Here is a 115351-nt window from a genome sequence, read left to right on the forward strand (position 1 = left end):
TAGTGCCTTGGGACCATGAGGGGACCAAGGAGGCTGAGCAGAGCCAGGGGCTGGGGTGGGAGAAAGCCACAGGGCCAGAGGTCCCGGGACAGGGGCTGGGCACCCCTGGGGTCCCCTAGGGTGGGCAGCACCTAGGGCCCAGCCTTCACACCCTGCTGCTGCCAAGGGTGCAGTTAACCTGTGATGAAGGGGACTGGAAGACAAGATTAAACACACCTCAGGGTTGACTTGGCCTCTGTGATAATGCCTCACCAGGGGTTTCCATGCCCAGCTAGCACCTAAGAGGGACCTTGCTGGCAGGAGTAGAGGAATGGAGAAGGGTGCTGGGAGGCAGCAGCTTACAGGGAGCCGCTGGGATGGGTGGCAGTCCCCAGGTCACTGCCAGCCCTCCCGGCACAAAATTGCCCCCCAGGCTGGGAGGTGCCCAGCCATGGGGAGAAGCAGGCTGGCCTGGGGTGCAGGACCAGAGCAGGCAGGGGTCTGCTGGCAAGGCAGGAGGTCAGCCACTGCCAGACAGTGACAGGGAGGGGACCGCAGGGAGAAGAAGCACTGAGCAAGCAGCTGGTTGAGCGTGGAAGTCCATCGCTGCGAGCCATGGCACGACAGGCATGCAGTCATGGGATTGTCAAAAGGAATCCTAGGAGGAACCAGGAGAGGCATTTCTGGCAGGGGTAGGGACTTGCTTGCGGCCCTACATGGGCCTCAGGGGTCCTGCCTGAGCTGGAGCCAAACTGGGAGAGGAACAGAGGTGTTGCAGGACTGCCAGGGGAGGCAGAGCCTGGGAGACTGCGATGGGAGGACAGCGGTTTGTGCCCAGCACTGCGCAGGCTGCGGGGGAATGGAGCGCTCACTATAAATATATCAGCGGGGTAAACACCAGGGAAGAGAAGAGCTATTTCAGCTAAAAGACAACGTTAGCACAGGAATGACTGGGGATAAATTATCCATGAATACATTTAGGGTGGAAATTAGACCCTCGGAGCGGAGAGGTCCCAGCACAGCCCCCTGGGGAAGGGAGCAGAGCCAGACAGAAGCCGGGGTTGGCTCAGCAGTTGAGGGGTCCCGCAGCATGCTGCGGTGACAGCATGTGCCCTCTACTAGTAGCCAAAAAGCAGCAAGGGTGGCTGGTGCAGCCCACCCAGCTGTGCTGGTGGGTGCAGTGAGCAGCAGTACCCAGGGCAGAGTGCACAGTGGAGCGCATACACATGAGTGCAGATGTGCATGTGTGCACAGGCTACGCATGCATTTGGGCAGCTGTTTTGCCCATTATTAGGCCTAGCCTAAAGGACACAGCCAGCATAAAGATGAACCAACAACCAAATTGTATTTGATACAAAAGGGTCAGTACATGGGTGAGTGCTGGGGGGACAAATAAGTCAATCAGATTATACATAATCAACATCAATCCCACTGACCCCAACAACGGGCGGAAAAAAAATGGTGACATGCAGTCTCCCATAGAAGGGATAGGAGATAACCAAGTCAACAAGCCAAATACATGAGACCAAGGAAGCCACATACTGAATCTCTACACAGCCCGCGTTTACAAAAGCCAGACCTGACTGGAGCCCAGTCCCAGGGAGGCGGGAGATCCTTCCCCAGCAGGGAACTCTGCACAGGGCATCCACCTCACAGACAGATACTGACCCTGCCTGCAAGGGGTCCCAGCTTTTATCCCCAAGTGGGACACCTGACCTTGGGTTACTTAATGCAGACACCTGGGGTCATTTACCCAATGGCTCTGTCTGCAAGGCCGGCCGCACCCTGGAGGGAAGCCTAAAGGCAAACTCACCCCCCTTTGGGAAGGGCTGTGGGAATCACCCATATGTCAACCTTAATTTGGGGCTTGGGGTTGAAACCCCAGCATTTCAACAGCACATTGAGTTGTCACACACCATGTGTGTGCACAGAGAGTACGTGCAGACAGGGCAGCTGCACAGACTGCTGCATGTGTGCATGTAAGTGTGCTGACAGTGTGTGTGCATGCTGTGTACCCACCATGCTGTGTGCAGGTGTCTCGGCCTTCACGGTGCTCTAGAAAGAGGAGTGACGGCCCCAGTGAAGTATCCTGGAGGTTAGTGCCTTGAGTCAGCACTGCTCTGCTCACCTGCACCCAGCTTGTGTCACACCAGCTGGAATTTGCTGGAGGGGACAGACAGGGTTCTCCATGAATCCAGCTGATCCTGGGTGGATTCCAATCCTTCTGAGGGTCCTCCAGCTCCCAGAGCAGTGCTGTCCCTGTGAGGACCAGATGGGGGTCACCTGCCACTGCCACCCCACAGGCTCACCTCAGCTGGCTGGAGCACTTGGCACTGCCAGCTAACAGCCCTGTGCCACCCCTCTGCCCACTGCAATGCACTCATCCCCAGAATCCTGCTCCCTTCTACCCCTGGGGATCCTGGAGCGGCAGATGAGCCGCCAGGCACAAGGATGCAGGGTGTCAGGGCTGCCAGCTGCCAGAGGGTTGGCATGGATGGGGCAAGCACCCCAGGAACAAGGGCCAGGGAAAGCCAGGACACCTCTGTCCTGGGGATGGTAAAGGGGGGTTCCTGGGTGTGTGAGGAGGTGCCTGGTGCTCACACTGTCCCCAGCTCAGCCGAAGAGCCTCCTCCCGCCTGCATGCAGCCCTCAGTGGAGCGCAGAGGCTCCCTTCCCCCCGCAGCGTGTCTGCCTGCCGCTCGCTCTAATTTCCTGTGCATTGTCCCCACCGCCGCCACCACCATCCCCTGCACATCCCCCTGTGCGCCGCACAGCCAGGCTCCCCGCGATCCGGCGCCCGTGCCCTGCCTCACCACTCTGCGAACGTCCCTGCATACATCTCAGGTCATTTCACAGATGCTCTGCCCTCCCCTCCACAGCTCCTTGCAGAGACCCATGTCCCACCCTGGGGTGCTTGCCTCACCATGCCCCCCATGTGGATGCGAGCAGAGGGGTGGGATGGAGATGGCAGGGCCAGGATGGGCCAGCACAGGGCACATGGACTGATGCAGGGCTGTGGCTTACGGCCACGGCAGTTGTTACGCTAAGGTGCCTTTTGGCTGCTCTCATCCCCCAAAGAAATGTCCCAACCCAGCAGGGTGGCAGCATTCATGGAAAGGGCACCAAGGGGCTCTGACAGCAGGTATCGGGGTGCGTCTTGCAGCCCCACAAGTGGAAGATCACCCTGCTGGGTGCCAGTAGCATGGGCTGGGGACTGCAGCGTGCAAGGCCCTCTCAGCACGTGTGCCCAGCATGCAGACAGTGTGTGTGTACCCACGGGGTGTCAGGGTGTGAGCTCATCCCTGCTAACACAGCGTGTGCACCTGCAGAGCGGCGTGTGTGCACCACGCTGAGTGTCTATCTGGGCACATCATGCATGCACACCTATGCACACACACGCGTGTGCAGGTGCATGTGTACACTGTGCTGGCGTGCCGCCAGGCCTGCCCGTGTCTGCTGGCGGGTGCGCATGCACTCAGGGCCAGGGCCGAGCCCTGGTGTGCCAGCACGCTGGGTTTGCAGCCCCGGGGAGCCGGTGTGTCCAGCACCATTCACAGTCTTGGCATGCTCGACCTGGCTTCCTGCCGGCATTTCTGTTCTGTACCTGCCAGTTGCAGGGAGGGCGTTGGGAGCCAGTTTACAGAGTTTGTGCTAATAATTACCCAAGTGGTTACTAAATCTGGGATGAGCTAAGGACTCAGAAGAGGGAGTGCGTGCCCGGAGCGCGCACACGCGTGCAAAGCTGCAGCCAGGCACTGGGGCTCTGAGCCACCGGCAGGCAGAGCACAGCCACGGCTCTGAGGTGCACGAGGACACGTGAGCGCAACATTGCACACATGACAGTCACGCCGGCCTCCCGGCCCCGGTGGGTTTGCTCAGCATTCCAGCCTCTCCGTGGCAAATGCAGAGAGCAGGGGCGGTTTCTGCCCCACGGCAGCGCCCCACAGTGGGCTGTGCTGCCTGTGGGGACCCTGCAGCAGGCAGCCACACAGCAAGCCCAGTGCTCAGCCAGGCGCCTTGCAAGCAGGGGTCATCAGAAATAAAATCAAGGGGTACTTGATGGCCATGTGGAAGCACCTTCGTGGAGACAATCAGTATGGCTGGAGAGCTCTTGAATCCAGCAGGGAGAGAAGAACTGTGGCAACAGGCAGAAGCTGTAGCCAGACACGTTCAAATGAGAAATAAGGGTTTTAGCAGGGCAGGTCATTAGCCACTCGAAGCAGCCTGCATGGCACGGGCTCCTGCAGCTCCTGCTGTCTCCCAGCATGTCTCTCCTGCTGTCTCCCAGCATGTCTCTCCTGGTGGCCACAGCCCCAGGCTTCATACTGGGCACCTGCAAACACGCTCCACTGGGGAGACCTCGTAGCCTTGTGCCCTGCCAGTGCTATCCCAGTCCCTGCCACAGCCGCTTTCTGCATCCGGACACATGGAGAGCTGTGTCCAGCCCCGCAGCAGCCACGCAGGAGAAAGACATGTCAGGGAAGGCAGGCTTGCGGGCTAAGCGCAATCCTGCCTCAAGCATCCACTAGCTACAAGATTTTGGCCAAGTCACTGTCTTGTGTGGCCTGAGATGGGGCCTTTCTTGCAGTTCAGACTGGCTGCCAGGAGACATCCACTCCCGGGGTCCCTGCAGAGGGAGGTGGGTGAGCTGCAGGGTGATAGCACAGGGAGGGTGCTGAGCCCTCGGCATGCGGCTGGGTGTTGCACTATGGGGGCTGCCCAGCTCCGCTCCCTTTCCCCCTTCTGTGCAGCAGTTGCACTGCTCTGTGAGGCAGACTCCCACTGCACCCGCGCCGGGGCAGAGCCCTGGCTCTGCTCGCCCCGTCGCCCCAGCTGCCCTCGCAGGAGGTGGGGAGCCATGGCCAGTGTCCCAAGTGCCACCCACCCCCCAGCACCCACAGGGTGACGGCGGGGGTGCCGCTCCTCTCCAGAGAGCCGGGAGCCCCCCGCAGCCAGCCAGCTTCCCCGCCGCCGCTCCGGCCGCCCGGTAAGCGACGCCCCGCTCATCCCGGAGCCCCACCACCGCGTCCAGGCCCCGGCGGGTCCCCCCGCAGCCTCCCGGCCGGGGCTGCCGCCGCGATGGGGACAGTAAATCAGCGCGGCGCAGCCCCACCTCCGCGCTCTCCATTGGCAGCGGCGCCCCTCACCCCGCTCATTGGCGCTGCCGCCGCCGCCGCTCGGCCCTACATAAGGCGCCGCTCGGCCGGACCGGCCCCGTCTGAAACCGGGGAGCGGCGGAGCCGGAGCCGGGCAGTGAAGCGAGGCGGGCGCTGCGGGATGCGCTCCCCCCCGCGCCGCCGCGGGGGCGCTGGGCAGCCCCCCTGGCCCGTGAGTAAGGGGATGGTTTGGTGCTCCGTGAAGTTTCCCGGGGACTCGGGGGCGGTTTTCAACTCCCGCACGGTCACCGGTCCGAGGAGAAGTTAGTGGCGGGTGAAGTGGGACCGCAGGCGCGCAGCCTGCCCCCGCAGCGTGGAGGGGACGCGGGGTGGCAAGGCGGGAGGAAGGGGGATGAAGGGTAGGATGGGGATGGGGGTGGAAGGCTGCTGGGCTGGGGGGGACGTGCTCGGGAGGATGGAGCGGTGATAGGGGGTGTGGGCTGGGACTGTCAGGAGCACCAGGGTGGTGAGAAGCAAGGGACAGCTCCTCGTTCTAGGGGCGCTTGTGCTTGATCGTGGCTGAGCCCGTGGAGGGGCTGGGGGATGCTGGGAGAGGGGTCCAGCCGTGCATCTGCTTGCGTGGGAAGGGGTTGGCTGTGTGCTGGTGGGACTGAGCCCCCCAAGGACCTGGTGTCCCTTTGGGCTGAGCTCGGAGGCTAAGGTGACTGCTCATCTCCACACTGCATTAGCTGCTGCTGACTGATCCCCATCGTGCCAGGTCCGGGGCTGAGGAGTCCTGCATGGGAGGGGACAGGGACGGGCCAGCTAGCAGCTAGGGGCTTTGGGCCCATCAGAAGCATCTGTGATGGGATGCACGCACAAGCCAGGGTCTGCGAGAGGGATGTGGGAGGGAGCAACGCTGAGCCCACAGCAGCAGCCGGGGCACTGGGACCAGGGCTCACGGGCTTTGGCCAGAGGAGAAGCACTGCAGGGGCAGGGCTGCTTGGGGCTGAGGTGCTGTGGAGGGAGCACTGCTGGCATCCTTGGGCAGCTCAGCTGCTATGGGAGAGGGGCTGCTGGGTCTGCGGGACATCTCCAGCCTCTTCTCTGCCCTGGCGGTACGGCTGTGGGAGCCTGGGAATGGAAGGAATGGGAGTATGATGTTACTGGGGCACATACAGCATGGTATCATGGGGTGCTGTGTTATCACCGTATTGTCACTGCTCTGGGGTGCCTTTGGGGTGTGATGAGGCCCCACTGTGTGGTGTTGTGCAATGTTGTAAGGGTGCCGGAGGCAGCTGCAGCTCGGGATGGGGTGTCACTGCAGTCATGGAGTGTGACAACACTGGGGTACATGGTGTGGTGGGCAGCAATGTCACAGTGGCATGCAGGATGGGGTAGCCACACAGAGAGTCAGCTCTCACCCTCCCTGTGATATGGGCCAAGGGCTGGGGATGTGCATGTGGGTACATGAGGAGCCCTGGGGACAGAACCTCCCCACCTGTGGTGAGGGTCCTGGGGCTCAACCCCCTGCCTGCCCCACAGTTCCCTTCCCAGTCCCATCCCAACCTCCCTTCAGGGCATTGCCAGCCACAGCGATGTGTGGGGACAGATGAGCCCTACATGCTGCACCCCTGCCATGGGGCCATGGGGCCTGTCCCTGCGCTGCCTGGCTGCACCCTGCGTGGGTGCCCGTGGCACCCCCTGCCCTGTTCCCATCCTCCCACTGCCTCTACCCCTGCCTGGCACCTTGGCTTCATGTCACCAGGTTTAGCCATGCTGAGCAGGTGCCCTGGGGTGACCACAGCCCCTGGGGTCACCTTGCCACCAGATGCTGCAACACAAGCCAGGACGTGGCTGTGCTTGGGACAAGACAGGCTGAGCTCTGCCCTGCATACAAGCAGGACTCCATAGCCTCAAACCTCAGGTGGAATGTCATGCTGGGGCCTCGGTGCTATCAGCAGCATGCTGGGAACCACGAGGCCTTTCCTGTCTGCCACACAGAGACTGAGCTTCCCTCCTCCCCCTTCCCAAAATGGCCTGGCTCTGGGCCGTGCATCCTTTCCCCATGGCACTAAGCACCGGATCCGCTGGGAAAAACCTTTTGTCTCCAATCAGGAACATTGTTTTCTACTGGAAAGGCTCCATCCAGCCTGGAGGGATTTCAGCTGCAGCTGGATGGGGCGGGAGGGGCACCTGGGACACAGGCCAAACTGGAGGGAGTGGAAGCTGGAGCGGGGACAGAGCAGAGAGAGCCATGCCAGTGGCCTGGGGACAGCCATCCCTTGCCTGGCTGTGGCCAGGGGTAAGGGGCCACTGCTCTGCACTGGCAGGGGGTTCACATGGCAGCCCTGCACCCATATGTCCACGTGCAGGTGGCTCTTCCCCACACTTACTTTGGTCAGCCCAGTGTGGGGCTGTGGCAAAGGCTCCCCTTCCCTCACTGTCTGGCACTGCAGTGATACCCAGGGACTGTCCCATACCTGCACAGCCAAATGAAACCCTGTCCCTATTGCATGTGCCTTGTGTCGGGTACCTGTAGGAGGGAAAAATCCAGGCTCCTGCCCCTGGAGAGCTGTGTCACACAGTGTCACACAGGACAGAAGGGTGATGGTCACAGTGCCCCAAGTCTGGCTGGGTGGTGGAGAGCACAGAGCCGGAGAGGCTGGCTGTGCCTGAGTCTGTGGGAGGCTATGGGTCATGCCAGGGAGGGAATGGGAGCAGCGCAGAGTAGAGCTAGACACACACACACACACACACATCCACCCTTGCAGCTAGGTCTGGGGAGTGGATGGGATTGGAGAAGGAAGGGGAGCAGGACCAACAGTGGGACACAGGGCTCCAGGCGTACTGGGCAGCAGTGCTCAACGTTTCCTCTGCAGCTGGAAGACAGCCCCTTCCCACCCAGCTGTGTGGTCCTGGAAGCTATTTGGTTGTGGCAGAGGAATCCTGGGCCCCCAAAGACCTTTGGGACCATTCCCATGCCCAGGGAAGGCAGCAGCAGACTGTTCCCTGCAGCCTGGTGGGTCTTCAAGGATCTAATTCTCGGGCACCTTCCCATCCCCAAGCCAGGCACTGACAGAGCTTCCTTTGCTTGCTGGCAGGGTCCACAGCATGGGGCCATTCACCCCTGACAGTGCTGGGGGGCAGCTCAACTATGGCTGGGGGGACAGCCTTGCCCAGGGATGTGGCACAGTCCCATGTCCACCTTAGTGACTGGATGCCCCAGCCATCCCTTCAGTCTGCAAGAGTGGGACAGGCTGGACTTTCTCCCAGCTGAAGCGCTGGCACATGCATTCATGCCCACAGTCTGGGGATGCACTGCTCACAGCTGGACTCTTCCCTCTGGAGGGGATTGCCTGGCCTGGGGTGAGGGCTGGCTGTTTGAATGCCACCTTGCTCATCACCTGTGCTACAGCCAGGTCAGAGCCAGCTCCAAAATGTCTGCAGCCTTGCCAGCAGTGCTGGCAGAGACTGTCCTCCGCAGTCCAGGTTAATTGAGCCTCTCCTCCCAGTCTCCCATTCCTCCTAGCATCTCCTTCCCGTGGCTGCATTCCTGTGCAGAAACATTCCCCAGCCAGCCTGAGAGGAGCTCACCCTGCAGAGACCTTGGGAAGAACAGTGCTGGCAGGGTGGGGAAACTCAGCACAAAGAAGTCACCTGGCAGAGTACCTCCATGTTCTCCGCATGGCGTTCCTGAGCTCTGGAAGACCCGTTGGACAGGGGACAAGCTCCCCAGCCCGGTGACTGCCTGTTTCCTCTGGCCCTGCCAAGGGAGCAGTGATTGGCATCAGGAGTTGCCAGGAGCTTTGGTGCCAGTGGCTCCTTGGGGCAGGGCGAACTGGGGCTGTATTCGTCAGCACCCTGAAGCCCTCCCACCACCTTCTGGGTCCCTCCCATGGGATGGGCTCCCACAGCCCTGATCCTGCTCAGCCCTGGCTCCCAGCTTGCTGGGGTACGGTCCCGTCCCAAGGAAGCCCTGAGGGTGAGCTGCAGCCGGGAGGGTCCGTGCATGGGGATGCCAGAGCTGTGGCAGTGGCCAAGGGTCTCAGGGCTGTGGTGGGTGACAAGGGGTGGAAAGAATGTGTAAGGGCAGCATGGATGCTTGGGCACTGTGTAGAGGGGTCTTGGGGTCCCTGCTGACTGGTGAAGCCATCTCCTCCTGGAGCTGACGGGCTGCAGGTCTCTCCCAGGTGCCCAGGATGCTGGTGCTGTGCCTGCTGTCCCTGGCCTGGCTCAGCGAGGGCTCCCAGCGCAGCGAGCCCATGTTTGTGGCCGTGACCCACCGCCTCCTCCCACCCGACTACGACAGCAACCCCACACAGCTCAACTATGGCGTGGCTGTCACCGATCTGGATGCCGACGGCGACTTCGAGATCGTGGTGGCGGGGTGAGTGTTGCACCCAGCGCCTCGGTGACAGCAGGACCTGGTGGCCTTGCAGGGCTGGGAGCTCCTCACTCCTCTGTGGGCATGTGGCTGGCTGAGGGGTTGTGCACAAGGGTGGGGGGGTGGGGGTCTGCATGCACCCACTCGTGTGTGTGTGTCTGTGCACCTGCATAGGGTGTTGATGTCAGGTGGGTGCCTGTGTGGGGCCACACAGGGGCCCCCATCCCAGCCCTGGGGCCAGGTCCCCCCTGTATGGGGCAGTGGCAGCTGCCAGTGGCTGGGGTCCACCCTGCAGTGCAGAGCCAGTGTGTCCCCAAGCCGGCTCAGCTCCGCTGACAGGACTCAGCGCTCTCCACAGATTCGGTTAATTGGCTAGAGGTTTTTTATAGCCCTTTATTGGAGTGATGGCTCGGAAGGGCTGGCAGGAGCTGGGGAGGCAGGGAGCCGTGTGCTGAGCTGCCAGCGCCTGAGCAGGGCTGGACAAGGAGCAGCTGCTGCCAGTGGGTCCGGCCCCAGCCAGGGACAGCGGGGATTGTAGCACAGGCTCTGCGTGTGTGTGTGCTGGCACGGCTGTGAGCCGCTGGCACGGCGTGTCTGTGCATGCACCATCATGCTAACCCCTGAGGGAGACTTGCACACACAGGTGTGCTCACTTGGAGGGGACCCCTCACACCATAGAGCCCATCTTGGCAGGGGGAGGGGGGCTGTGGGAATCAGGGCACCACGGTGGCAGGCAGGGTCTGGGTCTGAGCATCACCCTGGGGCAGCAAACCACAGGCAGCCCTGGGGAACCCCAGAGTGGCCGAGGACACTCCTCCCAGCCAGCCATGGTTTTGTAAGTGGCTGTGGTGCCCGTTGTGTAACTTGTTTACGGGCGCCCAGGTCAGGAGCAGGCGGGGAGCCTCTGGGGCACTGCATGCCGAGAGGATTTGTCTTGCATGCCAGTTTCCCAGCCCTGGGAAAGGGCTGAAAGCAGGGACCTGTGCCCCATCCTGCCCCACTAGCCACCTAGCCCCTTGCCCTGGCATTGCCCTGGAGTACCCAGGCCAGGTAGACTTGGGATGCCTGACGTGCTGGAACAGGTCCAGACTGAGTCCTCCCCATTGGCAGCCAGAAGCCAGCCCCACATTTGGGTGCTGAAGGCAGCTCGGGGTCCTTAGTCTCTATGGACCATGCAGGTCTCTGCTGTGCCCTTTCCCCATCGTGGGGAAAACCTGGTGTCACACCTGCGGTCCCCCCAGGGATGGGACAGGATCTTTCGTCCTGTCCACAAGCCTCAGGGAGCCATCACCCCTGCTTGGACCCACAGGTACAATGGCCCCAACCTGGTGCTGAAGTATGACAAGGCACGGGGACGGCTGGTGAACGTGGCAGAGGATGAACGGGGCTCCCCATACTACGCGCTGCGGGACCGGCAGGGCAACGCCATTGGCGTGACGGCCTGTGACATTGATGGGGACGGCCGCGAGGAGATCTACTTCCTCAACACCAACAACGCCTTCTCTGGTGAGCCCTGCCGGCAGCTGTGCCCTGAGCCCCGGGTGCGGGGAGAGCTCCCGGCACGGCCGTCCATGACCTTTGGTGTGTGAGGGATGTGTGCGGGCTGGAGTTAATTTCTCAGTTGAGTGGCTCCATTGATTGATGGCAGCACGGGCGGGACGCTGAGCCCAGCCAGCCGCCAAGTCAGCATTTCCAGCTGCCCACCACCCTCCCAGCGGCACCTGGAGGGGGATGGCAGTTTCCCCACGACCCCTGGGGTGGCCTCGTCACAGGGACCCTGCACAGAAAATCCCAGCTGTGCCCTGCAGCATCTGTGCCCCCCAGTGCCACAGTTCCCCTGTGCCTGCTGGACCAAGCCAGGTCTAATCCTGCCTTGCCAGTGCTGCCCAGCTCCCGAGATGTCTGTTGTGGCATGGAGACCCACGTGCCCCAGCCCAGCATCAGACATCACTGGAGCTCCCTGGGTTGGTGCTCCAGCCCGGCTCTGCCCCGCGTGCGTCACACAGCCCTGACCTCCAGGCAGCAGATCTGTCTTACTGATGCTCCTAATCACCCGGGCCGGCAGTGACCGCCAGCACACCTGTCCCTAAATCAGGCGTTGCCATTGGTGTTGTCACAGGCAGCGCGGCCGCTGCCTGTGCCTGGCACCAAATCGATTTTTTTTACCTTCCCGGGGATGATGTACAGGGCTGCGCCCCATTGGGACACATTTTACTTTAATGAGTTGATTCTTCTGCGTGTCTCCCTGCGGCCCTTAAGGGTCACAGGGGCTCTTGCAGTGGCAGCCCAGCCCCACAGTGCTGCTGGGGGCTGCAGGGGACAGAGCAGATGTCTGGGATGCCTCCCAACAGCTGCCTCTTGCCGCAGGGCACCCTCCTCGGGAGGAGGAGGGATGCTGCAGCCCCCTGACCAGTACCCCCCCCCCCAGGCATGGCCACATACACGGACAAGCTCTTCAAGCTCCGCAATGGGCGCTGGGAGGACCTCCTGAGCGATGAGGTGAACCGGGACGTGGCCAGCCGCTTCGCTGGGCGCTCCGTTGCCTGCGTGGACCGGACGGTGAGCAGGCAGGGCACGGCGGGCAGGCGGCATCTCCGCTCCCTTCCCAGCCCCGGTGCCCCTTCAGCCCTCCCCTGCTGGCTGCCGGGGGACCTCTCCCCTCGCCTGAGCACCAGCCCCATCCCACTCCACACTGGGGCCTGGGGTGCCCCCCGAGTAGCCCATGACTGTCAGTGCTGGCAGCCCCCCCAGCCGTGGGGACTGCAGGCGCCTGTCCACACAGTTGCTGCCAGCTGATAAACGTGCCTGTCGAGGTGATTTATGTTCCTGTCACCTGCTCTTTCTTCTTCCTCCTCCTCCTCCTCCAGTGGTTTGTTTCCAAACGATTATCACTAAATCAGGGTCCAACTATTGCATGGGACAAGGGGGATGGGGGGGACTCGGCACACCGGGCATGCTGAGGGGGGAAGGGTGCCCCATGCCTGCACTGTGACCCTGGGGACCACAGCTCCTGGAGGCAATGGGGCGCGTCCCCACTCCTGGGATGCTTTTCACCATGGGATTTGCAGAGCTCTTGCTCGGCACCTGGTAGAGGTGCCTGGTCCCATGGAGCTGTGAGAGCATCCAGCCCCACAACAGGGATCCTGTGGTCCCCGTGAAGATGGGTCTGGGGCAGGTGGGTGCTGAGGAGGTGCCGCCGGCCGCAGGGCTCCGGCAGGTACTCCATCTACATCGCCAACTACGCCAGCGGCAACGTGGGCCCCCACGCCTTGATCGAGATGGACGTGGCTGCCAGTGACCCTGCCCGCGGCGTCGTGGTGCTGGTGGATGTGGCCGCCAAGGCTGGTGTCAGCAAATACACAGGTAGCCGGCTGCTGTGACCCCGCAGAGGGGCGGGGTGCCGCTGGGCACGACGAGCAGGGGACCCCATTGCAGGGCAGTGCAGTCAGTGGCCAGTGCCACGCATTAGCCTGCCTGACTGCCCCATCTAGCGGCAGCCCCACGGCTCGTGGAAGGGACCAGGGCCACGGGCTGCCCATCTGGCAGGACCCCCCGTGCCCACCATCACCTGGACTGATCCCTCCGGAGCCCGCAGCATCTGCAGGGCAGGCAGTGTGACACAGGGACATGGGTACACAATCAGGGCAGCGAGGAGCGTGCCAGCCTGCGCCCCATGCTGCCCCACGGCCACAGGGACCACTGCTGGGCTCCATCTCCCCAGCAGTAAATTGTCACTACTTAGGAGTATTGTCACCATGGCGATGGCAGTGTTTAGGGTTGGAGTGACACAAGCGCCTGTCAGGCCCAATTAGCTCCTGATGGGAGGGAATGAAGGTGGGAGGTGGGCAAGGAGGGGACACTGGGGGTCCTGGGAGCACCAGGTGGACAGCACCGAGGGAGTGTGGAGGGCATGAAACCCCCCTGGGGCAGGGCACCATTTGTCCCCTCACACCCGGGCTGCTGTCCCCAGGGGGCCGTGGGGTGGCTGTGGGTCCCATCCTGAGCGACAGTGCTTCTGACATATTCTGCGGTAACGAGAACAGCCCCAATTTCCTCTTCCACAACTGGGGGGACGGGACATACCAGGACGTGGCGGCTGCTGTGGGTGAGTAGGGGGAGATGGGGGAAGCACCAGAGGCCAGCTCTGCCTGCCCCTGCCTGCACAGGCGGGTTGAGTGGAGGGTGAAGGGACAGCCCTGGGACCCAAAGCCCTGATGACCACGGGGGGTGGCTGAGATGCACCAGGGCATCCATCAGCGCAGGGACGCTGCCCTGCACAGGGAAGACCTGTCTGGGGACCACGGGGCACATCCCGGGAGGCATCCCGAGGAGATGGAGACAGGGAGGGGGTCCCTTCTCCCCCATCCCCTTGCGGCTCCCCAGGGCTGGATGACCCCTACCAGCACGGACGCGGCGTGGCGCTGGCTGATTTCAACCGCGACGGCCGGGTGGACATCGTCTATGGCAACTGGAATGGGCCGCACCGCCTCTACCTGCAGAGCGGGGCCCCTGGGCGTGTCCGATTCCGGGTGAGGGCTGGGAACCCCCACTGCTGGCTTTGCCACTGAGCCTCCTTGGCTGGGGGGCTGGCTTCACCCTGATTTGGCTTTGAGCTCCATGTCCCAGTGGGGAGGAGACCCAAAGCACCAAAGCGGGACCTGGTGTCCTACTCCCTGTGCCTGTTGTCACTCCACGCCCATTCCCTGTGCAGGACATTGCCACCCCCAAGTTCTCAATGCCGTCCCCCGTCCGCACCGTTATCGCAGCTGACTTTGATAATGACCAGGAGCTGGAGGTTTTCTTCAACAACATCGCCTACCGTGGCTCCTCCGCCAACCGCCTCTTCCGGTAGGAGCCTGGCACATACTGGGGGGCTGGGGCAGCCCATGCCCTGCTCTGGGGGGGGCAAGCAGCCCTTGTGGCACAGCTGGGTTCATGGGGCTCATCTCCAGCAGGGGCACTGCTTGGGCTCGGCTAATAAGAGGCACCGTGACTGAGCCCTTCCCAGCATCATTACCAGCCGCTTCGATCGTGCCTGCAGCAGCCCCTGGGGTCCCCAGCAGTGCTGATTAGCAGCTGTGAGGAAGCTTGTTCATGGCTCCTGTTAATTGTGGGGGGTCAGTTCCTCATTACCACTGTGTGGCACCTCCTCTCATGGTGTGTGGAGTGGTGGGAGCTGGTTGTCCACCCAGTGCTGGCACCCGTGGGTGGATGGAGGGCAGTGGCATGGCAGGGAGCCCCTGAGGGAGGGTCTCTGGTCCCAGACGGATGCAGCAGTGTTTGGAGATGGCATTGCTTCTCCGAAGTTCAGACCCACAAGAGCCAGGCTCTCATGACATCTGTCACACCTGCATGGAGCAGGGACGTGAGGTGCTAACAGGCAGGGGCCAGTCCTGTCCCCCATCCACCCTGCATAGCCACCAGGGCTGTCACCTCTCTACCAAGGTGCTGTGGAAGGGGACAGGCACTTCTGGGAAGGTGCTGGGAACTGCAGAGGCTGGCACTAACACCCTATCTATGCTCGGCAGGCTCATCCGCAGGGAGCACTCAGACCCCATCGTGGAAGAGCTGAATCCAGGGGATGCGCTGGAGCCTGAGGGTCGGGGCACGGGTGGGTCTCCCCAGCCCTGGCAGTGGAGGCCTGTGCACTGCCTGTCACCCTCTATGCTGGGGGATGCTGTATGCTTGGCTGAGTCACCTGCTTGCTCCCCACCATCATCCTGGAGTCCCCATCACCCAGGAGCAGTCCCCATGCTTTCTCCCTCCACCCATACCCAGCTAACAATGCCATTTCCAGTTGTTCCCTAGAGCATCACTCTTAGGGTCTTCTTCCTGGATTCCCCACTTGTTCAAAGCCAACCTCTGCATTTGGGAGTGGCCCAGGCAGTCTCCTGTGTTCCACAGCCCGCCCAGGCACTGCCTGTCCCCTCCACTGCCTGGGGAGCTCGCCCACCTGATTTCAGGGTGCCACCCATACCCCTGAAATTACTCCTTCACTGGGGTCACCCCATGTTCTCTATTGCCCTCACACTGCTGGGAGTGCTGCTGTCACCTCCCACACTGGCAGCAGGGTGTTGTGCTGGGAGATGTGGGACTGGATCCCAGGCATGACAATGTCCTGTCCTTGCAGGGGGTGCAGTGACAGATTTTGACGGCGATGGGATGCTGGACCTCATCCTGTCCCACGGCGAGTCCATGGCACAGCCAATCTCCATCTTCAAGGGCACCCAGGTGAGTCAAGCAGGGGATCCTCACATTGCCCCCATCCCTTCTGCCTCCCCTTGCTCATTCTCCCTGGTCCTTCCTCCCCTGCAGGGCACCAGCAACAACTGGCTGCGCGTCATCCCCCGAACCCGCTTCGGGGCCTTTGCGCGGGGGGCCAAAGTGGTGCTGTTCACGCGGCGCAGCGGGGCCCACCTGCGCATCATCGATGGCGGATCAGGGTACCTCTGCGAGATGGAGCCTGTGGCGCACTTCGGACTGGGTGAGCAGAGGGGGAAAGAGGCTGCCTCCACCTCCAGCCTTGCCCGGCACCCCCTTGGGCAGGGACCACCTCTGCTGCCCTGGTGCCCTGCAGCACAGTAGTCACCCATGTCCATTGTCCTGGGCATGATGGGTGCCAGGGGAGGCTGCAGATGGAGTGCCTAGCTACTGTAGCCATGCTGCAAGGGGCAGCTGCCCCCTTCCCTAGCCCCCGCCTGTTGCTTTGCCCAGGCACCAGGGCTTTCCCTGCCCATTAACCCTCCTCTGGCTTAGCATATGGCCAGCAGCTGTGGCTATGCCCTGCTGGCAGGGCATTCCATAGCCCCCATGTGTACTCCTCGGGCTACATCCCTGTGCATGGTCTTTCAGCAACAGGCACCTGCAGCCTGGCTCAGGGAGCAAGGGGAGGCTTTGCCCCTCCATCCCTACCACCCCCCTGACCTCCTTTCAGCCCCTGCCCACCCCGGAGACCCCCCCTCTGATGGGCTGCCCGCCTGCAGGGCATGACGAAGCCAGCAGCCTGGAGGTGACCTGGCCGGATGGCCGTGTCGTGGCACGAGCCGTGGCCAGCAGTGAGACCAACTCTGTCCTGGAGGTTCCCTACCCCCTGGACACAGAAGACCCACTCGTGCTTGCCCCACTGGAGGTGAGGCCCAGGTGTGGGTGCAGGATGGGAGGTTTTGTGGGCAGGAACAAGGGGCTGGGCTCTGCTGGCTCGGTGGCTGCCCAGGGCTGATTTCTCCCTGTCCTGGTGGTCTCTGCTTCTCCCCAAATGCAGTGCGGGCAGGGATTTTCCCAGCACAAGAACGGACGCTGTGTAGGTGAGTGGCTGCTGGGGTGCTGCCTGCACCTGGTGTGTTGCAGCACAACCCCATGAGGGGCACGAGGGCAGCACCCTGTGACAGGGAGGTGGGAGCCAGGGAGGTGGTTGGGAATGCAGGCAGGGCTGTCACATGGCTCGATGCGGGGCATAGCTGCCTGCCCAGCACGTGGCCTGGGAATGGGGGCAGCAGCACGGTTCTAGAGGGGGACTGTGGTGTCACCAGGAGCAGGGAGAGCACTGTGCTGGAAGCAGGAGGCATGGCTGGCATGTGGCAGGCATTGTGCTAGAGCCACGAGCAATAGAGGGGCAGCAGGGATGCGGCAGCATGGCCATGGCTGTGCCGTGAGCCTCCTGGGCAGAGACATGGCTTGTGCCCTGGGGGGGTCATCCAGCATGTGCAAGGGGAACTGGAGGGGACATGGCTGGCAGCCCTAAGCTCCCAGACCAGCCATCTCACACCAAGGCCCCTCTGCTTGCAGACATGGATGAGTGCACCAAGTTTCCCTTCGTCTGCCCCCGGGACAAGCCCATCTGCATTAACACCTATGGCGGGTACCGCTGCCGCAGCAACAAGCGCTGCAGCCGGGGCTACGAGCCCAATGAGGACGGCACGGCTTGTGTGGGTGAGTGATGGCTGGGACACCCTGACCCCATGCCACCGCAGCCTGGACCAGCCGGTGGGCAGCAGCCCCAAAGCACACTGCCCTGGGATGCTATTGCATCTCTGCCAAAAGCCTGGCCGCATCCTGCAATGTGCTGGGTGGCTGCCCAGCCACCTCCACCCTGGCTCCATGTCTGTTCATCCCGCCCCTCCTGCAGAGCTGCCACTGACTCCCCTTCTTTCTTTCTCTTTTTCTCTCTTGCTCCTTCTCTCCTTCTCTATGCAGCTCAAGTGGCCTTTTTTGGGGGATACCCCTCCGCCGGGAGCTGGCCCGGGCTCCCCTACAGTGCCCTCCTCCCTCTAGTCCTCGGACTCTGCCTTTGCCTCTATGCACTTTAACCCCTGCCCGTAATACGCCAGAGCAGCCTTGGCGGAAGGACCGGCTGGCCTCTGCCTGTCTCTCTTTTTCTCTCTCTTTCTCTCCATGTCGAACCACCCTGGATGTGCTGGCTGTGCCCTACCGGGGCGGCCTGGAGTAGGATGGGCATGGAGCCCGGCTGCCCCATGCACCGTGTCTGGGAAAGTGGCCCCGGGGCAGCGCCCCTTCACCTGCACCTCCCCGCCCCAGCGCTGCTCCTGCCATGCTGGCACCTCCCGGGCAGTCGCTTGCTCTGTCGCCTCGATACCGTACCATGTGCCTGCTGGTTTGGCCTGCGACGTGTGTGCTTCGCCTGCCCCATCCTCGGTGACGGGGACACCCCTCTGCAACCCTGGCAGAGGAGGGTCCCCCCGGCCCTGCAGGGGAAGGACCCTCCTGGTCTGTTTTTTTAACGTATTGACCCCACTGTTTGGAGTCAGACCCTGCTCAGTCTTCCAGCCCCTCTCTCGGAGAACCCCTCCAATAAACTATATCCAGTCTATTAGCCCAGCCTGCTGAGCTGTGCGGGGCAGGGCTGTACCCATGATTCTGCCCTGGGGCTGTATGGGGAGGGGGCTCAGGGGTGGAGAACTCCCCCAGCTCTCCCTGCGCTGGGGCCAGGAGCTAGCTGGAGGATGCACAGTGGCCCTGGGCAGCTCTGCCCCTGCCCATCCCTGCTCCCAGCCTTGAGAGCACAGCCAGATGTGCAGCACTGGAGGGGCTGGGGTCCAGCAGGCAGCTCTGCCCACACCACAACAACAGGGCCGTGCTGCCTTGCCCCTGCGCACTGTAACCCCCTGCCGCTCTCTTCCCCACCACCAGACATCGACGAGTGTGCCCAGGGCTTGCACAACTGCAGCCAGCTCTGCACCAACACCCCTGGGGCACACGCCTGCCACTGCCGCCCGGGCTTCCGCCCCCTTGATCCAGCTGCCAGCCAGTGCCTGGGTGAGTACCTGCAGGCGGTGCCACCCCCCTGCTGCTGCCCTGGGAGCAGGGATGCTGTTCCCTGGGGTGCCCTGTTGTTCTCACAGCCCTGGTCCGGGCCAACCCAAAACATGGGGCGCAGAATGGGCAGATGGTGGCTGTGCAGGAGTTGGAGTGAGGTAGTATCTGCCACCCAGCAGCTTTGGGGAGTGGCAGGACCATAGCTGTGTGGCTGCAGGCAATGGAGATGCCTTTGTGACCCAGCCCCACCCAGCCCCAGAGCTGCCTCCCCACATTCCCCCTCTATCCCCTGCCCTGCCCATGACAGGTGAGCCTCATACCCTTGGTGTAGCTCTGACCCTCTCCCCTTCTTTTCCAGACATAGATGAGTGCCAGGCACAGCCTGGTCCCTGCGACCATATCTGCCACAACAGCCACGGCTCCTTCCACTGCCACTGTCACCATGGCTTCTCCCTGGGCGCAGGTGGGCGCTGCCAGCGCAACTAGTCTGCCCCGGCACAGCCAGGTGGCCCCTGCTCGCCCCCAGCTCCATGTAGGTTGCACCCAGTGCCAAGTGAATAAACCCTTTCCTGCACTGGTTTCCCTATGGGTCACCAGGGCCACATGACTGCTCCATGGATCTGTCCCCGTCCCCCCATGGACTGCTCCATCCCTCCCCCTTATTTTCCCCACTCTCACCCTGTGTGTGCTGGGGGCTGCCCAGCCCCAACCCAGGCTGGCTCTGTGCTCCCCAGTATCCCCACGCTCCCCCCTCCGACGCAGGAGGACACAGGGCAGGCAGAAGGGGATGAAGAGCAGGGTTTATTGAGGAAGGTCTCCATGCAGGGAGGCCCCAGCAGGAATGGTAGGGCCAGGGCCACCCTGCACACATGCTGTGACTGAGCCAAAGGGAGTCCTATAGGGCAGGTTTCTCCCTCCAGGACCCCAGGAGAGCAATGCCAGCTCAGTTCAGCTCTGCACTCAGGCAGGGACTCTTCTCCTCGGGGTGCTGGATGTCACAGGGACCCTCCTATTCCCCCCCTCCATCTGACCCTGGCCCATGAACCCTCACACCTTGCAGCCAGGCTAAGGTGCTCCTCAGGGTCCCCACCACAGGCCAGGCTGAGAATCAGGGTGCTGGTGGCAGATGCATGCAGGACGTGTGGGCAAGGGAGGGCTCAGCAGCAGGAGAGGAAGGGTTCTGGTGGAGCTGCTCCACCAGTCACCCTCCCTGCACTGGGGCAGGTCATGGGGCAGAGCAGGCAGGGGGCTGCCAGCAGCCAGGTGCAGGCAGGCTCTGCCGGGACTGGGCAGGGAGCCAGGCTCACTCATGCCACAGCTCAGCCTCCACCATGCTGGGCCATGCATGAGCCTGGGGCACATGACACAAGGGCAGGAGCCTGCCCAGTACCGTACCTCCCTGCCCTGGGCACAGGGCTTGGGGCTGCGGAGCTTTCTAGGTCCAGCTGGGGATGGCACCAGCTCAGGTAGGGAGCAGAAGCAAGTGCCCAGTATTGTGGGCAGTGCTGAAGGATGCTGCTGGCAAGGATGCTGCTGCCAGATAGCTGAGGGCATCTGGCCAGGGCTGGGGAGCAGCAACGGGCAGCACGTAGGGCAGGGCTGGGGTGAATGCATGGCACCATCATGCAGATGAAGTGGCACCAGGGCTCCGCCAGGCACCCTGGGCAGTGGGCACATAACAGCTGAGCCCACCCAGCAGCACCAAGAGCAGGACACCCCAAGGGGTGCAGCAAGGGCTGGCAGTGCCCATGGGCATGGGGACAAGAGTATCCTCACACCTTTGTGCTGCCTGGGGCTTTGCCAGTCCCCCTGCTCCCCGATGCATGGCACGCAGGGTGCTGCCAGCTCAAGCTGCCCACGGCAGGGCAAGCTCCTTTGCTTGGGGCAGGACCAGTGCCGAGCACCTCGAGGGTTGTGGAGCCCCTTGGTACCAGTTTGGCTCAGTGGGAAGCACCTGGGATGCCCCAGCACCAGCCCCTGCCCACAGTGGGTCTGAGCAGGGGCAGAGGGGAGTGGGCAGCCCTGCTGGCCTCCCCCTCCCACCCACCCTGGGCTCAGAAGCGGGTGCTCTGGTAGTGCAGCCTGCGGAGCTCGGAGAGGCCATTGTCCCGGCAGTACGAGTCCCTGCAGGGACTCCCTGCCAGTCACCGGCCCCCCGCCCCGCCACCCCCACCACCGCTGCTGCTGCTGGAGCTGCCGCTGCTGGAGCTGCCACTGCTGCACCGGTCCTCGTAGATGGAGATCTCAATCTGGGCCCCGCTAAGGATCATCGGTGAGATGGACTGGCCCAACTGCTCAGCACCCACTCCCGGTGTCCCCCCACTCCTCACCCTTGTCATCCCCCCAGCACCCCACTGCCCAGAGGATACGACCCTCATGCCACGCTCCAGGGGGTCAGTGAGCAGCAGCCCCCGCGGCGCATAGATCTTCTCATTCTGCTCCTGGATGTACTTGGAGATCTTCTTCAGGACCTGCTGGCACATGGAGGGACACTCAGGGCCTGCCAGCACTGCTGCCTGCTCGGGCCTCCAGCCCCCCTGCTCCCTGCGCCACCCCTGTGCCACCACCAGGCCCGCAGCCATGCCCGTCCCTGAGCCCTGCCCTGGACATCAGCACCTTCTCGTAGTGCGTCTCCATGCAGAGGAAGATGAAATAGGCAGTGGCGCAGGCCAGGCACCCCTCCAGGTACGAGCTGCCCCCAATCTTCTCTGCTTCAGCGTAGAAGCCGTTAAGGGTTTTCACCGTTTCTTCAAAGAGCTGCCGCTCGATCTAGAGCAGAAACCAGGGTGAAGAGGAGCCTGGCCAGAGGCTGGCCCCCTGCACTGCCCAGTCCCCATCCCTAGGGGGACTTGAGGAGCACCCTGCCCAGCTGATGTCTCAGGACCCTGGCCCCTGCCCACCTCCTGCCCATGCCAAGACCTGCTGAGTCCACAGCCCTTCATCAGAGCCTCGTGGTCTCCAGGAGCACCCAAGCCCTTGCAGACCGGGCAAGGCGGCTGACTGCACGCACCCAAGAGCAACTGGCCCCGGGCCACAACGCCCCGTGGGCGCCCCATGCCTTCAGAGCCCTCTCCCCACCAAACCACCATATCATACCGGCACAGGGCATCCCCCACCCCCTCGGCCTGCCAGGCTCCCTACCCGGCTCTCCAGCTCAGGGGGGAACTTTGTCTGGAACTGGCAGGTGGTCCCGTCGCTGTAGTCCCGCTGCACGAAAACCTTGGTGGCCAGGGACGCGCTGCGCCGCAGCTCCTGCAGGCTGTGCACCTGGGGGGTAGCAGGGTGAGCTGGGGGTGCCGTAGCCGGGGGTGCCGGACATCCCTGCTGGGGGGCTTGGTTGCCTGGGGAGCCGCACTATTCCCCCAGGGAATAGTCAGGGGGTGCAGGCTCACCCACCCCGGGGCAGGGAGCCCCCAGCGTGGGCTGTGCCAGGCCGCGAGCACAGCTCGGTGCTGGAGGTGCGAGGCCGGGGTGAGGGGAGGATGGCGGCAAGGGGAGGATGCCGCGCAGCCCCCCACTCGGGGCATGGGCCAGTGCGTGTGCTCCCTGCCCCGGGCTGGTGCCTGGGCTCGCCGGGTGGGTCACAGCCCACGTGGGACACACACACGCGTGGATGTGTGTCCGCTGATCGGTCACGGCCCGGGGGGGACACACAGCCCCCTGTCCCCAGCACCTCCCCAGCACACAGCCAGCACAGCAGCTCGCAGGCGGGAGGAGGGAAGGGGGCCGAGCAGGAGCAGGGGGCCGGGCAGCGGGGCCGCAGCGGCAGCGCAGCGGGCGGGCAGGCGGCAGCGGGGCGGCGGCACTGAAGGGACCGGCGGGACTGGCAGCCCCGGCAGCGGGCGCTCAGCCCAGCCCCCCCCCAGCCCTGACACCCCGCGGGGTATGAGGGCCCACGCCAGCACCCCGGGCTCTGGGCCGCGGGCCAGCTGCGGGGGGATGGAGAGGAGGATGGAGGGGCCCGGTTGTGCCAAGGGCGGGCGTCAGACCCCTCCCTGCGCTTCCCCTTGGGTGACATGGGGCCGCCGCCTGCCCGTCCTGGCTCCCACCCCCGGCACCCGGGAGAGGGACCCCCAGCCCCACAGCCTCCCCCCCCCTCCCGGAGCACCCCACCCCAGTCCCACGCTGCCCTCCCACCCCAGCGGACCCCGCGGGACCCCTTCCCCCCGCGCCCAGCCGGCCGATGGCGGCGGGCAGGGGAGGGGTGCGCAGAGCGGAGGGGGCTCCGCCGCAGCCCGGTGCCGGGAGGTGCCCGTTGCCGGGGTGGCCCCCGCCGTGCCGCCGCGCAACCCACCTCCGTGGCCATGGCGCGGCGTGGCGTGCGCCCGGGCCGGGCCGGGCCGGGCGGGAGGTGCGGGGGGGGAACCGGCGCCGAGGCGGGCCGTGCCGAGCCGGGCGGGGGGAACCGGCGCTGTCCGCGGTGCTGCCGTGCCGAGCGGCGGAGGCGGGCCCGGACGCCCCGTGTGCGCAGCCGCCCGGCCTGCCGCGGCCCGCCCCGAGGCGGCGGGGATGGGCGCCCGCCGCTACCGGCACGGAGCCCCTGGAGGACGCGGCCCCATTGTTGGGGACGGCGGTACCGCGGCCCGGCTGCCCCGGGCTGGCCCCAGCGAGGAGGGGGGGGTTGCCTGTGGGTGTATGGGGGCTGCTGCTGTAGGTCCCGGAGGTCCAGCCAGCACTGCGGGTACCGGGGCCCGGCTGCCGAGGGGATGCAGCTGTAGGTCTCCGGGGAAAACTGGCTGCCGAGGGGATGCTGCTAGAGGTCACCGTGGGCCTGGGCGGCCATGGGGTTGGCCCAGTGAGGACTTGGGGGGCCGCCGGCCGTGGGGCCGGCAGCCCACCGTGCCAAGGGGCCTCATCTGAAACTGTTTGTCTGCTAGGGATTTGCAGCTGGCGCTGCACTCCGGAGTGGGTGTTGCGATGGCAGCGTGGGCAGACATCAAAGAGGAGAGCTAACGAATTCCCTGTTATCTCTGCCCATTGACAGCTCAATTAGAGCGGAGAAATGCCAAACAGGGGGAACAGAGGCTCTCCCGGGAGGTGAAGGATGGGGTGCTCACAGCTGGGGCCGTGGTGAGGGGTGCGGTGAGGGATGTGGTGGCTGGGCACAGGGCTCTTGTCAGGCAGGAGAGCAGCCAGCCCTTCCCTCAGCACCTGGGCGATGCTGAAGGCAGCGCGGGGCCCTACCAGCGCGTCTGCTCGGGCTGCAAACGCAGCACGGCCGGATGACGGCGGCACCGGGGCCCTGACAAAACAAGGAAAGCTTCGTCTGTCTCCCAGTCCCTGCCCTGAGCACCAGCGCAAGCTTCAGGCAGAGAAAATAGAAGCAGAGCCCTGGGGTGGCTGGCGGGCAGCCCCTGTACTCCGGAGCGTGGCAGGGACTCGAGGCAGAGGGCTCATCTCCCCCACACATACAAAGCTACAGATCCTGTAGCTTTTGGGGGAACCTGCTGCTCCCATGGTTCAGAGCAGCCCTGCCAGCCCACCCCCCAGAGCAGTAGGGTGCACCCTGCCCAGGCAGCACCACAGAGCCAAATGACACCCCTCGAGGAGGGTGAGGTGTGTGGACTCTCCCATGTGCACACACAGATGCAGGCTCTCATGCATGCACTTGGATGCCCACATCTTTCTGCACCCCCCAGGCACCCCCAGTCACCCCCAGGCGCACACCCAGGCACACTGCACACGCTCACACACCCAGGTGTGTCCCCAGATGCCCCCAAACCCAGGCACATCGTCCCATCTCCTTCCGGGGCTGTGTGTCACGGCCGTGTCAGGGCAGGCCTGCCCGCCTGGCAGCGCCCTGCCAGTTGCCATGGCAATGCTGCGCCTGCCAGGAGATGAAGTTTGCTCTCCCATGCCGCAGCGAGGGGCCGAGAGCAGCTGGGGGTGGCCCGGCTGTCCTTGCTACCCAGGCTCTGCCCATCTGCCTGCACCCCAGGGATGTCTCCCCTCTGGCTGTACCGACCCAGCCCAGTCACTGGACCCTTGGTTCTGAGCTACAGCTGCCTCACAAACCATGGACCCACTGTCTGCAGGACCAGGGCATGTGTCAAGGAGGGTCCTCTGGTGGAACATCTTCACCCCATCATGGGGAGCCACCTTCTGCCAGCCATACTACCCAGGAGCAGGCCTTGCCCAGTGGCAGGCAGGACACAGAGAGTCTGGACCCCCCCCCACAGAGTCTGGGCCTGTCTGTCGTGCCCACAGACCCCAGCATCTCTGGAGCCCACTGGGGCCTGCCAGCCCCCCCATGCAGAATACACACCCTCATGGGCTTCCCACTTTTACCCAGAGCAGGGACAGACCATGCTGGTTTCCATGCAGAGGGAACAGGTGCTGCCATGCTGTGTCATGCCATGCCATGCTGTGTCATGGTTCCCAGCAGGGCAGAGGTGGAGGGGGGCTGGCGTAGCTGATGGGATCCCAGGCAGTAGAAGCAGGGACAGCAGGAACTCAGGCCAGCCCCAAACCAATGCGTGGCCCTGCTGCCACCCCCAGCCCTGTGTGTGGGGCTGGCAGGGTGCCTGCAGCGACAGGGCTCTGGCCCTTCTGCTCCATCTGCTGAGCCCCGAGGGGCTATTTTTAGGCTGCCTGGCAGCAGGGGCATGCACAGCTGCTGCCAGAGCTGCCTTTACTCCCCTGACTGGGTCCTCCCCTGTGCCTGGAGCAAGGGGGACACTGGCCTGTCCTGCAGACAGACTCCACAGACTTCCCTTTGCCCCTGGCTCTGGCTGACTGTACACCAGGGCCCCTGCCCTAGCCACATAGGACAGACATGAGGCACACTTGGGGACCCTATGGCCAGCTCTGCATGGCCAGCGTGCCCATCACACCATGGCAGCCATGCTCCAGCAGAGCCCCTTGTTCAGTCCCTGTGCTTGGCTCCCATGCCAGGACCAGGGGATATCCCCCGTTCATCTCTGGGTGCACAGTACTGCACCCCATCCCAGCACCTGACCCTCCCTGCAGTCCCAGCATGGTGGCTGCGGACTGTGGAGGACAGCTGGAGCCCTGCAACCAGCCCGGGACCCACACCTGGGGCCCCATCCTGCAACTGCTGCATGCCAAGTCCCCTCCCCAGCCTGTCAGGGCTGTCAGCAGCTCCGGATCTGCTTCAAAGGGGCCATGGCAGGGCCCGGCCCTGGCAGCTGCTTCACACAGTGCGGGGGGGGGGTGGGGGGGTGGGGTGTGTGTGTCTTTCATTAATGGGGATGGGGGGAACATGAGCTCACCACCCCAGCGATGACAACGGTGACATTTGTGAGGCACGAAGAGACAGCAGGGCAGGGTGATTATCTGATAACCTTTCCTGGGAGATGCCAGGTGTGTGTACCAGTAGGGGGGAGGGGGGGGGAACACGACATTCTCCACACTGGGAGCCGCTGGAAAACAGCTCTAAGTGCCCCAGCCTGCTCTTTCATGCAAGACACAGAGACTGCCCCAAACTGAGGCCCACCAGCCCTACAGCCTGGGCACTCTGAGGATGGGCACCCCTCTGTGGTGCCTGCAGCACTGCCACATCTAGCTGTGTCCATGCCAAAGGGTGGTCCCAGGGCCCCGTTGCAGTGGGAACCCCCACAGAGCCTGGGAGCAGCCACCCAGCACGCCCTGCAAGAGTGCACGGGAGGACACACAGCATCCTCCTGCAAACAGGCAGCAGAGGGGGATGCAGCTCTGGAGCCAGTTGCCAAGGTCCAGCTGGGAGCCGGGGCTGTGCAAGGATTGCCCCCCCACCGGGGCCAGGGCTGTGCTGGGAGCAGACGTGGGTGGCTTTTCTCACCTTCCCGGCAGGGCAGGGGGGGGCAACCAGCACCACAGGGGGTCCTCATGTCCCCATGCATGGTGCCATGCTGCAAGGCAAAAGGGCCCTTCCCCAGAGGCGTCCCCACACAGGACGTGCCCCCTCCCTGCCCTGCAGACGGGGGCCAGGGGCCAGGGCCGGGGGGGCCGGCAGTGAACAGGGGGGTCTGTGTGCGGGCTGGCGGGAGCCGGGCAGCGCCAGGAGCTGCCGGGGGGGCTGGGAGGACGCCAGGGCAGCCTCGGCCCTGCAGCTGGGCCGGGAGCGCTGCCAGCCGCATTCCTGGGGCTGCCGGGCGAGTGGGAGTGTGTGTGGGCGCAGGGCAAGTGCATGGCCACCGCTGCCCCTGCCCACTGCCCTCCCCAACGGTCCCACGCCCCCAGGCCAGCTTAGCCCGACAGAGCCCCCAGCCATGCCCCAACCTCCCTTGGCCACCTCCAGGCAAGGCCACCCCCACAAAGCCGTGCTGCCAGCCCCGCATTGTCCCCCATGCCAGGATGCTCTCTCCCATGAGCTGCGAGACACCCCGGGACACGTGTCCCTGCACGGCCAGCCCCGGCATGCTGTCGCCTCCTGAGGGTCCCTGCTCCATGGCGGGCACAACCCATGCCCAACACTAATGCAGCCTGGGAGCCAGAAGTCCCAGGAGCCTGGGACGCAGCTGGGACAGGGAGGATGAGAGGACGGGGAGGACAGGAGGGTGGGAGGGAACCCACTCCGCCCACCCAGGCCCAGAGGATGCATCTCTGCCCACAGAAACAAGGTCAGCAGCACCCAAAGCTGCAGTGGGAGAGGGAGCAGGGACAGGATGGTGGAGGATGGAAAGAGGCAGACAGGACCCCTCTCAGCATCTCATTTCCCGGGAGCGTCCTGCTCCCCTGGCTCAGAGTTTCTCTGTGCTACAATCAGGCACAGGTCGATGGGGAGGGCCCGGAGTGGTGAGGGGGCACCCCCAGGGGATGTCCTCTTACCATGACACCCTGGCTGGCCGTCCCTGAGGTCTCCACCGTGGAAGGGGCAGACCCCATGGCCCCGCTTCTGATCTCACTGTAGGGAAAGCTGACAGGTGGTGACACAGCCAGCTCCCCAGAGTGACAGGCGCAAGTGTCAGTCCCCCAGCCGGCTGCGCGGGTGCAGGATGGGGATGTGGACACTGAAGCAGCCTGCGCAGACAGGACACAAGGAAGGGTGCCAGCTCCAGCTGCCCTAGGGCTGTCCCATTCCCCAGGGTACAGCCCAGATCTACCTCCCCTAGGACATCCTGGGTAGGAAAGTGTTAAGGATGCAATGGGGGTGCAGCAGGGAACCCTCCCATAGAAAAGGCACAGTCTCAGCTCAGGGACAAGGCTGCCAGGACACCTGGCAGGGTGGGAGCAGGGAACAGACACCCCTCTCCTGGGACCAGCCCTGCTCCCCCCAGCATGGCCATGTTGCCAGGAGGTGACTCAGTGGCTCTAATGAAGGCATCGTGACAGACATGGGGACAAACCCAGCTGGCAGGGAGCCCCTCACTCCCCACAGCCCAGCCAGACCCCTCACCTTCATCTGGTGGGGTGCCAGCTGGCACAGGGTGCTCAGCACCTTCTTGGGAGAGACTGTGGGTACTGGGTCCTAGACCAGGCTGGGGCACGGGGCAGGCTGAGAGCTCCAGCTCTGCCCATAAGGAACCACTCCATGGACAAGAGTAGGACAGAATCAGTGCTGGCAGTGCCGTGGGGACAGTCCAGGGACACCACTCACCCTCAGGGCAAGGTGTGCTCGGCATCCCGCACACTGGCAGCTCCATCGCACACATGCAGGCTCCCTCTGCCTCCACCTCCCTGCTCCTGCTCCCAGGCCTTGCCAGGCCCTTGACAGCACAGTTCCCATGGCAATTATGCCCTGCCCTGGCCCATCCATCATGGATTAGCTATTTTCTATCAGCATTTATCTCCAGGCAATATCACTCCTGCTGTGGCAGCCCGATGCCTCCATCACCCTACCTCCTGCTACCAGGCATCCCTGATAAAGGGCCACTCTATCTTATCGTGCTCCCCAGCAGTTACACATTAATGGTGCCATCTCCAGGGCTTGGCCGGGGCGGGATGAGCTCAGCGCACCCTCAGGCCAGCAGGAAGCATCACTGGATGATGTGGTGATGGGTGCTGCACCCAGCAAGGAGGGCATGGGCAGGGCAGGCAGGCTGCAGGCAAGTGCAAGTTGTGCGGGTGAGGTTCCCAGCATGGCCCCAAAGCAGATAGATCACACCAGGGCTGGGGGGACAGTCCCTGCCCACAGCTAGGGGCAAAGGTCAGCTGCTATCGCTGCCTGCACTGGGCTGTTTGCTCTGTCGCCCATTAACAGAGCCGCCTTATCCGGTGGGCAGGGGACAGAGGCAGCCCAGAGCCTGTTGGCCAGTCAGGGTCATTGATCGTGGGAAGTGGAGGGGGTGCCCCAGATAACCCCTGCAGACAAATGGGTTTCTAATGGGGTCTTGAGCCTTGCACCCCTGGGCCCAGTCAATCTCCAAGGAGATGGGGAAGGTGGCCCCGGCAGGTCCCTCATCTTGCCCATGCCCCAGGCACCGGCAGAGCCTGGCTACAAGCCCTTTGCTGGGAGGTGTAACCCCAGCTGCACCTGTGCCCAGCAGACCATGGGCTGCCCGAGGTGCATGCTGGCAGGCCCATCCCCGAGGAATAAAGACACTATGCCCATGGCATTGCCTCAGTATTGATGCCACACATGGAACCCCCAGTGCTGCCGCATGAAGCCTCTGGGGTGTCCTGCTCCTCCATCCCCTGCACCCCAAGCATCCCCAAACCCATATCCCGTGGGGTGCAGGAGACAGAGGGGTGGCACAGGGTAGGAACCAGGTTGCCCTGCCTCATGTGTGCCTCTGGAGTGCCAGGCAGGATGGGGGCAGAGAGGCCAGTGGGTAACGGGAGCACCTTGCACCCATAGCACGTCCTCATGGGGCAGGTGAACCAGCCCTTCCAGAGGGCATTGCCCCAGGGGCACACGGAGCCGGGGTGGGCTGAGGGGGCTCCCCGGGAGGGTGAGGGGTGTGCAGCGCCATGCACCCACCTGGCTGCCCAAGGAGGGAGGGTTGGGGCAGCGGGGCGGGAGGGCAAGGGGCAGCGAGGTGGCCGGCGGGGCAGGCTGGCGTGGGGCCGGGGGGCCAGCCCCGGGGGGGGCCCTGCAGCCAGAGCAGATTGGCTGCCGGCGAGGCCTCCCCGGGCTCCTTAGAAAGGTCGGCGAGTGTGGGAGGCGCTAAGGGAGCAGGCAGCGTGCCGAGCCGCGCTCCCGTCCCGCTCGGCAGCCACGGCCGGCGGCGGCAGGCGGGCAGCGGCGATGCCGCGGGCGGGCGGCCCCCCGGGGGGCCGGGGCACGGCGCTGCTGGCCCTGGCGCTGGCGCTGGCCGGGTCTCCGGGCGGCGGGCAGCACTATGACTACTACGGCTGGCAGCCCGAGAGCCTGCCCCACGGGCGATTCTACGGGCGGGAGCCCCAATGCCTCGACATCCCTGCCGACATGCAGCTCTGCCGCGACGTGGGCTACAAGCGCATGCGGCTGCCCAACCTGCTGGAGCATGAGACTATGGCTGAGGCCAAGCAGCAGGCTGGCAGCTGGGTGCCCCTGCTCGCCAAGCAGTGCCACACCGACACACAGCTCTTCCTCTGCTCCCTCTTCGCCCCTGTCTGCCTCGACCGGCCCGTCTACCCCTGCCGCTCCCTCTGCGAGGTGGTGCGTGACTCCTGTGCCCCTGTCATGGAGTCCTACGGCTTTCCCTGGCCCGAGATGCTGCACTGTGGCAAGTTCCCCTCTGACCACGAACTCTGCATTGCCGTCCAGTTTGGGAACAGCAAGGCTACCCCACCACCAGGTAAGTGGGAAGGGCACCAGATGGGACAGGGACGCGTGCGGGGCACCTGCCATCAGCGTGTCCCCATACAGCCAGGGACCAGCATGCAGGGTCCTCCTGTGGAGGTCCTGCACCCCTCGGAGCAGGGCCCAGGGCACTGGCACTGACCAAGAACCCTCTGTCTGCAGCAGGGCACAAGTGGGCACAGTACCAGCAGCATCAGCTGCTTTGGTTGGGCACCGCTCACTGCCCAGGGGAGCTGGGCACCCAGCTGCCTGCAAAGAGCTGCCCCAGGGCGGGGGAGAGCAGAGCAGCCATGGGAGCCGCACTGAGGGTGAGCATGGGATGAGGTGGGAGCCACTGGGCAACCCGCCACAGAGCTGTGTCCCTCTCCTCCCACTAGGTCTCATCCCAGCAGCAAAGAGCATCCTGAACCTGCGGGTCTCAGCCCCATGCTGCTGTCACAGGGTGGCTGTCCTCTCAGGCAGGGGAGGGGACATCACCCAAAGGCAGCCCAGGGTCAGGATCAAGGCTGTGACACCCTTCAGGCTGAGGCCACCCTGTTGCTCTGCCTCAAAGTGTCAGCATCTGAATGGAGGGTGTCCCCATACCCTGTCCCCTCCTGGGGGTTGCTGGGATGCTGGTCAACAAGGTGCTCTGTGCCCCCCACATCACCCCAGCACAGCTGCCCAGGGAGCAGAAGAGGTGCCGGGGCTCTTGCAGCATGTCCCTGTAGAGCTGGCCCGAGTGACAGGTACCAGCAGCAGGGAGATGTGACAGTGGCTGGTCTCTCACCGCAGTGTCCAAGATCTGCACCCAGTGCGAGATGGAGCACAAGGCGGATGGCATGATGGAGCAGATGTGCTCCAGTGACTTCGGTGAGTGCTGGGGGGCTTCCCGGCCCCCCGAACAAGGGGCTGTCTCCCCCAGCTCTGATAGCCCAGGCTGGGGTTGGCCAGAGGGCTCAGTTGTATGGGAACAGCCCCATGGGAGACCCCGCCGAGCCATTCCCTTGGGCCCTGTGTGCCTCAGATGGGTGCACCACAGAATATATTGGTGGGGGGACAGGCAGAATGGGACATTTGGGAGAGTCACTGGGGGCGTCTGCTGAACCCCTCCCCCTGACAGCCCCTTCCCCTCCCCACACAGTAACTTCCCCAGAGACCCTTCTTCTGGGTCCCACCCCAGGGCCGGGCTGCACCCTGTCCTGCACAGTTGCCTGGCCCAGACACCCCCAGCAGTCCCCACCCCGCTCCAAACCATGCCCCACGGCTGTCCCACACAGTGGTGAAGATGCGCATCAAGGAGATGATAGAGGAGAACGGGGAGCGGCGGCTGGTGGCCGCCCAGAAGAAGAAGGTGCTGAAGCTGGGGCCCCTCAAGCGCAAGGACACCAAGAAGATGGTGCTGCACATGAGGAATGCAGGTGCCTGCCCCTGTCCCCAGCTTGACAGCCTCAGCGGCAGCTTCCTGGTGATGGGCCGCAAGGTGGGCAGCCGCTTGCTCCTCCTCGCCATCTACCCCTGGCAGAAGCACAACAAGGAGATGAAGTTTGCTGTCAAGTTCATGTTCTCCTACCCCTGCCCCCTCTACCACCCCCTGCTCTATGGGGCTGGGCAGCACTAGGGCTCTGCCCACCCTGCTCAGTTCTGCACTGGCCTGATGCTATACCCCTGGCACCCCAGCTGCACCCCTGGCATCCCTGGTTGCACCCCAGGACACTGGCTCTGCTGCCCTTAACCCCTTGGCTGTGCCCCAGGACCCTGCTCTGTACCCCCAGGATTCCCAGCTGCATTTGTGGGAGTCTTGATCCACAGTTAGGATGCCTTCCCCCTCCTGAAAGGCCTGCTCTGCATCCCTGGGGCCCCTGTTCTGCTCCCAGGAGCTTAGGCTGCACCCAGGACCCTTGCTCTGCATGTTTATGAGCCCTGGTCTGCACTAGAGACCCTTGGCTACTCCCAAGCCCCCTGCCTGGCACCCCAGGGACTCTTGCCTGCCCTAAGGATCTCTGCTTGGTCCTCTTAGGACCCCCTGGTTGCACCTGAGACCTCTACCCTGAACCCCTGTGTCCCCTGCCCAGCTCCCTCACGACATGCCCTAGACCCTCAACACCCCAGATCCCCACTCCAGCCCACCAGAGCATCTCATGCCCTCACCTTGAGTTCACACCGCAGCCCTGAATTATCCCACCTTCACAAGGTCTCACCCCAGACGAGGCAGGTCCCTCCTGCCCCACTGTCCTCACAGACTGGCCCCTCAAGGCCAAGTGCCCAGACCAGCACAGCCCCTGCCTGGGCTCCCCCACCCTTCCCATCCCACATGGCTCAGTGTGGTGGGGTCTGCCTCCAAGCCCCCCAGACCAGTCCTGCTGCATCCCTCATGCACCCCTCTACTAAGACCCATACTAGGCACCCATTGTCCATCCACACCACAGTAAATTGTTCTGCCTTAGAGAAGCCTGTGTCCAGCTCCCAGTGGTTCATGGGCAACTGCCCCCTGGGGCTCTCTCAGGGACACCAGGAAGGATGGGAGGGGACTCTCAGTCCTGCTCACTGAGTGGGGCAGCCTGGGGAAGTGGGGTCTGCCTGGGCTCCAGCTCAAGCCCTGATCCAGGTACCACCGTGCCCATAGCCCGAGGCTGGGCAGTCCAGTGAAGGAAGGAATGAGGTTTTCAGTGGTCACAGGCAGTGCTGGAGACTCAGGCATCCCTATCACTTCAGGAAGCCTGGGATGGTGGTGGGATGAGGAGAATGGGGGTGACAGGGGCTTCACTGCTGCTGGAGCCCCACAACTGGGTCTGAGTGTGTTTGCCAGAGAGGATTCTCCCTCTGTCATCCCTGGGGATAGATCCATGGGCTGGGAGTTGGAGGCACATGTGAGGAGCCTGGCACTGAGCACAGTAGTGGGCAGATCCTGGACCAGGGAGCCTCTATCTCCCTGCACCCCACCTCCGCGCCACCTGAAAACCCTGTCTGCAGGTCCCTGCCATCCCTGCTCAGCTGCCAGACCTCCCACCCCACAGCCTCCAGCCTCCTCCCGAAAGGTTCCCCAGGGCTACACACCTGCACCAGCTGGGACCCCCCAGCAGCACCAGGACCAGGGCAGCCCTCAGCCTGGCCCTTCAGCTTGGCTCCCCCAGCCCCAGAGCAGGGGCTGCCTCTGCTCCAGCAGCCCCCCAGTTCCAGGAGGCAAGAGGGGCAGCCCTCCCACCCCAGTCCCACTCCAGTCCTGTTTACCCAGCGCATTCTTGTGTCCACCCATCCCGACGGGTGAGGGAGGCACGAAGGCAGCTGCCAGGATATTTACCCAGCACCTGGCTGCCTGACACTGCAGCTTCTCACCGGAGCTGGCCCCACCGCAGGGGAGCCTCCCAGGACAAGAGGGGAATTGAGGCTGTGGGATGCCTGTGCCCACCCTCCTCCTGGCTGACAAGGCCACTGGGCACCTGCCCTATGCCAAGATGATCCTCCCTCCCTCTGCCTCCCCTTGGGCATGGCCTCAGCACTCCCCCACCACCCCCCCCGAGCCCCAAAGGGCTTTCATCCTGCCCCACAGCCAGCCAGGGACACGCAGCAGCCATCCCCCGCCACAGCCTCACAGCAGGGCCAGGCAGTTACTGCCCCCACCCTGGCCAATGTGGAAAAAAACTGCGGAATAAACTCAAATATTGTTGGAAGGTTATGTTCAGAGCAAGGCTGCTGAGCACACTGCCATAGGAATAAACATCGTCAATTATGTCATTTTACTGCAAGACTTAAAGTGTGCAAATAAAACCCCATCTCCCACAGCCCAAGTTTATCTGTAGCCCTCTGTATTTTGCGTCATTAGCATCTTTCCAGGGAGCATTTAGACATACATGGTCATGGTGCTCATCGCTCCAAGTGTTTTCTCTAGAAAGACAAGTAACTTCTCTCTGCCTCCCACCATCAGTCATCTGAGCTCCACAGTTCAACTCCCCCAGTCCCTTGCAGACCAGTACTCATCCCATTGCAGATACACCCCCACCCACAAACACGACCCCACAGCTCTTGGGGTGGTACGCAGCCCCCTCCCCAGTTCCCCAGTGTTACAGCTGCTCCACTGCCCCCAGTATCTGCTGAGCTCTTCACATGCTAGCCCCCCCTACACCTCCTGGCCTTGGAGCACACCCTCATCATCACTGCCAAGTCCAGCTTTTCCACAGATTTCCCATAGGGCACAGTTTGAGGAATGGGTTTGAGCCCACAAGCGAGAAGAGGACTCAGGCTTCCCCCAGAGCTGCCCCATGCAAGCTCCCACACTGGTGGGGTGTATAATCAGCAGTGAGATCTGGGCCCCCAGCACCTTCTCAGGCTGGTGGGTGTCACAGCCTGACAGGCACTGGGCAATGCCAGCCCAAGAGCACTGGCCCCCCCTGACCCCTTGGCCAGGGGAAGCTGCAGCTGGCTGGCAGGGACCCAGGCATGGCCATTCCCAGCTGCACAGCAGCCAGGGTCACATTCCTGGGATAGTTGGGAGATTTGCTGTTCATTCAGGGAAAGGTCACCCTTGTGCACACAGGCAGCTGCCGGGACCACCGCCTGGGTAGGGCAGGGGAAGGAGCAGCCCCAGGAGGTGGAGAGGAAGCCCAGCAGCTCCAGCCAGAGCCGAGCTTCTCCCTTGCTCCAGCCCAGCAGGATCCGGCCATGGCACAGCCAAGGAAGAGCAGCTGCACTCAGCCCTGAGCTGGGGGCAAACAAGGCCACAGCATGACAGAAGATGGAAACCCCAGTAAGCAAGGAGAGCTGGTGGCACAGACACATCATTTCTCTGTGACCACCTGCAGAACTGCAGGGCCAAGGCCACGACCTGGGACCAGGACAGCTTCCACTGGGGCAAGACAAGAGCCAGATGAAGGCAAGAGATTTATTGGTCATTCTCTATATACACTTATATATTAATCTGTAGTAGAAAGCAGCAGTCACTAAGTGCACAGAGCAGCTTCTTCTCAGGCTGCAGCTGGAGACTCAGCCACACAGCCCAGCTCAAACTTACCCTCTTGCCTCCTCTGCATTACAGCCAAATGGGGGGGGGGGGGGGGGCAGGGAACAGACACACGACCGAACCTGCAGCCCTTGAGGCCAAGGAGTGCAGCAGTGACTAGCAGGATCTCAGCTGAGCCAGGACCAGAGACCACATCTCCTGGGGATGCAGGTAGAGCTCTGCCTTGATCCCAAAGATATCGAAAGTCATCTAGCACAGTGCAGGGAAAGGTAGGGACAGAGCCCTGAGGCTGTTCTGCCCCACCCAGGAGGTAGAGGCAGGGCCACAAGTGGGAAGGATGGCTTCTCCATCACTGAGCCAGGACACAGGTTCTGAAGGGCACAGTGAGTGCCAGGGAGCACCCAGGACTTGGAGCAGCTGCCAGTGGCAGCTGCAGGGATGGGGACACAGCTGTGGGCACTGCTCCGCCACAGGGACACAGCTGGTGTGGCAGATGCTGCGTGGCAAAGAGAGCTAGTCTGCCCCAAGCCTAGTGCTGGCAGAAGGAACAGGGAGCACAAGTGTTCTCTGGCAGGGTGACACCACGCTGGGAACCAAGCGGCCCAGGCTCCCGGCTGCAAGAGTGCCTGCTGCCCCGGGTGTCAGGCAGCGCAGGACCCAAGGGCTGGCTGGGTCTGTTTCAGTCACTTGATGAGCACCTGGTTGCACAGACCACACACAAATACTGTCTCCCTCTGAGCCTCTGGGGCTGGAAAAGAGAGCAGGTGTGAGAGATGCTCCCCCTTCCCCACCACAGGGTATGGACCCCAGCCACAGAACTGCAAACCCATCACTGCTCTGTCCCAAGCCAGGCTGCACTGGGCAGGTCCTGTCTACCCTCCCCAGCAGGGCTGGAGCAAATCCCTGCAGGAGACAGCACAGGTAGAAGCAGGAGCTCTCCTTCCTCCACCTTTCCACTCACCTGTGGCTCCCATCACAGCTTTTGGGACTTTGAAGGAACAACACCTGGAGCAGAAGCTGTTCCCACAGTTACTGCAGCTCCGCTGTGGAGAGAGATAGAGGTGAGACACTAACCTGGGCCCACTCCCAGCCCTCCCCAAACTTGGGTGCCAGAGCACTGCTAACAGCATTCCCTGCCAAAGGGGAGTGGGTGCAAGCCCCGAGCTCAGCAGAGGGGTTATCTGCCAAAACCTGGACAAACCGTCCAGGCCTAACACTGATCTGCATTCAAGTATGCTCTAACATCCCAGATAGTCTGTGCCCAGTCTGAAAAAGCACTGAGACCACAGGCTCCAAGAGGTTTAAGGACTCTATATCATCTATGCTGTAACCCTGGAGGGACACAAGCTCCAGAGAGTCCCAGACATGTATCAGACTAACCCAGGAGTATGAGGAGGGGGCCACAAGTCTGGGGAACAGAAGGCAGCAGGAAGACAGCAATGTCAGTCTGAGGGGCACAAGAGATACATCCTTCCTAGAACTGCCCAGGGGACTGTGTGCCAAGCATCACGGACAGGAGCTCAGATAAGACAAGAGGGGTGACCTTTGCTCCTCTAGCTCCCATAAACAGACCCATGCTCTGCTTCACCAGAAAGCTCTCAGGTCACAGGAAATGAACTAAACTAGAGCACAGAGCAGGTGCCTTCTACACCAGCGCATGCTGGTTTGGCCTGAGGCAGCTTCCAAATGAGCAAATAGGTAAAGGCTGCACAGCATAAGGGATTCCTGGCACCATTAGGCATGTGGCAACACCCAGCACTCAGCTGAGGTCACCTGCTGCTGGCCGTGACTGAGACCAGCCACCTGAGCTGCTGGAGAAAGCCAGACACACACAACACCTCTGCCCAGGTGCAGGCAGCAAGCTGGAGTACAAGTCAAAGACTTACCCTCTTCTTGAGCACAGAGAAGGTGGCTGCACAGCCCGTGCAGCTCCCTGGAAGAAAGAGAGCAGAGGTCAGGCAGGGCTCTGTTGCCTGGGACTGTGGGAGATATAGGAACACCCACAGCCATTGCAGAGGCTCAGCTTGGAGACAACATTGCTGCACCTTCACACCCTTGCCCTTCCTAGGAGGGCTGGGCATGTCCTCCCCATGGAGAGGGGAGCTCATCAGAGGTGTCAGCACAGTCCTAGCAGCTACCGCACCGCTCTGTCCACTCCCACATCACTGTCACCACTGGGAGCAGCACAGACCCTGCCCTGCTGAGCTCCCCCAAGCAGCACCTGCTCCCAGCCTTACCGAAGTTGTTGCTGGGGTAGCGCTTGCGGAGGCGCTCAGTCAGGCGTGACACCTTGCTGCGGATCACCTCATTTTTGCTCATAAAACCGTTGTCCGGGAGGCTGAGGTCAAAATCTGCTGAGCACTGAGAGCTCTCGTCATCCTCCTGCAGAGAGCAGAGCCAGCTGAGCACAGAGGCGTGGCTGGGGGCACGCTTGCCAGCTGCAAGGCAGCCCACCCGAGGTGGGCACCCAAGCAAGATGCTCCACCTGGCATCGCCACCAGCAAACCAGGCAAAGGCTGTCAGCTCCAGCGGGGAGTAGACGCCCCTCTTGCACACCTTGGCATGGCAGTACTCACCATGACTAGCAGCTGGTTCTCCTTTTCCCGCAGCATGGGACAGAGAGGAGAGGCAGTACAGATGGAGTCAGAGGCACCCAGCCACCCCCCGTGAGCACACAGCTTGCCCACCAAGGCCCTCCCGCTTCCCTCCTCAGCTGTCCTGCAGGCACAGCCCACCCCCACCAGCCTCAAACCTCGATAGCATCTTTGAACTCTTCATCTGGCTCTGCCTCCTCCGCCTCCTCCACACTGCCAGGGGTAAGGTCCTGCAAGAGATTCACAGAGCTAGTCCTGCTGTCCCAGGTGGACCCCTGTCTAAAGGTGGACCCACACTTCTGCAGCAGGTTCCAGGACAAACAACCAGGCCCCAGGCAGCCCCAAGAGAAAAAACATCAGTCCCAGAGGTGAGATGAGCCCCTGCCTCCCCAGACTGCATCCTTATGTGCAGAAATAGGACTGAGCCAAGTCCTCAGCACAGCAGGGCAGCCGCCCAGTAACTCAGGAGGGTCTCACAAGCTTCCAGCAAAGTTGGCAGCTGGAAGGAGGTTGTGGGCAGAGAGACACAGGCACAGTCAGACTAAAAGGCTGACCCTGCAACTTCCACCCTATAACTGCCAGCCCTGCCCCTATCTCACCTCTGTGCTGGTGGGTGTGGGGGTCCGATCCAGCGGGGCCACAGCTGGCAGGGGTTCGGCAGGCTCTGGAGTGCTCTCAAGGGGTTTGGTGCCCACACGCTGCTCAAACGAGGCCTTGAGCTCCATTATCACTGGTAAGAAGGGAACATGGCTGGAGCAGGGCAACAGTTCCCTTCTTCCAGCCCTACCACACAAAAGCCAGCTGCAGGAGACAATCTCCAGGGCTCACAGTGGCACACTGGCACATACAATCTTCACCCGTCAGGTATCCTGAGCCCCCCTCTGCTCACACATCAAAGTTAGAGCAGCAAGGAACACCCCCACCACCTGCCCCAGCTCAGGGGAGGGAACAACAGGGGCTTTGGTCACAGCTCAGCCACAGAGATCTCATCCAACTCTCCTGTAGCATGTGACACAGAACAGGGAGCGCCTCCAGCTCTCCTCCCCAATGACAGCACATTTTACAAGCCTGCATCATACACTGCCACAGGCACCAAAAGTATTTCACATCCTGCAGAGCAGTGCCAGGGACCAAGAGAGGTGGTGATGCTCGTGCACAGGCTGCATTGCCAGGCACAAGTTCGCCACAGCACAGAGGAGAGCAGGAAACAGCACCCAGGCCAGAACACACATCAGGAGAGACACCTCTCACAGCTAAGCCCCAGGACCCCACCACCCAACCTGGGCTGCTGAGCAGCACTAGGACATCATTGTCCTTTGAGGGGGATTTAGACCCCATAGCAGAGCCTGACACAGGACACTGGGCTCACATGAGGGTTCTGGGAGAGCTCCAGCACAGGATCCATGGCTTCAGAGAGCCTTTCCCCAACCCATCCCACACAGGCTACTTCCATGGAGGTGTCTTACCTTGGTAGAACTGGGTGTTGCCCAGGAAGAGGGTGCTGTTGAGGATTGCCAGGACCCAGCAGAGGGGCAGCAGGTAAAGGATGCAGACAGAGCCCAGCAGCACCCCATAAAACCTGGGAAGGAGCAGCAAGACACTGCAGCCAAGACAGAGCAACTCACACCACAGCACGAGCCCCCTTCTTCATCTGGTCCTCCACCTGCTCTCACCAAGTACCAAACACATCAAACACAGCTCCACAGGCCTGGCTGAGCCCACCACAGGATATCTGACCCAGTACTACTCACCGAGAAGAGACAGTAGGGTTCTCCCAATACAGTACACGATATACTGCCTCGCAGCTGCAGCACATCCCGCTCAGGAATCCCTCCAGCTGGATCAGGCTGCGAATAAGACCGCACAGTCACAAAAAGGTCCCCAGAAACACACACCCTGTCTGCCCCATACTCATATGCTTTACAGTGGCCAGGCTGGCATGAACCCAGGCCCTCTACAGTCATAGAGAAGCGCCCCTGGCCGCAGAGACCCCAGGAGCCTCGCAGCCAGGAGGGCTCCAGAGACTCACAAGCTCTTGACCTGGGCGATGGCCTCTTGCCGCGAGAGCTGCACTCTGCGCAGGTCCTCCCGGCGGACGCTGTGGTACCGCCTGCGCACCAGCTCTGGCTCCGAGGGCCGGGCCCGGCACGTTTCCTGCAGGTAGCCCAGCAGGGCCGGCACCACGACCAAGAGGGCGAGCACCGAGTACCAGGCGGCTGGAAGAGGAGGGACAATGTCAGCCCGGGGAGTCCGGGGAGGGGACCGGCCCTGTCGCCCCCAGACGCACCTTGGCCGACGGTGAGCAGGAGGAAGTTGAGGCCGAGACAGACAAAGAGGGAGCACACGGGCCGCTGCCACCTGCGGGGAGGAGGGAGGGTGAGGAACGTGAGGCCCTAGGGACGGTCTCGATGCCAGCCCAGCCCAGCCCGCACCTACCGGAGGAGGGAGCGGACGCCCTCGGCGGCGTCCCGCAGCGGCTCCAGGTAGAGCTGCAGCCGCCGGTAGCTCCGCACCAGCTCTAGCAGGTCGAAAGCGGCGGCGGCAGCCTTGGGCGGCGACAGTTCCAGCGGGGCCTCACCACCCCCCGCCACCCCTTCGTGGCCACCTGCCGCCCCGTCCCGCTCCACCGCCTGCATGACGGGACGGGACAAAACGGGCCGAGCCGGGGGGAGGGGAAAGGGGAGCGGGGCGGGGCGGGGCGAGCCGAGCCGAGCCGAGCCGAGCCGAGCCGAGCCCACCAGCGTTAAGCTCAGCCCTACTCCGCACTCCACTTCCGTGAAGTGGCCAGGTACTCCGTGACCTCACCCGCGGCGCTGGCACGCAGCCAATCAGAAGAGCCGGTCTAGAAAGCGCAGGCAGAAGTCCCGCCTCTCCGCGGGAAAAGGGGCGGAAGAGGCCTCGGACCCGGAAGTACCGGCCCTTCGGCCCCGGCCCGGCCCGCGGGGGATCATGGGCGGCGGGGCCGGGGCTCGGTCCCGTGGGTGTGCTGTGGGTCCTGCAACCGGTCTGGGCGTGAGGCTCGGGCCCGGTAAGTCCGGTCTAGATAGGGGGCTCAGCCCGTGACTTGGGGCTAATCTGGGCTCCATCCTGGCCCTGATCAGGGTCTGGATCCGGTCCAAGTCCAGGGCTAGGCACTGATCCCGGCCTGACCCTGATCTCGGGCTCAGGCCCAGTCTGGGTCTCAGCATGGCCTGCTCCCAGCCATATCGGGGTGCTGTGGGTTTGTCCCCATAGGCTCCATGGCTGGGGCACCTCTCCACAGGGAGAGGCCAGAGACCAGCCCTGCACCGGAGAGATCTCGCTGGGAGAGAGCAGGGGCTCCCTCCAGGCCCGTGAGCATGACCAGCAGCTCCTCTGCTGCCCCTCCATACCCCAGAGCAGCCCTGCACAGCAGCCTGTGGTCCTGCTCCCACCATCCCAGGCACTACAGCCTTGCTTGGTTGCTTGCAGTAGGTGCTTGCAGAAGATAAGGGCTGCTGGCTCCAGGGAATGCTCTGGGGACCCTGGGCTGCCTCCGATGCCAGAAGGGGGATACTATCTCATAATACTCCATGCAATGATGTTAACCCTATGCCAGCTCTCAGGCAGCGCAGGGCTCAGCGCTGCTGCTGGCTGCCCACAGACTCTGGTGATCAGGCCATGTGTCCTGCAGGCAGAGGGCAGGGGGGCCCAGTCACACCCCAGCTGCAGGTAGTGGTTCAAGGCTGATCCCCATCCTGAGAGTGTGGCCCAGACTGGGAGTCAGCCCTGGGAGATTCAGGCTGCCCCCAGCCTGCCCCGGCTCTCTGGGGGCCCAGCAGCGTGGGCACAACTGCTCAGCAGTGTCCTGGCCCCAAGACAGAGAGCCCTTTCAGCCCAGAATGACGAAGCCCATAGGAATGCAGCTCCATCCTGTCCCCAGCGCGTCCCTGTAGCAACACAGCCCTGGGACTTGGTTTGTCTCTGGAGGGGGCAGCAGGACTGCGGACAGCCCCTGTCCTCACAGGCAGTTTTAATTCTATCAGGAGTGGTGGCTCAGCACCAGGGAGCCCAGCCGTGATCCCAGAGTAGACCAGGACATTGTGACCGCAGCCAGAGGCTCCAGGTGGGGAGGTCCCAGGGTGCAGGGCTACAGAGTCAGGTGTGATCTCAGCTCAGACTCCATCCCCAGCAGGTCCCAGCCCTGGCACAAAGCCCCAGACACCCAGTGAGCGCCAATGTTGCTTTATTTGGAATGTGAATCCATAGGCACCAGAGAGGGGGCTGGAGGGTGACAGAGCCGGCATGACAGGCAGGGCTGCAGAAAGCCGGGGAAAGGCACTTGTGGTGGCAGAAGCCCCACTGGGCGTCTCGGGCAGCCTGGGCCAGGGGCTGCACCAGAGCAGGTGGGGGCAGGTAGTGTCGGGGACCAGCCCTGACACAGGGCAGGGACAGCACATCCTGCCCAGGGAAGGGGTAGATGACCCAGGGACTGGCAGGGCCCCTGAGCACCAGTGGGCATTGGCTGTGACAGCAACTCATGATGGAAGCAGTGACCCAGCACCAACCCCGGACCCCTCCAAGCCCCAGGGGGATCACAGCTGGTGCTCTCCACCCAAAAACAGCACCAGGGAACCCCAGGCAACAGCCAGAGCCCATGGCCAGCTGCTGGGGACACCCATCCCACCAAGCCGAGCCCACACAGAGACTGAAGCAGACCCTCCCTCGCACAGGGAGCGACAGGGAGAACCTTCCTCCAGGCAGGGTGAGCAGGGCTTGTGGCAGGGCAGCTATGGTGCAGTGCTCCTCCAAAAATTCCCAGTCCCTGGCTGCTTGTTGCTCCAGTTGGCTCTACACGGCCTCCTCAGGGCTTGGCACCCGGCGGGCTGTGGAGGCCAATTCAGGGCTGGGCTGGTGCCGCTGACAGCATCCTCTTCTCCTGTTCCCCAAGACAGGCTGTGTCCCCGCAACGCCTGGCCCCAGCTCCTCCGCAGCCACAGCACCAGCAGCAGCCCAGCACCACCTTGATGCCACGCTCACCCTTCCCCTCTGCTTCGCCACGGTCTCCAGGCAGCGCAGAGCCCCGAGATGGAGCCAGAGAGTCCCGAGATGAGAGTTTTCTGGGATGATAAACCAGGGACCGCAGAGCTAGGCAGGACTGCGGGCCAGTCTTGAACGCCACTGGTGAGGCTGTGCCTGTCCTCGTCAGAGCAGTCAGGCCCTGGGGCAGGCTCTGTCGTTCTGGGTGGCTCAGAGCCACGAACCTCGCTGCCAGAGGGCAGGGGGAGACAACCGCCCCATGCCCCACTCCCTTCAACCTCAGGTCCCATCCTGGGGCAGTACGAACTCCAAGGCTGGAGGAATTTATCCCCTGCCCAGGGTCACAGGACCAGGCTATGGCTCCGCTCACCCTTTCCCTTGCCCTGCAGCGATGAGGCTTTGCTGCACTGCACAGGCTCAGCCCCAAACAGGACAGCATGTCCGGGGGGCCTGCGTGAGGCCGGGTCAGGCTGTGCAGGACCTGGGTGTCTCCACACGCCAGAGCACAGAGCAGGGAGGGGCTCAGCCCCGCAGGGCTCCGGCAGGACGGCGGATGCATTCAGGCCAGACAGGAGGAGGGGCCCGGCCTGGGGAAGCCGAGATCAGAGCCTCCGTTAGGGAATTGCCGAGGCGCCACACAGTTGGGAACGGCAGGAGGGGGCTGCCAGCGGGTTGGGGGGGCTTTATGCCCACCCCACCCCACTATGTGCCACTGCTCCCTGCTCAGCTCCCTCAGGCCAGTCCCCCTCCACCCCAGAGACAGGTTGGCACCCACCTGAGCACGCAGCATCTGCAAGGCCGGGGGCAGGGGAGTTGGGCAGTTGCCCTGGGGGGCTCCCAGACATTGGGGTCCCTCTTAGGGGCTCTCTGCTTGGGTCCTTCCACTTGCAATAGCCTACATCTGTCCGGGAGTGGGAGAGGGGCCTGTGCAGTGGCTGGGTGTCCACGCTGTCTCGGCGGGATGCAAGGGAAGCCGTGCTCGGGGAAGGCCTCCGTCTGTCCATCCGTCTGCGCAGAAGTCTCTGGAGGAAGCATGGTGCAGTCAGCCGGGAGGGGATGGGGTGGCGGGGTCACTTCGGCCCGAAGCGGGGCTGTGGTCCATCCGCGGGTGAGGAGAAGGGGAGCCAAGCGCCGCAGGGTCTCAGATGATGTCGCGCTGGTCCCGGCAGCGCCGTGACAGGCAGTAGAGCCCAGAGAAGAGGTACAGGCAGGCGGCGATGCCTCCGCAGACGGAAGCGCTCAGGTAGGCGCCGTAGAGGCAGTGCTGGCTGTAGCCCGGCAGGTTGCAATAGCTTTTCCGCCCGGCCTTGTAGCCCATGATGCCGGTGGCGGCCGCGTAGAGCCCCACACCCAGCGCCAGGTCATGCACCAGGTTGGTGAGGAGCCAGCGGGAGCCCAGCCAGGGCACCAGCGCCCAGCGCCCCAGCAGGCTCAGCCCGAAGAGGGCCAGGGTGAGGAGCCAGACCAGGACGGCGGCAAAGAGGGCAAAGTGGGCCGCCCCCTCGTACTTGTGAGCCGCCACCGTCACCCAGAAGGCAGCGCCCAGCGCCAGCTGCCCCAGGCGCAGCAAGCCCAGCGGGCTCCTCAGGTAGGCGCGGTGGAGGCTGAGGGAGCCGCGGGCCGGCGGCCCCGGGGGCGGCGGCACTGCCGGGGGAGCCGTTCGGGCCATGGCGGGGCCCTGCCTGCTCCGGCGCGGCTCGGGCTAGATTCCGGGCCCCGGCAGCAACTTCCTCCCCCGGCCGCTGCCAAACATCTGGCGCTTAACGGTCCTCCCCGCGCGGGGCCTCTCTCCTCTGCTCCCCGCCCCGCCTCCGCGCCCCGCCGCGCCTCCCGACGGCCCACCGGCCGCCCGTCGCGGATGGGTGGGCGGGTGGATGCCGGCCCGCCTGCCTGCCGCCGCCGCCGCACCCCTCCCGTACCGCCGCCTCCCGCGGCGGTGGGAGGCGACGGCGGGGTCGGCGGGGAAGGCACCGGGACCCCGCGGGCGGCCGGCGGGGGGGGGGGGCAGGCCGGGGCTCCCCCGCACGTCACACAGGATTCCCCTCGGTGTGACGCGCGCCAGGGCTCCGCCCGCCGGCGAGGCCGCGCCCCGTTTACGTCACTCGCGCCACGTGGCCCCCTCCGAGAGGCGGAGCGGCCGCGCCCCTCGGTGCCGATTGGCCCCTGGCGGCGGGAGGCGGCCGCGGATTGGCGGCGGGGCGCGGGGCGGGGCTGGGGCGCGGCAGGTGAATGAACGGGGCGCGCGGCAGCGGCGGGATCCCGGTGCGGCGGCGCAGCGGCCCCCCGGCGGGTCTGTGCGGGGCGGGGGGAAAGCGGGTCACGGCGAGGCCCAGCGCTCCGGGCACCGGCGGGGCGGGACCGGGCCCGCGTGCGCCGGCCCGAGCCGGGCGCCTCCCGCGTTCCCGGGCGGCCCCGCCCGCTCCGGTTGGCCTCCTGCCCGGCGCCCCGGCCCGCCCTCTCCCTACGGCCGCGGCGCGTCCTTCCTCCGCCACTCGCCCTTCCTCAACGGGCACCCACGCCGGATCCCGGCGGGCGGGAGCGGAGCCTGACGCCGTCTCTCCGGTGCCGGCAGCGGCCGGGACCATGGGAACGCCGGCCTCGGTGGTGAGCGACCCTCCGGGCCGGGCGGCGCCCGCAGCCCGCGGCCGCAAGCGGGCCTCGGCCAACATCTTCCAGGGCGTGGGGCTGCCGGAGCTGCGGAGCCTGTTCCGGAGTGGCGGGGCCGAGCGGCCCGAGGAGCGCGCCCGCCTCGTCTGGCGGTACGCGGGCCAGCGGCGCATGGCGCGGGCCCTGCGGCGGCTCCGCCGGCGGCGGCCGGCCCAGCCCGGCGGCGGGATGGCGGCTCTGCGGCGCTTCAGCCGCCTGCGGTAGGTGCGGGCCGGGGCGCGGGGAAACGGGGGGAAGCGCGGCCGGGCGGCGCCGCTCACACACGCCTCTTCCTCGCAGGATCGCGGAGGAGGAGCCGGAGGGCGGCCGCGGGGCCGAGACACCCTCGGGGTCCATGTAGCGGCGCGGAGCGGCCGGGCCGCGAGGAGCAGGGCTGCTGGATGGCAGGCGCAGGGACAGCCGGGCTGAGGACACTTCGTGTACTGGACAGGGTGCGGTGGTTAATAAAAGGCAGACAGCGGTGGCTGCGTGGCTCTGGCTGTGTCCTGCCAACCCCCGGCCCTTCCCTGGCGCAGCAGGACCTTGGTCCAGGCCCCTGTACTGGACCAAGCACCAGGGGACCAGCCCCGACCTGCTGTAGGGTGCTGCAGAGACACAGAGGTGGACAGCAGCAGTGTTGTTCAGACGGTTGTATGGTTTAAATACATTACATACATTTCTACAGTGCATTAGAACAATACGTTTGGGATCAGTTGGAGATGCAGCTGGGCCTGGCCAGGGAGCTGGGATCTCACTGCTGCCTACCCTGTGCTTCCACAGCCAGGGCTGAGCCCCCTACCCGTGCAGGAGACAAGGGAGCTGCTCTCCCCTCCCAGGCTCAAGCAGTAGAGCCCCAACCTGCCTTCACTTTCCCCCCCCCCCTCCCCCCCCAAAGATGGGCTAACAGGACAGTGAGACCCAACACTAGCTTCCCCCAGCAGCAGGAGAAGCCGCAGCTCAAGGCAAGCAGATGCAGGCGGCAGCCCTGGTACCATTTCATACAACACAAGCACAGGGGCTTCTGGGGAGAGAAGGGCTGGCTGCCTCACCCCCCCCACAGGCCTGCGGGATTGTCAGCACCAGGGCAGCCAGGAGCCCATGCTGTCCCCCCACCATGCTCCCATCACACCTCCCACCCATGCAGCAGAAGAGCCACCGCAGCCCTTTGCCAGCAGCCCCTGCCCCTCGGGGGGGTCCTAGGCACAGACAAGGCTGGCACGATGCTGGCTGCACAGCAGCCAGGGAGCTTGCTGGGAGCAGGGGCAAAAGCCAAGCAAGAGCAGCCGTGGAGACCTGGCAGGAGGGATGGACTGGGGCAGCAGAGGGAGAGAGGGCCTCTCCAACAACTTGGCAGGGAAGGGCTCCAAGCCCCTCCCAGAGCCACCTGCTCTTCACAAGGACAAGCCAGCTAGGACCTCTCTCCCCTTAGTGTCTAACTGCACCCAAGCCAGCCCTGTGAGTTGTCCCTCATACGTCCCCTCCTCAAGCCCCCAGCCAGAGAACAGCCATTCATTGTGGTCCCCGCTGTGCCAGCAGGCAGCAGGAACTCCCCCTGAGGAAAGCAGCGTGCACGGGGTTGGGGCAGAGGAGGGACACTGGAGGAGTACAGCACACCCTTGGGCAAAGAGAAGGGGGTATAACCCGCTACAGGCCTTCCCAGCCCAGCAGCCAGCACAGCAGAGAAGAAGAGTGCCAGTGGCTGGTGTAAAGGGCTGGATGGATCCCAGCCCGGGCAGCCTCCTCATCTCAGCCCCAAGCAGGGGTGCTAAGAACCGCATGCAGGCCGAGGAAGGGGGGCAGGGTCCCAGCCACGCCACGGCTCCCAGCGGATTCCCGCACCTGCCCTTGGGCTCTGCCCCAGGCAGGACACCAAGCTCCAACGGAGCTGGGGAAGGACCATGCCCAACCTGCCTGGCTCCTCCAGTTCAGCTGTAGGTTCCTCCAGCCACACCTGCTTGCTCTACCCAGAAGGTCGAGTCCCAGCCACAGGAGCCGGCGGTGGCCCAGCTCCTCTCGCAGTGCTAGTCCGAGGCGGCCAGGCCCTGCCCACTGCTCTCACAGCTACCACCATGAGAAGAAAGGCTTCCGGCTCTGGAAGCTCTGCGTGTAGGACTCACTGGCGGTGCGCTGGTGGGAACGTGCTGTTTCCACAATCACAGGCGGCATCTGAACCAGGTGCAGGGGGCTCTTCCCATCTTTCAGTGCCTGAGTCAGGTTCAGGATCTGTATGGCACAACAGAGCAATGCCTGAGCTGCTCTGCTGGAGCAAGAGAGCATCCACCCCAGCACCCTTCCTACTACACAGGGAGGACAAGGGTCTGTACCTCATCCATCTGCCTTTCCTACACACAGCTTACCTGGCCTCTCATGACAGCAATCTGCTTGTGAAACTGTCCCCTATCAAAGCCAGGGTCTTTCTGCAAGAGAGAGCACAGAACAGTGGGATCCACCTGCTGCTCCATGCCATGCAAGATGCCTATTCCCCAAGCAAGCCTCTCCTCCTGTCCCACAGGTTTCCTGCTTCTCCCCACACTGAATCTTCAGCTCCTGGCAGAGATATAACCCTGCCATACCTCAGCTCAGAAACACTGTCAGGAGCTTGGCCACCTTTCTGGCCCCTGCAGCCTTGACTGGGAGCTCCCCAACACACCCACCCCCCCATTTTTCTTCCTCCCAAGCCATCCTTACCTGCTCCCCCAGCTCACCTTGAAAAGCTCATACAGATCTTCTTCCAGATCCTTGACAAAGTTGGGATCCGAGATTTTGGGGAGAATCAGGTCCTTGATCTCCTGTGAAAAGGGGATTTTGGCCTGGGGCAGCCATGCCCAGTAGAATGGATCTGTGGGAGGAAGCAGGAGACATTAGAGCTGGGGAAGGCAAAGGATGGTGCCACATGTCCCTGGGTACCAGATCACCTGTGTCTGAGACACCAGGTCCAGCACCTACTTCCCACAGCCTCTGCTGAGGCAGAGCTGCCCATGAACCCAGAAGGGACAGCCCTAGCCCTCTTCTCTCCAGCTCCCAGGGAAGATGCCTGAACACAGAGTTGTACAGCTTGTCAAGGTGCCCTGGCACAGCCTGAGGGACTCACATGCTCTCCAGGAGTCTGGATGTTTCAAGGGAAAGGCCAAACCGTTGTCTATAGCAGCCAGCTTGATGATGGGCTCCTTTACCACCACCCAGTCACTGTCCTGGAAGGAAGTAGAGCATGTCACAAGGAGGCCCCTCTCCCTCAGGGAGGCAGGAACAGTCCCTCTCCCACTCCCTGCCGCCAGTAACACCAGTTTCCCCCCACAGAGCCCTGTTACATCCTCAAAGTCCCACTAGGCCACAAGCCACCAACACAAAAGGCAACAAAAGGCCCGGGAGACAAGATCAGGCCCCGGCATGCTCAGAAACCCAAGCCAGCTAGGAAATTCACAGCTTGCAGGAGCAGAGGACCCGCCTGGAAAGAGACACTCACCCGCACACCTGCACTGTCCAGGGGACAGTCATACTTGATGAGCCAGTTGTCATTGCCCCGATCTGCAGGGAGATAAAACCAGCTGTGTCAGTGCTAGGGCATGCCTGCCCCACGCCAGGCAGAAGATTACTCCTACTCTGACCCAGAAGCAAGACAGAGCAGTTTTAGGCCCCAACTCTACCCTAGATCCCTCGAGCTTGCTGCACACCTGGGAATCCTCATCAAACCCACACAACCAGCCCTGGAGACTGGAGACATCCACATATCCCCAGCTCGCAAGAGAAAGGCCAGCCTGCAAGTCCCAGAGTGCTACCCCAACCCCTTCTAGCTTGGCAGGAACTCAGAAGCCCAGCATGAGATGGGATATAGGGACACAGTCAGGTGCTGGATTTTTGGATGTCCCTTGATCCTTGCATCTGGCACTTTCATCCCAGCACCGTGGTGGATCCAGATCCCCCACAATGCAGGCCAGCAGCCAGAGCACAGCCACAGTGGTGTGCAGTCACAGTAGCTGCACTCTACCCAGGGGCAGCTACCACCTGGCAGCAACTAAGTGGTAGTGAGAGGAGTTTAGGGTGCTAGAAAGAGATGGCAAGCCCCTGTCCTGCTCCCCCTTCTCCAGCTGGCAGGACAGGAAGGAGCAGGCAGTGGCCCATGCCAGGCAGCCAGTCCTACCTGTGTTCCTGATGATGTAGTCCAGCACCACCAGCCGCTCAAACTGCAGCAGAAGCTGCCGGTTGGTGTTCTCTGGGAGTGGCTCAGCTTCAAACCGCCGCAGCCAGTAGTCAGCATCCTTGTAGCCTTCCACAAAAAGCTGGAAGGAACCCACCTGAAGCAAGGAGAGGCTGCATTACAGGAGGCTGCAGAGGATGGAGAAGCGGTGACAGGCAGGCGCAGAGGCTGGCAGCCCTACCTTGGGTGGCAGACCAATGCGGTTGAAGCGCTGGCCCACTTTCGGCACCTTCTCCAGTGCCAGCCTCTTTCCTCGGGACTTCACCCTGTCAATAGCGCTGTAGTTAAAGGTCTCGCTGGCCAGATACACCACCTGGGGGAACAGGAGCACAGACGTCAGCAGGGGCACCTGTCAACTGTCACAGGATTGGCTGACAAAACCAAGATACAGGATTTCCCACGGCTCTGCCCAGCACAAGGATCCCCATGGCTTGAGCAGGAGCAGTCCTGGTCCAGAGCTCTCAACACAACATCTCTGAGGTCAGCAGTGCCACAAGACAAGGTGCAAGCAGAGCTGTGCAGGAGCACATGAAAGCCTCCCCAGGACAAGATCCCAGCAGCTGTCCCCTCACCTTTGTGCGGGGAACAATATTGAGTTCCAGTTTCTGGTCCACCAGGCTGGCACCTGCCTCCGACAAATAGCCCTGGTTGAGGACAAGGCAGTCTCTCCCAAAGCAGCATGGGCAGCACAACTTCTGCAGCCACTTGGTCCACTTGGGGTTCAGCTGTCCATACGGCTCCTCATTCTTGGGCTTGAAGACACCAATGATTTTCTGTGAGTGGGAGAGAGAAGGGCTGACTCAAGGCAGTTGGCAGAGTCAAGATACTCCCCACCCAAACCAGCCTACAGTGGGAACACTCAGGAACGGGCCCAGAACAGCCTCTCAACAGGCCAATAACCACCTCCTGGGACAAGGCAGACCCCACAGATCCCAGGAGGGAGGCAGGCAGGGGTTGAGAGGGACCCTTCCCCAGACAGTGCCTTGTTCCATGAGAGCAGGGTGCTGCCTGAAGACCTTCATACCCAGCTCATGCACCTGGAAATGACCCTCCTTGTCCCAAAAGACACCAGTGACGATGCTATTCCCTGGCAAACATCCCAGTCACCTTTGGGAGACTGCTCACCTCTGCTCATTATGCCACAGAGGAGAGGGAGGGGGATAGCAATCCCTGCCCTGGCCCCAAAATCCACCGAATGGAGCTGATCCCAGAGGAAATGGGACCAGAACAGCTGAGCAGCTGGAGAACCCCTGAGGAGCCCAGGGCTCTGTGCTGGGTGGCCCAGCTAGAGACAGCAGAGAGGCCGGTTCTCTGGCTACACTGTGTGCAAGAAGGCTCCGGAAGCTCCAAACCGGCCACCAGCTGGCAACAGCAGCAGCACCCCCATCCCCTCAATCCAGCCTCACACACATCAACCTAACAGCAGGAACAACAGCACAGGTAACCCACCACTGCAGAGGGCGCAGAAGCTGCGCTGCCACCAACCCAGCATTGCTAAGCCACCCAGCTGAGACAAGGGCTGGGTCAGGAGAAAAGCCCCCTGTCCCTGTGGGCCAGGCATCTCCAGGGGGCTGTGAAACAGCTTGGGGCTGGCAGCCCCTGCTCCGGGGTGACTCAGCAACACACATGACCAGCCTCGTCCCCATGGCTTGTGCTGGCCCTGGCCTGAGTGGGTGGCACTTCCCCAAGCCAAGCTCCTGCCACAACGTGGAATTGGGACATGAATCCTAGCACCTCAGTGGGAAACCCCAGTGCAATTCCAGTCTGCCAGGGGACAGCATCCAGCCTACAGCAAGCAGGAGCAAGGTTTTGTCCACCAGGAAGAGGGAGAGGAAAAGTTTGAGGGAACAGGACCATTTCGATCAACCCCAGAACACACAGAAGAGCCACTTCCCCTGAGCACATAGGAGGGCAATCCCCTCATTAGCCCCACGTGAAGGCACATGACTGCCAACACTTCCTCGGATATGAGCCTACAAAAGGCTTGTTGGGAGCTCTGGCAGCACAGAGCCCTGTGCTCTGTGGAGCCAAGCCCAGCCGGGTAGGGACAGTGTGGACAGCAGAGGCCAGAAGCCTGGCAGCACAGCATCCCCTTCCAGACAGATCTGTGCCAGAAGCAGCACTGGCAGGGAAAACAGGTCTGCCTGGTGCCAGCAGTGAGGCAGAGGGAGCCAGGCCGGCCTGGAGATGCAGCTGGCAGTCGGGGTAACCACAGCCATTGGGCCTGGAGAAGCGCATTCCATGTGGACAGCTTGAGCCCCAGAGCCCAGAGGGAAGCAGACACTAGTTTTTCTCCCAATGCCCTCACCTCCTGCCTGCAACAGTGGCACACTGCACTCTCACCTGTGATAACAGCTGGGAGGTTTTGGTGACCCTGGGTAGCAGCCACAGAAACCAGACACACATCAAATTTACTGACAGCAGGGGCAGTCCAGGGGACCTGCCAGGTGACATGGCCAGGAGCACATGGACTTTGGCTCCTCGCACATATCCTGCCACGAGCCCTTGACAAGCTTGGGTCTGTTACAGCCAGGAAGCCTCTGCCCTGCCACCCCCAGGCAGCTCACCCAGCTGCCCACTCCAGCAACATCACATCTCCTGTTGATGAATGCGGGGGAGCAGGAAGGTGGCAGGAGGAAGTGTGTATTGCCCCACAGCCCAACAGCTCAGCTGGGTCCTGCTCACCCAGCTCCCAGGAGCCAGGCTCCACCCGGGGAAGGAAAACTAGGGCACACCAGAGCACCCAATCCCGCTTCCCAGGAAGCATCCCGGCACATACACTGTGAGGGAGTCACAGGAAGCAGCAACAGCTCAAGTAATTGGGCTGGGTGCTGCAAGTCACAAGACAATCTGCCTTGTACTGCACACACATACCGTCAGTGGTGTGGAGACAGCTGAACAGATCTGTAGGGGACCACCTATTTGACAAGGAATTTGCCTTGGTTGATATAACCACGCAGCCACAGAGGAGACCTCTCACTCCAGTCTCACAGGCCAAAAACCAGTTCAGCTCTCAGAGTCGCAAGCCCTACGGCTGGAGTCACTATGGTCAGCAGATGCTAATGCACAGGCCTGGGGGAGAGAGTGACCCTTCCTCTTCGAGCACAGAAGAGCCGCAGAAGAGGCTGAGGCAGCACTTGGACACAACTGTTCCCCACTCCCACGACCGGTTCCACTGCACTTGTCCCCCGGAAAAGCCCAGGACGGCTCCAGCCGCTCCCACCAGTTCCCCAGGGCCGGTCACGCTCGGGCCAACACCACCAGTTCCCCCGGGCGCGCCCTCCTCCCGGCCAGCGCCGCTCAGCCCGCAGGCCTCGGGGGCCCCGGGGAGCGGCCGGCCACCCCCGGGGCGGGCACACGGGGCCGGGGCCGGCTCACCCCCTGCGGGTCCTTGACGAAGTAGCTGCCGCTGGAGCCCTGCGAGATACGCTCGGGGAAGATGCCGCGCTCGCTGGCCAGCTCAGCCCGCCGCACCACCTCGGCGAACTCGGGGTCCTCGGGGAAGTCGTTACGCTCCCGCTGCGCCGCTGCCGCCGCCTGGGCCTGGGCCTGCGCCGCCGCCTGGGCCTGCGCTTGGGCCTGCGCCGCCGCCGGGCCCCGCGCCCCGCGCTCCAGCAGCGGCTGCCGCTCGCGGTCGCGGCCGCCGGGGGAGCCGGGAGGGGAAGGCGGCGGCGGGGGCGGGGGCGGGGCGGCGGGCGGGAGGGCGCGCACGGCGCCCCCCGGCAGCCCGTAGTCGGGGGCCTGCGCCCGCTCCGGCGACACCAGCGGGCTCGTCTCGTCCATCGCGCCCGCCCAGACCCGCCGCGCCGCCCGCGCCCGCCGCTTCCGCCTGCGTCACCGCGCCGCCACGCCCCATCGGCCGCTCCGCCCCCGCCGCGCCACGCCCAGACCAGGCGTCGCCTTGGGAGCCGCGCCCGCCGCGAGGGCGGTGGCGGCCGCGGTGCCGGACGAGGCGGGCCTGGAGGGCCCCCACGCCTCGCACCCTGGCCGGGGCGGGAGGGGCTCCGCCGGCCCCACGCCCCTGCCGCGGAGGCTGGCGTCAGTGCCCCACACAAAGATGGCCGCTCGGGAGCGGCAGCGCCCCCTGAGCCCTTCGCAAAGATGGCGGCAGAGCGAGGGTGCCGCCCCTCTGCCGACACGCCCGGGGAGGAGGGCGCCCTGCCCCAGACAAAGATGGCGGCTGGAGAGGGCGTGTTGCGAAGTCGGCCAATGAGCAGCCGCGTTGCTAGCGGTCGCCGTGGAGACAGCCAACGGCGGGCGGGGATGGACGCTGGCGGCGTGGAGCCGCCCGGCGGCGCGGGGGGCTGGCAGGGGGGGTGGCCGTGCCACCGCCCCTCGGCGGGACCCCTGTGGGGAGCGGTGCGGGCGGCGAGCGCGGAGCCAGGTGAGCGCGGGCCGCGGGTCCCTGCGCCGCCCGGCCCGCCCGCACCGCCCTGGGCCTGCGGGCATCGCCACGGGTGTCCCGGCGGGGCGTGCGTGCACCGCCCCTGGCTGCATGGACCCGGTGGGGCGTGCATGCATCGCCCGTGGGTGCGTGGACACAGCGGGGCGCGGGTGCATCGCCCGTGGGTGCATGGACACAGCGGGGCCTGCATGCATCGCCCGTGGGTGCATGGACACGACAGGGCACGGATCCATCGGGGTGTGCATGAATCAGCCATGGGTACGATCGCCAGCTCTCAGCACGCTGCCCGGGTGGGGTGTGCGTGTGTCCCCCGTGGGTGCGGGGTGTCCGTGCACTGCCCAGGGGTGTGTGGCCCAACTGGGTCGTGCACCCCTTGCCGCCACGTGTGGCTCCAGCCCGTGGGTGCGGGGGGCCCGGGCAGGTGGTGGGCTCAGAGGGGAGGCACGCACAGCTCAGGGTGTGCTGCGTGCATGGCCCCTGCTTGCTGTGGGCGCTGCGCGTGCAGGGCTCTGGGGTGTGTGGGTGCCACTGGGGGGACGTCCAGCTGCTGGGCAGGCCGGGTTGCTTACAGGCAAATGCTGCTCGTCCCCTGGTTGAAGTTGCAGGTCCAGGCACAGGCCATGCTGGTGGAGGGAGCCCTTCCCTGCAGCTGGCGTTAACAGCCCGCAGCAGCACCCTCTCCTCCTCCTGGCACTGGTGTCCCCAGAGGTGCTGGGCAGGCTGCAGGCTGGGGAGTCGGCACTGAGCTCCTGGTCGCTGCCATCAGCAGAGAGCAGTGTTCAGTCGCTGTTCGGCTTGGCTGGGGGCCATTTCTCCTGTGGACACAAAGCCCTTGCAAGTTCCCTCCTGATGAGCGCCTGGGCACTGTGTCCTGGTTAGCGTGGCTCAGCACCCATCTCTCCAGGGACGCACAGCCCGGTGTGAGCGGGGACACGTCCTTTGGAAGCGGGGATCCCCCTCCCATCACAGGCACTGCCTGAGCTGCACCGGGAGCTGCTGGAGAGGCAGCGGCCAGCCCACCTGTGGGGCTGTCTCCATGCTGATGCCTTCCCTGTGTGCTTGGGAGAGCTGTGCTGCGTGGCGGCAGCTTTGGGAGTGTGCAGTGCTCCGAGGGCTGCTGGCTGTCGGCAGGCAGGATTGCCAACCCTTGGAGCCAGGCCAGGGCCCTCTCCCTGCTGTCCCTCTTAGGAGGAGGAGCCACTCCATCCCTGGGGGGTGAGCCAGGCCTGCTCATCCTTGATGCTGGAGTGGCAAACCCCACAAGCTCTCTGCTCCCTCCGCTGAAGAGCCAGCACAACACGGCAAGCATCTCCTCTCCAGAATGCCTGTTTCCTCCTGGGACTGCCCCAACAGAGCTGAGGGCGTCCCCTGCTCTGAGCCTGCTGAGGTGCAGGGCCCCTCGGGTCCTGCCAGGGAGCCATGCTGGAGGCAGCCAGCTCCTGCCGTGCTCCTCTGCCTGTTGCTCGCTCACGTTTCACGGGGCTGTGACCCCCGTGGGCTCATATCGCCCTGAGCCCTGCAGTGGGGCGGGCAGCAACCCAAACCCGGCGGCTGGGGTTTCAGAGGCAAGGCAGGGTGGCTGTGCTCCTGAGGTCACCTCAACTGCAGTGTACCACAGCAGAGCTGTCTCTAGGGCAGACACGTGCCTGAGAGCTGAGGGGATGCGGGGACTTCGGGTGAGCCCGGCTGCTCTCCCCTCCCAGCAGCCACCCTCCGCGCCTCTCCCTGTCAGCTCTTGCACTGTGCCGCCGGAGACAGTCACCATGACCCTCACCAAAGGCTCCTTCACCTACTCCAACGGGGAGGAGTACCGTGGCGAATGGAAGGAAGGTGAGACGGGGCGGGAGGGGTTGGTGTTGCCTGTGCTGGGGGCCAAACAGCCCCCACGTCCCTGCCGAGCACCATTCCGGGGCAGTCCCTACCTCTTTCTGTCCAGCCCTGCCTGTTTCTGCCCTCGCCTAGGTCGCAGGCATGGTGTTGGGCAGCTGACGTTTGCCGACGGCACCGCCTATGTGGGGCACTTTGAGAACGGGCTCTTCCATGGCTGTGGTGTGCTCACCTTCTCCGATGGCTCCAGGTGAGCATGGCATCCCTGCATACACCCCTCCCGGGCATCCCCACTTGCTTGTGGGGAGCTGCTGCCTCAGGAACTCCCCACACACAGGTACGAGGGGGAATTTGTGCAGGGCAAGTTCAATGGCGTCGGCGTCTTCACCCGCTGTGACAACATGACCTTTGAGGGCGAGTTCAAAGGCGGGCGCGTGTATGGCTTCGGTGAGTGCCTGGTGGCATGATGCAGGCAGCCGCAGCCCTGCGCTGCTCCAGCTCAGCACAGCCCCGTCCAGCATCTACCGCTTTGTCCCTCCAGCCTGGTCCTGGAGGGTGCTGCTCCCTGCCCCTTCACTCCCAGCCCTTCCCTCCCCTCCCCAGGTCTCCTGACATTCCCCGATGGCTCCCACGGGGTGCCGCGCAACGAGGGCTTCTTTGAGAACAACAAGCTGTTGCGGAGGGAGAAATGCCCGGCTGTCATCCAGAGGGCCCAGGGCGCCTCCAAGTCTGCCCACAACCTGACAGCATGACGGTGCCCCACATCCCCTCCTGCTGCAGTGCGGACCCTGCTGCTGGGCGCTGGCTGGCCCCACCATCCCCAGAGCAGGGACGTGGCACTGCTGGGTGCCCCTCTGCTCCGTCCCCACCAAGCCCCCCCCCCCACTGAACCCCCACAGCTGGGGGGGATGGGACCCTCTGCTCTCCACCCAAGTGCCCCGGGGCAGCCGTGGTGCCTTCTCTCTCTGGCTATAGCCCTGGCAGCTGCCGGAGCAGCAGGGGGACAGGGTGGCCGGGGCTTGGCCCCTCTGTCCCCCAGGAAGGGTGTGGACCACCGGGGCTGCTAGCCTGCTGCAGAAGATGGAGCAGGTGTGTAGGGGCTGTGGCTGGGCCCTGACCTCACTGCCAGGGTGCCTTGGATGGAAGCTGCTGGCTGGAGCATGTGTCCATAGAGGGGCAACTCCTGGCCCCCTTTGCTACCCTGGTCCCGAGGCAGGGTGGGCACCTCTGGCAGCCTGTGGCCTCTGCCTATAGCTCTGAGTGACCAGCCATCCCCTGTGTGCCCCTAGCAGGGTGACATGGTGCCACTGAAGGACCCAGCCTGCTCTCGGGGCCAGCTGATGGGCTGTGTCCTCCTCATTCCTGTGCCAATCCAGCCCATCCACTGCCTTGGGGACATCTGCAGCAGCATCCCCACTGAGGGGGACTGAGGGACACCCAGCCTGGCCCAATCTGCTTCACGCTGGGGGAGGGCAGGAGCAATGGCGAGCAAGGAGCAGGGTCAGCTGGGGCCTGGGACAAGGGGCATGAGCAGGGCTGCGTGGAGTGCCAGGGCTGGAGCAGGGGGCCTGGGAAGGGTGGGTGGGGGATAGGGGCATGGCGAAGGGACAGGCAGGGTGGGCAGGGGGCACACAGCTCCCCATCTTGCCCCCTGCACACGTTCTTCATCTTGCCCCTGCGTGTTCACCTTCATGCCCAATGAGGTCTTGCTGGCCATGGTGCAGGGGTCCTGGCAGCCTTCACAGCCTGGTGGTTGTCTGTAGGGGCTGTGCCCTCCCTGCCGGTCTCTGCCCGCACTGGTCCCGTGCCTTGCCATGACCCTGCCTTGTGCTGCTGCCTGCACAGGCTTCAGCTGAGTAAACCACATTGCCAAACGCCTGGGCCATGTCCTTTTTGCTGGGAGCAGGGACCGGGTGGGGGCTGCTTGCGTGGGCAGGATGCAGACACAGAGTGGGGGCAGCAGGTTTATTCCCAGCTCACAGTGCAGGGATCCTTCCCAGGCGGGGACAGTGGGACCCTGGGGGCTGGCAGGGATGCAAGTGTGGCCAGGGGTGCTGGGTGTGCCCTCTACCCACTCTGCCCAGGGCAGCCCCATCCAGCAGGAAGGAGTGAGATGGGTGGCTTTCTCCTGGCCTCATCCCAGTGTCCCCACCACATCCCCATCTCCTGGGGTCCCTGGCTTCTGTGCCTTCGTGATGCAGGGAGAGGTGCGGGGGACCCCTCACAACCAGCCGTTGGCACTGAAGGCGCCCCTCAGCTCCTCAACCTGCGGGGGGCTCAATGGGGCCAGAGGTGCACGGCAGGGACCCCCGTAGTAGCCAAACCATTCCATGGCCTTCTTCAGTCCCGGGATTCCAAACCGACGGGTGACCTGCAGGAGGGAGGGTGTGGGCACTTGCCGGTTCGTGTGGGACAGAGCAACATGCTCTATGGGCTCCTGCACCAGCCCCATGCAGGGCTGGGCAGGCTGTGAGGTGGCTGCAGCCCTGCAGTGAAGTACCTGCAGTGGGGTGGGGGGCCCGGGGAGGAGCAGCTCTTCCCCCCATCCCTGCCTATAAACAGGTGGCCTTGCCTTGAGGGGGTCAGGCAGGGATCTGCTGCCAGTGGACACACTGTTCCTGGCATGGCAGGGCTGGCATTTCCCACCCCTCTGTCTCCAGGCTTGCTTGGCTCACTGGCCGGGTGCTGTGCCATCCTGTCCCCCCTCGACGACCACTCCACCCCCCACAGCCCCAAGGACCTCCATCCTTTGCTGCCTCCCAGTTCTGTGATGGCCCAGCACCCCCACCCTGCAGCATCCTGGGGTGTGCTGCCCACTCACTGCCGTGTTGGGCTCAATGAGCCGGTGCTGCAGATCACGGGCCTCCTGCCAGTTGCCCTCACGGCACAGGCGGTCCAGCTGGCACAGCGGGGCACCCAGGACATTGGCGAGGGCACAGACCCCCCCAGAGGCACCTGAGGACACCGGAGCACATTGGCAGCCAGTCTGGCATGCGATGCCCAACCAGCACCTCCCGGGCATTGCTGTCTCTCACCTGCCTCCTCCCACCCAGCTGCCAGTCCCTACCAGTGCCCCCAGGGCAGCACCCCATGCTCCGACCTGAGCAGAGGCAGTAGCACCTACCCAGGGCATAGCTCGCCATCAGGAAGCCAGCTGATCCCGCCAGCACCTGGAAATCCTCCTGCCGTGTCTTGTGGACCATCAGCCCCATGCGGGTAATCTGAGGAGAAACATTCTGTGCCCCGGGGCAGGCATCACCCTGTCTCCCCTCCATGGGGCTCATGCAGCATCCCCAGGGCCCAGAGGAGGGCTGCAAGTCCCAGCTCCCCATTGCCAGCTTGGGGCTAGGTTTGATGGCAGACAGCCCAAGGAAAGCCTTGCCCCACTCACATCCCCACCGCTGTCCTTGATCCCGACGATGTTGGGGTGCTGAGCCAGGGTGAGGACAGCCTCCAGGGGCAGGTCCAGGCCAGTGTTGGCAGGGACGCTGTAGAGCACCACGGGAATGGGGGATGCGTCGGCGACCTGAGGGCAGCCGGACAGAACTCAGCAGCTGGGGTGGGTCAGAGATGTGCACCATGGGCTCCCCATCTGTGCTGCTGCCCCAGCTGGGGCTGCCAGCAGGCACCAGTCATGGCTCACCTCCGTGTAGTGCTGGACCAGGGCAGCGTTGGTCATGGCCCCCCGGTAGTAGCAGGGTGTCACGACCAGCGCCACATCGGCCCCTGCCTCTGCCATGCTGACCGTCAGCTCAATGGTGGCCTGGGTGGCTGGGGAAGAGGCAGAGGGGTGAGGGATGCCCCGGGGGGAACACATGGCCCCCACGCTGCTCACACAGGCACTCACATTCACAGCCTGAGCCAGCCAGCAGCAGGCGGTCCCTGGGCAGAGCCTGGCGCACGCAGCTCACCACTTCCAGCCGTTCACGGGGTGCCAGGTAGGGGTACTCCCCATTGGAGCCCAGCACCACCAGCCCTGAAATGCAAGCATGGGGAAGGCAGGGCTCAGGCACAGGAGCAGGGTGCCCATGGCACAGGCGTTCCTGCCCTCTCCACACCCCACTCTCGGGTGGGCACTAGGCACCCAGCGCAGCCTGATGCCTGCATCCAGCAGCCCTCTTGGGCCAGGAGGCTCCTGCGGGTGCCCTGCAAAGCCGTGGGCTCCTCCACAAAGGGCACATGTGGGTATGTGCCCCCCAGATGGCAGCTCCCACCTGCACCATAGGGAGCACCAGCTGTGCCATCCTTTACCCAAGCACCCTTGTGTTTGCCATGCCTGCACTCTGTGGACTGAACACACCGCCTGCCTGTCTCCATTCCCAGAAACCACCCCCACGCAGCACTGCTAGCTGGGTATTTATTGGTGCCCGCAGCCAGGCTGTGCTGCCCTGTCCTCTGTTGGGGCACACAAACCCTTTTCTTGGGACCCTGCCAGCACCATGGGCACAGGCAGGCCAACCCCAGCCCAGCGCTGCCAGGCTCTGCTGCAGCAGCCAGGGCCCCAAGATGCCAGGAGGGTTGGGTGTCCCCATCAGCCTCTCTGCCTTCCTTGTCCCTGGCTGCTCAGAAAAGACTCTGCAGCCCACAGTGTGCCCTCTTCAGTCCCCATCCCCACAGCCCTGGACTCACAGCCTGGTCAGAAGAGGGGAGATCCTGGGGCACATCCCTGCAACCCCCGGCCTCTTCCTGCAGCCCCTCTCCTCCCATCCATCCATCCTGGGCAATCAACAGATACGCATCCTGTGGCACTGAATCTGTGAGTGTGCAGAGGGCAGGTGCAAGCCTGCAGCTGCGTGTGGAGGATGTGTGCAAGCCTGCACATGTGTGGGGTGTGCATGCAAGTATGCACCAGAGTGTGACAGGGGTGTACAAGGACGTATGTGTGTGCCTGGGCTGTGTGGGCACATGCCATGAAAAGGGTCCCACGTGGGTCACCCAAGGGGCTGCCAGCCCCAGAGCAAAGTCTGGCTGGAGGCTGAGCACCCTTGGGAAGCCAGCAGGCTGCCTGCACACTGCTGCACAGCCTCTGCGGCAGGCAGGGAACTGGCAGGAGCCTGCACAGAGAGGGACAGTGGGCAGCACTCACCTCGGAAGGGGATGTTGGCGTAGCGGCGCAGGTTGCCCTCCAGCTGGGCATAGTCCACCTCCTGTGTGGGTGAGAAGGGGGTGGCGAGGGGCGGGAAGATGCCCCCGAGGTCGAGTGTTTGCCCTGGTCCCACGGGGATGCTGAGCCCCCGGCACTGCCGGGGGGCTGCCTGGCGCAGAGCTGCCAGGGCAGGCCGGAGGGGCCAGGCGAGGCGGGTGCTGAGTGCCATGGTGGCTGGGTGCTGCTGCTGGCCCTGCCGCCTGCCCTGCCGAGGGGCTGTTAATGTTTGACCGGGCACGTGAGGGACCCGCAACCTGGCTGGGCAGATGATATGGGGGGCGGTACTGGGTGAGCTCAGAATGCTCTTCCCTGCTCCAGGAGCTGGCTGCTGGAGCTCAGCACCCCTTCAGGTGAGCCCCGGCCAGCCCAGCTGCGCTTTCCCTTCCGCTTGCCAGTCCTGGCAGCCACCCCTCTGCCACCTACGGAGACAGGCTGCAGGGCTGGAGAGGGACCAGGCACTGCAGGGAGTCCCCGGGGCTGTTAGCAGGGTTCCCCTGCTCTGGGTGTTTGGTGTAGGGTTTCCTGTAAACAGGTGGGAAGGAGCGTTTCTGGGTAGGGAGTAATGAGCGCTACACTCAGCAGTCACGAGCCTGCAAAGGGACTGCTGTGTCCCCCCAGGGATGGCTCCAGCAGAGAAAGCAGGAGAAAAAGCAGCCATGGAGCAGCTGCCTGGCAGGGGTATGACTGTTGCTCCCTGGCACAACCCCAGCCTCCAGCACAGCATGGACCTGGATTTAGCTGCCCTTGATGTAGTTTTCCTCCCGGAGCTTGCTCAGGTGGCACTTTGAAGCACTGCAAGCAACCAGGGCATCCCGCAGCAAAGAGTTCCACCCTTGAACCACTCATGTCCAGGCCCCACGGTGTCACTAACACTCCAGTCCCTGTGCTAGGAGGCAGGGCATGTCTGTGCTACCAGATAATCCAGCTCCCCAGATCACCCATCTTCATTACTCCGTCACCTCCAGTGCAGGCTGCTCAGTCCCACAGTCCCCCGGGGCCAAACACTGCTCTTTGGTGGCTTTTATTGACACAGACAAGTCTTGGCTGGATCCTGCTCCTTGGAACCAAGCCAGCCCCCGGTCCCTGCCCAGCACTGTCACGCAGGGACCTCCATCTCCCCCTGAGGCTGCTCCTTGGCCTCCAGCGCCTGGCGTGTGTCCACCTGCCACTGCTGCACCAGGTCCGTCGGGGTCTTGCCAGCCTGCAAGAGCAGGCAGAGAGAGGCTGGGGCCGGGGTGGTGTAACATGGTGGGGCAGCAAATGGCCCTGGTGCTGACCTCCCCCTGCTCACGTGGTTCTTGGCCATCATGTCAGCCCCGTACAGGATCAGCATTTTGATGATCTTGTAACGGCTGAGCCGCGTAGCGTCATGCAGTGCTGTGTCACCTTCCTGCAAGAGACACAGCCAGAATGGAGATCAGGGTCCAGCCCTGGGGACAGGGACCCCTTGCCTGTCCCCAGCACTGCTCCCTGGCTCCCCGCATACATGCCTCCCCATGAGGACAAGGGGGACAGTGCTCCCCTGTCATGTTTTCAGCTGGGATAGAGTTAATTTTCTTCCTAGCAGCTGGTACACCGCTGTGTTTTGGATTTAGGGTGAGAATAATGTGGATAACACACGGATGTTTTAATTGTTCCTAAGTAGTGCTTACCCTAAGCTAAGGATTTTTCCCATGCTCTGTCAGTGAGCAGGTGCACAAGAAGCTGGGAGGGAACGTGGCCAGGACAGCTGACCCAAACGAGCCAAAGGAATATTCCGTACCGTAGAACATCATGCTCAGTATATAAACTGGGGGAAGTTGGCCAGGAGGGGTGATCTCTGCTTGGGGACTGTCTGGTCACTAGATAGTGAGCAATTGCATTGTGCATCACTTGCCTTTTTTGGGTTTTGTTTCTCTCTCTTCGCATTTTCATTACAATTATTACTCTCATTATTATCATATTTTATTTTAGTCATTAAACTGTTCTTATATCAACCCATGAGTTTAACATGTTTTTTCCAATTGTCCTCCCCATTCCACCTTGGGGCGGGCGGGGGGTGGGAGTGAACAAGTGGCTGCATGGTGCTTAGTTGCTAGCTGGTGTTAAACCACAACACTGTCCCATCTCTGGCTGCGGCTGCCAGCACCTGAGGCAGGGATGCGAGTGTGTCTGGTCATGCCCTGCTGCAGGTGCTAGGAGCCGCTGGAGGGATAAGCCAAGGGAGGAGGGATCAGTTACCCACCCGGTGCTGACTGCGCAACTGCAGCACTCACTCTGTCCGGGGAGTTGATGTCCACCCCGCAGTGGATGAGGTGCTCCACGATGTCAAGGTGCCCAGTCCGGGTGGCCACGTGGAGGGGGGTGCTGAGCAGCTTGAAGGGGGAGGAGATGGACACCAGAGCGGATCAGCACCCATCCCTGCTAGCCTAACACAGGGCCAGTCCTGGTCCCCCGGGGCACGCTCATGCCCCTGGCACAGCTCCATGCCCCCCAGCTCTGCCCTGCATACCTTGTCCTTCATGTTGAGGTCTGCCCCATGGTCCTGCAGCAGTTTGACAGCGTCCAGGTGCCCACCCCGGCAGGCCCAGTGCACAGCGGTGCAGTCCAGCTGAGTGCACAGAGCCACATCATGGCAATGGCAGGGGACACCCCACCCCACGTCCATGCCCTACCCCAGCCAGTCCCTGTGTCTGGACTGAGCCAGCAGAGCCCTGCCTGCAGCCACCTCAGCAGTGAGGACAGCACTGCCCTGCTGCGGGGACCCCAACCCTGCTGTTGTTCCAGCTGTGCCATGCGAGGAGGCTCAGACCAGCATGGAGCCGGGGGCAGGATCTGTCCTCACCCGATCCCTGAAGTTGACAGTGGCCCCGCTGTCCAGCAGCTTCTGCAGGATGTCTGTGTGCCCTTCCAGCGAGGAGCGGTGCAGAGCTGTGCGGTGGAACTGGGGGGACAAGGCACCATGTTGGCAGATGGATTCATCCCCATCCCAGCTGTACCCCCAGTCCTGTTCCAGTGGTCCCAGCCTCTGCCAGCAGGCATGGTGGGGCATGATGGCAGGGGCAGGCAGGGGGCAGCCAGCAGCCTTTGGGGACACTACCTCATCACATGTGTCAGGGGAGCCACCATCTGCCAGAAACTTCTCGATGACGCGCATCTTGCCCTGGACGGCAGCTCGCAGGAAGGTCTCCGGCTCCACAGGACCCTCCTGGTGGCAGGATGGGCTCAGGACTGAGGCATCACAGGGACATGGGAAAGGGGACAACATGGGCCCCCCCCGCCCTGCTTCCCCGGGGAAGTTCTCAGCTGGCAAGGTGACTTGGGGTCTGGCCTGTGGGGACTCTAGCCCCTGTCCCAGCAGCCCCTCCCGCACCCTGGGACCCCCTGACATACAATCTCCAGGGGCTCAGGCGGTGGTGGGGGCTCAGGGGTGGCTGCCCGCTCCTCCCGGCGCTGCCGGCGCTGCTTGCGGAGCTCGATGAGGCGCTGGATGCTCCCCACGTCAATGATCTCTCGCCGCAGGTCGACTGAGCTCTTCCGCACCCGCTCCTGGCCCTTGTGGGGGGGGACATGCAAAGCCCTATTTACCTCCTCTGTGCCCAGCTTCCCCTGACACCCCCTGCTCCCTGATGTCCCTCACCTTGACAGCCTCAAGGCCCCAGTTCCTGGGGCCATGGCGTTTCTCTTCCTCCAGGTCAGGTGTGCTCACCCGCTCCACAGCTGGTGGCTCCCGTGTGCCATCTTCTTTGAGTCGCTGCATGGGTAGAGGCCTGCATGGTCCTGGTTGGGCATGGAGCAACCCCACCACCTCTGTCCCCAGCCCGCCAGTGGAGGTGGCTCTGGGCACAGCTCACAGCTTGCTGCTGAGGTCTACAGGACACACAGCAGCCCTTGGTCTTATGCTTGCCCACCTGCCCTACTTGGCAAGCTGAGCACCTGCTTGCTGCTCAGCTCTGCCCCATGGGCAAGAGCTCCTGGTTTGGGAACCCAATGACCCTGTGAGCCCTTGAACACCTTGCTGCATCCACCGAGATGGCAGGGTCGGTGCCAGCCTTCTCACATCCAAGTCCTTAAAGATGGATGCAGTGCAAGGCGAGTCCCTGCTGCAGCCCAGGCAGGACCCCCCTACCCTGTGGACCCACCTTCTCCTCCTCCTCCTCCTCTGCCAGCTTCTGCTCGATGAGATCCTTGGCCCGTTGCACATCCAGCTCCATGTCTGCCCACAGTGCACAGCCCTGTGCGGGATGCAGCCTCTCCTCCTTGCCCAGCCCTGGCTCCTGGTGCTGCCGGCAGCTCCGCTGGCCGCAGGGCTTTATGCTGCCGGCCCCTCCGTCCCCGCAGCCCAAGGGCACTGTCAGCTGTGGCTGCTCGACATGACTGGGGCAGCTTTGCCATGAGCTCACCCTCCTGCTTTCTAGTGGCCCTGGCTCACCTCCCCATCCCTGCACCCTCTTAAAGAGACCCACCGCCCCCCTCAAGGGCTGCCCAGGACCTCGTGCTGGGTGTGCACAGCCCATGGCAGCTGGTCCAGAGAGGCTCAATGGAGCCAGAAAACGGTCTGGGATTGCCCCATCAGTCCTGTACCTGTGCCACCCACCCCGGGCAGGCAGAACGCTCCCTGTGGCTCCCATCACCCCATCTCCATGCAACCAGATGCTGCACCACCCACCAACATCACCCAAGGCTCCCTGGCACCTGACAAGGGGTGTTGCTGCCCACTCCAAAAGGAGGTGTTGGCACCCCCCCACCCCACCCCCCAATCAGTAGCAGGCAGAATGTGATGCCAAGAGCCACAACCCCTCTGCGCCTCTTTGAAGGATGACCTCAGGTGTGGAGCGTCCCAAGCAGCTCTGCCAGGATCCCAGTGGTTGTCTGGCCTCCCCAGCCATGCACGGGCAACCCGACAGTGGGACCAGCCTCACGTGGGGCTGTCAGGCAGAGCCAGCAGCTATTCCTGGTAGCAGGAACATTGTTCAGCCCCCCCGGGCTTTGCTCTCCCCCTTTGTAAGATGAGGCCAGTGCCGCCCTGTGCTGGGACAGTTAATGCGCTGGGCACCAGCCCTCGGCACAGGACCTGGAGGAAGGACAGATGGGACACATCACTGTCACCATCCCAGGCAGTTCCCAGGGACACCCTTGAGTGCCCGGTCCCATGGGTGCCACAGCCTCTGGCTGCAGAGGTGCCATTTTCACCAGGACAGGTGATGCTGGTCCTGGGACCATTCTCCTCCATGGACTGTCCCGCCTGGCCCTGGGACAGGCACAGGCTGAAAACTCCAGAGGGGAACACTGGGAAAAGGAGGCAGTGGTCCCATACCAGTAAGTGGCCTGGATAGCAATGGGATGATGGCAGCAGTGCTGGGGAAGGGTCCAGGCAGGCAAAGAGCTGGGCCTGGTGGGACAGGGTCAGGGTAGCACTGGGGGGCAGAGCTAAGGGGTCAAGGCTCTCCCTGGCCACCTTGAGCCCATCCCAACTTGGACAGGTACAGGGACCATCCATAGCTGCAGGTGACAGCCCCCCCCCCCCGCTCCAGGGACAGAGAAAGGATGAAAAGGCTTTATTGATAAATATAGACTATGTACAGAGGGGAGACATCTCCACCCAGCCCAGCACCCTGGGGCCTCCTGGCCAAAGGGAGCCAGAGCCCAGCAGGTCACAGCCTCTCCCTGCCGGCACAGCCTGGCAGCGGGGCCCCGGCCGTGCTGACCCCCTCGAGACATTTGGTCTCAAACCTCCTGCAGCAAACGCAGTGTGTGTCCGTGTCCCAGCTGAGAGGGGCCACTGTAGTGGCACACCCCCATGCAGCCCTTCCTGGGCGGGGTGGGGGTGGAAATCACCCAGGTGGGGGGCACCCTGAGGGGGAGGAGCTGCCCCCACTCTGGCAGGGCTTGGTGCATCCCCAGAGGTGCCACTGCCCCCCAGCCCCCTGCCCCCTTCCCGCAACCAGTGCGGGGGGGCTCAGTTCCTGGGTGGCAGAGGCTGATTGACAATTACTTGCACGACAAAATCCTTCTGGATCTTGGTCTCCTGCAGCCGTGTGCGGTCGGTGAGCAGCTTGCCTGAGAAAAACCAGCGCTGCCAAGCCAGGTCGATGCCCTCCTGCACCTGCAGCTGCTTCTTCAGCTGCCCGATGGTGTCACCCATGCTGGCGTTGAGCCGCAGGTCCTTACCGGTGGAGAGTCGCACTTTGAGGGCAAACTCCCGACGGGCATTGGGCAGGGGCTCGGCCGGCTCTGCTGCTTCCTCCTCACTCCTCTCCAGGATGAGGTTGACAGGAGGTGCCAGGCAGTAGACAGGCAGCTGGTACCGGTTGCCCAGTTCATCGTAGCACTCCGTCAGGGACCCTGAGGATGGCAGGGTGAGATGCTGTGGATGGGCATCCCCGTGGACCACCCAAATGGGGACAGGGCCACCCCAGGCAGTGGGTCAGAGCCTGCCTCGCCTGGGCTGAGCTGCGTGGATGCAGCTGGGGACCCCTCTCCTCTCCAACCTGGGACCCCCATGTGCCCAGATATGGGACACTCAGCACTGACCCCACCTCACCCCCTGTGCCGTCTCTCACCATGGGGCAGGGTGATGCTGGCTCCATCTAGGATGGCCTGGGCCAGGCTGTGGTCATTGGCCTCCACAGCATAGGCAGCTGCCTTCAGGGCGTCCCAGATCTCCTTGCGACCCTCAAAGGCAGGTGCTGTGTCCCAAAACTCATCACGTTTGCTACGCAGTTGCCCATCCGTCATGGGGTAGTCACTCTTCCACTTGGGACGCTCCTTCTTCAGGGGCTCATTGCGGCCTGGGGAGGGGAGGGTGAAGCTCAGCCAAGGGACAGGGGTCCCCCTTGGGCCCTGAGTTCCCCACCTCCATCTCCACAGGTTCCCGGGACCCCTCACACTGTGCACAGCAGTGTCCAAGTGACTCCCCTACCCAGCACAGGACAGCCCCCAGTGCAGCCAGGTGGAATTTGGCTAAAGTTAGCCCCACCCAAGGTCCCACTGGCCCCATAGCAGCTGCACTCTCAAGTAACATCCTTTGTCCCCAGGAGGGATGAGGGCTCTTGCACCCATGCTAGGGGGACCAGCCCCTGCCCTGTGGGGTGGCCACTAGGCCTCAGGGCCCTCTGAGGCAGAGCAGTATTTATAGCTTGGGGAATTAGCCAGGAAATAAGCTGGAGAGTTGGAGCGGGAAGGGGATTACAGAGACTGAGCTGCTGCCCTGGCGGGGGAAGTGGGGCAGGACTTAGTCCTCTCTGCCCACCTCGGGATGGCAGGGACCAGCTGTGGGCAAGACAGCAGGCACACAGCCTCCAGGGCATCAGGAGGTGGGCATCGCTGGGGTGGGAGGCTGCCAGTTTGCAGCAGCCCCAGAAATAGGCCAAACTGAGCTGGATCGCCATGAAACAGCTCTTAACCATGTCCCCAGGGACCCCCAGCAGCCAACAGTGCCCAGAGGTCTGGGCCACCCCCATGCCAGTCCCACACTGCCCTGCCCTCCCTACAGCAGGCTACAGCCCCGTGGGAACAGCCCCATCCTGTCAGCCCCACGGCTGGGCAGGAAGCATGGGGCAGGAAGGAGCTGTTGTCACTCACAGCTGAGCTGGGGACAATGAGTGACAACAGCTCCTTCCTGCCACCCCTCTCCCTAGGGCAGCCAGCCGGCACCCTTCCTGTGGGGATGCAACATGGGGGATGTGGAGCCCCAGCCGGGCAGGAAGGATGCCTGTGCCCGCAGTGACCTGCCAGGCAAGGTGATGCCACACACCCCCACTGCTGGGGACAGCCACCACTGCCAGCTGTGGGCTGAGCTACTTCCTGGGTAAGTGATAGAAGGCACTACATGAACTTTTTTTTTGTACCAGTCCTATCCCACCCCTTCCAAGACCACTGGAACCAGCACAAAACCCACTTTCCAAGCAAGCACCCAGCCCAGAGCTGGATGCAATACGTGGCACCCACCCCAGAGGTCCCCATGGGGCACAGGAGCTCAGTTACCCCAGGGCTGGACATTGAGCACCCCTTACAGGCAACATCCTGCCTGATTCCCTAGGAGGAGTGAGGTCAGCCGGCTGCAGCCAGCACTGCCGATTCAGCAGTCACGGAGCTGGGCAGGAGGGATCTGCAGCACTGCAGGACAGAGTAAGGTCGGAGACAGCACCTGCCCCAGGAGGGCAGTGGAGTAGCAGTCACTGCCAGCCTGAAGGACACGGCTGGGATCATGACTCCATGCTCCTGCAGCCACCAGGCTTGGGTACATGCCCTTGCAGCTGTGCTCGTCATGCATGGCGGGACTCCTGGCCAGCACCATGCCCCCAGCTCTGCTTGCAGCAAAGGGAAGAGGCTGGCCCAGGGGATGCAGCAGAATCAGAGCCACGGGGCCTGGCCACAGCAGGGACAGGCCACGGCCACCCTGTGCAGGCAGGTGTGCCCGGCAGCCTTGTCCAGGTAGGCAGGGGCTTAAGCCTCATCTATTTATTGCTGCCACCCAGCTGGGCCCCGCAGCCTCTAATCACCTCCTGCCGCTCTATTCCTGGCCCCTTGTGCAACTCTCCATGGCAGCACCACCAGACAGGTCCGGTCACTTGCTGTGCCCGGACTCGAGCCAACAGGATCTGGTCGGCAGCCTGCCTACCTCCTGCCCTGTGCCTGCAGCACCCTGCCTGAGGGTCAGCCCCCTCCACCGTGCTGCGGTGCAGGGACTCCCAGGCAGGAGGCTGTACCCCAGAGGCTCCCCTACCCTGGGGCTCACTCCCTGCCTAGCTGGAGCCTCAGGCAACCCCAACTGGTGGGTCCTAGAGGTTGGCTTGACCCTGGAGGAGATGCCAGCCAGATGGCATGCAACACCGCTTCCAGCAGTGCCAGCTGGTCCCCTCCTGGGCCAGGCAGGATTGGGATGTTGCATGGTACTGGCATCCCCTGCTCTTCCTGCTGTGGCTAGCTGGCTACCCTGGGGACAGCACTATCACCCGCTCCAAGGAGCCCTGGCAGGACCCCTCTGCAGGGGTCTCAGCAACTGTCAGCCATGGCAGGAGCCACTGGCCAGGTGCACTGCTTAGTAGGGTTCCCAGGACAGCAGAGGCAAGCAGAGCAATCCTCCCTTTGAGTGCTGCTGGCCCAGAGCAGTGTCCCTACACGGCAGGTGAGTGCAGCTACAGCCTTGCTTCATCCTCCACCACCTGAGGAGTGGCTCCCAGGGGCTGGTGGCACCATGCAAACGAGAGCAGGAGCCAGCCTGGGCACCCCAGCACGATTGATGGCCCTGCTGCCCCAGAAAGGAACACGCTACAAGAAAACAGCAGCAACTGCCAGGGACACAGGAACACCAGGAGGGGACAGTGACCCATCCCAGGAGAGCCTGGCAGGGAGTGAATAGCAGTGATGGAGACACAAGCACTGCAGCCAGCTGTTGCCTGGCACAGGAAGGAGCACATAGATCCAGACATGGGATCTGACCCCCCAGCCACAGCAGCTCCAAGTTACAAGGCAATGGCCCCACACTCCCACCGAGCTGAGTGAACACACAGCACAGGACACAGGGACTCACCTGCAAGAAATCACCTGCAATCCCCAGGGCTGCCGGCTCCATGGGGAACCATCACCCTAACTCAAGCCAGCGGGGCATTCCCAGGGTGGGCAGTGGGCACAGCTGGACACGGCAGCCACGGCACCCCGCACATGTTGCTGGAATGGCGGGCACCATCCCACGGGAAAACCTCCCTCCCTCCCTCCCACCCGCATCCCAGCTGCAGGCGAGGGCCGGGGCGCCCCGTCCCCGAGCACACGCTTCCTGCTCCTCCTCTCCCGCCGCCTACCACCGCTTTGCCATAAACATGGTAATTACCGGCTGCAATTGCACCGGCCGTGGAGGCGGGCGAAGGGAAGGCAGGCGTGATTCACCCCGCCGGCCCACGCACCCCCCGCCGGCAGGTAGCCGTGCCCATCTCCGTGGCCTCCAGGACAGTATCCCGGGGAGGTAGCTCATAGCACCCAGGGATCCGGCTGCCGGTAACTCCGGGGAGCCGCGGAGCTGCACCAGCCACCTCCCGACACCTCTGCTCTCCGGGCCGGCGCAGCCGCTCGCTTCCCGCCCCGCGGCCGGGTCCCCGGCACCTCCCGAAGCCCGAGGGAGCGAGGACGGGGTTGTGCCCCATCAGCAGCCCGGTGTACGGGCAACACTGACCCCGAGCAGGCACCCAGCGGGCTGCAGGACGCGGAGCGTCGGTGACACTGCCAAACCCAAAAAGGGGGCACCCGACACCCTGCACCCCCCCGCGCCGGGGCACCCCCCCCCGGGAGGAGCCAGGGACCGGCAGGGCCGGGCAGGTCGCGCCGCGCACCCCAGCCCTGACCCTGCAAACCCCGCCAGGGCGCCGGGATAGGAGCCGCGGTGCCTGTCCGTTCCCGGGACCACGCACCGGACCGGAAGCCTCGGAGCCCGGGGACCCCCGGGGGCGCGCACGGGACAGCCCCACACCCCCGCGCCCACGGACTGCGCCGCTCCGGTGCCCACACTCCCCCCGCGCCCGCCACCCCCAGAGGTACACGGGGCCCCCCCTCCCACCGCCCGCGATCCCGGGGATGCCCGGGCGGGACGGCCCAAGCGGGCCCAGCCCCGCCTCACCTGCTCGTTTGCGGGGATTCCCAGCAGCGGGCCGCTCCCGGCGCTGCCGCCCCACGCAGCCGCCCATGGCGGGGCTCAACGGCGGCGGCGCTCGGCATGGGGCCGGGCCGACTCAGCGCTGCGCCCGACCGCGGGGCCCGGCGCCGTGCAGCCGCACCGCCCGGCTCTGAGCGCCGGGGCCGCCCCGCCGCCGGAGACACCCCGCGCTCCGCCCCGCCCCCCCAGGTGCGCATGTGTCCGCCCGCACCGGCACCGGCACCGCCCACGTGGGCGCGCCCGCTACCGCAGCACTTTGTCCCCTCCGCCCCGCCGTACCGCGGCCCCGCCCCCTGCGGCCCCGCCGCGCCCCCTCCCCGCGGGCGGGGGTTGGCTGGGGGGCCGGTGAGGAGGGGGCGCTCCCGCCGCGCGCGCGTGCGCCGTCACCGCCCGTGGCGCGAGGGCCCGGCGCATGCGCAGGGCGGGAGGGCCGGCGGCCGCTGCCCTGGGCGCGGGGTGTCATGGCGGCGGCCGGGGTCGGGGCTGGGGCCGAGGCCGAGGCCGAGGCCGAGGCGGGAGTTGTGGCGCTCACCGCCTCCGTCCGGGACTTCGTGGGCGGGCAGCAGGAGGGCCGCGCTGCGGAGGTGGCGGCAGGTACCGGGCGGGCGCGGCTGCGGGGTGGGGCAGGGCGTGGACAGGGCGGCGAGGCTGGGCCGGGCCTGGGGCGGGCGCGGGCACGCCTGGGGGGCGGGGGGGCGGGTTCTGAGGGTGAGCGTGGGGCTGTGGGGCAGGGTGTGGGGCTGGGCTTAGGATGCAGAATGGGGCAGGGCACAGGCCTGGCTGTGGGGCAGGGTAGGGCAGAGTGTGAGGGCGAGGGACGGAGTGTGGCCGTGGGTTGTGGGGCTGGGGCATGAGGCTGCGGTGCGGAGCATGACTGTGGAGCAGGGGGTGGGGGAGTGGGCAGGGGCCCCAGCTGGGACCTGGGCATTGAAAGGGGGAATGAGGACTAGGGGCTGTAGGGTAGGTGTGGGGCAGAAGAGAGGGTGAGGCAGAAGTGGGTGTGGGTAGATGTTGGGAGCTGGAGTGAAGGCAGAGTTGTGGGGTCTGTGGGGTGAGCCAGTGTTTTAGATGTTTAGATGTTTAGATGTCATGGGGTGGGATTGAAGTCTACTGTTGGTGCCAGGGAATGGTGAATGGGTCTTTGGGGTGGGGGATCTGTGAGCTGATGGGAATATGAGTCTGCGGGCCCTGGCACTGGAGGTGTGGGGTGCACTGGGAGCATCTGTGGGTGGTACTGGGTATGGTGGCCGTGGCTGGGTGGCAGAGAAGGCACCAGTGGGAGGGGAGCTCCTGGCCTTGCTGAGATGCTGTGGGAGATGACTGATGCACTGGCTTCACTGGCCCCTGCTTCTAGGGCCCAGTCTCTGACTGTCCTCACTGTGGTTTCTCCTCCTTTCCTGGCAGGGCTTGAGTCATTTGGTTTCCTTGGATAATTTGCCTTTCTGCTTGGAGCAGCAATTTGGTGACTTTGTTACATTAGGGAATTTGCAGCTTCAGGAATGCAGCTTTCTAAGGATAAGGCAGCATGGTTGTGTTTCTAGACAGTGACTTTTGCGTGTTTTGGAAAGGAGTTGAGAGAGCAGAGGAGGACTATGTAGGTTACATTACACAGGGGTAGCTTATAGACCTTTCTCAAGACTGATGGATTGTGAACCGATCCGTGGTATCTTGGTGATGAGATGAGCTTGCAAAATGGGAGGGTAACCCTGTGGTCCATGTAACACAGAGTGAAGAAAATGCCAAGGAAATTTGGAGGAATTCACTAAACTATGTGACATTCAAGATGTTGTGAAAGACTTGCACAAAGCCTCTGGCATATTTGAAATAGATGGGGGAGGAGGGGAAAGATAACCTTCCAACTGCTGTCGTCATCTGTGGTCATGTTACAGAAGTGCCTGGAGAAAGCTTTGTCTCTTTGAAAATGTACAAAGTGAAGAGCTGCCCCTGCCCCCCCCCCCCCCCCCCCGGCTCTCGTTAGCCGTATGGCGCTTGAGACAAACCTACCTTGACAAGCGAGGGAGCTGGCAAGTGTCCTTTGGCCCCTCTGACCTCGTATAGAATCACACATCAGAAAGTATTAAATTGCATCACGTATCCTTGAGTGAAAGGGGAGGTTTTTTCTAACGTTGTGGCCATTGTGCAATTGTTGGAAGAAACACGCTGAGCTTCTCCCATGTGTTGCTGACTACTAAATTGAGTGTAACTTGGCAAGTGGAAGAAAGGCCTCAGTGCTGTCACAGGCATCTTGGGCTGCACGGGTCAGTGGGTGGCAGAAGGAGGCTGAACTCTTTTTAATTAAAAGATGGGGAGAGAAGGATACTGCTGTTACTGAAATCCATCATGTGCTCCCCGTGAGTGCTGTGCTCATATTTTGAGGGTGTTGGGGAGACAAGAATGGAAAGCCTGCAGAAGTGATTAATGTCTTGAAGGACACTGCATGAAAGGGGAGAAGATGTGTCAGGAAAAGGAGCGGATTGATTCCGAGTAATAAAAAACAAAGGGTAAATGGCTTGATTCTGTTTAGCCTCTCGGCCTACAGGAACACCAGAATAGGAAGGCAGCCCCTCCTGGTAAAGGGAGTGCTGGGGCTGAAGGTGTGTAATTAACCTTGAGAACTTGCTGCTGCCAGATGTGGAGGCAGAAGTTTCACAGTCTCACCACTGTGCTTGCCGTGTTGATGAGGCAGGTTCAATTATAGCTGTGCTTGCATTTAAGCCGTGGCCCTGCCTGCAAGCAGGAGGCAGCGCTCGCAGGTTGCGCTGTCAGGGCTGGTGTGGTCACACCACACGAGGCGAAGCTGGTCGTACACCCTGGTCCCTGAGAACAGAGGGAGTTTTCTCGACATAGCCAAGTAAAGGGGCTGTTAACTGCAGGGACCATCAATAGTCAATTGTCATTTGATCATTACACTTCAGCTCTTTCCTGTTGATTAGGAAACCAGCAGCTTAGTGTAGATGCTGCTTTCAGTCTCTGAAAATGCAGAGGCAGAATGCTTGGTCACAGAAACGTTTCTCTCGAACCTTCTCTGTGGTGATTCAGAGGCACGAGGGCTTTTCATGAGCTTGCAGAGCGGGATGTTGGGATGCTGGGTGTGAAGGGGCTGTATGAGCTCTCCTGACGGCCCGCTCTGCTTTGTGCTCGTGCACAGCACTCGCTTGCTTTGCACTGTTGTTCTTCTGCAAGAAATTTTGCCAGCACCTTACAGCTGTTGTTCAAGTTCAGTCTGTGCCTGTCAGCTCTGCAACCTGCTGGGCTCGTCTTCTTCCTCACAACTCCCCTTATACGTTCTGTCCCTCAGTTCAGGCTCCTTCTCCCTGCTCTGCCAAACGAAATTGTAAGCTCTGTCTCTGGAGTCGAGGCTGCCTGCTGTCAGAAAGCACTGTCATCCCTTCTCCTATCCCCAGAGACCGTTCTCTGATGAATAGCGTGACTTAATACTGGAATTAACTGCTTAGGAAGAGCCAGTAAATGCTTGCAACAGCAGGAGATGCTAGCTGAGACAAGGCCTGGGAAAGCCCCAAATGAAACCTTCAGGCTTCTGAGGGTGTGGGTGTCCTGTCAGTCGTGTAGGCAAGACTTCAGCAGAATAGAGGGAAGAACAGGGCCCTCCAGAGTGCCCAGAAGTGCTCCTGGGCAAAGACAGTGAGTCTTGGTGACTGGAAGGTGCTTTTTTGGTGGAGGAAACCTGTTTTGTCCAGGTAGAGAGTGAGGGGTGCTGCTTGTTTCCCAGCACCACCTGAACTGCAGGTTAGGGGTCTGAAGGTGAGGCAGTCCCTTGCCTTCCACACCATGTCTGACCACAGGGCATGCACAGAGCTTTCCCACTGGGAAGTTGTCGTGTTGGTGGTGGGTGGCAGAAGTGGAGATCCTGCCCTTCTGCCAAGGCTGGTGTAGGATGCAGCAGGTCCTTACCACAGCCTCCTGAGGAGTGACTCTTACCCCAGTTGAGTTGCAAGAATATTGAGGCAGGAGATGAGTGAGGCAACCTGGCTGGCTGTCTGAGTCAGAGCTGGAGATAGACTCTGGGAGTCCCAATGCTTAGTCTTCCTCAGATCACAAAGCTGCCTGTCTCCTTGCCCTCCATCTTGGGAGGAGTTTGTGCAGGTTTTGCTCAGCACAGCATGGAGGTGGCAGAGCCAGGGTGGGAAGCTGGATGATCACTAGTGTCTTGGGTCTTTGCTTGGCCAATTCTCCCTTGGGAAGCACCTGGGGAGCTACCCTCTATCTCCTCCTGGCTTGCTCACATTAGAGAAGTGTTTTTTGGCATCTCAGCAAAGCGGAGCACAGCGAGGCTTCTTCTCTTGGAAGCCACCCATTGGTGATGGATGCAGCCAGGCTGCGGTGAGAGGGCAGAGGCAGACTGCAGGCACGTTCACCCCTTGCTGCCTGCTCTCAGCTCTGGTCCAGTCGAGGCACCTCTCAGTCCAAGATGTGTTTGCCAGCAGGGCTGGAGGCAGCTCCACCAGCAGAGTGCACATGGCTCCCTCAGTGCTTAGTGAGGTGCTGGCATGCAGGCAGCCTTTCCCACTGCTGTGCTGGGAAGGGTGTCTGGCAGTGCCTGACTGATGGTCTGGGAGTCTTTTTGGTTCACTCTCTTTACCTCCTTTCTCCAGGGGTGAAAGATGGAAGCTGGACTGTGCTGCAGCTTGTGGAAGCCCTGGGGTAAGAAAAGCCTTATATATGTTATACATGTAAGGGCCTTGCAGGGGAGATTCCCACAAGGAGGGGTGGTGAGAAGAAAAGGCGTGCTCATCCAGGACAAGATAGTTTCAGAGCTGGAAGACACACTGCAGCACGCAGGCCTGCAAGGATGTTGTCTGCTCACAGCACAGGGCCTGAGCAGTGCTTTGCCCTCCCAGACATGGGAGCTGTTTGGGAAGGAGCAAGGCCAGAGCAGCTCTTGATGATGCTCTCCCAGGACTGAGGAGAGGTGTTGTGGCAGGCAGTGAGGGCTCAGGACACTTACCAGTTGGGACTGTCCCCAGCAGCAGCTGCCTGAGCACACAGTGGCACATTGCTATGTTACGAGTTGGCTGGCACTCAGCTTTCGCTTCTGTCTCTGAGCTGTCATGACCTAGGACTCAGGGAGGCTCATTTCTCCCAAGCTGGGGGCCAGGTTTTCTTGTTGTAAGAGGCTTTGTCCTTTTTCAGACCTAGTGATCTTGGGAGTCTGAGTTTGAGGTGCAGAGTGTAGTGCAAGAGCAATTTCTTTGGTCTGACTTGAGAACTTGGATTTATTGCTGCGTGGCTCTGGGGCTGGATGCGTGCATGCAGCACAGACAGGGGAAAAGGAGTCTGCTCCCACCCTGCCAGCAAGTCAGGCAGGACTGGGCCACCACCCCCCTGCCCAGAGAGCTGCACCTCTTCATATTTATCAGGTGTCTGCTCAGGATGTGCCTCATGCTTGGGTATCCCTGCACACAACAGGTCTCTTGGGCTTTCTCCCCACTTGCCCTAGGTCTTGCCTGGAGAACACAGATCCTCGGACGCGAGGGCGAGGCATTCAGCTGCTGTCACAGGTCCTGCTCCAGTGTTACTCCTTACTCCAGGAGAAGGAAGGTAAGGGCTGCTCTGGGCCCTTGAATGGCCACTGGCAGGTTGGAGTCCAAGCCTGTGCCACTCAAGGGTCTCTTCTGCAGTTGGCAAAAGGATTGATTTAGCACCATGACAACTTTCTTACACGTTTCTCAAGACTCAGAGTCCAAGGAGGGCATGGGGCCTCACACTGCAGCCTTTTTGCCAACCTCCCCACACTATTTGGGTCACTCCCTGAACACGCCAAAGCTCTGGGCTGCAGCTGATGCCCCCGGCAGTGTGTGGGTGTTGCACACCCAGGTGTGCTCAGCGCCACGTGGGACGCCTTGGGGACACATCTGCATGTCAAAATCCTTGGGTGGTGATTCAGTGCAGGAAAACCATCCTTCACAAAGCATGTCACAGGGCAGCCCTGCCACCTGCCCAGGTTAACTCTGGGGGAACTCTGGGGCCTGGGGAGGAGGGGAGATGAGCTTAAGGATGAGAGTAGAGTGGAGGACCTGCCTGGGGAGAGGAAGATGCCCCTGTTTGTGGAGGCAAGGAGATTTGGTTGTGTTAAATGCCCCATAGCAACTGGCTGACAGTGGGGGAAGCCAGTAAGTGCTGCCAAACTTTGGCTTGGACTGGGGGCCTTGCTGATGGGTAGCTGAACCTGTGTCAGCAGCCTGACAAGGCAGGGGGGCCCAGCTAGAAAGTGAGATGGAGGAAGGGGAGGATGGAAGCAAAAGGTGCTTAGTCCTTGGTGTTTGGCTCTCTGTAAGTCTCAGACTGGTGCCAGGCAGGGCAGAGAGCAGCTCTGCAGAGAGAATATACACAGACTAGCTACTGGTGTAGCTGGAGTCAGGTGTGATGGCTGTGATGGGAACTGGGGTGCTCCAGAGGGGCAGCCGGAGGTGGGGAGTTTCAGTGGGGATGCCTGGCAGAGTCAGGGCAGCTGAATGAGCTGGGTTAGAGCCAAGTCACCAGGAGCTCTAGAGGAGGGTGGGCAGAGCCAGCTTCTTGGCAGGGCATGGGTGGCTGCTGTGACACCCCCAGCTCACCCCGTCTCCCTTCGTGTCCCTCCTCACGCAGCTCATTTCTTAAGCGCTGTGTCAGGCTGCCTCCTGGGGGGGTGAGTTTCTGCAACAGCTGTGGGCACAGGATGCTGCTAGCTGGCTCTTCCAGTCTGCTTCCTGCTGCCACTCCCCAGGGCTGGGGTGTGCAGGCGCCCGTGGCAGTGACTCAGGAGCCAGGAACGTGTTGTGGAGCCAAGCGCAGGGAAGCCGGAGCTCCTGCTCCAGCCCTGTGCCCCACCCCACAACGTCCTCCAGCATCCGCTGAGCAGGCGTCTGCTGCTTCCCTGCTGGTGTGGTGCACCCACCTGTCTGGACAGGTCAGGGAAAATGCCTCTCGGGTAGCTCTGGCACCTCTGCAGTGCCCAGAGGTGGGTGCTGCCCTGCTGCAGTCAGATGTGGGTTGCTGACGGGGGGAGGGTGAAGGTGTTGGAGCCAGGCGGGTGCACCCAACGGTGATGCTTCATCCTGTCCACCATCATGAGATGTGCTCGCTTGTCATCCAGCAGCTGCTTTTGGCAGAGCTGAAGCCAGCACCCAGCAGCTGTGTTTCCTGGGACTAATGCATGTTGGTGTCTGTTTCTGACAGTGCTGCATCTGGTCCTGTTCTATGAGAACCGGCTGCAAGATCATCACCTTGTGATCCCCTCGGTGCTGCAGGGACTCCGAGCACTGGTGAGTTCGTGCCCCCCAGCCTGCAGTGCCGGAGTGCACTCCACAACAGTGCTGGGAGGTGCAACACCTGGGTACAGGTCGGAGCAGCATGTTGAGCAGGGTCTGGCTGGGCTATCAGGTCCTGCCCGGCAGCATTGCCCTGTCTCCTCTGTGCTCCTGCTGTGCCCATTGCAGAGGGGCAGGGGAGAGGAGTCTGCATTGGTTTCCTGCCCCATGCTGGTACTGGGGGCAAGGATTCCTCAGCCGCTCTGGGGAGCAGCACAAATGATAGGCATCTTATTCTGTCCTGTCTGTGGGGGTAGTGAACTCTTCCTGGCATAGGAGATGATCCTGCACAGAAGCAGGAACCCTGTTATATGGCTGCCATCATGGTTTTCTATTTTTGCTTCTCTTTTCCTGTCCCCAGAGCATGTGTGAGGTGCTGTCCCCAGGGCTAGCGGTGTCTGTGCTCAAAGCCATCTTCCAGGAGGTACATGTGCAGGTGAGCAGTGTGATTTCCCATCCCCCTGTCCTTGCTCCCCACTCCCTCGGTGTCTGGGGATGGCCTACCTGCCCTGAGGACTGAGCACACTCAGTGGCAGTGCAGTGTAGTGCATCCTTTGGCACAGTGTACTGCTCCTGCAGAGCTTAGGGACAGCGTGCCTCACTGCAGAGATAGATGCAGACAGCAGCTGAGGATCCTGTTTGGCCCTTGTCCTCCCTTCTTTCAGCCCTGGAGCAGTTATTTCCCTTGCTCTATTCTCCAGGCTATGTTTAAGTGCTCTCAGCACCCAAGTTCTCCTCCAGTTTAAGATTGTTTATGCTGGTAGGGCCTTGGGCAGTGTCTGTGGCCATGGTGTGACTGTGATGATGCATTCATGCGGTGATGGTCACAGTTGTGTTCAGGTGCCATTGCGTAGGCATGTGCACACTTTGCATGTGGTAAATGGGATCTGCATGCCAGGAAGCAGCAGCTGAACTGCTGGGAGTCCTGCCCTCTTCTCAAGGGCACGTGCTGCCTTTGGGTGCTGGCTAGCAGTGCTGCCATGTGTGGAAGCTTGTTTTGATTGCTCTGCTCCTCCCTCCAGTCCCTGCTGCAGCTGGACCGCCACACAGTCTACAGCATCATCACCAACTTCATGGGCACCAGGGAGGAAGGTGAGGGGTCAGATACCAGAAGTGATCTGGGGTTGCCCAGGCTGGGAGAATGGCTTGCTTTTGCCTTTTCTGAAGGCTCTGTTGCTCTGCCTGGGGAGAGCTGGAAGGGCTGCAGGGCTGGGGAAACCAGGCTGGTTTCATGCCATGTTGGTGAGATCTGGTGTCCTGCATCTGCTCACGCCTCTTCTTTCTGCAGAGCTGAAGGGTCTGGGTGCCGACTTCACCTTTGGCTTCATCCAGGTGATGGATGGGGAGAAGGATCCCCGCAACCTGCTGGTGGCCTTCCAGATTGTGCGTGATCTCATTGCCAAGAACTACGCCCTGGGTGAGCCTGTGCCTGCCCTGCAGAGCTGACTGGGGGACATGCTGCTTTGAGCTGTTGGAGCGATGGCCCTTGGGTCTGACCAGGGCGGAGGTTGTCCCTGACATCCTTCAGGAGCTGCAGAGACAGCCTGTCACAGGTGCTAGACATAGCTGCTGTGCCTCTTTTGCCCAGCATCCCTGCTCACGTCCTCTGTCTTTCCTTTCAGGTCCCTTTGTGGAGGAGCTGTTTGAAGTGACATCCTGCTACTTCCCCATTGATTTTACTCCAGTGAGTGAGTCTGCCCTCTGCCACAGCCTGTTCCTTCTAGTGTTTTCTCAGGGAGTTGTGTCCCTTCTAGGGGATGGAAGGGGAACGTGGGCAAGAATCTTGTCTGGACAGTGTTTAGCTGTGAGCTGTGGTACCCAGGCTGATAGGCTGATGCCGAGCTGGCTGCAGTGATTGGCATTGCTGCGGCCTTGCTGGAGATGAAGTGGTGAATCTTCAGCTGATGGCTGAGTTGGGAGGGTTCCCGACCAGTGACCTGCTCTCTCTGCTTCCCTTCCAGCCCCCCAATGACCCTCACGGCATCCAGAGAGAAGACCTGATCCTGAGCCTCCGGGCTGTACTGTCCTCCACGCCCCAGTTTGCTGAGGTAGGAAGCTCCTAGGGGGTTCTTGAGCACCCCAATGTTCCCTGAGCACAGGCTGCATTTCATAGTGCTGCGGCTCCCACTATGGCTCCGTGGGAAGGGAACAACTGAGACCAGAAGCCTGAACTAGGGCAGCCCTGTTTCCTGCTGGGGCTGGATATGGGGAGGGTGATGACACCCTGGGAAAGGGCTGCCTGTTGCAGGTATCCCTCCACCTCTGCTCTGCTGGCAGAGGCTGAGCTTGCAGCCCTGCAGGGCCACGGACATGGTGGTACAAAGGGTGAGCTGAGCCTGAGTGCCTCTCTCTGCAGTTCCTGCTCCCTCTGCTCATTGAGAAGATGGATTCAGACCTGCAAAGTGCCAAGCTCGACTCCTTGCAGACTCTGGTAAGGAGAGATCCCCTACTCCCTTCAGCCTACAGCTGGCCTTCGGCACCAGCGGCCAGCCACCTCTGAGACCTTCTCCCTGCCAGCCAGAGACTCTCCCTTGCAGAGCCACAATATTCAGGGTCCTAGTTTGGCCCACATCACTTTCCTCATTTTCTCTCCCTTAAGTGGTTTGTGCAGTTCAGCATGAACCTGCTAGGATGAGCAGTGTCCCTGCTGTGTGTCCTCTCAGTACTGGCTTCTCTCTGATGCTGTCTCATGTCTCCCTCTTGCAGACTGCCTGCTGTGCCATCTATGGGCAGAAGGAGCTGCAGGAATTCCTCCCCAGCCTCTGGTCATCCCTGCGCAGGGAGGTGAGTACTGCAGGGCCGCTAACAAATGCTCCACCACAGCTGGGCTCCTGCTGAGCAGGAGTTCACAGCCAGACCAGGTGGGCCCCATATCTCACAGCAGCCCCCACCTGTGGCCTTGGACATCCTCAGCTGGAATGTGGGGGGACAGGACAGTCCTATCAGCATGTCCCTGTGGCTTGGATGTGCCACACTGTGTGTTCAAACACATGGGAAGTGAGGCGGGAGCGTGAGCCCTTCAGCCCATGTTGCAAGCGTGAAGCGTGCGGTTGGGGTCAGCACAGAGCTTAGCTCATCCTACGGCCTCTCCTGCAGGTGTTCCAGACAGCGAGCGAGAAGGTTGAGGTGGAGTGCCTGGCCGCACTGCACGCCCTCTCTGCCTGCCTCTCCCGCTCTGTGCTCAGCTCTGACACTGAGGATCTGTTGGATTCTTTCCTCAGCGGCATCCTGCAAGGTAGCTAGCAGAGAGACCTACCCTGCCCTGAGCAGCCAGGCCTGCAAGCTGCTCCTAGCTAGAGGTCTGCCCTCCTGTTCTCTTTGAAGCTTCTTTCTTCTCTTTGTAGCCCTCACAGCCACTGTTGGCTTCTCCAAGGTAATTGACTGCAGGAAGGGAGAAGGGGGCACAGTAGGAAATGCCTATTGGATTGAGTTGCTTCCCTCTCTGCTGGAATTGGGGTGTCCAGGGTTGTGCTCTGCACTGGGAGCTGGGGGAAGCAGCTCTGTTCAGCTGTGCTGTAGCTCAGAGCTGTGCCCTGGAATCATGTCCCAGCCCAGATATCAGCTGTGTCCCTGCACGTGAGGCAGGGGAGCTCTGCCGGTGCAGCTGACACCCAGCCTATCTCAGATTGCAGGCACCATCTGTGCGAGCCTGACATGAAGCTGGTGTGGCCAAGTGCCAAACTCCTGCAGGCAGCAGCGGGTGCCTCCCTCCGCTCCTACCACTGCGTCACCTGCAGTGTCCTGCCCCTGCTGCTGGAGCAGTACACCAAGCACCCACAGGTGAGGGTCACAGTCAGCAGGGCACAGTGCACCCACTGGCTCTGCAGGGCTTGGTGGGAGCAGGGTGTCAAAATGGGTGTCCTTCCACCCTTCCCTGGCTGTGGGTGGGGACCCAGTGGGCACCCTCTGGCCTCGGAGCGCTGGGCTGAGGCATAGCTGTGTCCCAGCAGTGACGGTGATCTGGGTTACGCCTTTGTGTCCCTGCAGAGCAGCCAGAGGAGGACAATCCTGGAAATGCTGCTGGGCTTCCTGGAGTTGCAGCAGAAGTGGGGATATGTGGAAGAAGGTGAGGCTGGCTGGTTCCTCTGGAGGCACTCATATCCCAAGGGGGCTGTTGGCTCTGACCTCACCTTCCCATATGCTGACAGAGAAGGAAAGCTCTCTGACCTGGGCAGCTGCACATGCAGCTCCCTGCTATGTCCCAGGGACACTGCGTGGTTGGGTGTCAAGAGGCAGGGCCCCAGAAAGGGTCTGTCAGGTGCCGCAGTGGTGGCTGTGTGGTGACAGCCAGGCGCAGGCAGTGACTTCGTGCCTGTCTCCCCAGATGAGAGCAGTCTGCTGTCGCTGCAAGCCCAGGTTTGCTCTGTGGTGTTCTCGGCGCTGACGGATCCCAGTGTGCAGCTGCAGCTGGTTGGGATCAGGGCGTTGACTGTCCTGGGCTCCCTGCAAGGTTGGTGAGTTGTTTCCCTTGGGGAGGCAGTTGGGAGGGGTGTCACCCTGTTCTGGGAGACATGATGCACTGTGGCTGCTGGGACATCCTTGCCTGCTGCCTGTAGGTGCACAGGAGCAGCGGCAGCATTTTCAACCCAGGCCATGAGCTCCAGGGTCACTTGGTCTCTCTCTTGCCTGTTTGTGCTGGGTACCTTGTATCTCTGTCGTTTTGCATGCTGCTGTGTTGCTGCTAGCCTGGATGAGGGCGAAGGATGCTGTCCAGAGCACCGGCATCTTTGGCTGAGGGCAGAATTTCTCTTTGGTTCTTGTTCCAGGCTTCTTGTCTCCCTCTGACCTGGAGCTGGTTGTGGATCACCTCATTCGTCTTACTCTGCATGAGGAGGATTCCCAGAGCAGGTGAGGGGCGGGCTGGTGCCACTGCAGTCACCTACGCTCTGGGGAGAGGAACAAAGCCTGGCTTTGCTGCAGAGAGCGACTAGTTTGGGGGAAGGCACAGGAACTGTCTGAACTAAAAGACCATGTGGTTGTAAGAGCAAAGGGATAAACCAAGCGTTTACAGGCTGGAAATCAGAAAGTCGGGCCATCAAAAGTTGGGGGCTCTGCTCTGCCTGCCTGTAGAGTGAAAAAGGCAGATTACTGAGGAATTGGTTTCTGGAGGTACCTTTTGGCCCAGATCTGTGCAGCTGGTGTACAAGCAGCTCCAGGTTTGCAGTGCTCACATCACACTTCCCACTCTTTCCCCCTGGCAGTGAAGCAGCGATGGAGGCAGCCGGATCTCTGGCCCCCATCTACCCAAAGGTTTTCTCTGGATGCATGGTACCCAGGCTTGAAGAGGAGCTGCAATCGGGTAGGGCTGGCGGCACTGAGAAGGGAGGGATGTTTGGTTTTGGGGTGAAGCCTGTCCCATCCCTGTTCAGCTCCCGCCAGGCAGTGGGGCTGTGCTATGTGGCGTAGGTTGGTGGTTTTTCTTTGGGGATTCCCAGTGCAGGCACTGTGGTGCTGGCACAGGGAAGGACATGCCCTTGTGGGGAGGAGCTGCCCAGCCACAGAGCAGGCAGAGTGCCTTTGGCCTGGCACGGGCTAGTTCTGCCGTGCTGCTTTGCCCTGTCCGCTCTGGCAGGGTCTGGGCCCCGAATGCCCTTGGGTGAGGGGGCCTGGGGTCACCCCAGCACCCCTCTGAGGTGTGTTTCCTCTTCAGAGCCAGAAGAGGAGAGCTCCCGTGACCACTGCTCCCTGCGGCAGCGGTGCCTGCAGGCCCTGGCAGCCGTGTCCATTCACACCAGCATCGTGAGGGAGACTGTCCCTGTCCTGCTGCAGCATCTTCGGAAGGTGCAGAAAGGTAACACAGCCTGCAGCAGGCAGTGTCTGTGCAGGAGCTGCCTTTGTTACCATTACCCGTGGTGTCTGGGAGAGAGGGAGGATGGCAGTGTTGTGAGGAGCCCAGGGCTGTGCTGTGAATCCTGCCGGTGGAGGGGGAGTAGGGAGCGCTGCATTGCCCCGGGATGCCGGTGCAGATCAGGGGGGTGCGTGCTGCGGCTGTTTGATGTGATGGTGACTGTGCCCCGCAGGGAGCGAGGCCGGGAACACCCAAGACATGGTCTCTGTGTGCCAGAGCCTGCACCGCGTGGCCCTGCAGTGCCAGCAGGACGCGGAGGGCTGCTGGTACTACCACCAGACAGTGGTGCCCTGCCTGCTGGCCATGGCCGTGCAGGCTGCCATGCAAGGTAGGTGCGGGGCTGGAGCGGGAGAGGGGAGAGCGGGGCAGCTCCCCGGGCTCTCTGGGGGCTCTGACCCTGCAGCTAGCGCTGCTGCTGCCGCCCTCTGGCAACCGCGGGCACTGCGGGTCCCGCTGCCTGCACCCGGCCAGAGGCAGAGCAGCCCTGCCCCGGGGCTAGTGTGGGTCAGGGGGCTCCAGCACGTCCCTTTCCAACCCCCTCCGCTGCCTGCAGAGAGTGCCCATCCGCTGCTGGGCAAGGCACTGCTGGAGGAGGAGGTGCTGGCTGCCATGGTCCCCATCATCAGCGCTGCCACTACTCACCTGAGCCCTGAGTGAGTGATGCTGGGGTGGGACGCTGGGCACTCTGTCGTGGGGAGGGGGAAGGCTGCGTCCCCCCCACTGCTCTCTGTTCAGGGGGACCCTGTGCCTCCTGGGAGGTACCTAGGAGCTCTCTGGTGACCCTCCCAGAGCAGCACATTGCGATGTCTCCTTTCTCCTAGGCTGGCTGCCCAGAGCGTGTCTCACGTGGTGCCCCTCTTCCTGGATGGAGAGGTCTCCTTCCTACCCCAGAACAGTTTTCCCTGCTCTTTCAAGCCCTTTGAGGTGTGTTGGGTGCTTGGGGGCCAAGAGTGAGGATGCTGGCACAGGCTGGCAGCAAGGACCGGGATGACACGGGTACTGTTCTTCCTCTGCAGGATGGGGAGTGCTTGGAGGCACAGAGACGTCTCGTTGCCCTCCTCATGGCCTTTGTCTGCTCCTTGCCCCGCGATGTAAGTTGGCGGGCAGCAGGGTGAAGGGGGGCCCTGACTGAGCACCCTCCTGCATATGTCCACAGCAAGCACCACGGGTGGAGGAAGGGAGCAGCTGCAGCCCTGGGCTGTAACATGCTCCCTGTCTCTTGCAGGTGGCAATTCCTCAGCAGGAACGGCTGCTCCAGGAGCTGCTGGCGCTGAGCTGCTCCTGCAACTGCCCCTTCACAGCCACCACAGCTGCCAAGTGCTTTGCGGGTCTGGTGAACAAGCACCCGGCGGGTAAGGGAGCTGGGCAGGACACCGCAGGTCCCTGCCCACTGCTGGCAGGGGAGGGGCTCAGCCTGTCCCTACTGTGTCCCCAGGGCAGCAGCTGGATGAGATCCTGCAGCTTGCAGTGAACAGGATGGAGCCCGGCCTGGCAGAGGGGCCCCGCCGAATGCAGGCGCTCACCCTGCTGCTCTGGGTAAGGCCTGGCCTTGGATGCAGGACGGGGCGGGAGAGCCGGGGCGGGAGAGCCGGGGCGGGAGAGCCGGGGCAGGGGGGCCAGCCTGGCACTGACTCTGCTCTGCCTGCACAGGTGACCAAAGCCCTGGTGCTGCGCTACCACCCCCTGAGCTCCCGCCTGACAGACAAGGTAGGCAGTGGTGGGGTGGGTGGTGTCGGAGAGACCTGCCCGCTCGCCCTGCAGCCGGCTGGGAGCCCCCAGCGGCAGAGCACCCCGTCTCAGGGCTCTGTCCCCTGCAGCTGCTGGGCCTGCTGGGTGACGCGGAGCTGGGCCCCACCGCGGCCGACGGCTTCTCCCTGCTCATGGCCGAGTCGCCAGACGTGCTGCACAAGGGCTGCCACGCCGACGTGCGCATCATGTTCCGCCAGCGCTTCTTCACCGACAATGTCCCCAAGCTGGTGCAGGGCTTCCACAGGGCTGGCCCCGGTGAGTGGCCACCCCCAGCCCAGCCTTGCTGCCCTGTGACCCCTTACCCCGGGGACCTGCACCCACGTCCCCGCTCCCTGCCCTGGGCTGCCTGTAACCTTCTCCGCTCTCCGCAGATGTGAAGGCCAATTACCTGAAGGGCCTGTCCCATGTGCTCAACCACCTCCCCAAGCCTGTGCTGGTGACGGAGCTGCCCACGGTGAGCCAGCCTTGGTGGTGGCAGGGACTGGGGCAATGCAGAGTGTGTGGCTGCAAGTTACTCATATCTATGTCCTCCCCACCCGCAGCTGCTTTCCCTCCTGCTTGAGGCCTTGTCCTGCTCGGACCGCGTGGTGCAGCTCTCCACCCTGAGCTGCCTCCAGCCGCTGCTGCTGGAAGCTCCCCAGATCATGAGCCTGCACGTCGACACGCTGGTCACCAAGTTCCTCAGCCTCACCTCCAGCCCCGCCATGGTGCGTGTGCCCCCTCCTGCCTCCTCCCCACACCCCTCTCCTCCACCCCTGCAGCTGCCCTCACCCATTTCTGTTCCAGGCTGTCCGCATCGCTGCCCTGCGCTGTGCCCACGCGCTTACCAGCCTGCCCACAACAGTGGTAAGCGCTCCTGCAGCAGCCTGCTGCCTGCTCCTGCATGTAGAGGGGCAGGGGCATCCTAAACCTCCTCCTGGGGGGCAGCCAGCACCCAGCTCTCTCACTAAGAGCCTGTCCTGTCCTACAGCTGCTCCCATACAAGGCCCGAGTTATCCGGGCGCTGGCCAAGCCTTTGGATGACAAGAAGAGGCTGGTGCGGAAGGAGGCAGTGGCAGCACGGGGGGAATGGTGAGTGCGTGGGGCTGCAGCTGCCGGGGTGCTGGTGCGTTGGGGATGTGGCTGATGGCACCACTTTTGTCCCCACAGGTTCTTGCTGGGGAGCCCAGGCAGGTGAATGCCCCATGTCCCCTCCTGTGCTGACTGACAATCTGACCGGGCCCCTGCTAACCCGCCGAACCATCCAACCGCTGACACGGACCCTTGGAGCCCCGGACTACCCTGAGTGCCAGGGCTGGAGTGTGGGGGCCAGCAGACAGCACCCCTCGCTGCAGCACCTTCCCTGCACCGCCCTCCCTCTTCCCAGCACCCATTGGGGGGAAGGAGCTGTGCCGCTCGTGGCTTTCCCAGCCTCTGCTGCATGCAGGGACAGTGGCGGACAAACTCGTCCCAGGAGTGGAGAGGACGGGCCTGCGCACGTGCCTACGGTGTGTGGCAACCCATGCACCAGAGGAATAAATAGATCTGTTTTGGTAGTGCTGTGGAGGGTCTGCATGCAGCTCAGGCTGGGATCCCAGTGCCCTTCCAGAGGCTGAGCAGCTAAAGGTGCTGCTGGTTACAGGCCGTTATGGGGAACTGGGGGCGGAGGCCCACTCCACCCCTGCCCCCAGGAGTCTGTGTCCCCAGCAGGGAAAAGAGCCAGGCTGCCTTAAAAAAAAAAATATTTATTGGATGGTCTTAAAAAGTCTCCCTGGGGAGTGCTTGGAAGCCAGGGGTGCCATCCTCTGTGCCCAGCCCTGCCAGAGAGCCGAGCTGGGCCATGTGCTGGCCCGTACCTGTGCTAGCCAGGGCAGCAGCTTCAGCTAGAGCGGAGAGCAGCGGCTTGGCTGCCTTTCCCCGGGGCTGCCTGCAGCACCAAGGAACCAAGAGAGCAGGCATCCAGGCACCAACACCCTCCAAAGAGATTCCCGTGGCTGTGGCTCCGGTCGGCGATGCGTGCCAGCACCCGCCTTCTGCCAGATGCCTGGGCCAAAGGGAGCCGTGGTGGGGGAGTGGGTCCCCTGTGTGCTCCCCTGCCTGCGGGGAGGGACGTCTCTGCAACACCCGGGGGGGCCTCAGATGGCCAGGAGCGGTGAGCGCTGCTCGGTCACGCAGGGAGGCAGGTCCCAGCTCAGGCCTGTCCCGTGGGGCAGGTGAGGAGAGGGCAGCAGTACACGGGTGAGCCAGTGCCTGTGGGGAGAGGAGTGAGGCCACAGCAAAAAGCTGAAGTGCCCGCGGTTCTCGGCTCTGCAGAGCCGCCAGGGCTATGCGCACGTGTCCCCGAGCTGCTGACAGCTGCGCTCCTTGGCCAAGACTCTCAGCAAAGCGCTCACCCCAGGGCAGGGCTCAGGAGCCACAAGACAGCTGATGCCTGGGTCCTCTGTGCCTTGCAAAGCCCAGAGCGGCACAGAGCAGGGGCTGCCCAACGACAGCCCCAGCGTCCAGCACCCCCACATGCTGCTGAGCCACCACCTTCCCAGGCAGGGGCTTCCCTAGGACTTTACCTTGGTGTATCCACGCCCAGAAACACCTTCCAGTTATCCCAGCTGCCATAACTGTAGGGGTTCCTGAAGACCTGTGGGCCAGGGAAGCGCAGGTCACATCTGGCTCTGCCCCGCCAGCCCCCCAGCTCTGCGGGCTGTGCTCACCTTGCCTTTCTTCCACAGCCTCTGCTTCTCCTTCTTGTTGATGTGCCGCTCGATGCTGGTTTCCCCACGAGTGATGAGGGCAGCATGCCACAGCGTGAGGGCACCCAAAGCCAGAGCCACCGAGCTGGGGATGGCAAGGGACAGCAGGTTGCACACTGGCCGTCCTTCCCTGGTGCTGCAGATGCAGGGGGCTGACCCACAGCTGCATAGGTGGGTCTGCCATGACAGAGAGCCAGAATCTCTCCTCCTCTGGGGCCCAAGAGCTGGCAGGGCAGGGACATCTGTGCTAGAGCAAGCCAGCCCAGCCAGAGGGTGAGCAATGCCACAGGGCAGGGGGCTGCACGCTGCTTCCCCCAGCACCCTCGCCCCCAGCCCCCCTCACCTGCACAGGACCCAGAGGTAGACAACGCTCTTGTGGAAAGCTCGCTGGCGGAAGGAGAAGGTGGGTGGTGGGGTCTGGTAGTACGTCTGGAAAAGGACCATAGAGAGGCAGGGATTACCCCAACTGCTTTACAGCTTGAAGCCAGACGGAGGGACTGCTGCACCCCTCAGAGATGCAGGGCTCGGACAGCTGGAAGGGACTGCAGCTGGAGCCAACACAACAGCCAGGGTGATGGAGAGGCAGCCTGAGACAGCCACGAGACAGACAGACACCCGAGAGCTGGCAGATGGGCAAGAAGCAGTGGGCTGGAGATCAGGGGGCAGGGAGCAGCCACGGGACCACTCAGGACACTGCACCACACCGCAGCTGACGCTCAGGGCAGGATGTGTGCACACTGCCGCAGCTTCCCCAGGAAGGCAGGGCCTGAGCAGCACATGCCAAGCTGCTGCCACCAGCCGAAGCCCCTGGCAGCGGGGTGCACAAGGAAGCAGACCCCAAGCTGCTGGAGGCAGTGCCTGTAAGCAGAGCTGCCCGGCCAGCCCCAGCTCTCTGACACACAAGACGAGCAGGGGGGGCTGGTTTTGGCTGTGGGGTGCACCTTGAGAGCAGGGCCCCAAGCGGGACCCAGCCTGCAGGGCAGCTCTGCTCCACACTGCCCAGAGCAGCTGGGGGACAGGGATGTCCCACCTGGTTGACAGCCACCTGCAGTCTCTCCTTCTCAAGCAGTTTCATTCTCTAGGGGGATGGAAAACAGGGCACCAGTTATGTGTCTCAGAGGAGTGGGCCCTTCCCTCTCACCCTCCCCTCCACGGGACCAGTGCAGCTGGGGCCTTGCAGGAGAAGGGAAAGGGGAAGCAAAGTCTCTACAAGGCCAGGCCTGGCCCAGCCTTGTTCTGCAAGCTCAGCCTGGGGAGCCCAGGCAGCCTCGGTGCACAGCAGGGTGTGGGCCGGGGCCTGCCCACTCACCTCAATGGCTGCATAGGCATCCCGGAACATCTCCCAGCCACTGATGCTGCAGTAGATGCAGCCCATGGTCATGAACAGGCAGAAGGAGAAGAAGTAGCGGTGGTTGTAGTGTCCCACACAGTTGTTTAGCCAGGCTGCCTCTGGGGTTAAAGTTACGTAACTGTGACAGACCACAGATCCAAACCCACCCCAGGGACCAGGGCGGTCCTTCAGGGCCCAGCCCCCAGCACACTTCCCTGTGCTGGCTCACTAGGGAGAGGAGTGGGGCAGGGAGAGAATGGGGAAGCAGGGCCGGCTGCCCCCCGAAGAGTGCGGCGGGTTAGTACTGCAGAAGGATACGGCAGTGGTGATCCATCTTCAGCACGCACCTGGGAGGGAGGAGAGCAGAGTCAGTGTCAGCGCAAGCACCCTGTATGGGAGGGGGCAGGCAGCCCCCCCAGCCCTGTGGGCTGGGCAAGAGATGAAGCAAGAAGCTGGCAGAGCAGAGGGGCTGGGGGAAAAGGGGAGGGGTCCCAGAGGCTGCCCTGAGCACTGTGGTGGGCAGAGGGAGGGAGCCTTACCTGTTGCAGATGCTGCAGTGGTGGGTGCGAGCCGGCTTGGGGGCAATGCATTTCCTGCAGACGGAGACGCCGGTGAGATCGTCCTTGGTCTGCGCGCAGGTCAGAAGAGATTTGTGCACCCAAGCCCTGCATCCATCCTCTGCTCCCCTGTAAACCCCCACACCTCCCCACCCCGCACTGCTGACTCTAGCTGCCTCGATCTGGAGGAAGCCTCCTGCAACAAAGCCACCAGGCTGGTTTAGTTCCTCCCAGTGATCAGCCAAAGCTGGTTCCCAGTGCCCAGCCTGGAGAGGCTGTGCTGTTGGTCAGTGCCTCACCTGTGGTGGGTGCCCGGGCGAGGTGGTGATGGCCATGTAGTAGTGGAAGACAATCATGATGAGGTTCCAGTGTCCGTAGGCAAGGTGCCAGCAGATCCAGGCAGGTGTGTAGGTCTGCAGGATGAGGGGCAGCAGGCAGATGTACACGATGGCCACGATGGAGCTAGTCAGCCCGATCACCAGGGCCACAAACACCTATGGGAAAGGGACCTGTGTCACCAGTGGACAGCGCCTGCTCCTCGCTGCCTGGAGAGAGGCACAGGCAAGATCCAGCCCCAGGAAACCAACCTGAACCACACACTGAGGTCCCCACTCCCTTTCTGCCTAGAGCACAGGCAGCCCTAAGATTCAGTTGACCCAGCAGCCCGCTTGCCCCAGAGCCAGGTGCCCCTGCCCAGTGAGGGTACTCACCACACCAAACCACCGGGTGACGTGGTCCACCAGCCAGTAGATGGGCTCAAAGAGGGAGTCGAGCACCACGTCGCCGTTTGTGAAGGAGTTGTAGAGCAGGGAGCGGAGGCAGAGGTGACCGTAGTGCCACAGCTGCTCCACCTGCCGCACCAGCTTAAACCGCCGCCGCCGGCCCAGCCGCAGGCACTTGAGGAGCAGGCGCATCACCGCCGCAAACATCCGCTGCCGGCTCCTCATCCCTGCCACGCTGCGCCTGGGAGAGAGGAGCTCAGTGTGGGCAGGCCGCCCCACTGCCTGCTTGTCCCTCAGGAAGGCTCTTCCCTCCCGAACGTGCTGATGCCAGTCACCTAGCTCCCTGTGATGACTCTGCCGGACGCCTGCCTTCACAGCGGGGCAGGGGCCTCTCTTTTGCCCTGCACCATGATGCAGAGCAGGGGGAGCTGATCCCAGACTCCTGGAGGCTCCAGGGCCACTGGCACTGGGAGAGCTCTCTGCATGGAGCAGGGGGCACAGGCCCCTCGGCATCTGGGCTCAGATGTTCTCTGGCTCCATCTCGTCTTTCCCAGCGGGGAGGGGGCCGGGGGAGCGACATGGAGAGTCTGACTCACAGGAAACCAGAGAAGGCATGAACATCCAGGACGCTGGGCCAGTTCCAGGGATGATCCCAGACCCAGCCCATCCCAACAAGCTTGGGAATGGGGGAACCCACACAAGACCTATGCTTTTATGAGGAGCTGGGCCAGGATTATCCTTCCCCTAGTCCCTCTCCTCACCCCCAAAAAAGCAGGGCCTTGGATGCTGTTTCCCTTCACTTCAACCTGTGGACCAAGCTGCAGAGGCCACCTTGCACCCTTCCCAATATCACAGCCCCACTCTGAGAGTCCCAACACTTCTTCCTTCCCCTCGCCTGCATCCACCTTGGACAATGTGAAGGAGCAACCCAGGGGCAGCCCCAGGCCGAGGCAATGCGGTGCAGCACTCCCTGTCTGCCAAGCCCCTCATCCCACCAAGAGCTGCGCTGGGAGCAAGGAGGAACCCGAGCCGGCGCAACAGCCAGGAAAATGATCTGCAGGGCTGGGGCCCAAAGGCCTCCATGCAGGCAGAGCCCATCAATATTAAGGAGCGAGGCTGCCCCGGGGTTCTGCCATGGCACGTTCTGAGCCTGGGCCGAGTGCTCACCTTGGTGCGGTGCCAGGCAGTGATGCCCCACCCCAGAATCCCTTCAGCGGGGGCCAGTTCCCTGTGCTGCCATACCCACGGTGTAGCCCCCAGGCAGCAGCGGGGAGGGTAAGAGCAGGAGCTGCAGCATCCAGATGGGCTGTCCAAAGGAGCCAGTGGCTCCCCTCTGCCCTGCCAGATGAGCGTGGGGCTGACCTCAAGGCTAGAAGCAGCTGGATATGAGGATACCAGCCCCACCAGCCCACCGGCACAGGCATGGTTCCTGCCCAGGTTTTCTGTACCCTGCTAAGAGAGAGGTGGGATATGCAAACCCTGGTTTCCCCTTGACTCTGCCAAGAACTTTCCTCTGAAACACATCAGGTGCAAGGTGGAGCAACAGTTTGCTGTTGCGCAGCCTTTGGGTGGCACGCATGTCCCTGCTGTCAGTGTGGTTAAAGACAAAATGCTGCATCCAGGTCATGGGGTCAGCTGTCTCCTCCAAACACACAGCAATTCCCTGCCCCTCAGAGGTTTCCTTGCCTAAAACAGGCAGCAGCTGCTCAGCAGAGAGCCCAGAGGGGAAGCAGCCAGCCTGCCCCAGGGCTGAACCCAGCTCTGTCCCCAGGCACCTGCCTGCAGACAGCAGCACAGCCACAGGGATGAGGCTCCAGCAGAGCCGTGCACCCTCCTTGGCCCAGTCAGGCACTGGGACTCCAGCCCTCACACTGCCAACGGCCCTCCCCACATCCCAGAGGGGGCACTGAGCCCACGGGGATGGGACAGCAACCACCAGCACAGCCAAAACCACAGGCAGCATCACAGCCCGGGAGTAGGGAACCTTAGATTTGGCCCTGCCCCAGGCACAGCCAGGGCCCTGCTCCTGCCAGGTCCAGCCACGCAGACCCTGCCCTATGGCACCCTCCAGTGGCACCCAAAGCCCAGCTCCCTCAGTTCAGTAGCACCTAGCCCCACAGCACCAAGATACTCTGCGACACCCAGCCCCATCACGAAAAGGCTGCCCATACCAACAGCAAAAAGCCCTCAGCCCCGCTGCATCCCACCCCATAACACCCGGTATCCCCAGCGTCAGAGCACTCCCAGCCCCTCCAGGCCCACAGCATCCCTCTCCATTACCTCCCAACCCCATAGCACCCCCAGGCCCACAGCACACACCCCCACTGCCTCCCAGGTCCACAGCACCCCCAGCCTCTCCAGGCCCGCAGTATCCCCCCACTGCCTTCCTACTCCGTAGCACCCCCAGGCCCACAGCATCCCCCCACTGCCTCCCAGACCATTCAGGCCCACAGCACCGCCACCCCTCCCCATCGCCTCCCAGCTCCCTGGAGGCCCACAGTCCATCCCAGATCCACGACATCCCGCAACAACTAGCCCCGCCCGGCGCCGCCGACCTGCCGCCCGCGCCCCGCCGCCCGCCGCCTCCATGCCCGGCGCCCCGCCGCCCTCACGGCCCCTCCAGCCGCTCCCGCCGCACTGCGCCTGCGCGCCGGCCGCGCAGGGCATGCCGGGAAAGCGCCCTCTGCCGGCGCCGGCCTACATCTCCCAGCAGGCAGCGCGGCCGCGGCCCGCTCCCGCCCGGGGAGAGCCAATCACCGCCCTGCAGCCGCGGCCAACATGGCGCCTCCCGCACGGTACTGCGTCCCCGGTGAGCGCGGGCCCGGGCGGCTCGGGGAGGGGCGGTGGGGCGCCAGGGGTAGGGGAGGGGGTTCCTGGGGCCGGAGGTTGCTTAAGGGTAGCCCGGAGTTGGGGGGTACCCGGGGTAGGATGGGGGAGGGCGGCCCGGAGCTGCGGGGCCGCGGGAGGGGGGTGTGTGGAGGGGGGCAGGTTTCCTTTGATGTGTGTGTGGGGAAGTACTGGACGGCGGTGGCTAGTGGGGTTGGGGGGGCTGCCCCGCCGCGCAGGGTCGGCCAGGAGCGGGCACTGTGCCCGGGGTGCAGGCCAGAGCTGGATCGTGGCAGCGTCAGCCGCTGACCTACCGCCTCGTAGGCGAGCGGCTGTGCAGTGTGGACGAGGCCACGGCTGGCGGCGGGACCTACACCCGGCACGGCTTCATCTTCTCCTCACTGGCTGGCTGCCTGGAGAAGAGGAGCGAGGACAACGGGGTGAGCATGGCTGCAGCACGCGCTGCCCATCCTTACAGCCAGGTGCCGAGGCTGCGCAGACCCTTCCCAACTGGGGAATTGGTCTCCGACAGGGTTCAGCCTGTGCCTGCGAGCCTGGTCCTGCGTGATCCTGTGCACGGGCTATGTACCAACTAACCCTCACATCTGCTGCCCTGCAGCTGCCTGTTGTATCAGTGGTGAGAGATGCCGAGAGCCAGCTCCTGCCCGATGTGGGAGCCGTGGTGACATGCAAGGTAGGGCACTGGAGTGCACAGAGATGACAAACAGCGTGGACTTTGCTCTCTGCCTCATGCTGAGGTTTGTTCCTGCACATGCATGGGGTGGGTTGAGAAGCCCCTGGGCTTGTTAGTACCCTCTGTACAACTCCCAGTCAGGCAGAGGCAGCTCCCTTGGGTCCCTCACTCACAAAGAAGACAGATATCAGCGCAGGGGACACCTGCCTTTCGACTTTGCCTGCCCCGATGCTGAGGTGGGCTGAGGGCAGGTTTTTCTCTGCTTTCCCTTTCAGAACTCTTGCTGGGGCAGGGTGTGTGGAGGGCAGAGCCTGGGGCAGCTTGGAGAAAGCATGGCACAGACCAGGGATTAGTTTAGACCCTGACAGTGGGAGAGGGACTGGGATCACAGCAGGTCTCAGTCTTATTTGTGTGTCTTGAATTGCACAAGTATTATCTTCCTCGCCTGGCTTACTGCTGGGTGTCCCACCTCTGCCACCACTACTTTGGTCACAAGAAGGAGGCCGAGTGAGACACAAGCTCCCTGCTGTCCTGCCTGCACCCTGCCCTTTCCCTGTCTGGAGCAGGGTGCACTGGGGTGACAGCAGGCCTGCGCTGGCAGCTGGCACTGATTCCCCTTTTTCTCTGGGCAGGTTTGCAGCATTAACTCTCGCTTTGCCAAGGTGCACATCCTGTACGTCGGCTCCACACCACTGAAATCCACCTTCCGGGGGACGATACGGTAGGGAGAGGGCTGCATTCCCCACAAGATGGGGTGCCCAAGAGCCCATCCTCGAGGGGGGAGGAAAGCTTTTCTGGGCGGCACAGCTGGCTGCCCTGGCAGGAGCTCTGCCCCGAGCACCGGGCAGGTGTCCAGCAAGTCCTGGCGAGCACCCAGGGAGGCCAGGGCAGCTCCGGCCACAGGCTGGAGAGTCGCCTTCGTTTGCTGGCACTCAGATCCCTCCGTCTCCTTTTTCAGAAGAGAAGATATTCGAGCCACAGAGAAAGATAAGGTCAGTGAGGCGCTGCTGGTGACTGCCTCCGCAGCTGCCCCTGCTTTCTGCTGGTGGGGGGGGGCACTTGTCCCACCTCTGACGAGCACCCCGACATGCTGGTTTTGCCTGCTCTCTTCCATGCAGGTAGAAGTGTACAAGAGTTTCCGCCCTGGTGATATAGTCCTGGCCAAAGTTGTATCCTTTCCCCTTGCGCCCACAGGGAGGGCCTGTCAGGGACAGCAGGTTTGCTCAAGTCCCCTGGGGGAGGTGTTTCCCTTGACCCTGTCTAACCAGATCTCCCTGGGGGATGCACAGTCTAACTACCTGCTGAGCACGGCGGAGAACGAGCTGGGTGTGGTGGTGGCACGAAGTGAAGCAGGTAGGGATGGGGTCCCTGGCTCAGACAGTTTTGCCTCATCCCCGCCTGAGGGGCAGCTGCTGCGGCCTCCTCACTTCCCATGTGGAGGGACGCAATTTCAGAAAGGGGAACCCCTGACGCCTGGTGTCCCTTAGGGGTGCAGATGGTGCCCATCAGCTGGTGCGAGATGCAGTGCCCGCGGACGCACACCAAGGACTTCCGTAAGGTGGCCCGTGTGCAGCCCCAGTTCCTGCAGACCTAGTGGCCCCCCGGGGGGCTGCCACAATCCTGCCGGGGTGGGGCCTGTGGGGCCAGAGCAGCCCCGGGGCAGCTGCAGCCTCCTCCATGCACGCAAGAAGCTGGAACAGCCAGACAGGCCCTCAGTTGCAGGATGGATTTTCTATTTCTGGATAATAAATATTTTTGGAGAGCTCTGTGCTCGTCTCAGTTACAGCCCAGAGAGGTGGCCAGGGCAGCCTGCAGTGTGTGGCTCTGGCTCCCGTAGCAGAGCTGTCGAGGGGATGGGGATGTTGCCCCGGCACTGCAGCGGGGCAGAAGCAGCACGTGTTCCCAGCCCGCTGCTGGAGAAAGGGGAACAACCGGGCGGCTTTGCGGAACGGCAGAGCCGGGCTGTGCAGCCGGGCAGCACTGGCTCCAGGCGCTTGCCTCACCAGGCTGGCTGCCTGAGCGAGCAGAGCTTTTCTGATAACGGCTACAGGCTGCGGCTGTGCTCCACCCCGGGGATCATCTCCTGCGGCCACATGTGCCCCGCCCACCTCAGGACAGGGGCATGCCACACCCTGAGCCTTGAAACCACAGAGCAGCAGGGCGTCACCCCTCCGGCGGGGATTGCGGAGCTGTGCTTTGCTCCCCTGAGCCCCGAGTGCCTTCTGCACCCCCACATCCCTGCCCAGCCCTGCACATGCGTGACCAGAGCCCAAGGGAGTTGCTGGGTGAGGGAGGGAGCCCCACGCAGCTGGGAGCACGTGGCCCGAGAAAGCATGGACACCTTGTTACTGCGCATGACTCCTTTATTGAACTGGAACAAGACAGCTGCTATTGTTGAACAGTTAACACTGACCCGGCACAAGCCCAGGCTCACGGCGCCAGCAGAGGGGGAGGCCACAGACACACACGTGGGATGGAGCACAATGGTGCCCGCTGCACCCAAAGAACGAGGATGGGCTTTGGCTAGGGGAAGTATGTGGTAGACATGACATGAACCTCCAGGCGACCTGCTCCCTCCCTCACCCTTGAGTGCTGTACCCCACACACCACATTATGACCCTTGCAGTGTCTGTGCCTCCTGGTCCTTGTGCCACAGGCCCACGAGGGGATGGGGTACCCATCTTGGTCACCACCTGTGCTGTGCTCGCCCCACTGCTCCCAGGATGACTAAATCAAGCAACAAAACTACAGTAACGGGGTGACAAGAGCTGCCGGGAAAGCAAAGCGGAGGAGGAGCCTGGCATGGTGAGGGATCGCTTGGCATGTCCCCCTGCGGACTGGGCTCAAGGGCTGGGATCTCGGTGCGGAGAGCTGTGCAGTTGCTGCCCAGCAGAGCCAGGGCTCCCTGTTGCGCCAGGGCTCCGCATATACGGCCCCTCGCCCCCAGGCCCCCCGGCTGTTTGCAGTGGGGAGCCTGGTTCCGAGGGAACGGGCCAAATCCTGGGGAGCTGCTCCAGTTCCGCAGCTCCAAGTTCCTACGGCTGTGGGGGATGTGCACAGAGGGGTGGGGGGATGGCAGGGGACTCATCTACTATGTGCTAGCCTGCTGCCCACCCTCACTTCTTGACCTTGCCCTGAGCAGCGACAGCTTCCATGGCCTTGCGCACCGTCTCCTCATCCCCCAGGAACTGCATGGGCTTGACGGGTTTCAGGTTCTTGTCCAGCTCGTAGACGATAGGGATGCCAGTGGGCAGGTTCAGCTCCATGATGGCCTCTTCTGACATGCCTGCGAACACAGAGGTGCCGTCAGTCACGGCCCTGCTTGCACAGTGACAGCGAGACCCCCATGATACCCCTGCAAGGGTGACGTACCTTCCAGGTGCTTGACAATTCCACGCAGGCTATTGCCGTGGGCAGCAATAAGGACTCGCTTTCCCTCTTTGATCTGTGGGACAATTTCCTCATTCCAGAAAGGCAGAGCCCGGGCGATGGTGTCCTTCAAGCTCTCACATGTCGGCAGCTGGTCCTCCGTCAGGTCAGCATAGCGACGGTCCTGGGGGAATGGCCACACTCACGCAGCAGCCCAACACAGTGTGGGAAGGCAGTGGCAGGTCCTTCATCCCCCCCACCCCAAATTCCCTGCCTGGGGACCTGCTACACATAGGCAAAGCTGGGCTTGGAAACAAAGAAGCGCCACTGAGGTTTGAACCCGTGCTCAGCTACAGTTGGGGCTCTGAACCCCTCCTAAGGAAAACCACACGTTGCTTGCTCTGGGCAAAGAGACCAGAGCAAACATGCATGCACAGGTCACAGGACTAATGATTAACGGGTATCATCCCCTCTACTTTGAGACTGTCCACGTAATGCCCAGAGGTTCAACCTCCCTGGGGAGGGAGCAGGACAAACTCAGCCCAGTGCCGACCAGCACCGTGCACGATGGTTGTGGCTGCCACAATGGAGGCAGAGGGGACCTTGCAGAGGAAGCCAAACCACACTGCAGGGAGGTAAGGTGGCTTTTAGGAGCCTCCCAGCAAGGTAGACGAAGCACAATGGGTCTTACCTTGCTGATGGTGCTGTAGAAGGGGTGATCAGACTGCATGGGAGGCGGAGGGATGTCGTACGAGCGCCTCCAGATCTTCACCTGCGCCTCGCCGTGCTTCGCCGCCGTCTCAGCCTTGTTCAAACCAGTAAGAGCCCCGTAGTGCCTCTCGTTCAGGCGCCAGGTTCGGATAACGGGTAACCACATCTGATCGATGGCGTCCAGGACGGTCCAGAGGGTACGGATGGCCCGTTTCTGTACCGAGGTGAAGCAGATGTCGAACTCGTAGCCGGCATCTAGAAAAGACCAGGGAAAACGGGGTGGGGGGGGGGGGACACGAGGAGGTGAGTGCTAGGCCTTATGCAACCGCTGAGGGCCAAGGGCGGTAGCCTCACCGCGCCAGTACCGGTCGCATCCCCGCAGCCACCGGCCCGTCCCTTAGGTAGATTTTAGGGCGGGCCGGCGGCGGCGGGGACACAGTCGGTACCGGCTAAGCCTCCCCCCCAGTACCTGAGGCTCTCTCCTCTCTGTACTGAAGGCCCCCCCTGCCCCCGGCATCGGAGAACCCCAAAACCACCTCCGGTAGGCCCAAGGCGGCCGCACCTCGTCCTCAAAGCCTACCCAGCTCCCCCCCCCCCCTTTACCGGTCACCGGTACCTCGGAGGGCCTCGCCGCCGCGCCGCGCCTCTTGCTGACCAGCGGGGCTGAGATCAGCATCGTACCAACCGCTGAAGCGGTTCTCCAGGTTCCAGGCGCTCTCGCCGTGGCGGACGAGGACGAGGCGGTAGGCGGCCATGGCGGCGGCGCGGGGCTGAGGGCAGGTCGGTGCGCGCGCGCGCTCTCCTCACGCTGCTGCTGCCGCGCGCTACTGACGCTGCCGGCGCCGCCCCGCCCCTCCCCGCGCGGCGAGGGCGGGGGGGCGGCCGACACGCATGCGCAGAGCGGCGGGCGGGCGGAGGCGCACGTAGCGCATGGCGCGGCACGAAGGGCGGTGCGACCTTCAGGGCGTGACGTCACCGCGCCGTGACGCGGCCGCGGGAACCCGCCGGGGCTGCTCAGCCGCACCGGGCGCCCGCCCGGCTCACGGGCTCTGTGCGAACGGTTCCACCGCCCCCTGAAGGGCGCTGTCTGGCAGACGCCTTCGCGGACGGCCACCCCGCGGGTCTCCCCTCCAAGCCCCATCCGGGCGCGACCCCGCTCAGCTCCCCCGGCACCGCTGCCCGCCCGCCTCGCCGGGACGCGGCCAGCCCCGGGGGCAACGCTGCCCGCACTCGAGATGGCGGCGGGCGCAGGAAGCGGAAGGGGCGTGGCGCGGTGGCACGTGGAGCCGGTTCCAGCATGGCGCGGAGCGGGCGGCTCCGCTCAGGCGCCGCCGCCAAGCTGAAGCGGTGGAGGAAGGGCCACAGCAGCGACTGCAACCCCGAGACCCGCCAGCATCGTCTGGCCGCCCGCAGCCGCTTCTGCAGCCGGCCCGCGGGTGAGGGCAGGGAGGTGGGCAGGGAGGCGGGCAGGGGCCTTCTGGTGCGGGCAGCTCCCTGCCTGTGCCCGGCTCGTCCTGGCGGGGACTGCAGGGGCGCGGGGCGAGCCTTTGGGTTCCCGGCTCCCGAGAAGTGGGGTCGGGGCAGGAGGGCCGGGAGCCACTGGTCCCCGAGCTGCAGCCCCGCGAGGCGGAGGCAGCAAACCGGGGAGGAGAACGGAGCCCGCGGCGTAACGAGTGTGTTCTCGTAACCTTCACCGTGACGGCGGGCCTGCGGAGTGACACGGGGCACGACCTGCAGCAAAGCCTGTCGCTCTATCAGGGCCTGGTGCAATGCCTTGCCCGCAGCCACCAGGATAGGTGCCATCCCAGCAGCATGACCTCCCGGCAGGCTCATGGCAGGAGCCGTTCAGCTCCCAAAAGCCCGTGGGCACACCTGTAAGTGCTGCTGCGGTGTCTGATGCAGAGAGGGACATGACAGAGTCCTGTCCAGAAGGCCTTGTGATAGCAAACAGATCTCAACATTGTGATCTGCAAGTTCGCAGCCCAGGCTGCTGTTAGCCAAAGACATCTTTATCCTGCAAATAAAGAAACGTGTCTTGCAGCACACACTGTCCTCTTGCAGCTGGTTTCAAGCTGGTCTGGGACTCTGAGGGATATGAAGTGTGTGCCTTGGCACGGTCTCCAAGTGGAAGAAGATAAATGGGTCAGAGTACAAGTACTTCAGCGTTAAAACCGTGGTACACCAGGACATGTTTGTGAGCATGGGATGCTCTCCTCCATCAGAGGAGATGCCTGGGTTGTGTCCTGGTTTGTTTTCACAGGAATGAGGAGCTCTCTCCAGCTATTGCTGTGCTTTCTGTCATCAGGAGGAAGCAACATCTGTGTCCCACATGCTGGAGATGAGCTCCAGCCATGCCAGTCTGGCTGGGAGGGGAGGTGGGTGTCAGGGTGAATGGCAGAGCAATCCAACTTCATGGTTCTGAGCATCTCTCTTCATCTTGGCAGAGAAAAGTAACTTGACAGTGGATGCGGTGAAGCTGCACAATGAGCTGCAGTCGGGATCTCTACGTCTGGAGCGGACGAGTGACAGTGCTCAGCTCCGTATGGAGGAGGATGATGCTGTGGAGCCCGCCACGGAGAGATCCTCCGGAACCTTCCTGAGCGGGCTGAGCGACTGCACCAACGTCACCTTCAGCAAGGTGCAGCGCTTCTGGGAATCCAACTCTGCTGCTCACAAAGAGGTATGGGCAGAGGCAGGGCTGGGGGAGTCTGGCGGGAATGACCCCCCCCCAGATGTGAGGCTGAGGCCACTGACCTGCTCCACTTGCTGCTCGTAGATCTGTGCCGTGCTGGCCGCCGTGACGGAGGTAATCCGCTCGCAGGGGGGCAAGGAGACCGAGACAGAGTACTTTGCAGTGCTGGTGAGTGAGGGTTGTGGGGAGCTGCTGTTGGCAGCATGGGTGAGCACCCATGGGTGGGTTGGTGGAGGAAGGTGCTGGTGCTCGTAGCCGAGGCCCTGGGTGTCCTTCTTCAGCAGAGATGCTGTTGGGCTGCTCCTGGTTTTTCTGCCCCTCTCCCCAGTGGTTGGGGAAGGCCTGGCCTGGTGTGAGCCACTTGCTCACCCTTCCTCTGTTCCCAGATGACCACGCTGGAGGCAGTGGAGTCCCCTGAGTCACTGGCTGCTGTTGCCTACCTGCTTAACCTTGTCCTGAAGCGGTGAGTGGCTGGCAGAGGAATGGGGAGAGCTACCTGGCCCCATCATGGAAGAGGGGATGGCGCTGTCCCCCCTCCCCAGGCTGGTGAAAGGACCCCAGGCTGGGGATGCAGTTCCCTGTGTGACTGCCACCAGCTGCCTGCTCCTCACCCCACTGACACACCCCTTTCTCTCTCATCAGGGTTCCAAGCCCTGTCCTTATGAAAAAGTTCTCAGATGCCTCAAAAGCTTTCATGGGTATCGTGTCCTCGCAGGCCTGCAGCAGCTCCACCTCTGCCCTGCGATGGGTGAGTAGCCAAGAGTCAGCCAGACTTGCCAGCTCTGGCCAGGAGTCTGCTGAGGGCTAAGGTTGAGGCTGCTGCTCTAGGGTAGTACTGGGGGGTCTCTGTAGGGTGATGCTAACACCCTGCTGCTCCCTTGTCATAGGTCCTCTCTTGCCTTGCCACGCTGCTGCGAAAGCAGGATTTGGCAGCCTGGAGCTATCCCGTCACCCTCCAGGTCTATCATGGCTTGCTGAGCTTCTGTGTTCATACCAAGCCCAAGGTGAGCTCCTGGTGCCCCTTGTGAGGGATGATGCTGCCTTTGGGGCTCGTTTCTGGGACTGGCTGTGCCCCTGAGGTCTGTGGCTTCTATTCATCTGGGCTCTTCTTCCTCCAGGTGCGGAAAGCAGCACAGTATGGCGTGTGCTCTGTCCTGAGGGGCAGTGAGTTCATGTTTGGAGACGCAGCCCCTGAGCATCACCCTGCAGCACCCTCCACTGCCAAGTTCTGTGTGCAGGAGATCGAAAAAGCTGGAGGTGTGGGGTGCTGGAGCAGGGGGTCTCCAGCTGATTGTGGGGGGCCCTATGGCTGAGGGAGAATAAGTACTTGAAGGGAATTGGGGAGGGTATGAGACACCTCTGGGGCGTCCTCAGCCATCTGTCTGTTGCTCTGCTCTTTCCAGTAGTTGGGGGGGTGTTCACGCTGGCTCCATGGATCAGCCCCGATGCTGTCACAGGGGCTTTGCCATGGGCAGGGCTTTGCCACGTGGTACCACAGGCTCAGATATTGCTCTCCTGCAGGCACCAAGGAGGCGACCACCACCCTGCATGTCCTCGCCCTGTTGCGGGACCTGCTGCCCTGTTTCCCAGCGGCCGTGGTGAAGACCTGCTGTGAGACCTTGCTCCGAGTCATGACCCTCAGCCATGTGGTGAGTGTCCCCACACTGGGGATGGCAAGGGCAGCCCCTTTCCCCCTCAGCTGTACCCTGGAAGGGCTTGAACGCCCTTGGCTGCTGGCTGGGAGCCTGTAAATGCGGGATGCAAATGTGGAGGAGCCCGGGGCAGCTGGTACTTGCTGGCCTGCCTGCTGTGCAAGAGCAAGGCTGAAGATGGGCCACAGTTGCAGCAGTGCTGGGCTTCCCGGGGCAGAGCCTGCTTTGGGGTAGGGGGACCATGGGTGCAAAGCAGAGCCACCCCTGCTGACACTTTGTCCTCTGCAGCTGGTGACAGCGTGTGCCATGCAAGCTTTCCACAGCCTCTTCAGCGCCCAGGCCAGCATGGCCTGCCTGCCAGCTGAACTCAACGCCCAGATCATCACCGTGAGTGTGGGGTGCCAGTGTGGGGAGGGCTGGCAGTGCCACAACACTCACCCCCCGTCTGCTTCCCCAGGCCCTCTACGACTATGTGCCCAGCACGAGTGACCTGCAGCCGCTGATGACCTGGCTGTCCACCATGGAGCGAGCGCACATCAACCTGGGCAGGTGCAGGCAGGGGCCACAGCTGGGCAGGGGCAGAAGTGGGTGCTTGGTCTCTCACCCGCCTGGTCTCACTCCTCCAGGCTTCAGAAGGACCTGTGCTGGGCTCACCTGCCCCGGCTCTTCTCTGCCACCATGAACTGCTTCCTCTCTCCACACTCCCAGGTGGTGGTGGCGGCGGCACAGACCCTGGAGGTACTACACACGGGTGCTTGGCTGCCCAGGGCCTCGTGGGGTGCTCTGCCCAGGGGTTTAGGGCTTGCTGGGGAATGGTGTGCCCCTCTGGGCCTGCCAGGCTGGGGGATCCGTGGTCCACTGCTGTCCCATTTTCCCCTCTTTGCTCTTGCAGACCCTCCTGAGCGAGTGCATTGCTCCCCACATGGAGGACCTGGGCACCATCTCTGCATCTGCCCCAGCCCCTGCTGCCTACCTGTGCAAGATGTTCAGGTGAGGAGTGGTACTGTGGGAGAGGCTGTCCCACAGCCTCTAAGCCTGGCAGCCCTTTAAGCAACCTCTGTCCAGTCCCCAGTGTGGACGGGCAGGCCTGGTGGGCACCCTGATCGCTGCTGGGTTAGCCCCCCACCAGCGTGACTGTTCTCTCTCCTTCCCAGGTCAGTGGAGGAAGGCCTGACATACCGTTTCCACGCAGCATGGGATGAGGTGCTGCGGGTGCTGGAGATCTTCTTTGAGACATGTGGGAAGCAGTGCCACCCCATCATGAGGAAGGTGAGCCAGGCTGGGAGGGCACAGACTCATTCGTGGAGGTGGGTGGAGTGGCTGCACTGCTGCCTGGGCTGCATTGTCCTCTCCAGCTGTGGAGCAGGGACGTCCTGGTGCCCGCTGTCCTGCCCGTGTGTGGGCAGGGTGTGTGCAGCTCTGGGGCTCAGCGCAGAGACATGCAGGGCAGCTGGCATCCCTGGGCAGGCATAGTGAGTGACACATGCCAGGCCTGCCTCCGTGGCTCCTCTGTGACCGTCCTGCCCTGTCCTTGCAGTGTCTCCAGTCCCTATGTGACCTGCGTCTCTCCCCACACTTCCCCTACACCACTGAAGTGGACCAGGCGGTGGGGGCTGCCTTGAGCACCATGGGCCCCGAGGTGCTGCTGGAAGCCGTGCCCCTGGAGATCGACGGCAAGGAGTGAGTGCAGCCACAGGGTAGCAATTCTGCAGCTGTTTGTTACATTCCTGTTCAGTTCCCATGCAGTGCTGGAGGTGTTTGGCTCTGCTGAGCCCACGTGTGCCCAGCTTTAGGGCTGGGTGGAGGTGCCCTGTGCCCAGAAGCTCCTGCTGGCACTGCCCCACACTTCCCTGACCTGTGCCTTCCCTCCCAGGGAGACGCTGGATTTCCCCCGCAGCTGGCTCCTGCCAGTGCTGCGGGACTATGTGCAGGGCGCGCGGCTTGGCTTCTTCACCAGCTACTTCTTGCCCTTGGCGGCCACCCTGAAAAGCAGAGGTGAGGAGGGTGGCACAGTGGGGGGCCCAGCAGGTCTGGTCCTGCACTCCCCAGAGCCCCAGGGTGCTCTGTGGGACCTCCCTTCCCTCCCCTGGGGTGGAGCGGGGCTTTGCCACCTCTGCTGCTCTGCTCATCTCTCCCTTCTCTTCTGCAGCGCTGGAGTTTACCCAGGCTGGGAAGAGTGTGGAGGCCAAGATCTACGACACGCTGCAGTGGCAGGTAACGAGGAGTGCCCGGGAGCCCTGCCGTGGCATACCTGTGGTGCCAGGCCTGGGAGCGGTGACTTGGATGAAGGGTGCTGTCTTCCCAATTCTTCTTTTGCCTTTCAGGTCTGGACCCTGCTGCCCGGCTTCTGCACCCACCCCACGGACGTGCTGGAAGCCTTCAAGGGGTTGGCCCGCACCCTGGGCATGGCCATCAGTGAGCGCCCAGACCTCCGGCCTACCGTGTGCCAGGCCTTGCGCACCCTCATCCACAAAGGCTGCGAGACAGGTTGGGGGGGGGGTACAGACCCTCGTGGTGGTCCCTGTCCTCAGTGGTGACCTGGAGAGGGGAGGTGCTGATCCATACCCCACTGTTGTTCTCTCCCTAGATGCTGAGCGAGCAGAAGTGGGTCGCTTTGCCAAAAATTTCCTGCCTATCCTCTTCAACGTGTACAGCCAGCCTGAGGAGGACGGAGGCAACAGTGCTCAGCGCCGCTCTGTGTTGGATACTGTCCGTGCTTACCTGACCATCACCGACCCCCAGGTGAGGGGGGCAGTGGGACAGGCTGTGCTGCCTTGGGCCAGCATCTCCCAGCATCACGCAGTCTGCTGGGGCTGTGGTGGGTGCCTGACTGGAGGGGACAGGAAGAAAGAAGCTGAGCAGAGAGTACCCCTTTGTGCCCCCATGGGTAGGGAGCCCTTTCTAGCTGGTGGTCTGGGATTTCCCATTCTTGGAGCCACATCTGGCGCATCATGCACAAGCCCTTTGTGAATTTGTCCAGCTCTTTTTGGACCTTTTGATGCTTTTGGTCTCCACAAAGTCCCATGGCAGGGCATTTGCCAGGTGGATTGCAAACTCTTGTAAAAGTCAGTTCTGATCGTGCTCTGTGTGCCTGCTCTGCAGATGGTGTGTGGGTTCCTGCAGAAAGCCAGCATGAAGCTGACCAGTCCTGAGAGCTCCGAGTTTGCCAGGTAACACCCAGAGACTGGTGCTGCTGTTTTCCTCCTGATGGGCAGCACTAGGGCACTTGTACTGTCCCATATGGGATGTGCTACTCTCATGCATCTGATGAGACTTGCAGCTGAGTCCCAGCTTGGTCAGGCAGTGTTAGTGATGCTGTAGCTGCCCACCCACACGTCTTTCTCTGCTGCAGACTCTCCATCCTGGACCTGGTGGTGGCAATGGCACCTTATGCTGATGAGCAGTCTCTGGGCTCCCTGTACCGCACCATCCAGCCTTCCCTCCAAGTGAGTCAGCCCCCAGTCCTGACAAGTGCAGGGGGTGCAGTGGGGCACCTTCTGCTTGCTGCCAGCTTGGACCCACACTCTGGGGGGCTGAGCAGCTGCTCTAGGGGACAGATCCCTGTTGGGTGGCATGGGATGCTGCAGAGTCCCTTCAGACACCATGGTAAGGGGCTTCTTTGACAGCAGTGGCATGTTGGCTGTCCCTGCAGAGCAAGGAGCACAGTATGCAGAAGAAGGCGTACCGCGTGCTGGAGGAGGTGTGTGCTGCCCCCCATGCCCCCTGCCAGGCCTTCGTCCACTCCCACCTGCAGGATCTGCAGGCAGTGCTGCTGGACTCGCTGAAGAGTGCGGCGTCCCCAGCAAAGAGGGTGAGAGCAAGGGCTGCGGTGGCTGAGCTCAGCTGCTGCTGGGAGGGGAGGGGATGGGGTGGGTGGCAGAGGCAGCCAGGTGTGCATCCCTGGGTGTACCAGTGCTGTGCTGTTTCTTTCCCCAGCCCCGGCTGAAGTGCCTGTTACACATCGTGAAGCAGCTCTCCGCAGAGCATGAGCCCTTTGTCACCGCCCTGGTCCCAGAGGTGAGCATGGGTCCTTGGGGGGACCCGGCTGGTTCTGGCTGCAGGGGTGGAGGCAGGGCTGTGACTTCTCTGTGTGCCTCCAGGTCATCCTGTGCACCAAGGAGGTTTCAGTGGGGGCCCGCAAGAACGCCTTCATGCTGCTTGTGGAGATGGGGCATGCCTTCATCCGCTTCGGGCCCACCCCCCAAGGTGAGCTCCATGGCCGCTCTTGCCATGGGGGGATCAGACCCATGCCCAGCCCTCTGCTGAAATGGGCCAGGGATGCTGCTGGGCATGGGGGTGAGCAGTGCTCTGAGTCGTCCCCCTCTTTCAGAGGCCCTGCAGCGGTTCCTGCTTCTGGTCTACGCGGGACTCACAGGCTCAGTCACCATGATCAGCTGCACGGTGCTGGCGCTGACCCGCCTGTTCTTCGAGTTTAAAGGTGAGTGGGGAACAGGGGCATCACAGGGGGATGAGGCAGCACTCTCTGGTGAAGGGTGCCAGGAGGAGGCTGGCCATGGCTGAGCCCTGCTGTGGTTGCAGATCACCTGGAGCTGAGCGTGGTGGAGCAGCTCCTGCAGAACATCTGCCTGCTGCTGGCCTCCCGCACGCGTGATGTGGTGAAGGCAGCCCTGGGCTTCCTCAAGGTCACGCTACTGCTTGTGGACACCAAACTGCTGGCTAAGCACGTCCAGACAATGGTGAGAGACGATGATGAGATGCCACACAGGGTGCCCTGAGGAGGGTGGCGAGGCAGAGTTAGGGCTGCCTTGGGCAGGCAGGGGCAGCTCTAGCTGCACCCTGCTTCTGCCTGGGAGCCAGGGGCACATCCTTGATCTCGATGCCTGAGAAGGCAGTGAAGAGGTCCCTCTCCTGAATGCTGGCATAGACCTGCTAGGGAGCCTGCATCAACCAGTCCTGCAAAGCAGAGAGGCCTGGGGTGGGTGTGGGGAGATGGCAGCAGGGTGAGCAAGGTGGCCATGCAAGGGAAGGGTGGGAGGCTGGGTTCCCAGGACAGGGGTGCTTTGGTCTCGAGGGTATCTGTCCTGGCAGCTGGAGGCCGTGGGGAACCTCTCGGACGACATGAGACGCCACTTCCGTATGAAGCTGCGAAACCTCTTCATCAAGTTCATCCGCAAGTTCGGGTGAGCCAGGGGCTCCTGGGTCACGCTGGAGCTGTGCTGGGGCAGCAAGGGAGCTCACTGGGAAGCAGTGTGGAAGGGGGTGGGCACTGACCACTCTCTGTGTGCTCCTCAGCTTCGAGCTGGTGAAGGGCCTGCTGCCAGCTGAGTACCACAAGGTGCTGGTGAACATCCGCAAGGCAGAAGCCCGGAGCCGCAAGCAGCGTGCCCTGAGGCAGGCAGCTGCGGATACTGATGAAGAGGAGGTACCACCAGTACAGCCCAGAGGAGACAGGTGAAGATGGGCCAGGGGGGTGAAGAAGGAGCAGCTCTGTTGGATCTGCTCAGCTGGTGCCTCTAGAGATGCCGGGCCATCTCCTGGGCCACTGCGTGCTGTGAGGCGCCCTGGGACTTGTTCTCTTTCCATCATCTTCTCTGATTTTTGCTCAGCATGGAGGAGATCCTGGCTGACTCAGAGGATGAGGAGGAGGAAGAGGAGGAACGGCAGCGGAGTAAGGAGTGGAGGAAGCAAGCACGGCAGAAGGGCCAGGCCTGGCTGAAAGAAGGGGAAGAGGATGAACCCCTCAACTTCCTGGATCCCAACGTGTCCCAGCGGGTTCTGGGTGAGGAGCGGAGCTTCAGATGTGGCTGGGGTGGGATGGATGGGGCGGGAGCTGATGTGATGCACAGGGATCCTGGGGGTACAACTGCCCCCGGGAGTGGGTCCTTCCCCAGACCCTGACCCATCTTTCTGTGAGCAGCCACCAAGCCAGGCCCCAAGCGGTCCAGAGGAGTGAGCCACGACTTCCAGATGTCTGAGGACGGGCGCCTGATCATCCATGAAGAGGAGGAGGAGATGGACAATGATGAAGCCAAAGGTATTGCCTGGGCTGGCGGGGGCACCACGCTACACTTGCTCTGGTACTCCGAATGGTTTTCTTCCTGCCACCCACATGTGGGAGCTTGGGGAGGGTTGTGGCTGGAAGCAGCAGGCATTGGTGTGGCCTTGCGTCACGCCCGGTGGCTCTCTTCTGGGCCACTGCTACCCAGGGGAGACAGCTCCTTCCATCACCAGGAGGATGCTGGAGGGGATACAGCCACCAGTGCTGGTTTGGGGCACCCTGCTCCTGTGTCTGCTCCATGGGCTGTCAGTACTGGGGCTCTCCTGTGCCTGCAGCCTGCACTGACCCCCTTGTCCCCTGTACCCTAGGAGCAGATGAGGAGATGGCAGATGTGCTACAGGATGTGGGTCTCCGCAGTGTGAGTACAGGGCTCGTGGTCCTGAGGAGATGCTGGGAGAACTTGGCTGTGCCAGCTGCTGGGAGGGGTGTGGGAGGCTGGCTGGGGTCAGGGACATGCACAGGCAGTCTAGAAGGTCTCTGGGCCCCCATGGGAGGAAGCAGGAGGTTGGGGTCCATGGGAGGGCAGAACCGTAAGGACAAGCCAGCAGCAGGGTCACCACTGCCTTCCTCTGCAGAAGAAAAGCCAAAAGCAACGTTTCAGAAAAGAGCCAGACGATGAGGAATCCGAGGCTGGTACCTACCCTCAGTACAGAGGTAAGTCTTCCGACGGTGCCCAGTCTGGGGCTCCCTAGGGGGCCAGAACCATGTACCCATCTTGCTGGGCTGCTCCAGGGCACCTGGAGTAGAGATATTTGCTTATAGGAAATGGTCACCCTCCTCTGCAGTCCTCACACCGAAGAGCTGAAGGCAAAACCAGGAACGGTTACCCCACCCTGGAACTGGTAAGGGGAAGCCCTGGGACCCACTTCCAACAAATGTTTCCTGTTTTCCAGCTGGAGGCTCTGGGATCCACCGGCAGCTGGACAAGGAGCCAGCCTTTGGTGCCGAGTACAGATCCAAGGTGAAGAACCCAGGGGGTCACAGGGTTTGGGTGGGAGGATGCCTGGGGCTCTGCTGGGGAAGGAAGAACCATTTGTTTTCCAGGGGTCTGATCCTGTAGCAGCAAGGCTGGAGGGGATCTCTGCTCCAAGAGGAGCTGCCATTCAGTACCTGTGAATGTTTCCAGCCCATCTTAGAGTCCAGGTCCTGCCCTTGCCATGGCCAGTTCCTGCTCACTGCTCCGAGCAGGTGTCTGTAGCATCATCTGTGTGGCAAATCAGCTCCTAGGGCCATGTGCTCAGCTGGCATCCTGCTGCTGCATAGTCTTTGGGATGGCTGGGTGGCAGGGTTGCACCAAAATGGGACACATGCATCTCCTCTGGTGCTGCATATTCTCCCATGTCACTGTCTCCCACAGAAGGGTAAAGGCGACGTGAAGAAGAAGGGCCAGCTCGATCCCTATGCCTACATCCCCCTGAACAGAGCTAGACTCAACAGAAGGTGAGGCTAACCAGGAGGGGCAGAGAATGAGAAATGAGGCCAAAACTCGGGTTTGGTACTGCTTTTTGTCATTATGGGGTTTTTTGCGGGTGTGGGAGCTCCTTGCCAGATTGTGCTGCTCCTTGCCGAGTTTGGAGCATCCCTGTGCATTAGGTGTGCCCAGTGCCTGCACTGACGCAGCCTTCTGCTCCTTCCTCCCCACAGGAAGCGGGCGAAAATGCAGGGCCAGTTCAAGGGCCTGATGAAGGGAGCCCAGCGTGGGGCCAAGGCCGGCCGCAGGAACCGTCTGAAGGCCCAGCGCCCCTGAGGAGCCTCAGGTTCTTAGTCTGCATCTGCTCAAGGATGGACAATACCCTGTGGCCTCTGGTCACCAGGGGATGGGGTCTTCGTGAGCAGAGTGGAGTGGCAGGGACTCCTTTGCAGAAGGTGTTCTGACGGGGTGACTTCCTAGGGAGTTATGGACTCATGACCCAAGCCCTGCCCTCCTGTGCCTGAAGGAAATTGCTGGGTCGCCTGGTGCAGGGGCGTTGGGGGGTGTGTGTGCGTGTGTGAGAGAGAGCAAGAAATGTGTAATGAGTTCTCTATATTGATAAAAACCCACTCTTCCTACCCAACCCAGATTCCTCCTCTCCTTCCCCTAAGAGCTGCACACAATGCACCTCGTGCTCTGCCTGCTGCCCCGGTGCAGCGGGTTCTTCTGCCATTGCAGCACTGCACCCCATGGGGCTCATGCCTGCATCAGCCTGGGACCTGAAGCCAGAGCCCTCTCCCCAGCGTGGGGCTTGCCTGGGGGCTGCCAGGAGCAACGCTGCAGCACAGAGCAACTGCGTGGCAGTGCCCGTGTCCTGTGCCCTCCTGGCATGCATGCAGTAGGGCTGAGTCGTGGAGTTTGCTAAAGAAAGAAGCCAGAGATGGTGAAGTCCTTTGCTTACAACCAGCTTTCTTATACAGGATCCCCATTGGTAGGATCTTCTGTCCTAAACTGTGGGCTAGAGGATCTGTGCCATGGGGGAACTGTCTGTGTTGGGCTACCACTAGTTTCTGTCCTGCCTCAGCTTCTCCCATATCAGCCATGCCTGGTTGCATGGCAGATACAGTTTGTTGCAAATTTCTTCAAATTGGCTGGAAAACTGCTGCTGCAAACCCCCATGCCTTTCCCTTTTCCTTACACACAAGAGTTGAGAGAAGCCCTTTGCTCTGACCACCTTCTGCCAACTAGACCTGACCAGTGCAAATAATCCTGGACCTTTTTAGTTGCCCAGCCATCCCAGGTTGGCCTGAGCATCTGTTTTTGCCCAGTTTCTGCCCTGAGCCCAAAAGATGGTGTTTGGCCAAGGCATGCTGAAAAGAATGGAGCTGAGGGTAGTGTGTGCTCACACTGCAAAGAACATGTATTTGTGAACACAGCTGGCTTTCCCCTCCTCTTCTGTATTAAAAAGTCTTTATTTTTTTGTCATTTCCTGCTGTGGTAGCTTACATGCTGGAATTGCAATGCTTCTCAAGTCTTCTCATAAGCTAAAAGGATTGTGCTTGTTCAGCCTCTTACTGCAGGCTTCTTTCTGGAGGCTGCAAATCCAGTTTTGTGGTTCTCTTATGTGCTTTTTGTTTTCTTTCCAAGATCCTTTCTTGGATCCCTGGGTGTGGAGGAGGAGCTCTTTTACTGGTATTGGTCCTGCCTTGCCAGGAGCACTGTCCCTTTCCTGCTTCCCACCCAGGGCTTTCACTTGGACTCCTGAGCCCCAGGGCCAGGTTGTGGTGCTGCTGCTCTAACCCTGCCAGAAGGGAGCCCACAGTCTGGCTCACAGGACATGTTTTTCCAGCAGCACCTCCTCTTCAGTCAGCAGGAGCTACATCCATCTTCCTCCACTTCCTGCAGCCTTGGCCTGATGCCCTCCCTTCCCTGAGAGCAGGACAGGGGGAGACTGGCAGCAGTCACCTTCTGAGCCCCGAACACCCCTAACATGTCTTCAGGCCCACCATAGCTATCTGTCTTCCTGCTTTCTCTTCTCCACTTGGAGACAGGAAGGCTGTAGCTAATTCATTTAAAAGCTCCAGATTACTCTGTATTGTTCTTCATTTGCATGTTGTTGCTTAAATTAGTGCATGCCTGTGTGGAACAGAAGAGTTTCATTAGCACAAAGGATGGTGTTTGCCTGAGCTGGTGTCCAGAGAACAGATTCTTCTGCAACAACATCCTGTTAATCAGCTAATTAATCATGTAACGCAATAGAAACCCTTGGAGAGGAGACGTCATTCTGCCTGGGGAGGCTGACACTGAGTCAAGCCTGCTCCCCACCAGCAGCTGCCTCTGACAGGGAGCAGAACTACTTCTTGGGGGCCCACAGGAGCCTGAGCATGGCTCTCTGCTATGAGGCAGGGTGAGGGGTGATGTGGGGTCCTGCCTCCTGCAGATACAGCCACAGATATTCTGCAGTTACCCACAGCAAAGTACAAGACAGGGACCTGGAGCGATGCTTGGCTTTCATTTCTCAGGGGGGAGGTGGCTGGCGGCTGCTTCTTCACCCACCACACCATTAAACCATGCAACTCCTTTCCATAGGCTACAGCAGGCACCAACAGTGTACCTGTGTTCAGCTACACTTGTGCAGGAAATTGTCACAAAGGGCTCTTACTCTTGCAGATACCAGCTGCAAAACAGAAGGTCTCCAAGTTCAGGGCTGCAGGCGTACTAGACACACTTGAGGAGAGGCTGGCAGGACTAACGGCTGGCTGGGTGGCCCCTGGAGTGATGGGACGGTTGCAGATGCCTACCCTGAGCCTTATGGCTTAAAGTTGGGTGGAGAAGGAAAACAGAAGCAGCAGCTACCCACCTGTGCTCACTGTGGCATGCTGCTGAGAGGGACAGACATGCATGCCCCATGGCGCTGTGCCCACACAGCATCCATCTGGACCATCACCTCCAAGCATGTTGCAGCACTTTTGGGGCTCCCCAGTTCAAAGTCAGGATTTGGCACACACCAAGGTGCAGAGATGGGAAAACCCTCTTGGGGCAGCAGTATATGAGGAATCTTCATGTTTATGCTAAAATGATTGGCAGTAAGATAATTAAGTGTGGAGGTTTAAAATGCTGAGGGACCACTCCAGCTTAAATCTAGTCAATTAAAAAAATGTCAGATTGATTCCTAGTCCCCTCAGAGCTGATCTATGGTTTCACTTGTTTCTAAAAAGTTGTCTGTCTTTTCTTGGTTGCTACCTGAACAGTGTGCAAACCCAGGTGCAGTGAGTGCGCAGGGTCACAGGGACCCTGGCTGTAGGCAAGGCAGGTGCTCCTGCTGCCAAAGGGATAAAAAGAAAACTGCTTTTCCAGTGTCTCTGTTCCTCTAATTTCTCCTTGATGGTGAACAAAGACAAAAAATATTCAAGCAGAGATGTAAATTGGGGTTTATGGTGTGATTCACGCTTCTTAGAGCACTTGGTGTGGTCTCTTCAGGCTCAGGCAGACCCTGCTGCATCAGTTGCAAGTAAGCCACGTTTTAAAAGTTTTCCTTGAAATAAAATGGTTGCAACATGTATTTTTCTGCTGAATACTAAGGCTTGGGATGTTACCTGGGCACAAGACTCTGCCAGACCCACAAGAATTTCCATGGCTCTAGACTGGTGCTGTGCACAAGCCCACAGCTTGCGTGGGCCGGCCGTGTCCCCGCGCAGGTCTCCCAGCAGTGCCCGTCTCCTCCCTCACTCTGCCCGGCTCGGTAAGGAGGGTTTGTAGGCGGCCAGCGGCATCGCTGTCCAGTCCGCCTCCGTGTCTGCTCCGCACAGCCTCCTACCAGAGCGGGGTGCTCAGGAATAGGCAAAATGGCCCGTGCGCGTCCTTGCCTGCTTCGCCCCCCAGCAGTAGGAGCGAGCCAGGCCCTGCACGCTGCTGGCTCCCGGGCAGCCGAGGCCGGGCACGGCTGGGACAGGCCGCCCTCCGG

At 62.4% G+C, this 115351-nt stretch overlaps 16 protein-coding genes across 39 annotated transcripts; 7 read left to right on the forward strand and 9 right to left on the reverse strand.

Annotated features, from left to right (window-relative positions):
* Positions 1-5210: 5210 nt before the first annotated feature.
* Positions 5211-19251, forward strand: CRTAC1 (cartilage acidic protein 1). 4 transcript variants are annotated; one of them, XM_074907535.1, is made up of 16 exons: positions 5211-5307; positions 9269-9465; positions 10772-10968; positions 11891-12021; positions 12669-12825; positions 13433-13567; positions 13846-13991; positions 14174-14310; positions 14991-15073; positions 15593-15693; positions 15778-15946; positions 16446-16591; positions 16724-16766; positions 17248-17391; positions 18610-18735; positions 19094-19251. In XM_074907535.1, exons 1-16 carry the CDS (start codon positions 5257-5259, stop codon positions 19219-19221), a joined length of 2091 nt encoding a protein of 696 aa, XP_074763636.1. In that variant the 5' UTR covers positions 5211-5256; the 3' UTR covers positions 19222-19251. The 4 variants fall into 4 exon arrangements, with proteins under 4 accessions (XP_074763636.1, XP_074763638.1, XP_074763640.1 ...); XM_074907537.1 differs by lacking the exon at positions 16724-16766 and having other exon boundaries at positions 19094-19202; XM_074907536.1 differs by lacking the exons at positions 18610-18735; positions 19094-19251 and adding an exon at positions 17656-17768 and having other exon boundaries at positions 5257-5358.
* A 284-nt stretch (positions 19252-19535) lies between these two features.
* On the reverse strand, positions 19536-27561 carry GOLGA7B (golgin A7 family member B). Of its 3 annotated transcripts, none has more exons than XM_074907543.1 (5): positions 27505-27561; positions 21877-22002; positions 21352-21504; positions 21105-21206; positions 19536-20984 (listed from the first exon to the last, which is right to left on the reverse strand). In XM_074907543.1, the coding sequence occupies exons 1-5, from the start codon at positions 27559-27561 to the stop codon at positions 20880-20882; spliced, it is 543 nt and encodes a 180-aa protein (XP_074763644.1). In that variant the 3' UTR covers positions 19536-20879. The 3 variants fall into 3 exon arrangements, with proteins under 3 accessions (XP_074763644.1, XP_074763645.1, XP_074763643.1); XM_074907544.1 differs by lacking the exon at positions 27505-27561 and adding an exon at positions 23030-23181; XM_074907542.1 differs by lacking the exon at positions 27505-27561 and adding an exon at positions 23030-23181 and having other exon boundaries at positions 21832-22002.
* A 2281-nt stretch (positions 27562-29842) lies between these two features.
* SFRP5 (secreted frizzled related protein 5) lies at positions 29843-34276 on the forward strand. 2 transcript variants are annotated; one of them, XM_074907540.1, is made up of 3 exons: positions 29843-30395; positions 31175-31252; positions 31603-34276. In XM_074907540.1, the coding sequence occupies exons 1-3, from the start codon at positions 29864-29866 to the stop codon at positions 31998-32000; spliced, it is 1008 nt and encodes a 335-aa protein (XP_074763641.1). In that variant the 5' UTR covers positions 29843-29863; the 3' UTR covers positions 32001-34276. The 2 variants fall into 2 exon arrangements, with proteins under 2 accessions (XP_074763641.1, XP_074763642.1); XM_074907541.1 differs by having other exon boundaries at positions 31660-34276.
* Positions 34277-35258: 982 nt separating this feature from the next.
* Positions 35259-40671, reverse strand: ZFYVE27 (zinc finger FYVE-type containing 27). 2 transcript variants are annotated; one of them, XM_074908413.1, is made up of 12 exons: positions 40367-40671; positions 40218-40288; positions 39960-40146; positions 39682-39777; positions 39397-39509; positions 38530-38660; positions 38089-38160; positions 37913-37933; positions 37574-37718; positions 37223-37269; positions 36298-36379; positions 35259-36084 (listed from the first exon to the last, which is right to left on the reverse strand). In XM_074908413.1, the coding sequence occupies exons 1-12, from the start codon at positions 40564-40566 to the stop codon at positions 36020-36022; spliced, it is 1230 nt and encodes a 409-aa protein (XP_074764514.1). In that variant the 5' UTR covers positions 40567-40671; the 3' UTR covers positions 35259-36019. The 2 variants fall into 2 exon arrangements, with proteins under 2 accessions (XP_074764514.1, XP_074764515.1); XM_074908414.1 differs by lacking the exon at positions 37913-37933.
* Positions 40672-42117: 1446 nt separating this feature from the next.
* Positions 42118-44986, reverse strand: MARVELD1 (MARVEL domain containing 1). The gene has a single exon (XM_074907546.1). The coding sequence runs from the start codon at positions 44595-44597 to the stop codon at positions 44070-44072; it is 528 nt and encodes a 175-aa protein (XP_074763647.1). The 5' UTR covers positions 44598-44986; the 3' UTR covers positions 42118-44069.
* On the forward strand, positions 44376-46058 carry AVPI1 (arginine vasopressin induced 1). Of its 2 annotated transcripts, XM_074907548.1 has the most exons (3): positions 44376-44516; positions 45501-45795; positions 45875-46058. In XM_074907548.1, exons 2-3 carry the CDS (start codon positions 45512-45514, stop codon positions 45933-45935), a joined length of 345 nt encoding a protein of 114 aa, XP_074763649.1. In that variant the 5' UTR covers positions 44376-44516; positions 45501-45511; the 3' UTR covers positions 45936-46058. The 2 variants fall into 2 exon arrangements, with proteins under 2 accessions (XP_074763649.1, XP_074763650.1); XM_074907549.1 differs by lacking the exon at positions 44376-44516 and having other exon boundaries at positions 45160-45795.
* A 151-nt stretch (positions 46059-46209) lies between these two features.
* Positions 46210-53643, reverse strand: PI4K2A (phosphatidylinositol 4-kinase type 2 alpha). Its single transcript, XM_074907545.1, has 9 exons — positions 53148-53643; positions 50342-50542; positions 49951-50082; positions 49713-49866; positions 49038-49099; positions 48666-48765; positions 48280-48413; positions 47932-47991; positions 46210-47797 (listed from the first exon to the last, which is right to left on the reverse strand). Exons 1-9 carry the CDS (start codon positions 53550-53552, stop codon positions 47636-47638), a joined length of 1410 nt encoding a protein of 469 aa, XP_074763646.1. The 5' UTR covers positions 53553-53643; the 3' UTR covers positions 46210-47635.
* A 404-nt stretch (positions 53644-54047) lies between these two features.
* Positions 54048-57890, forward strand: MORN4 (MORN repeat containing 4). Of its 4 annotated transcripts, none has more exons than XM_074907552.1 (5): positions 54048-54153; positions 55907-56004; positions 56137-56251; positions 56339-56448; positions 56605-57890. In XM_074907552.1, the coding sequence occupies exons 2-5, from the start codon at positions 55938-55940 to the stop codon at positions 56751-56753; spliced, it is 441 nt and encodes a 146-aa protein (XP_074763653.1). In that variant the 5' UTR covers positions 54048-54153; positions 55907-55937; the 3' UTR covers positions 56754-57890. The 4 variants fall into 4 exon arrangements, with proteins under 4 accessions (XP_074763653.1, XP_074763654.1, XP_074763652.1 ...); XM_074907553.1 differs by having other exon boundaries at positions 54107-54153; positions 55878-56004; XM_074907551.1 differs by lacking the exon at positions 54048-54153 and adding an exon at positions 54184-54299.
* Positions 57891-58222: 332 nt separating this feature from the next.
* On the reverse strand, positions 58223-61587 carry HOGA1 (4-hydroxy-2-oxoglutarate aldolase 1). The gene is made up of 7 exons (XM_074907550.1): positions 61088-61587; positions 59849-59977; positions 59645-59772; positions 59393-59527; positions 59126-59222; positions 58823-58956; positions 58223-58372 (listed from the first exon to the last, which is right to left on the reverse strand). Exons 1-7 carry the CDS (start codon positions 61314-61316, stop codon positions 58223-58225), a joined length of 1002 nt encoding a protein of 333 aa, XP_074763651.1. The 5' UTR covers positions 61317-61587.
* A 100-nt stretch (positions 61588-61687) lies between these two features.
* ANKRD2 (ankyrin repeat domain 2) lies at positions 61688-65832 on the reverse strand. Of its 4 annotated transcripts, none has more exons than XM_074908416.1 (9): positions 65269-65832; positions 64767-64880; positions 64520-64681; positions 64227-64334; positions 63972-64070; positions 63639-63737; positions 63403-63501; positions 62439-62537; positions 61688-62348 (listed from the first exon to the last, which is right to left on the reverse strand). In XM_074908416.1, the coding sequence occupies exons 1-9, from the start codon at positions 65755-65757 to the stop codon at positions 62244-62246; spliced, it is 1374 nt and encodes a 457-aa protein (XP_074764517.1). In that variant the 5' UTR covers positions 65758-65832; the 3' UTR covers positions 61688-62243. The 4 variants fall into 4 exon arrangements, with proteins under 4 accessions (XP_074764517.1, XP_074764519.1, XP_074764516.1 ...); XM_074908418.1 differs by having other exon boundaries at positions 64767-64838; positions 65248-65832; XM_074908415.1 differs by having other exon boundaries at positions 61688-62537.
* An 847-nt stretch (positions 65833-66679) lies between these two features.
* Positions 66680-71935, reverse strand: UBTD1 (ubiquitin domain containing 1). Its single transcript, XM_074908419.1, has 3 exons — positions 71739-71935; positions 67690-67917; positions 66680-67471 (listed from the first exon to the last, which is right to left on the reverse strand). The coding sequence occupies exons 1-3, from the start codon at positions 71803-71805 to the stop codon at positions 67086-67088; spliced, it is 681 nt and encodes a 226-aa protein (XP_074764520.1). The 5' UTR covers positions 71806-71935; the 3' UTR covers positions 66680-67085.
* A 280-nt stretch (positions 71936-72215) lies between these two features.
* Positions 72216-88088, forward strand: MMS19 (MMS19 homolog, cytosolic iron-sulfur assembly component). Of its 3 annotated transcripts, XM_074907555.1 has the most exons (31): positions 72216-72368; positions 76388-76436; positions 77233-77333; positions 78951-79036; positions 79443-79517; positions 80104-80173; positions 80370-80498; positions 80704-80765; positions 81043-81129; positions 81438-81512; positions 81788-81865; positions 82178-82316; positions 82707-82861; positions 83069-83147; positions 83406-83531; positions 83848-83929; positions 84283-84380; positions 84732-84880; positions 85110-85257; positions 85483-85582; positions 85751-85853; positions 85946-86020; positions 86155-86281; positions 86365-86465; positions 86580-86636; positions 86747-86933; positions 87050-87132; positions 87221-87385; positions 87465-87524; positions 87649-87749; positions 87828-88088. In XM_074907555.1, the coding sequence occupies exons 1-31, from the start codon at positions 72236-72238 to the stop codon at positions 87853-87855; spliced, it is 3108 nt and encodes a 1035-aa protein (XP_074763656.1). In that variant the 5' UTR covers positions 72216-72235; the 3' UTR covers positions 87856-88088. The 3 variants fall into 3 exon arrangements, with proteins under 3 accessions (XP_074763656.1, XP_074763659.1, XP_074763658.1); XM_074907557.1 differs by lacking the exon at positions 72216-72368 and having other exon boundaries at positions 84732-84872; positions 85102-85257; XM_074907558.1 differs by lacking the exons at positions 87221-87385; positions 87465-87524 and having other exon boundaries at positions 84732-84872; positions 85102-85257.
* A 549-nt stretch (positions 88089-88637) lies between these two features.
* Positions 88638-93716, reverse strand: ZDHHC16 (zDHHC palmitoyltransferase 16). 3 transcript variants are annotated; one of them, XM_074907559.1, is made up of 11 exons: positions 93181-93716; positions 92002-92254; positions 91591-91785; positions 91274-91362; positions 91053-91081; positions 90714-90847; positions 90346-90482; positions 89748-89833; positions 89366-89489; positions 89222-89292; positions 88638-88907 (listed from the first exon to the last, which is right to left on the reverse strand). In XM_074907559.1, exons 1-11 carry the CDS (start codon positions 93435-93437, stop codon positions 88849-88851), a joined length of 1434 nt encoding a protein of 477 aa, XP_074763660.1. In that variant the 5' UTR covers positions 93438-93716; the 3' UTR covers positions 88638-88848. The 3 variants fall into 3 exon arrangements, with proteins under 3 accessions (XP_074763660.1, XP_074763661.1, XP_074763662.1); XM_074907560.1 differs by having other exon boundaries at positions 90435-90482; positions 93181-93654; XM_074907561.1 differs by lacking the exon at positions 90346-90482 and having other exon boundaries at positions 93181-93656.
* Positions 93717-94761: 1045 nt separating this feature from the next.
* On the forward strand, positions 94762-97295 carry EXOSC1 (exosome component 1). Of its 3 annotated transcripts, XM_074908421.1 has the most exons (8): positions 94762-94822; positions 95164-95279; positions 95459-95533; positions 96166-96254; positions 96492-96525; positions 96652-96702; positions 96802-96886; positions 97021-97295. In XM_074908421.1, exons 1-8 carry the CDS (start codon positions 94792-94794, stop codon positions 97125-97127), a joined length of 588 nt encoding a protein of 195 aa, XP_074764522.1. In that variant the 5' UTR covers positions 94762-94791; the 3' UTR covers positions 97128-97295. The 3 variants fall into 3 exon arrangements, with proteins under 3 accessions (XP_074764522.1, XP_074764523.1, XP_074764524.1); XM_074908422.1 differs by lacking the exon at positions 95459-95533; XM_074908423.1 differs by lacking the exons at positions 95459-95533; positions 96166-96254; positions 96492-96525.
* A 580-nt stretch (positions 97296-97875) lies between these two features.
* PGAM1 (phosphoglycerate mutase 1) lies at positions 97876-100454 on the reverse strand. Its single transcript, XM_074907567.1, has 4 exons — positions 100230-100454; positions 99594-99868; positions 98906-99086; positions 97876-98819 (listed from the first exon to the last, which is right to left on the reverse strand). Exons 1-4 carry the CDS (start codon positions 100366-100368, stop codon positions 98650-98652), a joined length of 765 nt encoding a protein of 254 aa, XP_074763668.1. The 5' UTR covers positions 100369-100454; the 3' UTR covers positions 97876-98649.
* Positions 100455-100563: 109 nt separating this feature from the next.
* On the forward strand, positions 100564-112880 carry RRP12 (ribosomal RNA processing 12 homolog). Of its 4 annotated transcripts, none has more exons than XM_074907563.1 (34): positions 100564-101049; positions 102058-102293; positions 102390-102473; positions 102692-102768; positions 102948-103053; positions 103193-103309; positions 103424-103562; positions 103827-103954; positions 104246-104344; positions 104415-104506; positions 104584-104695; positions 104850-104947; positions 105112-105226; positions 105495-105637; positions 105831-105952; positions 106107-106171; positions 106282-106444; positions 106545-106699; positions 107060-107127; positions 107310-107403; positions 107610-107768; positions 107894-107974; positions 108058-108163; positions 108288-108412; positions 108508-108654; positions 109007-109098; positions 109211-109369; positions 109525-109697; positions 109836-109952; positions 110285-110334; positions 110552-110630; positions 110870-110937; positions 111334-111416; positions 111621-112880. In XM_074907563.1, exons 1-34 carry the CDS (start codon positions 100911-100913, stop codon positions 111721-111723), a joined length of 3894 nt encoding a protein of 1297 aa, XP_074763664.1. In that variant the 5' UTR covers positions 100564-100910; the 3' UTR covers positions 111724-112880. The 4 variants fall into 4 exon arrangements, with proteins under 4 accessions (XP_074763664.1, XP_074763663.1, XP_074763665.1 ...); XM_074907562.1 differs by having other exon boundaries at positions 108288-108395; positions 108497-108654; XM_074907564.1 differs by lacking the exons at positions 102692-102768; positions 102948-103053.
* Positions 112881-115351: the final 2471 nt, after the last annotated feature.

This window comes from Athene noctua, chromosome 5 (assembly GCF_965140245.1).
Source record: "Athene noctua chromosome 5, bAthNoc1.hap1.1, whole genome shotgun sequence".
NCBI classification, from domain to species: Eukaryota; Metazoa; Chordata; class Aves; order Strigiformes; family Strigidae; genus Athene; species Athene noctua.

Coding starts and splice junctions, on each gene's coding strand:
- HOGA1 (XM_074907550.1), bottom strand. CDS start 61,316: ATGGCACTCAGCACCCGCCTCGCCTGGCCCCTCCGGCCTGCCCTGGCA. Junction 59,223..59,392: donor TCAAGGACAGCGGTGGGGAT/GTGAGTGGGGCA, acceptor GTTTCTCCTCAG/ATTACCCGCATGGGGCTGAT. Junction 58,957..59,125: donor GATGGCGAGCTATGCCCTGG/GTAGGTGCTACT, acceptor CGGTGTCCTCAG/GTGCCTCTGGGGGGGTCTGT.
- ZDHHC16 (XM_074907559.1), bottom strand. CDS start 93,437: ATGCCTGTGCCGGTGGGCTGGTGGGGCTGGTATCCTCATATCCAGCTG. Junction 91,363..91,590: donor CGCCCGGGCACCCACCACAG/GTGAGGCACTGA, acceptor ACCTGCGCGCAG/ACCAAGGACGATCTCACCGG. Junction 89,834..90,345: donor CTTGGGGCCCTGCTCTCAAG/GTGCACCCCACA, acceptor GTCCTTTTCCAG/ACGTACTACCAGACCCCACC.
- ANKRD2 (XM_074908415.1), bottom strand. CDS start 65,757: ATGGGAGCCACAGGGAGCGTTCTGCCTGCCCGGGGTGGGTGGCACAGG. Junction 64,682..64,766: donor GGGGCCTTGAGGCTGTCAAG/GTGAGGGACATC, acceptor CCCCCCCACAAG/GGCCAGGAGCGGGTGCGGAA. Junction 63,738..63,971: donor CTGTCAACTTCAGGGATCGG/GTGAGGACAGAT, acceptor CTGTGCACTCAG/CTGGACTGCACCGCTGTGCA.
- CRTAC1 (XM_074907535.1), top strand. CDS start 5,257: ATGCGCTCCCCCCCGCGCCGCCGCGGGGGCGCTGGGCAGCCCCCCTGG. Junction 13,992..14,173: donor CTGGGCGTGTCCGATTCCGG/GTGAGGGCTGGG, acceptor TTCCCTGTGCAG/GACATTGCCACCCCCAAGTT. Junction 14,311..14,990: donor TCCGCCAACCGCCTCTTCCG/GTAGGAGCCTGG, acceptor TATGCTCGGCAG/GCTCATCCGCAGGGAGCACT.
- MMS19 (XM_074907555.1), top strand. CDS start 72,236: ATGGCGGCGGCCGGGGTCGGGGCTGGGGCCGAGGCCGAGGCCGAGGCC. Junction 82,862..83,068: donor AGTACACCAAGCACCCACAG/GTGAGGGTCACA, acceptor GTGTCCCTGCAG/AGCAGCCAGAGGAGGACAAT. Junction 86,466..86,579: donor CGCTCACCCTGCTGCTCTGG/GTAAGGCCTGGC, acceptor CTGCCTGCACAG/GTGACCAAAGCCCTGGTGCT.
- AVPI1 (XM_074907548.1), top strand. CDS start 45,512: ATGGGAACGCCGGCCTCGGTGGTGAGCGACCCTCCGGGCCGGGCGGCG. Junction 45,796..45,874: donor CGGCGCTTCAGCCGCCTGCG/GTAGGTGCGGGC, acceptor TCTTCCTCGCAG/GATCGCGGAGGAGGAGCCGG.
- SFRP5 (XM_074907540.1), top strand. CDS start 29,864: ATGCCGCGGGCGGGCGGCCCCCCGGGGGGCCGGGGCACGGCGCTGCTG. Junction 30,396..31,174: donor CAAGGCTACCCCACCACCAG/GTAAGTGGGAAG, acceptor CTCTCACCGCAG/TGTCCAAGATCTGCACCCAG. Junction 31,253..31,602: donor GATGTGCTCCAGTGACTTCG/GTGAGTGCTGGG, acceptor TGCCTGGCCCAG/ACACCCCCAGCAGTCCCCAC.
- PI4K2A (XM_074907545.1), bottom strand. CDS start 53,552: ATGGACGAGACGAGCCCGCTGGTGTCGCCGGAGCGGGCGCAGGCCCCC. Junction 50,083..50,341: donor ATATTGTTCCCCGCACAAAG/GTGAGGGGACAG, acceptor CTGTTCCCCCAG/GTGGTGTATCTGGCCAGCGA. Junction 48,766..49,037: donor TGGACAGTGCAGGTGTGCGG/GTGAGTGTCTCT, acceptor ACTTCCTTCCAG/GACAGTGACTGGGTGGTGGT.
- MARVELD1 (XM_074907546.1), bottom strand. CDS start 44,597: ATGGCCCGAACGGCTCCCCCGGCAGTGCCGCCGCCCCCGGGGCCGCCG.
- PGAM1 (XM_074907567.1), bottom strand. CDS start 100,368: ATGGCCGCCTACCGCCTCGTCCTCGTCCGCCACGGCGAGAGCGCCTGG. Junction 99,087..99,593: donor TCTACAGCACCATCAGCAAG/GTAAGACCCATT, acceptor CCATTCCCCCAG/GACCGTCGCTATGCTGACCT. Junction 98,820..98,905: donor AATTGTCAAGCACCTGGAAG/GTACGTCACCCT, acceptor CTGTGTTCGCAG/GCATGTCAGAAGAGGCCATC.
- UBTD1 (XM_074908419.1), bottom strand. CDS start 71,805: ATGGGCGGCTGCGTGGGGCGGCAGCGCCGGGAGCGGCCCGCTGCTGGG. Junction 67,918..71,738: donor GAATCCCCGCAAACGAGCAG/GTGAGGCGGGGC, acceptor TCCCCTCCCCAG/GCCGCAATGAGCCCCTGAAG. Junction 67,472..67,689: donor CAGCATCACCCTGCCCCATG/GTGAGAGACGGC, acceptor TGCCATCCTCAG/GGTCCCTGACGGAGTGCTAC.
- EXOSC1 (XM_074908421.1), top strand. CDS start 94,792: ATGGCGCCTCCCGCACGGTACTGCGTCCCCG. Junction 94,823..95,163: donor CGCACGGTACTGCGTCCCCG/GTGAGCGCGGGC, acceptor ACCGCCTCGTAG/GCGAGCGGCTGTGCAGTGTG. Junction 96,255..96,491: donor ACCTTCCGGGGGACGATACG/GTAGGGAGAGGG, acceptor CTCCTTTTTCAG/AAGAGAAGATATTCGAGCCA.
- RRP12 (XM_074907563.1), top strand. CDS start 100,911: ATGGCGCGGAGCGGGCGGCTCCGCTCAGGCGCCGCCGCCAAGCTGAAG. Junction 106,445..106,544: donor CCACAAAGGCTGCGAGACAG/GTTGGGGGGGGG, acceptor TTCTCTCCCTAG/ATGCTGAGCGAGCAGAAGTG. Junction 107,769..107,893: donor CGGCGTCCCCAGCAAAGAGG/GTGAGAGCAAGG, acceptor TTCTTTCCCCAG/CCCCGGCTGAAGTGCCTGTT.
- MORN4 (XM_074907551.1), top strand. CDS start 54,265: ATGGACCCGGTGGGGCGTGCATGCATCGCCCGTGG. Junction 56,005..56,136: donor CCGTGGCGAATGGAAGGAAG/GTGAGACGGGGC, acceptor GCCCTCGCCTAG/GTCGCAGGCATGGTGTTGGG. Junction 56,252..56,338: donor ACCTTCTCCGATGGCTCCAG/GTGAGCATGGCA, acceptor CCCCACACACAG/GTACGAGGGGGAATTTGTGC.
- GOLGA7B (XM_074907543.1), bottom strand. CDS start 27,561: ATGGGGTCTGCCCCTTCCACGGTGGAGACCTCAGGGACGGCCAGCCAG. Junction 22,003..27,504: donor CGGCCAGCCAGGGTGTCATG/GTAAGAGGACAT, acceptor GCTACCCCCCAG/GTGCACAGCCTGCAGGAGCT. Junction 21,207..21,351: donor TGGAGACGCACTACGAGAAG/GTGCTGATGTCC, acceptor ATGTGCCAGCAG/GTCCTGAAGAAGATCTCCAA.
- ZFYVE27 (XM_074908413.1), bottom strand. CDS start 40,566: ATGCAGGCGGTGGAGCGGGACGGGGCGGCAGGTGGCCACGAAGGGGTG. Junction 38,161..38,529: donor CCACACCCACCAGCACAGAG/GTGAGATAGGGG, acceptor AATCTCTTGCAG/GACCTTACCCCTGGCAGTGT. Junction 37,934..38,088: donor AGTTCAAAGATGCTATCGAG/GTTTGAGGCTGG, acceptor CTGCGGGAAAAG/GAGAACCAGCTGCTAGTCAT.